General features: G+C 51.9%; 1 pseudogene; it reads right to left on the bottom strand.

The window, feature by feature from the left end:
* Positions 1-12049: 12049 nt before the first annotated feature.
* On the bottom strand, positions 12050-101505 carry LOC147118356 (uncharacterized; annotated as a pseudogene).
* Positions 101506-101880: the final 375 nt, after the last annotated feature.

Raw genomic sequence — 101880 nt, 5'->3', positions numbered from 1 at the left:
TGCTGTAACTGCCCTGGGAGTGTTGATGGGACAGTGTAGAGGGAGCTTGACTCTGTATCTAACACGTGCTGTACCTGCCCTGGGAGTGTTTGATGGGACAGTATAGAGGGAGCTTTACTCTGTATCTAACCCGTGCTGTACCTGCCCTGGGAGTGTCTGATGGGACAGTGTAGAGGGAGCTTTACTCTGTATCTAACCCGTGCTGTAACTGCCTGGGAGTGTTTGATGGGACAGTGTAGAGGGAGCTTGACTCTGTATCTAACCCCGTGCTGTACCTGCCCTGGGAGTGTTCGATGGGACAGTGTAGAGGGAGCTTTACTCTGTATCTAACCCGTGCTGTACCTGCCCCTGGGAGTGTTTGATGGGACAGTGTAGAGGGAGCTTTACTCTGTATCTAACCCGTGCTATTCCTGCCCCCGGGAGTGTTTGATGGGACAGTGTAGAGGGAGCTTTACTCTGTATCGAACCCCTGCTGCACCTGCCCTGGGGTTGTTGGATGGGACAGTGTAGAGGGAGCTTTACTCTGTATCTAACCCGTGCTGTACCTGCCCTGGAAGTGTTTGATGGGACAGTGTAGAGGGTGCTTTACTCTGTATCTAACCCGTGCTGTACCTGCCCTGGGAGTGTTTGATGGGACAGTGTCGAGGGAGCTTTACTCTGTATCTAACCCGTGCTGTACCTGCCCTGGGAGTGTTTGATGGGACAGTGTAGAGGGAGCTTTACTCTGTATCTAACCCGTGCTGTACCTGCCCTGGGAGTGTTTGATGGGACAGTGTAGAGGGAGCTTTACTCTGTATCTAACCCGTGCTGTACCTGCCCTGGGAGTGTCTGATGGGACAGTGTAGAGGGAGCTTTACTCTGTATCTAACCCGTGCTGTAACTGCCCTGGGAGTGTTTGATGGGACAGTGTAGAGGGAGCTTTACTCTGTATATAACCCCGTGCTGTACCTGCCCTGGGAGTGTTCGATGGGACAGTGTAGAGGGAGCTTTACTCTGTATCTAACCCGTGCTGTACCTGCCCCTGGGAGTGTTTGATGGGACAGTGTAGAGGGAGCTTTACTCTGTATCTAACCCCTGCTGTACCTGCCCTGGGAGTGTTTGATGGGACAGTGTAGAGGGAGCTTTACTTTGTATCTAACCCCTGCTGTACCTGCCCTGGGAGTGTTTGATGGGACAGTGTAGAGGGAGCTTTACTCTGTATCTAACCCGTGCTATACCTGCCCTGGGAGTGTTTGATGGGACTGTGTAGAGGGAGCTTTGCTCTGTATCTAACCCGAGCTGTACCTGCCCTGGAGTGTTTGATGGGGACAGTGTAGAGCGAGCTTTACTCTGTATCTAACCCGTGCTGTACCTGCCCTGGGAGTGTTTGATGGGACAGTGTAGAGGAGCTTTACTCTGTATCTAACCCGTGCTGTACCTGCCCTGGAGTGTTTGATGGGACAGTGTAGAGGGAGCTTTACTCTGTATCTAACCCGTGCTGTACCTGCCCTGGGAGTGTTTGATGGGACAGTCTAGAGGGAGCTTTACTCTGTATCTAACCCGTGCTGTACCCGCCCTGGGAGTGTCTGATGGGGCAGTGTAGAGGGAGCTTTACTCTGTAGCTAACCCATGCTGTACCTGCCCTGGGAGTGTTTGGGGAGGGGTTGACACGTTGAGATGTGGCCGGCCATTTTCTAACCATTTGTATTTTCTCCCCTGCAACCTTCCAGCGTACACCTATTTTGTCAAGGGGAACCGCTATTGGAAGTTCAACAACCAGCACCTGAAAACGGAGCCGGGATACCCCAAGTCGATCCTCCGGGACTGGTTCGGCTGCCCCTCCGACCCGGACGGCGACACGGACGATGTGATCGTGGTGGAGGTGGACGAGACCGCGGTCGGCATCAACCCAGCCGCCATCGTGGTGCCTGTCCTGCTCCTGACCTGCGTCGTCATCTTGGCCTGTCTGGTCATCATCTTCAAGAGGAACGGGACACCCAAACGCCTGTTGTACTGCCACCGCTCACTGCTGGACAAAGTGTGATGGGAGACGTCAGTGTCCTCACCAATCCCCCCTCGTCCTCCTCCCCCTCCCCCTCGGTCCTCCTCCCCCTCCCCCCGCGTCCTCCTCCCCCTCGACCCCTCTTCTCCCCTCCCTCCTCTTCCCTCCCCCTTCCCCCCTCCGCCCTCCTCCCCCTCCCCCCTCGCCCTCCTCCCCCTCCCCCCTCGTCCTCCACCAATCCTCCCCTCGTCCTGCCCCCCTCGTCCTCCTCCTCCACCAAACCCTCCCTCATCGTCCTCCACCCCCTCCCCCTCGTCCTCCTCCCCCTCGTCCTCCTCCCCCTCTCCCCTGGTGCTCCTCCTCCCCCAATTCTTCCCCCCCTCGTCCTCCTTCCCCCTCGTCCTCCGCCTCCACCAAACCCTCCCTCATCGTCCTCCACCCCCTCCCCCTCGGTCCTCCTCCCCCTTGTCCTCCTCCCCCTCGCCCCTGGTGCTCCTCCTCCCCCAATTCTTCCCCCCCTCGTCCTCCTCCCCCTCCCCCCTCCCCCCTCCTCCTCCTTCCCCCTCGTCGTCCTCCTCCTCCACCAAACCCTCCCTCATCATCCTCCTCCCGTTCCCCCTCGTCCTCCACCCCCTCCCCCTCCTCCTCCCCCTCTCCCCTGGTCCTCCCCCTCCCCCAATCCTTCCCCCCCTCGTCCTCCTCCCCCTCCCCCCTCGTCCTCCTCCCCCACCAATCCTCCCCCCTCGTCCTCCTCCCCCACCAAACCTCCCCCGCTTTCCCAGCCCCAACCCTCCATGTCCCCCCTCCCTCCTCCTCTCCGTCAGTGGTGGAACGATGTGTGTCTCCTGGTTGTATTGGGCCTGTTCTTCGTGCTCTCTCAATGCCGGCTCTCTCGCCTCATGTGTACTTTTTATACCCTCTCCCCCACCGCCCCCCCTCCCCACCACCCCTCGCCACCTCCATTTCCATTCACCTAGTCGACATTTTAACCCCTCGGTAACATGGAGTCTAACTCCGCGAAGGCGGTGAGAATACCCAGAGACCAGGCCTTGACGCCGTGCCCAATGGAGCTCCCTTCGAGGGCTCTAACGGCCACCCCCCCCCCCACACACCCTTTGACCTCACGGTCCCCTTCGACCTTATGGAAATCAGGCGAGGGCAGCGGATCGACTGATTCCAGTGGGCGGGTGGGGGGGGCGGGGAGGAGGGAAGAATAGAGAGTGGGCGCCTCTTTTGACCTCTTGACCGCTGCGGTGACCTTTCCCCTGATTGGCCGATCACTGGCAGTTGTCCCCACTGTCTTCGCTGGCATTGGGTTCGGTGCCTCCGATTGGTGTCGGGATCCGTTGGGGCGGGGTGGTTGGTAGGGGGGAGTGTGTTGCTGAGAGCATTCATGCGATGGGGAGGGGGGAGCGGTTTGAGGTCAGGTAGTAGGTTCGCCCTTTTGTATAAAGGATGTTGGTTTCTGCGCTCCCGCCCTTTTAAAAATATTTCAACATAAGCAGGCCGCGTGACACCCTCTCTGTCTGACGTGAGCTGGAGTCGGTTTGGAACCCCTCAATTATTTGCTGTCTTCTTGGAGCTGCAGGGGGGCGGGGGGCGCTGGTGAAACCATTAGTAACCAGGGCGACCGCAGGCCCGGCCTTTGCCACCGAGTTCGAAGGTCAACTTTATAACCCCTGACCTCTTGATCAGCACGGCCATCCCTACGAACTCCTGTCCGTAATTCCTTGAGGTGTTCCCCCACAGCCCCTCCCCTTCATGTTTGCGATTCAACGTTGTTGTGGGGGCGGGGGTGGGGGGAGGTGCGGGGAGAGTGGGATTAGGGGGTTCAAAGGCCTTGTGATCGAGGCCGTGGGGTGGTGGAGTGACTGTGCGGGGAGTGGAACAGAGTTATGCTCTGGGACATTGGCTGGAGGGTGTCTGAGAGGCCGCGAGGGGCTAGGAGTCGTCTCGTTGTGGGATTGGGGGTGGGGAGGGTGAGGGGGTAGGGGAAATGCGACTCCCAAGAGTGGCTCAAACAGGGGGGCAGGACAGCTGATTCACCTTTGACCTTCCTCTCACGGGAGTCCTGGCCTTGGGACGAACCGTCGGGCGACCTCCATCGAATGTATCCGCCCGCAATTTCAACGAGCAGTGCCTTTTCCCGTCGTAGAACGCTGACATATCGACGGGTTTCCGTTAGCGATCAGCATTCCGAGGGGTTTTTGTTCCGTGTGTGTTTTTTTTTTACTCTATTGTTGCATGCCTCATTTACTGAACGGTCACTAGATCTCGAGTCACACGGCAGAGGGACAACCTTGCAAGGTTTGGACAAGTTGAGCCAAGTTCGGCTCATTTTGTGTTTTTTTTTCATTTTTTCAAATTTCCCCAGAGGGATTTTGCTTATAAGGAGTTTCAACATCCGACTTCTAATAAGTCTATTTGGGAATGGTTGGAAGGACAAATAACGGTGTCACGATGGAATTAGACGTATGGCCTCCCGTGATGGGCGATGTGGGCTCACTCTCTGTACCGGTCAATACAACCCAACGCCGTGAGGTAAAATGCAAGGAACGTCCACCTGGGCTCACACGCCAGTTAAGGCCGTCTCTGTGGAGATGTTTGACGGGCGGAGATGGTCGTCACCCGTGGTCAGGCATGGAGCCCACCAGAGGAATTCTTGGGGGTGGGGGTGGGTTCAGGCGTGGAGGAGGTCCACCCGAGAGCATCTCGGGTAAGGCAAGGAGCGCACTGGAGGATGACTCGCGTCAGATTTGGAGACCGTCGAGGACTGTCCCAGGGCAGGCGTGGAGCCCATCAGAGAACGTCTCAGGTACAGGAATGGAGACCATGAGGGAGCATTACAGATCAGGAATGGAGTCCACCAGAGACACCTTGGGTCAGGAATGGAGTCCACCAGAGACACCTTGGGTCTGGAATGGAGCCCACCAGAGACACCTTGGGTCAGGAATGGAGCCCATCAGAGACACCTTGGGTCAGGAATGGAGTCCACCAGAGACACCTTGGGTCTGGAATGGAGCCCATCAGAGACACCTTGGGTCTGGAATGGAGTCCACCAGAGACACCTTGGGTCTGGAATGGAGCCCACCAGAGACACCTTGGGTCAGGAATGGAGTCCACCAGAGACACCTTGGGTCTGGAATGGAGCCCACCAGAGACACCTTGGGTCTGGAATGGAGTCCACCAGAGACACCTTGGGTCTGGAATGGAGCCCATCAGAGACACCTTGGGTCTGGAATGGAGTCCACCAGAGACACCTTGGGTCTGGAATGGAGCCCATCAGAGACACCTTGGGTCTGGAATGGAGCCCATCAGAGACACCTTGGGTCTGGAATGGAGCCCACCAGAGACACCTTGGGTCTGGAATGGAGTCCACCAGAGACACCTTGGGTCAGGAATGGAGCCCACCAGAGACACCTTGGGTCTGGAATGGAGTCCACCAGAGACACCTTGGGTCTGGAATGGAGCCCACCAGAGACACCTTGGGTCAGGAATGGAGTCCACCAGAGACACCTTGGGTCAGGAATGGAGCCCATCAGAGAAACCTTGGGTCTGGAATGGAGTCCACCAGAGACACCTTGGGTCTGGAATGGAGTCCACCAGAGACACCTTGGGTCAGGAATGGAGTCCACCAGAGACACCTTGGGTCTGGAATGGAGTCCACCAGAGACACCTTGGGTCAGGAATGGAGTCCACCAGAGACACCTTGGGTCTGGAATGGATACCATGTGGAAGCATCACAGATCAGGCATGGAAATCATGCAGAGAATGTCTCAGGTCAGGAATGGAGCCCATCAGGGAGAATCTCAGGTCAGGAATGGAGCAGACTAGAGGAAGTCTTGGGTCAGGAAAGGAGAGCACCAGAGAACGTCCCAGGTCAGGGATGGAGAGCGTCTGGTACTGTCCCAGGTCAGGATGGAGAGCGTCTGGGACTGTCCCAGGTCAGGATGGAGAGCGTCTGGGACTGTCCCAGGTCAGGAATGGAGAGCGTCAGGGACTGTCCCAGGTCAGGAATGGAGAGCGTCAGGGACTGTCCCAGGTCAGGAATGGAGAGCGTCAGGGACTGTCCCAGGTCAGGGATGGAGAGTGTCGGACTGTCCCAGGTCAGGAATGGAGAGCGTCAGGGACTGTCCCAGGTCAGGGATGGAGATCATCAAAGACTCTTCACTGGCCACGAGATGCTTGTCAACACTGCTCCCTCGTGGCTCCTGGGACCCTCTCGGCCGTACACTTGAGTGAGGTTGCGAGTAAGTGGTCAGGTTTGGGTGGGACTGGGGTATCATGGGTTATGTCTGTGGGATTGTGGTGAGTCCCGGGTTTTATCTCGGACCAAAGGTCGGGGAAGTGCCAGCAAGGACCTCAGGTGCGATCGGGATTACAAAGAGCGTCAAGTCTGTCTTAGTCTAGTTCGGAAAGGGAAGATGGTGGGGGGGGGGGGGGGGGGAGGGGGGCCGATTGCCAATTCTTTCAATCTAGTTTCTTCTTCTTGGTTTAGGGCCGGGACCTTTGGTGAGATGCTTGCTCCCACCCCTCACTCAGTGCGATGGGGTGTGACACCAACATTTGTTCCCGTGTGTAGGTCTTTACTCAATGGGATGGAGTCGATTCTCTGCCTGGGACATTAGTATCCCAGTCATTGAACCTTACAGTACGGAAGGAGGCCGTTCACTGCATTGTGCCCATGGCAGCTCTTTGAAAGAGCTATCCAATTTATTTTTATTCATTCCGGGATGTGGGCGTCGCTGGCAAGGCCAGCATTTATTGCCCATCCCTAATAAAGGTGGTTGGTGAGCCTTCTCCAGGGCAAGCCCTGACCCTTGCCCTCTACCTTAATTCACCTTCAAGTATTTATCCAATTTTTTGCAAGTTACTATTGAATCTGCTTCTACAACCCTTTCAGGCAGCGCGTTCCAGATCACAACAACTCACTGCGTTAAAACATTTCTCCTCATCTCCCCCTGGTTCTTTTGCTAACCACTGTAAATCTGTGCCCTCTGGTTACCGACCCTTCTGCCGGTGGAAATAGTTGCCCCTTATTTACTCTATCAAGACCCCTTGTAATTTTCAACCCCTCTATTCAACCTCCTTAATCTCCGCTGCACTAAGGAGAATCACCCCAGTTTCTCCAGTCTCTCCGCATAGCTGAAGATCCTCACCCCTGGAACCATTCTAATAAATCTCCTCTGTGTCCTCTCCCAAGGCCTTGACACCCTTCCTAAAGTGTGGTGCCCAGACTTGGACACAATACTCAGGCTGAGGCCTAACCAGTGAATTGTAAAAGGTCTTGTTGGCTGTGATAGGCGGTCGAGGACGTGCTCGATCGGGTAAGTCAGCCTCGGCTCGCTTGAGGTTCATACTTGGAGCCCAGGCTGGATTTAACGCAGACCCAGGCTGCATTTCGGGCCTTGTTGCCCTCCGTCAAACAGCGCCTCCCTGGTGGCTCCTTCGGGAACTGCGGTACTGAGCAGCAAGAGGCAGTGGTTCCATCTTCCCTGCTGGTCTGTGCTGGGGTTAGCGCGTCCCAGTTGGGGCAGTTCGGGGGGGAGGCAAGGGTGCTACAGTTGACCTCAGCACCCGTGGGTCAAAGAAGGGGAGAAAATCAGGCCGGTGGGGGGTTCACGATCACCAATGCAGGGATTCCTGGCTGGGAAAGGGTGAGGAGTGAGGGGTGGGAGCGGTGCCGTGATGCCCTCTATGGTTGAATAGCCGCCTGGCATTCTCCATGCGTGAACCCCGGGTGAGGTGCCGGAAGACAGCCCACAGCAAGGGTCAGCGCCACCAGGAGGGGGGTTGGGTGGTGAGATGGGAAAAGGGCCGTTCCCATAGTGATTGGACGGCTAGATGAATATCTTTTCCCAGTTTCCCAGGCAACGAAATATCGAGGAGAAACGGCTCATTTGACCCCCCTCCCCCCACCCCCGAGGTCAACCATCCGGGTCAGAGGGCAAAGAAAGAGCAGGAAGAGGGAGAGAGACATCCCTGCCTCCTAACACATTCCCGCACAACATTCCTGCTCTGGTCCTCAGAAGTTAGAAAGCAAGATGGCGGCATTCTTAAAGGTACAGTCCGTCTGAGCTCCAGCGCACAGTACTGAACAATGAAACCCACGCGATGCTTTTCTGTGTTTTTTTTAATATATATGTGATTATTAAAATGTTTCTCTTGCCCGTTATTTGAGAAGCCAATTTAACCTGCTGGGCAGGTGCTGGGATTGGCCAGCAAAAAATTCTGTACAAATCTTACCGTCTTATTTTGAAAACTGCATTTTGTTTTTTGTTTTTGTTTTTTTAAAAGAAAAAAAAATTAAATTGTGGGTTTTTTTTTCCGGGTTAATTAAACGGTTTGTGGACTCATGTAATTTAATGTCTCAAGAAATAAAAAGAAGTGGCTTTTGAAAGTGATGGTTGCCTCTCTTTGTTGTGGGTGTCTCTCTCATCTCCTCTCTCGCAGTCAGAAGGTCATGGGTTCAAGGCCTAGGCTTACACTCCCTGGTGCCAGTACTGAGGGAGCGCTGCAATGTCGGAGGGGCAGTACTGAGGGAGCGTTGCACTGTCGGAGGGGCAATACTGAGGGAGTGCTACACTGTCGGTTGGGGCAGTACTGAGGGAGCGCGGCACTGTCGGAGGGGCAATACTGAGGGAGCGCTGCACTGTCGGAGGGGCAGTACTGAGGGAGTGCTGCACTGTCGGAGGGGCAGTACTGAGGGAGTGCCGCACTGTCGGAGGGGCAGTACTGAGGGAGCGCTGCACTGTCGGAGGGGCAGTACTGAGGGAGCGCCGCACTGTCGGAGGGGCAGTACTGAGGGAGTGCTGCACTGTCGGAGGGGTCAGTACTGAGGGAGCTCCGAACTGTCGGAGGGTCAGTACTGAGGGAGCGCCGCACTGTCGGAGGGGGCAGTACTGAGGGAGCGCTGCACTGTCGGAGGGGTCAGTACTGAGGGAGCGCCGCACTGTCGGAGGGTCAGTACTGAGGGAGCGTCGCACTGTCGGAGGGGTCAGTACTGAGGGAGCGCCGCACTGTCGGAGGGTCAGTACTGAGGGAGCGCTGCACTGTCAGAGGGTCAGTACTGAGGGGGTGCTGCACTGTCGGAGGGTCAGTACTGAGGGGGTGCTGCACTGTCGGAGGGGTCAATACTGAGGGAGCGCTGCACTGTCGGAGGGTCAGTACTGAGGGAGCGCTGCACTGTCAGAGGGTCAGTACTGAGGGGGTGCTGCACTGTCGGAGGGGTCAATACTGAGGGAGCGCTGCACTGTCGGAGGGTCAGTACTGAGGGAGCGCTGCACTGTCGGAGGGTCAGTACTGAGGGAGCGCTGCACTGTCGGAGGGTCAGTACTGAGGGAGCGCTGCACTGTCGGAGGTGCCATCTTTCAGGATGAGATTTTAATCCGAGGCTCCATTTGCTCTCTCGGGTGGACGTAAAAGATTCCATGGACTCTATTTCAAAGGTGAGCAACGGAGTTCTCCCCGGTGCCCTGGGGCCAATATTTATTCGTCAATTAACATGACTTAAAAAAAATAATTATCTGGTCATTTTCCTATTGTGATTTGTGGGATCTTGCTGTGCGCAAATTGGCTGCCGTGTTTCCTACATTACAACAGTGACTATCCTTCGAAAGTGGCTGCGAAGTGCTTCGGGACGTCCTGATGTTGTGTAAGGTGCAGTATAAAGGCAAGTAAGTCTGTGTGTCTGTCCTTCTTTCTCTCTTTCTCTCTTACCTTCCACCCATCCGTCCGTCGGAAGGGGTGGGAAGGCCACGATCGGCGGGATACTGAGGCACGCAGAGCAGGAAGATCCCAGCTTCCCCCTCGCCCGGTGTGGGACTGAGTCCCTCACAGAGCAGGAGGGGTGCAGGTCCATGTGACGAGAGCCACAAATGCCCTCGGCGCTCCCTGGGTCAGGGTGGTAGAGGATTTTCAGTCAGGGTTCCCATCCAGCGATTCCTGCTTTTAAAGTCCAAGGATGTGGGGTCGAGGACGTGTTGGAACTTGGCTGTGTAGCCCTGCACCAACACCCCCACACCCCGCACCCCCCTCATGGTTGAATATCTGGGCTCACACATGTATGAATGGAGGAGGCATGATCAGTAAGTTCGCAGGTTCGCAGATGACACGAAAATTGGTGGAGTGGTAAATAGCGAGGAGGGAAGCCTCAGGCTACAGGACGATATAGACGGGTTGGTCAGATGGGCAGAACAGTGGCAAATGGAATTTAACCCTGAAAAGTGTAAGGTGATGCATTTTGGGAGGACTAACAAGGCAAAGGAATACACAATGAATGGTAAGACTCTAGAAAGGACCGAGGATCAGAGAGACCTTGGTGTGCATGTACATAGATCCCTGAAGGCAGCAGACAGGTGGATAAGGTGGTTAAAAAGGCATAAGAGATACTTGCCTTCATTAGCCGAGGCATAGAATATAAGAGCAGGGAGGTTATGATGGGGCTGTACAAAACGCTGGTTAGGCCACAGCTGGAATACTGTGTGCAGTTCTGGTCGCCACACTATAGGAGGGATGTGATTGCACTGGAGAGGGTGCAGAGGAGATTCACCAAGATGTTACCTGGGCTGGAGTGCTTCAGTTATGAAGAGAGACTGGACAGGCTGGGGTTGTTTTCCTTAGAGCAGAGAAGGCTGAGGGGGGACCTGATTGAGGTGTACAAAATTATGAGGGGCATAGATAGGGTAGATAGTAAGGAACTTTTCCCCTTAGTAGAGGGGTCAATAACCAGGGGGCATAGTTTCAAGATAAGGGGCAGGAGGTTTAGAGGGGATTTGAGGTTGGAATCTGGAACTCACTGCCTGAAAGGGTGGTAGAGGCAGGAACCCTCACAACATTCAAGAAGCATTTAGATGAGCACTTGAAACGCCATAGCATACAAGGCTACGGACCAAGTGCTGGAAAATGGGATTAGAATAGACAGGGCTTGATGGCCGGCACGGACACGATGGGCCGAAGGGCCTCTTTCTGTGCTCTATGACACATGAAGAATGGCCACTGGGGTGAGGTATGACAACAACAACTTGCATTTATATAGCACCCTTGACATAGTAAAACGTCCCAAGGTGCTTCACAGGAGCGATTATCAAACAAAATTTGACAGCGAGCCACAGAAGGAGGTATCAGGGCACGTGACCAAAAGCTCGGTCAAAGAGGCAGGTTTTAAGGAGCGTCTTAAAGGAGGAAAGAGAGGCGGAGAGGTTTAGGGAGCGAATTCCAGAGCTTAGGGCCTAGTCAGCTGAAGGCACGGCCACCAATGGTGGAGCGACTAAATTCAGGGCTGTGCAAGAGGCCAAAATTAGAGGAGCGCAGAGATCTCGGAGGGTTGTAGGGCATGAGGGGATTACTGAGATAGGGAGGGGCGAGGGCCATGGAGCGATTTGAAAACAAGGATGGCAATTTTAAAATCGAGGCATTGCTGGATCTATGGAACCCCTGCACCCCACCCCCACTCCACCCCTCCGCCCCAACCCATCGAGAGTCAGGGCCTTAATTCACTAGAGTTTAGAAGAATGAAACGTATAAAATTCTGACAGGGCTAGACAGTCTGGATGCAGGGAGGATGTTTCCCCCGGCTGGGGGGTCTAGAACGAGGGGTCACAGTCTCCGGATACGGGGTAGGACATTTAGGACTGAGATGAGGAGAAATTTCTTCACTCAGATGGTGGTGAACCTGTGGAATTCTCTACCACAGAAGGCTGTGGAGGCCAAGTCACTGAATATATTGAAGAAGGAGATAGATTTCTAGACACAAAAGGCATCAAGGGGTATGGGGAGAGAGCGGGAATATGGTATTGAGATAGAGGATCAGCCATGATCATATTGAATGGCGGAGCAGGCTCGAAGGGCTGAATGGCCTACTCCTGCTCCGATTTTTCTATGTTTCTATGTTAAAGTTGGGGGAAGAGGGGAGACTGTTAACCCCTGAGCGGTTTTATTGGTTGACAGTCTGAGGTCAACGGTCTATCTGACCTCTCGTTTCTGAGCAGTTCGGGTGTTGAGGGCGCCAAGTCCTTGGGGGAAGGGGAGGGGGACTGACACGCTGAGGTCACTCTGCTGCGAATCTGGTTATTTCAGGATTTCCGTGGCTCCGCACGGCCTGGGTGGCCAACCACAAGAGTTTAAACAACCACCACGGCTGGCCGGCTGGCGCTGTCCTCGTTTATCACTGCTATGCAATCAGATGAGGAAACTAACTGGGCAATGGGTGGGGGGTAATTACTACCCCCGAGATAAGTCTCTCTCCATCACGGATCCCTTTCCACAGAGAGAGTCTGGCCAATGAGACCACTTTCAAACAACAACTTGTATTTATGCAACGCCCTTTAACATAGCAAAATGTCCCAAGACACTTCATAGAGTCATAGGGGGGAAAATTCGGTTGCTTTGCGCCTCCCGTTAACGCCCGGGCGCAGCGATGTTTGCGCCGCTTGCGAAATGGACCAGACTTTTTGCAGCGGCGCTAAACACTACCGCCACGATCTCCTGCGCCCACAGATCGTGACGTCAGTCGAGCGTGCAACGCCTCGGTAGCGCCCCGGACCGGATATTGAGTGGCACCCCCTGCCTTACCGCCTGCTGCTAGCAACAACAGGTTGAGGGGGAGCGTTTTGCAGTCAGGAAGGGACTGGGGGAGCGCTATTTAAAGGCGACCGCTTCCTGCCTTTTATTGTCGGTGACATTTTTGCACCACGCATTCTGAGAGAGAGAGAGAGACTTCTGGAGAGAGTCAACGCTGTGTGAAGGAGTTTGGGGTACTGAGCAGCACTTTGCAGGTTCATTTTGATTTGACCTTCCTTGCATCGATTTAGAAGAGACTTTGGGGGCTGCACTCTGAGCTCTTTCCCTGGGCCTCTCCATTGTTCTTTCCAGCAGATTTGATGTCCAGGTCTCTCCAGGCCGAGATTCAAGGCTGCAATGAGCAGGATGTGGATGGAGAGCAAGATCGACCCTCCCCTTTAAGAACTGGCCGGCGCCAGTGTGTCTGTGTTCCATTGCTGACTGACATCACACGAGCTTCGCCAGCGCTCTGAGGTAGCGCCTCGCTCCTCGGCATTAGCGCCTTAAGAGAGGTGTGAAGCGCCTGATTTAGCGCTCCAATCATCTCCAGGGGCGAGAGAAGCCAAGATTGCAGTCGGAGGCGATAATTAGCGGCAGGCGCTAAACTTTGTGCCCGGCCGATAATTGCACCCCAAACGGGGCGATACCGAATTTCTCACCCCTAGAGTCATAATGGCACAGAAGGAGGCCAGTCAGTCCATCGAGTCTGTGCCGGCTCTCTGTAGAGCAATCCAGTCAGTCCCATTCCCCCGCTCTATCTCCGTAGCCCTGCAAGTTTATTTCCCTCCAGTGCCTATCCAGTCTCCTCTTGAAAACATTGAGTGTCTCCGCTTCCACCACTTCCGTCGGCAGCGAGTTCCAGGTCCTCACCACTCGCTGCGTAAAAATGTTTTTCCTCACATCCCCCCCTGTATCTCTTGCCCAAAACCTTAAATCTGTGTCCCCTAGTCCTTGTACCATCAGCTAGTGGGAACAGCCTTTCCCCGTCTAGCCAATCCAAACCCGTCATAATCTTGTACACCTCTATCAAATCACCCCTCAACCTCCTTTGCTCCAATGAAAACAAATCCAGCTTCTCCAACCTGTCCTTGTAGCTAAGATCCCCCATTCCGAAGCAGACATTGCTATCGGGGGGGGGAGGAGTGTGAAATATTAGATAAAATAAACATAGTGAGAGAGGAAGTATTAAGGGGTTTAGCAGCTTTAAAAGTGGATAAATCCCCAGGCCCGGATGAAATGTACCCCAGGATGTTAAGCGAAGTAAAAGAGGAAATAGCAGAGGCCCTGACCATCATTTTTCAATCCTCTCTGGCTTCAGGTGTGGTGCTGGAGGACTGGAGGACTGCTAATGTTTAAAAAGGGAGAAAAGGATAGATCAAGTAATTATAGGCCAGTCAGCCTAACCTAGGTGGTGGGAAAATTATTGGAAAGAATTCTGAAGGACAGGATAAATCTTCATTTAGAAAGACACGGATTAATCAAGGATCGTCAGCACGGATTTGTTAAGGGAAGGTCGTGGCCCAGAAATTCCAGAACGGGGCTTGCAGCGCGTGCAAGCCCCGTATTTGCACTTACCCCGCGCTCGTGCTGATCAGCTTCTGGGACGCCTGAACTTGCAGAAATAGAAAGCACATTCCCGGGCAGCGTATGACGTCACGCCACCCAGGAATGCAGCCAGCGCGAAGCCAGGAGCGTGCAGTGTAAGTGAGACACGCCCCTTGAGGTCTCAGTTTCACTGGACACGCCCCCAATGTTTCTGTCAAGCTGCTAAGGATTTTTACATGCAAAGCAGCAGTTTAAATAGGTTTTTGGAAGTTTTTTGAAGATTTTGGTAACTTTTATAAACTTTTTAAAATGTTTACATTATTTTGAGTAATCTGAAGTAGTTTTAAAGAGAATTAAAGCAATTTAAAGACTTTTAAAAGCCCTAAAAGAATTTTTTTAATTCCATTTATTTATTTAGCAATGTCGTCGTCATACGTGTCTTCACACTGTTCCCTTTGGGGAACTGTATGAAGTGGTGGAAGGATTTATGGCCATGATTAACGCTCATTCCGTGACCGTAACCATCTTTGAACCAGCCATTAGGGCGGTTAGTCCTATGGCGGGAGGGTTTTACGGGCTCCCACAAGCTGTACAAGGAGGGGGGGCCACCCACACCCACGGACGCAAATATCCCACTGGATGTCAACCCAGAATTTAGAGCCGGAGCTCCGACTCCACTTGCTGGGACTGTCTGGAGCGGGGTTCGAAACCCTACCCTGATCTGGCCCAGCGGCGGGGATCCTACCGCTATGATAAAGGCCCAATCCAATTAGCAACGTGAAATGGCAGCATAGGGCTCCAGTCACGGGGAGGGAAAAGGCGCAGGAAACGTATGGGTGTCACCTTTTGTGCGGAGGGGGCCTTTTGCGTAGCAGTAAGCATCCCCGCCGCTGGGCCAGAAGGAGTAGGGTTTTGAACCCCACTCCAGACAGTCCCGGCAAGTGGAGTCGGAGCTCCAACTTTAAATTCTGGGTGGACATCCAGCGGGATACTTGCGTCCGTGGGTGTTGGTGGCCCCCCCCCCTCAGATGGGTTGTGGGAGCCCGTAAAACCCTCCCGCCATAGGACTAACCACCCTAATGGTTGGTTCAAAGATGGTTACGGTCACGGAATGAGCGTTAATCACGGCCATAAATCCTTCCACCACTTCATACAGTTCCCCAAAGGGAACAGTGTGAGGATACGTACGATGATGACCTCTTGCGCAATGCACCTCCTTGGGCCCTCAGTCGCAGATGCGAGGGGGCAAGTCGTGCAATTGTTAAATTTTTTATTTTATTGACATGTAAAATGTTGGCCCAGTAATTCCCTTCCAAATGCGCTAGTACGGTCGGGGGTACTTACGCATCTGGCCGGATGAAATGCCGGTTTTCAGCATTCACAGTGCATGTGGGGAAAACCGGCATTTCCTGTCCTCTGAATGAAGGGGTTCAGAGGCAGAACGCGTGCGACTGCACAGGCAGCGCGTGCGCAGTATAATTCGCCGCTTTCATTAATGCTTTCAGTGAGGTCCAGTCATTACAACTTACACATGAAAAAAGCATGGGTACAGTTGCTCCACAGGCTGCGGAGGAAGATATTTCTTATCGTGGAGCTTCTGAAAGTATGTATGTCTGTATATATTCCTTTGCGTGTTATGTATATATTCCTTTATTTATGTGTATGAATGTATTATTTAATTATGACTTTCAGAGAAAGTAACTTATTGGAAAATCATAATTAAAAACATACATTCATACACATTAGTAAAGGAATATAAAACATACATACATATACGTAAAGGAATATATGTGGACATACATACATAACTCATTCTCACATTCCATTCACACAGCCACAATTGCTCCTTCTACCTACCGTTCTGAAAACCCTTTTAAAAAAAACATTTAAACTTTAAAACTTACTTAAAATTTCTTAAAATAACTTCCCTCCCTTTCCCAAACAAAAATATTGCATTTCAAAAGCTCCACGATAAAATATATCTTCCTCCGCAGCCAATGAACAACTTTACACTTGCTTTTTCCAAGTGTAACTTCTAAGGACTTACCCTCACGGATTTCATGAATGAAATCCACGAAGTTCACTGCGCAAGCGCTGCCTGTGCAGTCGCACGCGCTCGAGGTCTGGAAATGCCGGCGTTCCCCGCATGCGCTGTTCATGCTGAACGCCGGCATTTCCAACGGCCAGAAGCGTGAGTAAGCCGACCGTACTCACGCTTCTGGCCTGGAATTTCTGGCCCCGTGTCTGACAAACTTGACTGAATTTTTTGAGGAGGTAACAAGGAGGGTAAATGAGGGTAGTGCATTTGATATAGTGTATATGGACTTTAGCAAGGCTTTTGATAAGGTTCCACATGGCAGACTGGTCACTAAGTTACAAGTCCATGGGATCCAGGGCAAAGTGTCAAGTTGAATTCAAAACTGGCTCGGAGACAGGAATCAGAGGGTAATGGTTGATGGGTGTTTTTGTGACTGGAAGGCTGTTTCCATTGGGGTTCCACAGGGCTCAACACTAGGTCCCTTGCTTTTTGTGGTATATATCAACGATCTTGACTTGAATATAGAGGGTATGATTAAGAAGTTTGCAGATGATACTAAAATTGGCTGTGTGGTTGATACTGAAGAAGGAAGCTGTAGACTGCAGGAAGATATCAATAAATTGGTCAGGTGGGCAGAACAGTGGCAAATGGAATTCAATCCAGAGAAGTGTGAGGTAATGCATTTGGGGAGGGCTAACAAGGAAAGGGAATACACATTAAATGGTAGGACACTGAGTAGTGTAGAGGAACAAAGGGACCTTGGAGTGCATGTCCACAGATCCCTGAAGGTAGCAGGCTAGGTAGATAAGGTGGTTAAGAAGGCATACGGAATGCTTACCTTTATTAGCCGTGGCATAGAATACAAGAGCAGGGGGGTTATGCTTCAACTGTATAAAACACTAGTTAGGCCTCAGCTAGAGTACTGCGTGCAGTTCTGGTCACCACATTGCAGGAAAGATGTGATTGCACTAGAGAGGGTATGGAGGAGATTTACAAGGATGTTGCTGGGAGTAGAGAATTCTAGCGATGAGGAAAGACTGGATAGGCTGGGTTTGTTTTCATTGGAACAGAGGAGGCTGAGGGGAGACCTTACTGAGGTGTATAAGATTATGAGGGGCCTAGATAAAGTGGATAGAAAGGACCTATTTCCCTTAGCAGAGGGGTCAAAAACCAGGTGGCACAGATTTAAAGTAATTGGGGGAAGGTTTAGAGGGGATTTGAGGGGAAATTTCATCACCCAGAGGGTTGTGGGGGTCTGGAACTCACTGCCTGAAAGACTGGTAGATGCAGGAACACTAACCACATTTAAAAAGTACTTGGATGTGCACTTGGGATGCTGTAACCTGCAGGGCTATGGACCAAGAGCTGGGAAGTGGGATTAGGCTGGAAAGCTCTTTGTTGGCTGGCGTGGACACGATGGGCCGAAATGGCCGCCTTCCGTGCTGTAACTTTCTATGATTCTATGATCCCCGGAACCATTCTGGTAAATCTCCTCTACACCCTCTCAATAGCCTTCACATCCTTCCTAAAGTGTGGTGACCAGAACTGGATGCAATACTCCAGTTGTGGCCTAACCAGCGCTTTATAAAGGTTCAGCATAACTTCTCCACTTTTGTACTCAATACCTCTATTTATGAAGCCCAAGATCCCATATGCTTTGTTAACCACTCTCTCAATATGTCCTGCCACCTTCAGGGACCTATGCACGTTAACTCCCAGGTCCCTCTGTCACTGCACACTCTTTAAAACTGTGCCATTAAGTGTATATTGCCTCTCCCTGTTCCTTCTGCCAAAATACATCACCTCACACTTCTCTGTATTAAACTCCATCTGCCACTTGTCTGCCCAGTCTGCTAGCCTTTCTATGTCCTGTTGCAGTCGACTGATATCATTATCACTGTTTGCCACACCCCCAAGTTTGGTGTCATCGGTAAATTTAGAAATCCTACTCTGTATTCCAGTATCCAGATCATTTATATATATCAAAAAAAGCAGTGGTCCCAGCACTGACCCTTGGGGAGCACCACTGTCTACCATCCTCCAGTCTGAAAAACAGCCATTTACCACAACTCGCTGTTTTCTGTCCTGAAGCCAATCCCTTATTCAAGCTACCACTGACCCACCTATTCCATGAGCCTCAATTTTGTTAACCAGCCTTCTATGTGGTACTTTGTCAAACGCCTTCCGAAAATCTATAAAATAGTATAAGGAGAAAGAATTGCAGGGATATGGGGAAAGAGCAGGGGGGAGTGGGACTGACTGGATCGCTCTCTGAAAGAGTCGGCACGGACTCGATGGGCCGAATGGCCTTGTTCTGTGCTGTACTATTCTATCTATCTCTCTCTCTGCCTCATTCTCTCCGTCTCTCTGTCCCTCGCTCTCTGTTTCCCCTTTTCTCTATCTCTCTCTCTCCGTATCTGTCTCATTCACTCTCTCCAATTCCAATTCCAATTCCAATTCCAATTAAAATGCTTTATTGGCATGAAAGTTTACAGAGAACCATATTGCCAAAGCTTACATAGCAAAAAGGTACAGTTTTCCAACATTCTGTAGGTGTCAATCGATTTGACATTTGTTGGGTACATACAATATTACTTTTAAACAATATTAATTTTAAACAGTCTTTGTACTTCATTTGGTACGTTCAATATTAATTTTAAACAGTCTTAATTTTAAACAGTCCTCAGGTTGTGACATGTTGTTACATATTTGGCCCCAAGGTATGGTCTGTCTCCTTCTCCTAGGACTAATCTCAATTTTGACAGATCATCCAATTCCTTGAAATCTGGGGTTGTTTGGCTTAGCTTGTTGAATAATATGTTTCTTGATGTGTTGAATTTTTCGCATTTTAGGAGGAAATGCATTTCTGTTTCAACCTCGCCAGCCAGACATTGATCGCATATTCTATTCTCTCTAGGCTGCCAGGATTTCTTGTATCTGCCTTTTTCAATTTCCAGTTGGTGGTCGCTTAGTCTGTACCTGGTGAGGGTCTGTCTCTGTTTTGTGTCTCTGATGGTCGTGAGGTAGTCTGCCAGTTTATATTCTCTTTTTAGGGCCCGGTAACATTCTAATCTGCTTTGGCTTTCGGTTATTTTGTTCCAATGTTCCAGGTAGGTTTCTTTGCATTTTTTAATGATTTGGTTCACTCGGATTGGTGTTTGGACGGCTGTGTTGGTCTGGGGCTGGTCAGGGTCCGGCTGAGTACTTAGTTTCCGTAGCAGCTGACTCAGGGGACTCTTTTCTGGGTTTAGCTCTTGGGTCTGAAAGGCTTTGAAATGAAGGGTGTCTGGGGAGCTAGATTTGAGGTGATTTAGGAAGTTTAGTGCTCGTTTTTGGATGTTTATTATCAGTGGGTATCTGCCTAGTTCGGCTCTGCATGCATTTGTTGGCGTTTTTCTTTGGGTGCGAAGGATGCTTCGGCAGAATTCTGCATGTAGGGCTTCTATTGTATGTTTTTCCCATTTAGTGTAGCTTTGGTGATTTAGCGGGCCCCATACTTCACTACCGTACAGTGCAATGGGCAGGATTATGCTGTCAAATATTTTGAGCCAGATTTTGATTGGGATTTGGATGTTGTAGAATTTTCTTTTTATTGCATATAGGGCTCTTCGGGCTTTTTCTTTTAGTGCATTCACTGCTATGCTGAAGCTCCCTGATGCTGTAATAGTTAGACCAAGGTAGGTGTAGCTCATAGTGTGTCCTATAGTGATATCACTGAGGGTAAACTGGTATTTGTTTTCCTGACATCTGGGCCTTTTTTGAAAAATCATGATGTTGGTTTTCTTTAGATTTACTGTTAGAGCCCAATTTTGGCAGTATTTGTCGAGTAGGTCTAGTTGTTGCTGTAATCCCTGTTCTGTGGGAGACAGCAGAACCAGGTCGTCCGCATAGAACAGGGATTTCACTTCTCCATCCAGGAGACGGAGACCTGGTGACTCGCTTTGCTCCAGCATGTCTGCTAATTCATTTATGTATATGTTGAACAGGGTCGGGCTCAAATTGCAGCCCTGCCGGACGCCTCTTCTCTGGGTGAAGAAATCGGTGCGTTTGTCTCCAATTTCTCTCTCTCTCTCTCTGTCTCTCTCTCTCTCTTTCTCTGTCTCTCTCTCTGTCTCTCTGTCTCTGTCTCTCTGTCTCTCTCTCTCTGTCTCATTCACTCTCGCTGTCTCTCTGTCTCTGTCTCTCTGTCTCTCTCTCTCTGTCTCTCTCTCTCACTCCCGCTGTCTCTCTGTGTCTCTGTCTCTCTGTCTCTCTCTCTCTGTCTCATTCACTCTCGCTGTCTCTCTGTCTCTGTCTCTCTGTCTGTCTCATTCACTCTCGCTGTCTCTCTGTCTCGCTCTCTCTCTCTCTGTCTCTCTCTCTCTGTCTCTCTCTCTCACTCTCTGTCTCCAATTCCAATTCCAATTCCAATTCCAATTCCAATTCCAATTAAAATGCTTTATTGGCATGAAAGTTTACAGAGAACCATATTGCCAAAGCTTACATAGCAAAAAGGTACAGTTTTCCAACATTCTGTAGGTGTCAATCGATTTGACATTTGTTGGGTACATACAATATTACTTTTAAACAATATTAATTTTAAACAGTCTTTGTACTTCATTTGGTACGTTCAATATTAATTTTAAACAGTCTTAATTTTAACCAGTCCTCAGGTTGTGACATGTTGTTACATATTTGGCCCCAAGGTATGGTCTGTCTCCTTCTCCTAGGACTAATCTCAATTTTGACAGATCATCCAATTCCTTGAAATCTGGGGTTGTTTGGCTTAGCTTGTTGAATAATATGTTTCTTGATGTGTTGAATTTTTCGCATTTTAGGAGGAAATGCATCTCTGTTTCAACCTCGCCGGCCAGACATTGATCGCATATTCTATTCTCTCTAGGCTGCCAGGATTTCTTGTATCTGCCTTTTTCAATTTCCAGTTGGTGGTCGCTTAGTCTGTACCTGGTGAGGGTCTGTCTCTGTTTTGTGTCCCTGATGGTCGTGAGGTAGTCTGCCAGTTTATATTCTCTTTTTAGGGCCCGGTAACATTCTAATCTGCTTTGGCTTTCAGTTATTTTGTTCCAATGTTCCAGGTAGGTTTCTTTGCATTTTTTAATGATTTGGTTCACTCGGATTGGTGTTTGGACGGCTGTGTTGGTCTGGGGCTGGTCAGGGTCCGGCTGAGTACTTAGTTTCAGTAGCAGCTGACTCAGGGGACTCTTTTCTGGGTTTAGGGTTTAGCTGTCTCTGTCTCTCTGTCTCACTCTCTGTCTCTCTCTCTCTCTTTCTCTGTCTCTCTCTCTGTCTCTCTGTCTCTGTCTCTCTGTCTCTCTCTCTCTCTGTCTCATTCACTCTCGCTGTCTCTCTGTCTCTGTCTCTCTGTCTCTCTCTCTGTCTCATTCACTCTCGCTGTCTCTCTGTCTCTGTCTCTCTGTCTGTCTCATTCACTCTCGCTGTCTCTCTGTCTCACTCTCTCTCTCTCTGTCTCTCTCTCTCTGTCTCTCTCTCTCACTCTCTGTCTCTCTCTCTCTCTCTCTGTCTCTCTCTCTGTCTCTGTCTCTCTCTCTCTGTCTCATTCACTCTCGCTGTCTCTCTGTCTCGCTCTCTCTCTCTCTGTTGCTCTCTCTCTCTCTGTCTCTCTCTCTGTCTCACTCTCTCTCTTTCTCTGTCCATCTCTCTCGCTCTCTCTCTGTCCCTCTCTCGTTCTGTCTCTCTCTCTGTCTCTCTATCTCTCAGTCCCCCTCCCTCTCTCTCTGTTTCCCTTTTTCTCTATCTCTCTCTCTCCGTATCTGTCTCATTCACTCTCTCTCTCTCTCTCTCTCACTCTCTGTCTCTCTCTATCTCTGTCTCTCTGTCCCCTCTCTCTCTTTCGCTCTCTCTCTGCCCCTCTCTGTCTCCCTCTCTCTGTCTCTCTCTATCTCTGTCTCTCTGTCCCCTCTCTCTCTTTCGCTCTCTCTCTGTCCCTCTCTCACTCTGTCTCTCTCTCTGTCTCTCTATCTCTCAGTCCCCCTCCCTCGCTCTCTCTCTGTCTCCTTATCTCTCAGCCCCCCCTCCCTCGCTCTCTCTCTGTCTCTCTATCTCTCAGTCCCCCTCCCTCGCTCTCTCTCTGTCTCCTTATCTCTCAGCCCCCCCTCCCTCGCTCTCTCTCTGTCTCTCTCTCTGCCTCTCTGTCCATCTCTCTCGCTCTCTCTCTGTCCCTCTCTCGCTCTGTCTCTCTCTCTGTCTCTCTATCTCTCAGTCCCCCTCCCTCGCTCTCTCTATCTCTCAGCCCCCCTCCCTCGCTCTCTCTCTGTCTCTCTCTCTGCCTCTCTGTCCATCTCTCTCGCTCTCTCTCTGTCCCTCTCTCGCTCTGTCTCTCTCCCTGTCTCTCTATCTCTCAGCCCCCCTCCCTAGCTCTCTCTCTGTCTCTCTCTCTGCCTCTCTCTCTCTGTCTCTCTATCTCTCAGCCCCCCTCCCTAGCTCTCTCTCTGTCTCTCTCTCTGCCTCTCTCTCTCTGTCTCTCTCTATCTCTGTCTCTCTGTCCCCTCTCTCTCTTTCACTCTCTCTCTGCCCCTCTCTGTCTCCCTCTCTCTGTCTCTCTCTATCTCTGTCTCTCTGCCCCCTCTCTCTCTTTCGCTCTCTCTCTGTCCCTCTCTCTCAATGTTGGATATATTTCTTAAGGCTAAAGGGATCAAGGGGTATGGGGAGAAAGCAGGGACCGGGTACTGAAATTGGATGATCAGCCATGATTGCATTGAATGGCGGAGCAGGCTCGAGGGGCCGAATGGCCTACTCCTATTCCTATTTTCTATGTTTCTATGATTCAAGGTGACTGAAAGCTCAGTCAAAGAGGTAGGTTTTAAGGAGCGTCTTAAAGGAGGAGAGAGAGAGGCGGAGAGGTTTAGGTGGGGAATTCCAGAGCTTGGGGTCCAGGCCACCAATGGTGGAGCGGTTAAAATCGGGGGATGTGCAAGAGGCCAGAATTGGAGGAGCGCCGAGATCTCGGAGGGTTGTAGGGCTGGAGGAGGTGACAGAGGTAGGGAGGGGCGAGGCCACGGAGGGATTTAAAAACCAGGAGAGTGCCAAGGTCCCGTCCCCCGCCCTGTCTGGAACTGAGCCACACATCAAGATCCCAGGGCTTATAGCTAAAAGGATGTTGAGGCACTGGGGGAAGGTGCGAAAAAAATGTTACGAGGGTGATACCAAAACTGAGAGAGTACAACTGTCAGGAAAGGCTGAACGGGCTATTTTCTCTGAAAAAAGAGAAGGCTGAATGGTGACCAAACAGAGGTCTGTGAAATGATGATGGCGTTCGATAGGGTAGACGTACAGAAGGTGTTTCCACTTGCGGAGGAGACCAGAACTAGGGGCCATCAATATAAGATAGTCACTAATAAATCCAATCGGGAATTCAAGAGAAACGTCTTTACCCAGAGAGTGGTGAGAATGAGGAACTCGCTGCCACAGGGAGTGGTTGAGGCCAATAGTATAGAGGCATTTAAGGGGAAGCTAGATAAACATGTGAGAGAGAAAGGAATAGAAGGATATGTTGATGGGGTGAGATGAAGAGGGGCGGGAGGAGGCTCATGTGGTGCATAAACACCGCATGAACCAGTTAGGCCGAATGGCCTATTTCTGTGCTGTAAATTCTTTAAAAGGGGTCTCATTGACCAGACCCTCTTTAAAAGGGGTCTCATTGACCAGACCCTCTTTAAAAGGGGTCTCATTGACCAGACCCTCTTTAAAAGGGGTCTCATTGACCAGACCCTCTTTAAAAGGGGTCTCATTGACCAGACCCTCTTTAAAAGGGGTCTCATTGACCAGACCCTCTTTAAAAGGGGTCTCATTGACAAACCCTCTTTAAAAGGGGTCTCATTGACCAGACCCTCTTTAAAAGGGGTCTCATTGACCAGACCCTCTTTAAAAGGGGTCTCATTGACAAACCCTCTTTAAAAGGGGTCTCATTGACAAACCCTCTTGAAAAGGGGTCTCATTGACCAGACCCTCTTTAAAAGGGGTCTCATTGACCAGACCCTCTTTAAAAGGGCTCTGCAGCCCGTGTCCTAAATCGCACCAAATCCCGTTCACCCATCACCCCAGTGTGCTCGCTGACCTACATTAGTTCCCGATCCAGCAACCCCTCAATTTTAAAATTCTCATCCTTGTGTTCAAATCCCTCCATGGCCTCCCCTCTCCCTATCTCTGTAACCTCCTCCAGCCCCACAACCCTCCGAGATCTCTGCACTCCTCTAATTCTGGCCTCTTGACCAGCCCCGATTTTAATCGCTCCACCATTGGTGGCCGTGCCTTCGACTGCCTGGGCCCTAAGCTCTGGAATTCCCTCCCTAAACCTCTCCGCCTCTTTATCTCTCTCTCTCCTTCTTTAAGACGCTCCATAAAACCTACCTCTTTGAGCAAGCTTTTGGTCACTTGTCGGAATATCCCCTTATGTAGCTCGGTGTCAAATTCTGTTTGAGAACGCTCTTGTGAAGCATTTGGAGAGGTTTAAGCTATTTAAGGAGAGCCAACATGGGTTTGTAAAAGGAAAATCGTGTTTGACTAATCTAATTGAATTTTTTGATGAAGTAACAGAGAGGATTGATGAAGGGAATGCAATGGATGTTGTCTGCATCTTGTAGATGGTACACACTGCAGCCACGGTGCGCCGGTGGTGGAGGGAGTGAATGTTTAAGGGGGTGGATGGGGTGCCGATCAAGCTGGCTGCTTTGTCCTGGATGGTGTCGAGCTTCTCGAGTGTTGTTGGAGCTGCACTCATCCAGGCAAGTGGAGAGTATTCCATCACACTCCTGACTTGTGCCTTGTAGATGGTGGAAAGGCTTTGGGGAGTCAGGAGGTGAGACACTTACCGCAGAATACCCAGCCTCTGACCTGCTCTTGTTGCCACAGTATTTATGTGGCTGGTCCAGCTAAGTTTCTGGTCAATGGTGACCCCCCAGGATGTTGACAGTGGGGGATTCAGCGATTGTAATGCCGTTGAATGTCAAGGAGCAGTGGTTAGACTCTCGCTTGTTGGAGATGGTCATTGCCTGGCACTTGTGTGGCGCGAATGTTACCTGCCACTTATCAGCCCAAGCCTGAATGTCGTCCAGGTCTTGTTGCCTGCGGGCACGGACTGCTTCATTATCTGAGGAATAACAACAGAAAATGCTGGGAAAACTCAGCAGGCCAGGCAACATCCGTGGAGAGTGAAATAGAGTCAACGTTTCAGGTCGAAACCCTTCGTCGGGACTGAGAAAAAACACAGGAAATGAAACCGATTAAAAAGCCAGTTTGGGGGCTGGGAAATGGGGATGAAAGAACAAAAGGGAAGTGAAGAGACATTAAGAGGTATTTAAAACGAGACAAGATGGTGATAGGACCAGTAAAGAGACAATAGACAGCTCTAGATTAGGTGTGAAATGCGCTGGCAGAATGGGCACCAGCTGCCATGTGGCTGTAAAGTGCCTAATCGGAAGATGAGGTGCTGTTCATTATCTGAGGAGTTGTGAATGGCGCTGAACACTGTGCAGTCATCAGCGAACATCCCCACTTCTTGCTGGCCCTGTGTGTCATGGAACTGGGACAAATGCACACTGGGTCCTCAGTGCAGCTTCCTTTAATGTAACTCTCACTCCCGCTCCCTCCTTGTGTATGTTTTGCTGCCTCGGGCTGCCTCCGATGCCCCTCCCACATTCCTGAGTTGAGATCGCAGCTCTCCCTTGTTGACAGCTCCCTCCGTCTCTGTGTCTCTGTGCCTCACGGTTAGTCACGAGCGCATTGCGCAATGGCCTTGTTTTGCGAGACAGGGGTTTGTTTTTGAAACATATTTTGGGCCAGCTTTTCGAAATCCTCAGAGCAGAGGAATTGTGGTGGGTGTGTGGGTGGGGGGAGGGCTGGCATGGAGAGATAAAAGGTCGTACGCAAAATCCCTGATCTCAATCAATGCTTTTGCTGTACTTTGGAGGGGTGCAATAAACAGAGACTGGGAGTGGGATCGGACTCTGTAACATTCCCTCACACACTGGAGGGTGGGATCGGACTCTGTAACACTCCCACACACACTGGAGGGTGGGATCGGACTCTGTAACACACCCTCACACACTGGTGAGTGGGATCAGACTCTGTAATGCTCCCTCACACACTGGTGAGTGGGATCGGACTCTGTAACATTCCCTCACACACTGGTGAATGGGATTGGACTCTGTAATGCTCCCTCACAAACTGGGGAGTGGGCTCGGAATCTGTAACATTCCCTCACACACTGGGAGTGGGATCGGACTTGGTAACATTCCCTCACACACTGGGGAGTGGGATCGGACTCGGTAACACTCCCTCACACACTGGGGAATGGGATCGGACTCTGTAACATTCCCTCACACACTGGGGAGTGGGATCAGACTCTGTAATGCTCCTTCACAAACTAAGGCATGGGATCTGATTCTGTAACGTTCCCTCACACACCCGGGAGTGGGATCAGACTCTGTAACATTCCCTCACACACCCGGGAGTGGGATCAGACTCTGTAACATTCCCTCACACACTGGGGAGCGGGATCAGACTCTGTAATGCTCCTTCACAAACTAAGGCATGGGATCTGATTCTGTAACGTTCCCTCACACACCCGGGAGTGGGATCAGACTCTGTAACATTCCCTCACACACTGGAGGGTGGGATCGGACTCGGTAACATTCCCTCACACACTGGGGTGTGGGAACAGACTCTGTAACACTCCCTCACACACTGGGGAATGGGATCGGACTCTGTAACATTCCCTCACACACTGGGGAATGGGATCGGACTCTGTAACATTCCCTCACACACTGGGGAGTGGGATCGGACTCGGTAACATTCCCTCACACACTGGGGAGTGGGATCAGACTCTGTAACACTCCCTCACACACTGGGAGTGGGATCGGACTCTGTAACATTCCCTCACACACTGGGGAGTGGGATCAGAGTCTGTAACATTCCCTCACACACTGGGGAGTGGGATCGCACTCTGTAATGCTCCCTCACACACTGGGAGTGGGATCGGACTCTGTAACATTCCCTCACACACTGGGGAGTGGGATCAGACTCGGTAACATTCCCTCACACACTGGGGAGTGGGATCAGACTCGGTAACATCCCCTCACACACTGGGGAGTGGGATCGGACTCTGTAACATTCCCTCACACACTGGGGAGTGGGATCAGAGTCTGTAACATTCCCTCACACACTGGGGAGTGGGATCGGACTCGGTAACATTCCCTCACACACTGGGGAGTGGGATCAGAGTCTGTAACATTCCCTCACACACTGGGGAGTGGGATCAGAGTCTGTAACATTCCCTCACACACTGGGGAGTGGGATCAGAGTCTGTAACATTCCCTCACACACTGGGGAGTGGGATCGTACTCTGTAATGCTCCCTCACACACTAGGAGTGGGATCGGACTCTGTAACATTCCCTCACACACTGGGAGTGGGATCAGACTCTGTAACATTCCCTCACACACTGGGAGTGGGATCAGACTCTGTAACGTTCCCTCACACACTGGGGAGTGGGATCAGACTCTGTAACATTCCCTCACACACTGGGGAGTGGGATCAGACTCTGTAACATTCCCTCACACACTGGGAGTGGGATCGGACTCTGTAACATTCCCTCACACACTGGGAGTGGGATCAGACTCTGTAACGTTCCCTCACACACTGGGGAATGGGATCAGACTCTGTAATGCTCCCTCACACACTGGGGAGTGGGATCAGACTCTGTAACATTCCCTCACACACTGGGAGTGGGATCGGACTCTGTAACATTCCCTCACACACTGGGAGTGGGATCGGACTCTGTAACATTCCCTCACACACTGGGAGTGGGATCGGACTCTGTAACATTCCCTCACACACTGGGAGTGGGATCGGACTCTGTCATGCTCCCTCACACACTGGGGAATGGGATCAGACTCTGTAACGTTCCCTCACACACTGGGGAATGGGATCAGACTCTGTAATGCTCCCTCACACACTGGGGAATGGGATCAGACTCTGTAACATTCCCTCACACACTGGGGAATGGGATCAGACTCTGTAACATTCCCTCACACACTGGGAGTGGGATCAGACTCTGTAACACTCCCTCACACACTGGGGAATGGGATCAGACTCTGTAACGTTCCCTCACACACTGGGGAATGGGATCAGACTCTGTAATGCTCCCTCACACACTGGGGAATGGGATCAGACTCTGTAACATTCCCTCACACACTGGGGAATGGGATCAGACTCTGTAACATTCCCTCACACACTGGGGTGTGGGATCAGACTCTGTAACATTCCCTCACACACTGGGGTGTGGCATCAGACTCTGTAACATTCCCTCACACACTGGGGTGTGGGATCAGACTCTGTAACATTCCCTCACACACTGGGGAGTGGGATCAGACTCTGTAACATTCCCTCACACACTGGGGTGTGGGATCAGACTCTGTAACATTCCCTCACACACTGGGGAGTGGGATCAGACTCTGTAACATTCCCTCACACACTGGGGTGTGGGATCAGACTCTGTAACATTCCCTCACACACTGGGGAATGGGATCAGACTCTGTAATGCTCCCTCACACACTGGGGAGTGGGATCGGACTGTGTAACATTCCCTCACACACTGGGAGTGGGATCAGACTCTGTAATGCTCCCTCACACACTGGGGAATGGGATCGGACTCTGTAACATTCCCTCACACACTGGGGTGTGGGATCAGACTCTGTAACATTCCCTCACACACTGGGGTGTGGGATCAGACTCTGTAACATTCCCTCACACACTGGGAGTGGGATCAGACTCTGTAACATTCCCTCACACACTGGGGTGTGGGATCAGACTCTGTAATGCTCCCTCACACACTGGGAGTGGGATCAGACTCTGTAACATTCCCTCACACACTGGGGAATGGGATCAGACTCTGTAACATTCCCTCACACACTGGGGTGTGGGATCAGACTCTGTAACATTCCCTCACACACTGGGGAATGGGATCAGACTCTGTAATGCTCCCTCACACACTGGGGAGTGGGATCGGACTGTGTAACATTCCCTCACACACTGGGAGTGGGATCAGACTCTGTAATGCTCCCTCACACACTGGGGAATGGGATCGGACTCTGTAACATTCCCTCACACACTGGGGAATGGGATCAGACTCTGTAATGCTCCCTCACACACTGGGGAGTGGGATCGGACTGTGTAACATTCCCTCACACACTGGGAGTGGGATCAGACTCTGTAATGCTCCCTCACACAATGGGAAGTGGGATCGGACTGTGTAACATTCCCTCACACACTGGGGTGTGGGATCAGACTCTGTAATGCTCCCTCACACAATGGGAAGTGGGATCGGACTGTGTAACATTCCCTCACACACTGGGGTGTGGGATCAGACTCTGTAATGCTCCCTCACACACTGGGAGTGGGATCAGACTTTGTAATGCTCCCTCACACACTGGGGTGTGGGATCAGACTCTGTAATGCTCCCTCACACACTGGGGAATGGGATCAGACTCTGTAATGCTCCCTCACACAATGGGAAGTGGGATCGAACTGTGTAACATTCCCTCACACACTGGGGAGTGGGATCGGACTGTGTAACATTCCCTCACACACTGGGGAATGGGATCAGACTCTGTAATGCTCCCTCACACACTGGGAGTGGGATCGGACTCTGTAACGTTCCCTCACACACTGGGAAGTGGGATCGGACTCGGTAATGTTCCCTCACACACTGGGAGTGGGATCGGACTCTGTAACGTTCCCTCACACACTGGGGAGTGGGATCGGACTCGGTAATGTTCCCTCACACACTGGGGAGTGGGATCAGACTCTGTAACGCTCCATCATACACTGGGAAGTGGGATCGGACTCGGTAATGTTCCCTCACACACTGGGGTGTGGGATCAGACTCTGTAACGTTCCCTCACACAATGGGAAGTGGGATCGGACTGTGTAACATTCCCTCACACACTGGGGAATGGGATCAGACTCTGTAACATTCCTTCACACACTGGGTATTGGGACCGGACTCGGTAACGTTCCCTCACACACTGGGGAGTGGGATCGGACTGTGTAACATTCCCTCACACACTGGGGAATGGGATCAGACTCTGTAACATTCCTTCACACACTGGGTATTGGGACTGGACTCGGTAACGTTCCCTCACACACTGGGGAGTGGGATCGGACTTTGCAATGCTCCCTCACACACTGGGTAGTGGGATTCGACTTTGTAACGTTCCCTCACACACTGGAGAGTGGGATCGCACTCTGTAATGCTCCCTCACACACTCAGGCACAGGAATATCTCCTCCAAGTGCTCACGGTGACAGGGTGAGCAGCCAGACTGGAGGTTGGGTGGGGCTGGGGGAAGGGGAATGGGGAAATTCCTGAGCTTCAGACCAGTGACTACAGAGAGAGACAGAGACCTGTAACTAACCTCCGTCCCCCACGCACGAAAACCACCAGGATCGGCCCTGATGTTTGTCAGAGAGCACAGGAGGGGATGGTGAGGGAATGGCCATGTCTCAGCCTGTCAGTGAGCGACAGGGTCGCAGGTCGGAACAGGCCCGGAGGAGGGGCATGGGACAAAGCCTACTCAGTCTTGCTTCACACTCGCCCTGCTGTCATTCCACAGCAACACTGAATTCAACAATCTGAGGGAGGGCTTGGCTGGGAATGTGACACAAAACAAAGTAAAGCTCCCTCTACACTGTCCCATCAAACACTCCCAGGGCAGGTACAGCACAGGTTAGATAGAGAGTAAAGCTCCCTCTACACTGTCCCATCAAACACTCCCAGGGCAGGTACAGCACAGGTTAGATACAGAGTAAAGCTCCCTCTACACTGTCCCATCAGACACTCCCAGGGCAGGTACAGCACGGGTTAGATACAGAGTAAAGCTCCCTCTACACTGTCCCATCAAACACTCCCAGGGCAGGTACAGCACAGGTTAGATACAGAATAAATCTCCCTCTACACTGTCCCATCAAACACTCCCAGGGCAGGTACAGCACGGGTTGGATACAGCGTAAAGCTCCCTCTACACTGTCCCATCAGACACTCCCAGGGCAGGTACAGCACGGGTTAGATACAGAGTAAAGCTCCCTCCACACTGTCCTATCAAACACTCCCAGGGCAGGTACAGCACGGGTTAGATACAGAGTAAAGCTCCCTCTACACTGTCCCATCAAACACTCCCAGGGCAGGTACAGCACGGGTTAGATATAGAGTAAAGCTCCCTCTACACTGTCCCATCAAACACCCCCAGGGCAGGTACAGTACGGGTTAGATATAGAGTAAAGCTCCCTCTACACTGTCCCATCAAACACTCCCAGGGCAGGTACAGCACGGGTTAGATATAGAGTAAAGCTCCCTCTACACTGTCCCATCAAACACTCCCAGGGCAGGTACAGCATGGGTTAGATACACAGTAAAGCTACCTCTACACTGTCCCATCAAACACTCCCAGGGCAGGATCAGCACGGGGTTAGATACAGAGTAAAGCTCCCTCTACACTGTCCCATCAAACACTCCCAGGGCAGGTACAGTGTGGGTTAGATACAGAGTAAAGCTCCCTCTACACTGTCCCATCAAACACTCCCAGGGCAGGTACAGTGTGGGTTAGATACACAGTAAAGCTCCCTCTACACTGTCCCATCAAACACTCCCAGGGTAGGTACAGCACGGGTTAGATACAGAGTAAAGCTCCCTCTACACTGTCCCATCAAACACTCCCAGGGCAGGTACAGTGTGGGTTAGATACAGAGTAAAGCTCCCTCGACACTGTCCCATCAAACACTCCCAGGGCAGGTACAGCATGGTTAAGATAAAGAGTAAAGCTCCATCGACGCTGTCCCATCAAACACTCCCAGGGCAGGTATAGCGTGGGTTAGATACAGAGTAAAGCTTCCTCTACACTGTCCCATCAAACACTCCCAGGGCAGATACAGCACAGGTTAGATACAGAGTAAAGCTCCCTCTACACTGTCCAATCAAACACTCCCAGGGCAGGTACAGCCTGGGTTAGATACAGAGCAAAGCTCCCACTACACTGTCCCATCAAACACTCCCAGGGCAGGTACAGCGTGGGTTAGATACAGAGTAAAGCTCCCTCTACACTGTCCCATCAAACAGTCCCAGGGCAGGTATAGCACGGGTTAGATACAGCGTAAAGCTCCCTCTACATTGTCCCATCAAACACTCCCAGGGCAGGTACAGCATGGGTTAGATACAGAGTAAAGCTCCCTTTATACTGTCCCATCAAACACGCACAGGGCAGGAACAGCACGGTTTAGATAGAGAGTAAAGCTTCCTCTACACTGTCCCATCAAACACTCCTAGGGCAGGTACAGCACAGGTTAGACACTGAGTAAGTCTGCCTCTATGTTTTCCCATCAAACACTCCCAGGGCAGGTACGGCAAGGGTTAGATACAGAGTAAAGTTCCCTCTACACTGTCCCATCAAGCACTCCCAGGGAAGGGATAGCACGGGCTAGATACAGAGTAAAGCTCCCTCTACACTGTCCCATCAAACACTCCCAGGGCAGGTACAGCACGGGTTAGATACAGAGTAAAGCTCTCTCTACACTGTCCCATCAACCACTCCCAGGGCAGGTACAGCACGGGTTAGATACAGAGTAAAGCTCCCTCTGCACTGTCCCATCAAACACTCCCAGGGCAGGTGCAGCACGGGTTAGATACAGAGTAAAGCTCCCTCTACACTGTCCCATCAAACACTCCCAGGGCAGGTACAGCACGGGTTGGTTACAGAGTAAATCTCCCTCTACACTGTCCCATCAATAACTCCCAGGGCAGGTACAGCATGGGTTAGATACAGAGTAAAGCTCAATCTACACTGTCCCATCAAACACTCCCAGGGCAGGTACAGCACGGGTTGATACGGAGTAAAGCTCCCTCTACACTGTCACATCAAACACCCCCAGGGCAGGTACAGCATGGGTTAGATACAGAGTAAAGCTCCCTCTACACTGTCCCATCAAACACTCCTAGGGCAGGTACAGCACGGGTTAGATACAGAGTAAAGCTCACTTTACACTGCCCCATCAAACACTCCCAGGGCAGGTACAGCACAGGTTAGATACAGAGTAAAGCTTCCTCTACACTGTCCCATCAAACACTCCCAGGGCAGGTACAGCACAGGTTAGACACTGAGTAAAGCTCCCTCTAAACTGTCCCATCAAACACTCCCAGGGCAGGTACAGCAAGGGTTAGATACAGAGTAAAGCTCCCTCTACACTGTCCCATCAAACACTCCCAGGGCAGGTACAGCAAGGGTTAGATACAGAGTAAAGCTCCCTCTACACTGTCCCATCAAACACTCCCAGGGCAGGTACAGCACGGGTTAGATACAGAGTAAAGCTCCCTCTACACTCTCCCATCAAACACCCCCAGGGCAGGTACAGCAACGGTTAGATACAGAGTAAAGCTCCCTCTACACTGTCCCATCAAACACACCCAGGGCAGGTACAGCACGGGTTAGATACAGAGTAAAGCTCCCTCTACACTGTCCCATCAAACACTCCCAGGGCAGGTACAGTGTGGGTTAGATACAGAGTAAAGCTCCCTCGACACTGTCCCATCAAACACTCCCAGGGCAGGTACAGCACGGTTAAGATAAAGAGTAAAGCTCCATCGACGCTGTCCCATCAAACACTCCCAGGGCAGGTATAGCGTGGGTTAGATACAGAGTAAAGCTTCCTCTACACTGTCCCATCAAACACTCCCAGGGCAGATACAGCACAGGTTAGATACAGAGTAAAGCTCCCTCTACACTGTCCAATCAAACACTCCCAGGGCAGGTACAGCCTGGGTTAGATACAGAGTAAAGGTCCCACTACACTGTCCCATCAAACACTCCCAGGGCAGGTACAGCGTGGGTTAGATACAGAGTAAAGCTCCCTCGACACTGTCCCATCAAACACTCCCAGGGCAGGTACAGCACGGTTAAGATAAAGAGTAAAGCTCCATCGCCGCTGTCCCATCAAACACTCCCAGGGCAGGTACAGCATGGGTTAGATACAGAGTAAAGCTCCCTTTATACTGTCCCATCAAACACGCACAGGGCAGGAACAGCACGGTTTAGATAGAGAGTAAAGCTTCCTCTACACTGTCCCATCAAACACTCCTAGGGCAGGTACAGCACAGGTTAGACACTGAGTAAGTCTGCCTCTATGTTTTCCCATCAAACACTCCCAGGGCAGGTACAGCACGGGTTAGATACAGAGTAAAGTTCCCTCTACACTGTCCCATCAAACACTCCCAGGGAAGGGATAGCACGGGCTAGATGCAGAGTAAAGCTCCCTCTACACTGTCCCATCAAACACTCCCAGGGCAGGTACAGCACGGGTTGGTTACAGAGTAAATCTCCCTCTACACTGTCCCACCAATAACTCCCAGGGCAGGTACAGCATGGGTTAGATACAGAGTAAAGCTCCCTCTACACTGTCCCATCAAACACTCCCAGGGCAGGTACAGCACGGGTTAGATACAGAGTAAAGCTCACTTTACACTGCCCCATCAAACACTCCCAGGGCAGGTACAGCCCAGGTTAGATACAGAGTAAAGCTCCCTCTACACTGTCCCATCAAACACTCCCAGGGCAGGTACAGCACAGGTTAGACACTGAGTAAATCTGCCTCTATGTTTTCCCATCAAACACTCCCAGGGCAGGTACAGCAAGGGTTAGATACAGAGTAAAGCTCCCTCTACAGTGTCCCATCAAACACTCCCAGGGCAGGTACAGCATGGGTTAGATACAGAGTAAAGCTCCCTCTACACAGTCCAATCAAACACTCCCAGCGCAGGTACAGCACGGGTTAGATACAAAGTAAAGCTCCCTCTAAACTGTCCCATCAAACACTCCCAGGGCAGGTACAGCACGGGTTAGACACTGAGTAAAGCTGCCTCTACACTGTCCTATCAAACACCCCCAGGGCAGGTACAGCACGGGTTAGATACAGAGTAAAGCTCCCTCTACACTGTCCCATCAAACACTCCCAGTGCAGGTACAGCAAGGGTTAGATACAGAGTAAAGCTCCCTCTACACTGTCCCATCAAACACTCCCAGGGAAGTTACAGCACAGGTTAGATACAGATTTAAGCTCCCTCTACACAGTCCCATCAAACACTCCCAGGGCAGGCACAACACGGGTTAGATACAGAGTAAAGCTCCCTCTAAACTGTCCCATCAAACACTCCCAGGGCAGGTACAGCACGGTTTAGACACTGAGTAAAGCTGCCTCTACACTGTCCTATCAAACGCTCCCAGGGCAGGTACAGCACGGTTTAGATATAGAGTAAAGCTCCCTCTACACTGCCCCATCAAACACTGCCAGGGCAGGTACAGCACAGGTTTGATACAGAGTATAGCTCCCTCTACACTGCCCCATCAAACACTCCCAGGGCAGGTACAGCACGGGTTTCCTACAGAGTAAACTCCCTCTACACTGTCTCATCAAACACTCCCAGGGCAGGTACAGCACGGTTTAGACACTGAGTAAAGCTGCCTCTACACTGTCCTATCAAACACTCCCAGGGCAGGTACAGCACGGTTTAGATATAGAGTAAAGCTCCCTCTACACTGCCCCATCAAACACTGCCAGGGCAGGTACAGCACAGGTTTGATACAGAGTATAGCTCCCTCTACGCTGCCCCATTAAACACTCCCAGGGCAGGTACAGCACGGGTTTCCTACAGAGTAAAGCTCCCTCTACACTGTCCCATCAAACACTCTCAGGGCAGGTACAGCACGGGTTAGACACTGAGTAAAGCTGCCTCTACACTGTCCTATCAAACACTCCCAGGGCAGGTACAGCACGGGTTAGATACAGCGTAAAGCTCCCTCTACACTGTAATGATATCAGTAAATAGAGATGGTATTTGCCTGTTTGATTATCATATCTTACCAGCATAGTTGCATGATTGATTGCTTGTGCCTGACCAGCAGAGGGCATGTGACCGAGAGAAGCAAGGCAGTTAGTTTAGTTTCAGTTTCGTTCTAGATGCATCACTAGCGTAATGGTGTCTCCTGAATGCTGTATAAAGAGTTGAACAAGACTTTAGGTTAAAAGACATTCTCTTTCATAAATGTCTCATCATTGAACCCACAAAGAAATCAATACATGGTGTCAGAAGTGGCTGAAAGAGATGAAGAGAAAAAATTTGAAGTTAAATCAGCTCTCCACAAATTAGCAAGCCAAAAGAGAACATCGTTGCTTACCATTGGAGAATAGCTAATGAAGTGAAAAATGGAAGGTTTATTCCCACCGGCGACGCTTCAGTTGACAGGTAATGTGGCTGAAAATTGGAGGAGGTTCAAACAACGTTTGGGGTTGTATTTATCAGCAATCGGAGCTGACGAGAAAAATAATGAAAGGAAATCGTCACTGTTCTTACATGTCGTGGGTGATGAAGCGCTGGAGGTGTATAATAACTTCACATTCGCTGCTAATGGAGACAAAATGAAGCTAGATAAAATAATGGAACAGTTTGAGACCTACTGCATACCTAAACGTAACGTGACGTTTGAGAGGCACAGATTTTTCACATGTGTACAGAAAATGGGTGAGACTATTGATCAGTATGTGACTGAACTGAGAAACAGAAGCAAATCGTGTGAATTTGGGGGACTGACAGACTCGCTGATAAAAGACAGACTGGTGTGTGGTATTCCAGATAATGGTCTAAGGGAAAGACTGCTAAGAGAGCAAGATCTAGACCTGGGAAAAGCCATAGCACTGTGTAGGGCTACAGAGACAGTGAAGTTGCAGGCAAAGGAGCTGTTCAGTGACAATAGCTGCAACGTGGATGCAGTGAGAATGAACGGACATGAACCGTTTAACAAAAAGAGTGCCAATGTGAAAAAAGAGGCGTGGCCAGCGAACAAAAATGAAAGGGACAATCGAAAGTCATGTAGTCGATGCGGTACACAGCATCCACCAAGAAAGTGTCCAGCATATGGTAAAACATGCAATAGTTGCAATAAGAACAACCATTATGCCCGTTGCTGTAAGAACCAAATGCAACAAAGCAAGGTCCATGCAGTAGATGAAAGCGACATAGAGGAGTTCTATGTAGATGTTGTGTCTGAAAACAAACAAGAAGAAAGAGACTGGATGTTGACACTAAAAGTGAATGACATACACATTCCATTTAAATTGGATACTGGAGCACAAGTTAATGTGATATCAGAGACTGATTTTAAGAAAATTAGACCCAGACCAAAGATACATGGAATCAAAGTGAAAGTGACAGGATACTCAGGTACTGAAATACCAGTGAAAGGAAGATGCATTGTCAAAGTAACACACAAGGACAGAGAGCACACGCTAGCATTAATCGTGGTGCCAAAGGATGTGCAAGCCATACTAGGTTTAAAAGCCTGTGAGAGACTGAACCTGGTAAAGAGAGTCCTCGTTGTGGAAAGCGAAGGAGAGACAGTCTATGATGAACTGAATGTTGCGTACACACCGGTAAGCTGATGTATACAGCAGACACGTTGTCCAGAGCTGTTGACCCAGGAGAGCCCGCAAACACAGTGAAAAGACTGAAGTACAAGGCAAAAGACAGTGGAACTGACTACTACCAAAGCATGCTTGTATACCACACAACGCTGCTCGAGTGTGGTAAGTCACCAGCCCAACTCCTGATGGGACGTCGGCTAAGGTCAAACCTACCCATCCTGGAGAACCTCCTGAAAACAAAAGAGGGGGAGAAAGTGAGGAAGTTCAAAGAACAACAGAAAGAAAAGCAAAAGTACTACTACGACAGAGGAACACAAAACCTACCTGAACTCCACACTGGTGACCAAGTATGGTTCAAAGACAAAACAAACACATGGACTCAGAAGGGAACTGTCCTGAGTGAAGTTCAACCAAGATCATACACCATTCAGACAGATGAGGGTGCTGTTCTGAGAAGAAATCGTCGAGATCTTCTCATGGGACCAGCCACAGCAGGTCAAGAGACTGATACTGTTGAACAACCTGATCACACAGCTGAGAACACATCATCTGAGGCAACAACTCAGATTCAAGGACAATCAATCAGAAAATCCTCAAGACACATGAAGCCTCCTGAGAGACTCATTGAGCAAATTTAAGGACTATTGTTATAGAAGGAAGTAATGTTATCTTATTCTTTCTTCAAGTTCTAGTGTATTGACATATTTCATGTGAACACACAAAGCAAGGTTAAAAAACCTTGATCATGATAATGATAATGTAAGTTCATTAAGTGTTACAGTTAAAATGCAGATTAATACAAAGAAAACATGTTGTTAGTTAAAAGTAAAATACTTTTGTTTTAAGAAAAGGAGATGTAATGATATCAGCAAATAGAGATGGTATTTGCCTGTATGATTATCATGTCTTACCAGCATAGTTGCCTGATTGATTGCTTGTGCCTGACCAGCAGAGGGCATGTGACCGAGAGAAGCAAAGCAGTTAGTTTAGTTTCAGTTTCATTTAAGATGCATCACTAGCTTGATGTCTCCTGTAAATGCTGTTAAAAGAGTTGAACAAGACTTTAGATTAAAAGACATTCTCTTTCATAAATGTCTCGTCATTGAACCCACAAAGAAATCAATACATACACTGTCCCATCAAACAGTCCCAGGGCAGGTACAGCACAGTTTTGATATAGAGTAAAGCTCCCTCTACACTGCTCCATCAAACACTGCCAGGGCAGGTACAGCACAGGTTCGATACAGAGTAAAGCTCCCTCTACACTGTCCTATCAAACACTCCCAGGGCAGGTACAGCACGGGTTAGCTACAGAGTAAAGCTCCCTCTACACTGTCCCATCAAACACTACCAGGGCAGGTACAGCATGGGCTAGATACAGAGTAAAGCTCCCTCTACACTGTCCCATCAAACAATCCCAGGGCAGGTACAGCATAGGTTAGATACAGAGTAAAGCTCCCTCTACACTGTCCCATCAAACAATCCCAGGGCAGGTACAGCATGGGTTAGATACAGAGTAAAGCTCCCTCGACATTCTCCCATCAAACACTCCCAGGGCAGGTACAGCACGGGTTAGATATAGAGTAAAGCTCCCTCTACACTGTCCAATCAAACACTCCCAGGGCAGGTACAACACAGGTTAGATACAGAGTAAAGCTCCCTCTACACTCTCCCATCAAACACTCCCAGGTCAGGTACAGCACGGGTTAGATACAGAGTAAACCTCCCTCTACACTATCCCATCAAACACTCCCAGGGCAGGTACAGCACGTGTTAGATACAGAGTAAAGCTCCATCTACACTGCCCCATCAAACACTCCCATGGCAGGTACAGCACGGGTTAGATACAGAGTAAAGCTCCCTCTACACTGTCCCATCAAACACTCCCAGGGCAGGTACAGCATGGGTTAGATACAGAGTAAAGCTCCCTCTAAACTGTCCAATCAAACACTCCCAGGGCTGGTACAGCACAGGTTAGATACAGAGTAAAGCTCCCTCTACACTGTCCCATCAAACACTCCCAAGGCAGGTACAGCATGGGTTAGATACAGAGTAAAGCTCCCTCTACACTGTCCCATCAAACACTCCCAGGGCAGGTACAGCACAGGTTAGATACAGAGTAAAGCTCCCTCTAAACTGTCCAATCAAGCACTCCCAGGGCAGGTACAGCACGGGTTAGATACAGAGTAAAGTTCCCTCTACACTGTCCCATCAAACACTCCCAGGGCAGGTACAGCATGGGTTAGATACAGAGTAAAGCTCCCTCTACACTGTCCCATCAAACACTCCCAGGGCAGGTACAGCACGGGTTAGATACAGAGTAAAGCTCCCTCTACACTGTCCCATCAAACACTCCCAGGGCAGGTACAGCACGGGTTAGATACAGAGTAAAGCTCCCTCTACACTGTCCCATCAAACACTCCCAGGGCAGGTACAGCACGGGTTAGATACAGAGTAAAGCTCCCTCTACACTGTCCCATCAAACACTCCCAGGGCAGTTACAGCACGGGTTAGATACAGAGTAAAGCTCCCTCTATACTGTCCCATCAAACACCCCCAGGGCAGGTACAGCACGGGTTAGATACAGAGTAAAGCTCCCTCTACACTGTCCCATCAAACACTCCCAGGGCAGGTACAGCACGTGTTAGATACAGAGTAAAGCTCCCTCTACACTGTCCCATCAAACACTCCCAGGGCAGGTACAGCACAGGTTAGATACAGAGTAAAGTTCCCTCTACACTGTCCCATCAAACACTCCCAGGGCAGGTACAGCACGGGTTAGATACAGAGTAAAGTTCCCTCTACACTGTCCCATCAAACACTCCCAGGGCAGGTACAGCACGGGTTAGATACAGAGTAAAGCTCCCTCTACACTGTCCCATCAAACACTCCCAGGGCAGCTACAGCACGGGCTAGATACAGAGTAAAGCTCCCTCTACACTGTCCCATCAAACACTCCCAGGGCAGTTACTGCACGGGTTAGATACTGAGTAAAGCTCCCTCTATACTGTCCCATCAAACACCCCCAGGGCAGGTACAGCATGGGTTAGATACAGAGTAAAGCTCCCTCTACACTGTCCCATCAAACACTCCCAGGGCAGGTACAGCACGTGTTAGATACAGAGTAAAGCTCCCTCTATACTGTTCCTTCCAGCACGGCAAGAGAGCCCCAGGTGGGCAGAGGAAACGCTTCAAGGGCACCCTCAAAGCCTCCTTGAAAAAGTGTAACATCCCCACCGACACCTGGGAATCCCAAGACCGCACAAAGTGGAGGAGAAGCATCCGGGAAGGTGCCGAACACCTCGCGTCTATTCACTGGGAGCAAGCGGAAGCCAAGCGCAGGCAGCACAAGGAGCGCACGTCAACCCAAGCACCCCACCCACCCGCCCCTTCAACCACCGTCTGCCCCACCTGTGACAGAGGCTGTAGGTCCCACATTGGACTCATCAGTCACCTGAGAACTCATTGTTAGTGGAAGCAAGTCATCCTCAATTCCGAGCGACTGCCTAAGAAGAAGAGGATGTGCTCAAGTCCCTGGAGTGGAACTTGAACCCACAACCTTCTGACTCAGAGGTGAGTGTGCTACCCACTGAGCCACAGCTGACTCAATAGGGATAGGATGCCCAGGCCTAGAAATTCAGTTGGTTGCGCCAGCCGTTAGCGCCTTAGGAGGAGTAGATGTCGGGCGCTAGGCGGGTAGCGCCCGGGCGCAGCGAGAACTGCGCCTCGCCCCAACTTCACTCGAGATTTAGCGCCAGCGCAAAGTCTTTGCGCGCGCTCAGCTGCGCGCGCAGATCATGACGTCATTTCCTCGTGCAACGCCCTTTGTGCGCCCCCAACCGGAACTTCAGTGGCAACGCCCCATTGTGCGCCTGACGCCCCTAGCGACTGTTAAGTGGAACGGTGCTCAGCCGATGCGGGGCAAATTAAAGGGCACTCCTCCTGCAATATAAAAGGCTGCCATTTTGCAGCACTCCCTCTTGCGAAACGGATCTTTGGAGAGAGACCAAGGTAGATAGCTTTCTGCTTTGGCCCAACACTCGGACAGGTACTTCTGGCTTCAGGCCACAGATTTCCACTAGTCTTTGCCTTCATTGACATCTCATTGTTTGCCAGCATATTATGGGGGCTGCAATGGGTGTCAACGCAGGCTTTCTCAATTACATCCAAAGGGCTCACAGACGCCGTGAGAGAGTGGCAGCCCTGGCTAGACGGAGAGGGGGCAACAGGCGTCGGCAAAGGAGGCCTTACCCACCCAGGGTATACCGCCAGCAGTTCTCCTATCTCAACATGTCTGAGGAGCAGTGTGTTCGGAGGCTGCGATTCAGAAGGGACGTGGTCACAGAGATCTGCCAGCTGCTTGGCGGTGATCTGCAGCCACAGCTGAGGAGCAGGACGTCTCTGTCGGTGGCAGTGAAGGTGACGGTGACTCTCAACTTCTATGCCACCGGCTCCTTCCAAGCCGCTACTGGGGACATTGCCAACATCTCCCAGTTCGCCGTGCATTGCTGCATCCACCAGGTGACCAATGCCCTTTTCCAAAGGAGACGTCAGTTCATCTCCTTCTCCATGGCCCTTGCCAAGCAGCAACAGCGTGCAATGGGCTTTGCAGCATTCGCGGGCTTCCCCATGGTGCAGGGCGCCATTGACTGCACGCATGTGGCTTTGCGGGCACCTCTGGAGAATGCCGAGGATTACCGCAACCGGAAGGGCTACCATTCGCTGAACGTACAGCTGGTGTGTGACCACAGGCAGCTCATCCTAGCTGTCCATGCCCGCTTTCCAGGCAGCAGCCACGATGCCTTCATCCTGCGACAGACTTCTGTGGCAGACATGTTCCAGGCCCAGCCTCACCCACGCGGATGGCTTATGGGGGACAAAGGCTATCCTTTGTGTACCTGGCTGATGACCCCGCTCCGTGCGCCCAGCACCCCTGCTGAAGAGAGATACAACGAGAGCCATCAAGCGACCAGGAACATCATCGAACAAACAATCGGCCTCCTGAAGCAACGGTTCCGCTGTCTGGATCGTTCTGGTGGAGCCCTACAGTATTCGCCGGAGCGAGTCTCCCATTTCGTGGTTGTTTGCTGCATGCTGCACAACCTGGCTATCCGCAGGACTCAGCCACTGCCACCACAGATTGGAGGACCACCTGAGGAGGAGGAGGAGGAGGAGGAGGAGGAGGACCAGCACAGGAGGGAGGCACAAAGTGCAAGGGCCGCCCGTCGCCGGCTTATTGAACATCGGTTCTAGGCCCCCTCTCAGGGACTGGCATATGCCAATGTCAGCAGATGAATGTAGCCGCTCCACAAGCCCTCAGCCGAGCAGGGCAACCAGGACTTAACCAAAAAACCATGCACACTGCAATTTAACAACAATAATTTATTGAAAACCTCTGCCCTTCCCACATTACATCCTCATGTGGAGAAGCCCCCTCCAAAAACACAAAACTACCAGTCTCGGCCTTACAAAAAGAAAGAAAGACACCAGTCTCGGCCTTACAAAAAGAAAGAAAGACACCAGTCTCGGCCTTACATAAAGAAATAAAGACACCAGTCTCGGCCTTACATAAAGAAATAAAGACACCAGTCTCGGCCTTACACAAAAACAACTGCACCAGTGTCGGCCTTACAACAAGCACCAGGCATTTGTGCATACCTCTACTTTTTGCCCTGCGAGGGCGATGCCTTGCGCATCCTTGCCTGGCCCCTGCCCGCCCTGCTGCTCCTCCTCAATGGGAGCCCAGTGGCTGCAGCAAGGCTGGGGGAAGGCTGCTGAGGGGCAGATGGCGAGACGGCAGATGCCCTTGGGGGTCGGCCTGCACCAGCTCTGGCCTTGGAGTGGCCGGCTGCTGACTGCTCCAACTCTGGCTGGGCGGCAGCAGTCTGTCCAGCAGCTCATGGCAGCTGCAATGGCGGAGTGGCAGTGTCGTCTGCAGGAATGGTGGCAACCTGGCAGATCGCAGGTGCTCGCTGGTCGCCTGAGACATTGGCACTCGCACGGGCCAGCACTGCAGCATGCGCAGCAAACAGCTGAAGGACAGACTGCTGGGCTGCTGCTGCGCGGCGAGTGCCCTGGCGATGCCTGGCTGATCCAGCGAGGGTGGCAGCAGTTAGTGCCCGTGTGGCCCTGGTCTGTGTCCGCATGACACCAGCCAGTGAATGGACGGCACGACTGAGCACTTGGCTAGAAGCCGACTGTGCTGCCGCGATGTCCTGCAGACTCCTGGCCTGTGCTGCACTGAATTGTTGCAGACTCCTGGCCTGTGCTGCCCCGAATTCCTGCACACTCCTTGCCAGTGACTCTATGGAGTCAGGCATCCTTGCCACTGCAGCCATGAGCTCAGTGTGCCTGCGCTCAGCCTGGACGGCCATTTCCTCTAGGAGGTGCACCTCCTCTGCGCTGACCGTCGCAGGACTGGAGGCCGCACTCACCCTCTGGGGAGAAGTCCGCCGAGCTTCCCCACCCCTCCCGCGTTGCTGCAGGCCGCTGGGCCCCGGAGCTTCACTCTCCTCCGACCCTTCCCCCCGGCTCCCCTCCAGGGAAGACGTGTCCCCTACATCGCCATGGGCTGGCGCGGCTGAGGGTGGCACCGATGGGCCGGCTTCCTCTTCCTCCTCCTCGTCTTCCGAAGGGCTGACAGTGGCAGCTTGAGGGCCCGCCTCCTCACCTGGCGAGTCACCATCTGAAAGCAGGAAGGCACAAGAGTAGCTTTAGAGTGAGGACAGGGCGGCAGCGAGGGAGGCATGAGTGGTGCCATTCACCGCATTGGTCGGACAGTGGCAAAGGATGCTGATCTGATGCGCAAGTGGAACGAGAGAGGTCCAAAAGGTGATGCCCTTACCATTGGTGCCCAGAACAGGGTCGGCATCTCCACTGGCGACGGGGCCAATCAGCCGGACTCCCATAATGCGCTCCACACGCTGGTCGAGGTCGGAGAGCTCTTTGAGGTCAGGACGGCCTCCGCCGGTGTCAGTGCGGTTGCGCCGGTTGTGCCCAACCTTGGCCTGCAAGAGAAAGGACGGCCTCTAAGTACAGTGTGTAGCCCTGATCTTGTCTGCACTGCCTCCCATGGTCGAATAGCTTGGACAGTGTGTAGCCCTGATCTTGTCTGCACTGCCTCACATGGTCGAATAGCTTGTACAGTGTGTAGCCCTGATCTTGTCTGCACTGCCTCCCATGGTCGAATAGCTTGTACAGTGTGTAGCCCTGATCTTGTCTGCACTGCCTCCCATGGTCGAATAGCTTGGACAGTGTGTAGCACTGATCTTGTCTGCAATGCCTCCCATGGTCGAATAGCTTGGACAGTGTGTAAAGTGCTGAATGTGCAATTGATTTTCATGCCAGTCCCATAGCTGCTGGATGAGGGCTGGCCATTAGGGCTTTCAGGTCCCTTTGCCCATAATGTCAGGTGCACATGCAAGGATGAGGAGGACACTGGAAAGGGTACTCACCCTGACAACCCGAGTGAGGTCATTGAACTTCTTCCGGCATTGCACAGGAGCCCTGGCAACCACGCTGTTGGAAGACACCCTGTTGGACACCTCCCTCCAGGCTTTCCGGTAGGCGCTGGGCTCTCTCCCTGGCCTTCTCCATAGTCCTGGGCGTTGTACAGGTGAAGCTGAAGTGGTCAGGCCTAGGTTGAGGGCTGCAGTGTGCAGGGCGTGGCAGGCAAACAAATCCACCCTCCCCCTTTAAGAGATGACCGGCGCCAGAGTGTCTGCCGTCAATCAAGAACTCGCCGCACCTGCGCTGCGCCCGGCCTCGGGGGTATCGCTCAGCACCGCCGGCTTAGCGCCTAAAGATAGTCGTGCATCGCCTGTTTTAGCGCAGCAGCAACCTATTGGGGCGTTGCGACTGAATATCGGCGAAGGGGGCGCGACTTTGCGCCGGGCGCAAAATTTAGCGGCCGCCCGACTTTATCGCCCCAAAAGTGGCTATACTGAATTTCTAGGCCCCAGTGTCTGACAGTAAATGGGGAGAGGCTGAGGTGAGTGGGTTAATCTCCTCCGATTGGGACAGGCTGCCCAGTGTCTGTAACTGGGGAGAGGGGGGATGAGAGGGTTTATCCTCTCCGATAGAGACAGGCTGCCCGGTGTCTGTAACTGGGGAGAGGGGGGCTGAGACGGATAATCCCCACCGATAGGGACAGGCTGCCTGGTGTCTGTAACAGGGGAGAGGGGGGTGAGAGGGTTAACCCCCTCCGATAGGGACAGGCTGCCCGGTGTCTGTAACTGGAGAGAGTGGGGTGAGAGGGTTAATACCCTCCGATAGGGACAGGCTGCCTGGTGTCTGTAACTGGGGAGAGGGGGGTGAGAGGGTTAATCCTCCGATAGGGACAGGCTGCCCGGTGTCTGTAACTGGGGAGAGGGAGTGAGAGGGTTAATCCTCTCTGATAGGGACAGGCTGCTCGGTGTCTGTAACTGGGGAGAGGGAGTGAGAGGGTTAATCCTCTCTGATAGGGACAGGCTGCCCGGTGCCTGTAACTGGGGAGAGGGAGTGAGAGGGTTAATCCTCTCCGATAGGGACAGGCTGCCCGGTGTCTGTAACTGGGCAGAGGGAGTGAGAGGGTTAATCCTCTCCGATAGGGACAGGCTGCCCGGTGTCTGTAACTGGGGAGAGGGAGTGAGAGGGTTAATCCCCTCCGATAGGGACAGGCTGCCCGGTGTCTGTAACTGGGGAGAGGGGGTGAGAGGGTTAATCTCCTCCGATAGGGACAGGCTGCCCGGTGTCTGTAACTGGGGAGAGGGAGTGAGAGGGTTAATCCTCTCCGATAGGGACAGGCTGCCCGGTGTCTGTAACTGGGGAGAGGGAGTGAGAGGGTTAATCCTCTCTGATAGAGACAGGCTGCCCGGTGTCTGTAACTGGGGAGAGGGAGTGAGAGGGTTAATCCTCTCTGATAGGGACAGGCTGCCCGGTGTCTGTAACTGGGGAGAGGGAGTGAGAGGGTTAATCCTCTCCGATAGGGACAGGCTGCCCGGTGTCTGTAACTGGGGAGAGGGAGTGAGAGGGTTAATCCTCTCCGATAGGGACAGGCTGCCCGGTGTCTGTAACTGGGGAGAGGGAGTGAGAGGGTTAATCCTCTCCGATAGGGACAGGCTGCCCGGTGTCTGTAACTGGGGAGAGGGAGTGAGAGGGTTAATCCTCTCCGATAGGGACAGGCTGCCCGGCATCTGTAACTGGGGAGAGGGAGTGAGAGGGTTAATCCTCTCCGATAGGGACAGGCTGCCCGGCATCTGTAACTGGGGAGAGGGAGTGTGAGGGTTAATCCTCTCCGATAGGGACAGGCTGCCCAGCGTCTGACTGTCAGAGTTGGCCATGTGTGTGGGTTGTGATAGTCGAGGGCTCTGGTTTCCTCCTTTGAAGATCGACCTCTGCCCTGCCCTGCCCCTCCGCCCCTGTTGACACAGTGCTGTGCGACAGGCCCGGTGTAATGTTCATCCCATCGAATTAGTGGCGTGTGACGGGGCCTCTCCCTTGACCTGGGCTTGGCCTGCGATCCAGTCAGTGACGGGCACCAGGCCCCAGGCTCCACGCAGACTATCTCGGGATCTCTCAGGTCCTTCCGTTCGCCTCCCTGTTCTTTACCACACCCTGTGCCTGGGTTGTATCACTGTTAGCGCCGCGACACAGGCGTCCCAGGCCATTCTTAACAAGATCTCTTGCTGAGGTGGCAATGTTCCGTCAGCCTTTTGCTCAGCCGTCGTCACGGTAGCCAGGCCTGCTTGGGAAGGCCTCATTTGTTTAGCCTGAATTGCCAGGGTTTTGGATGGACACACCTGGCTGATGTCTCTCTCTCTCTCTCTCTCTCTGCTCTCCCCTCCCCTCCCCTCCCTCCCCCAAATATGCGGCCTCCCTCCCCCAAATATGAGTGCTGCCAGTAGTCAGGAGACCACCCACATGGGACAGTCTGGGGGAACTGAGTGAGGGAGGGTGGTGGGGAGACAGAGAGAGAAAGGAGGGCGGGCGGAGGGAGAGAGATAGAGAGAGAGAGAGAGAGAGGAGGGAGAGAGAGAAAGTGGAAGAGTAAGGTGGGGGAAAGAGAGAAAGGAGGGCAGGGAAGAGAGGGAGAGAGAAAGAGAGGAGGGTGTGGGAGAGAGAGAGAGAGACAAGAAGGGGGGGGGGGAGAGTGAGCGTGGAAACTATCAGGGCATAAGGGGGAATTTCTACCCAAAATTCATAAAAATATGCCCTGAATTCAAAATTTGAATGATGACCAAAAACTCCCATATCTATTAGGGGAACAGAGAAATTGCATAACTTTAGCGGCAAACTATGTTACAACTTACCATAAGCAGAGGGACAACCATTAAACCTAAGAAAAGATTATGGCCTAGAAATTGGGTTTTGGCGCAGCGACGGCTTTAGCGCCGGAAGTTAGTGCCGGAGCTAAGTCGCGCTGGGCGGGCCAAAAATTCACTACTTCTGCGCCCAAACGGCTGCCGGCGCTGCTGAAAGCTGTTAGCGCCTGAAAACTGGCGCTATGCGCTGAATTTCGGCGCTATTCCGGCGCTGCGGCGCCCGCTGCGGTGCGGCAGGTTCGGGAAGTGCAGGCCTCCTCCTTCCCTTAAGGAGGAGCTGCCTGCACCCGGCCGCGGCCCGCGATAATCTTTTTAAAAATGAGCCCGGCACCTCGGACAAGTGCCGGGCTTGCTTCTGTTCCGGGGGGGTGGGGGGGGGAAGTCCGGGGAGGGAGCTGCGGCCAGGCGGGCGGCGGGAAAGCGGCCGGCCGCCGCGGGGCCTTTAATGCGCCGGAGCAACGTTCTGTAAGGCACCTCTGCCAGAACGTTGCTTGCGGCTGCCACGGGCGAGGCGGCCGCAACTCAATTTCCGAGTTCGGGCGGGTTACCATGGCAACCGGGACGCTGCGCACACCGATGACGTCATCGGTGCCGGCGCAGCGCTACCGGCCTAACGCCGATTTAGGGCCCCTGTCAATTTCAAAACTGGCCATAACTTCGCCGCTAGGCCCTCTAGCGCCTCAAAAGCGGCGCTAAGGCCAGTGAATTTCTAGGCCACAATATGTTAAGTCTGTGTGTTATAGTGAGAATTACTACACAGACCACAAGAGTAAATAGAGGTCGGACTATGCTGAATACAATATTATTACACTGTGCTTATATACCGGTGTGGTCACCACCGGTATTACGTATACAGCAGCCAAAGAAAGTAGTACCTTTCTTAAGGTGGACCAGGCTTAAGTTCTCTTAAGGTGGAACAGGTTACATACACCACAATCCTCCCTTTTTAGCTTAACAGTCATATCCCCAAATAAACATAACATATATACATATATAACTTCAGGTATAACAGTTCAAAGGTTCAGTCTCTCAGGAGGCTTTCTGATTCGGCTTGGATAACGCCTTTCAGTGGTCTCTGATTCTTGTTGTTGAGGTGCCTCCTCTAGTTGGTTGCCAATGTATTGGGTGTCATCATCATCAAATACATTCTCGGCCGAGGTAGATGCTTCAGGTTCATGAACGTCTTCCACAGCTGTCTCTGTCACAACCATGGGTTCGACCCTTGCTCTCGACTCTACCAGTTGATCCGCATGACGCCTTATCACATTATGACCAATATCTACGGTGTACATCAGAGGTCCTTGTCTGGCCCGGATTGTTCCGGACTGCCATTTTTCGTTTCCATAGCCCCTTGCCATCACTGGTTGTCCTACGTCGAAAGTTCGAGTGGTCTTGCTGTTAATATGCCGAAACTGTTTGTTTTCCACTTCCCTCCGCACATTTGGTTTTAACAAGTCCAACTTGGACCGCAACCTCCTGTTATAAAACATCATGGCAAGACTTTGGTTAGTCACGGCATGATCGGTGTTTCTATATGACATCAGGAACTTATCGACCTTGTGTTGCAGCGGAATCTGATCATCATTCATGGCCTTAATAGCCTTTTCGAATGTCTGGACAAATCTTTCAGCCAACCCGTTTGTCGCCGGATGATATGGGGCAGAGGTATAATGTTTAACTCCATTCTTCTTTAAGAATTGTTGGAATTCTTCCGATACAAACTGTGGTCCGTTGTCCGAACAGATCTGTTCTGGCAATCCGTTCCTTGCGAATATTGTTCTTAACACCGCAATTGTCTTTTCTGAAGTAGTGGTATTCATCTTGATGACTTCTGGCCATTTGGAATGTGCGTCCACCGCGATTAGGAACATGGAGTCCATGAATGGACCAGCAAAGTCAATGTGTACGCGTTGCCATGGGGCTGAAGGCCATTCCCATGGGTGTAGCGGTGCTATCGGAGGTGCATTTTGCACTTTTTGACACCCAGCGCAGCTTTTCGTTAACTCCTCAATCTGTTGGTCAATACCCGGCCACCATACGTAAGCCCTAGCAAGACTTTTCATTTTAACTCCCCCCAGATGACCTTTATGTAGTTCTTTTAAAACTCTTTCCCTTAACTTGGGAGGAATAATCACTCTTGTCCCGTACATCAAAGTACCATGGCAGACGGACAGCTGGTCTCGCCTTGCCGAGAATGCCGGTAACAGAGGATCACCCCGTGTTGGCCATCCTTTCACTGTCACCTCGTAGGCTCTGGACAGTGTCGGGTTGTTCCTGGTTTCTCTTTCAATACTTGCGTTGGTGACATGTAAACACTCGATAATGGTCGAATGAAATAACTCAACAGGGTCAACTTCCGTCGTGTCTTCATCTTCAGGTAGTGGCAGGCACGACAGGCCATCAGCATTGCCATGCTGTTTCGTACCTTTGAATTCTATCTGATATTGATGTGCCCCTAAGAAAAGAGACCATCTCTGGAGACGCTGTGCTGTCATCACCGAAACACCCTTCTTAGGGTTAAAAATGGACACCAACGGTTGATGGTCCGTCAGAAGTGTGAATTTTTGGCCCTGTAGGTAATGATTAAACTTCTTCACTCCCCATACAAGGCTAAGGGCCTCCCTATCGATCTGCGCATAGTTGCGCTCAGCGGAGGTCAATGATCTGGATGCAAACGCGACTGGCCTTTCCGTGCCATTTGGCAATTTATGTGAGAGTACTGCCCCAATACCATATGGAGAAGCATCACAAGCCAACCGAATAGGCAGTGTCGGGTTGAAGTGAGCCAACACTTCCTCTGAGGTGATCAATTCTTTGCTTTTGCGAAATGCCTTCTTACAGTTTTCGCCCCAGTCCCATGGTACCCCTTTCTGTAAAAGAGCGTTCAACGGATGCAGCACCGTGGATAGATTTGGCAGAAATTTATGGTAATAGTTAATTAATCCTAGAAACGACCTCAACTGAGAGACATTCTCCGGAGCGGGAGCCTTTACAACTGCCGCTATCTTGTCAGGAGACTTATGAAGCCCCTCCCGGTCAATGACATGACCACAGTACGAGATCCGCTTCTGGAAGAACTCACATTTCTGCTGATTTACTCTAAGTCCATACTCTTTCAGTCTGTTGAGCACCAGTTCCAAGTTAGCGAGATGCTGTTCATCACCATCACCTGTGATCAGAATGTCGTCCAGGTAACATTGTGTGCCTGGAATTCCCTGTAATACCTGCTCCATGGCCCTCTGCCAAATTGCTGGAGCCGATGCCACTCCAAAAACCAGCCTATTGTACCGGTACAACCCTCGATGCATGTTGATCGTGAGGTATTGGCGTGACTCTTCTTCAACCTCCATCTGCAAGTACGCCTGCGCCAGGTCTATCTTGGTGAAGTGTTTCCCGCCAGACAGTGAAGCGAAAACATCCTCAATCCGTGGAAGCGGATACTGCACCGTGTGAAGCATCGGATTAACAGTGATTTTGAAATCTCCACAGATGCGAACCTTCCCTGGATCTCCTGGCTTATTGTTCGCAGGACGTTTCATAACGGGAACAATGGGCGTAGCCCATTCACTCCAGTCTACTTTAGACAGTACACCTGAATGTTCTAGTGCTTCCAGCTCTGCTTCAACTGCAGGTCGTATTGCATAGGGTACCGGTCTGGCTTTAAAAAATTTTGGTTGTGCATGTTCATCAATCTTGATGTATGCTGTAATTCCTCTCAGTGTTCCCAGTCCCGGCTGGAACACCTCTTTAGCCTCATCCAATATTCTGGACAATCGTTTAGGTTTGACAGCTGTTTCCCCGGAATCTACCGTTAGTGCTTTCAAGGAGTGCCAGTCCATATTCATTTTCCTAATCCACTCCCGTCCTAGTAGTGGTGGACCTCCTTCAGGTAGCACATATAAGTCCATTACTTGGCTTCCTTCGCCCTTGTGGACCACTTCTACCTCTATTTTTCCGATGGGGTACACTCTTTGCCCCGTGTACGTTTTCAATATAATCTCCGTATCCTGTAAGGGAATATGTTGGAATAACCTTCTGTAATCTTTCTTATTTATGACCGTCAATGCCGATCCAGTGTCCAATTCCATTTTTACTTGGACTCCTGCTATCTTAAGAGTGACCCAAATTGTCTGGAGGTCTGTATCCTTACCAACGTTGTGTATTCTTAAGCTATCCAGTTCATTACTGCTAGCGTCTGAATCTGACTTCTGTTCGGTCAAACTGTTCTTTGTCACCTTGTGTGCCTTTGAATATTTTCCTTGCGGTGACTTTTTGTTGCTGGTCTTCTTTCCTGACCGGCATACTTTAGCTATGTGGCCAAGCCTGCCACACGTTCTGCATTCTTGGTTTTTAAACCAACACTGGTTCTGATCGTGCGTTGTCTTTCCACAACGATAACATTTGACAGAACTCAAACCCAATTTGTTTGTACCGAGTTCCGGTGGCCGTAGCTGCATTACTGCCGTGCCTCTCGCTGCGGCCTCGTGTGCTGCTGCCATAGTGACCGCCTTCTCGAGAGACAGCTCATTCTCCTCGAGCAGTCGCCTTTGTGTATCCTGTTTAAATAAACCACACACAAATCTATCTCGAAGTGCCTCTGTCAGTTCCGTTCCAAACTGACAATATTTTGCTAGCTTACGTAATTCCATCAAATATTCAGCATTGCTTTCATTTTGCAGCTGTCTTCTGTCGTAAAATTTAAGTCATTCCGCTAGCATCAGCGGCGTGGGGTTAAGATGATTTTTTAGGACAGTAACAATCTCTTCGAACGTCTTATCCGCCGGTTCATCTGGTGATAACAGGTGTTTCAATTGCCCGTATGTCTTCGCACCCATTAAGTTTAGTAATGTTAGTGCTTTATCTGCCTCAGGAATTTTATTTGCCTTACAATAGTTTTGTATGCGTTCTACATACATAGCCCAGTCTTCTATATCACTGTCGAAGGCATTAATGTTCCCATGTTTAGGCATCGTAGCAATTTATCGTATTTTTAATGTTATCTAAGATGGCGGCTTCCCGCTCTTGCCGTCGTCCTCCGCCCACAAAATGGCGGTTTTCCCACGCTTGGCGGTCTTCACCCGTCCCCCGACGCTGTCTCCGCTTCACCGCGGCTCTCGCGCCTTCAGTTTCCCCAGACGCTGCGCCTTTAGCCCAAATGCGGCCCTTATCTCCGGTCGCGATCGATGTCCCGCGCTGCGCCTCTCGCTCGAAAGCGGCCCGGCCCTTATCTCTGGTCGCGATCAACCTCACCGCCCTTATTCCTCCGTCTTCCCAGCCCCATCTGTACAGCCAACGCGGTTGACTTTCTGTCGCGTCGCTACCCGGCTTACCCACCACGAGGTAGTAGAAGAAGCTGACAGTCGCTGATGGAGGCTTCGAGGTCAGCATGTCTTCTGCACTCCGGTTGCTCGATGCCTGCCGCTCGACGTGTCTTCCCGTAGGTGATGAGGGTGGAAACCTTTCTTCGACGTCCTGTCTGTGGACGAAGTCGCCGTGGAAATTACTGCAGCAGGGTAAGAATTGGACTCGTCGCCACTGTTAAGTCTACACAGACCACAAGAGTAAATTCAACAGGTCTTTACTGGCTGGAGGTCGGACTATACTGAATACAATATTATTACACTGTGCTTATATACCGGTGTGGTCACCACCGGTATTACATATACAGCAGCCAAAGAAAGTAGTACCTTTCTTAAGGTGGACCAGGCTTAAGTTCTCTTAAGGTGGAACAAGTTACATACACCACAATATACAAATTATATGAATGTATATTTAGACACTCAGGGATATATCTGTTTATACACTGTATGGCTAGATCTGTGTTTATGTGTTCAACCATAAATGTTTTTTCGATGCTTTGGCAACATAAGATGTACCTTGTCATGCCAATAAAGCGATTTGAATTGAATTGAATTGAATTGAGAGAGAGAGAGAGAGGGAGAGGGGGAGAGAGGAGGAGAAGAGGGAGAGAGAGACAGAGAGAGGAGGATGAGAGAGAGAGACAAGAAGGAGGGGAGGAAGAATGAGAGAGAGAGAAGGAGGGGAGGGAGAATGAGAGAGAGAGAAGGAGGGGAGGGAGAATGAGAGAGAGAGAAGGAGGGGAGGGAGAATGAGAGAGAGGGAGAAGGAGGTGGGGAGAGAGAGGGAGAGAAGGAGGCGGGGAGAGAGAGGGAGAGAAAGAGAGGAGGGTGAGAGAGAGAGAGAGGTGGGTGAGAGAGAAATTGGAAGAGTAAGGTGGGGGAAAGAGAGAAAGGAGGGCAGGGAAGAGAGGGAGAGAGAAAGAGAGGAGGGTGTGGGAGAGAGAGACAAGAAGGAGGGGAGGGAGAGAGAGAGAGAGGGAGAAGAAGGTGGGGGAGAGAGAGGGGGAAGAGGAGGGTGAGAGAGACAGAAAGAAAGAGGAGGGAGAGAGAGAGAGGAGAGAGAGAGAGAGAGAGAGGTGGGCGAGAGAGAGAAAGCGAGAGGAGGGTGAGAGAGAGGAGGAGAAGAGAGAGAGTGAGAGAAAGAGAGAGGAGGGGAGGAAGAGTGAGAGAGAGGGAGAAGGAGGTGGGGGAGAGAGAGGGGGGAGAGGAGGGGGAGAGAGAGAGAAAGAAAGAGGAGGGAGAGAGAGAGAGGAGAGAGAGAGAGAGAGAGGTGGGCGAGTGAGAGAAAGAGAGAGGAGGGTGAGCGAGAGAGGAGGGTGGGAGCGAGGGTGGTGGAGAAGAGAAAGTGAGGGACTGGGAGATGGGGGGTCGGAGGCTGGAATCTGCGTTGTAAGGACAGGATTGGGGCGGGGTGGTGCCCATGTGGTTGAATATCCCACTGAGACTCACTGACCATCCTCGCACGTGTGAAATGGCCTTTTTGGGAGAGGGTCCGGCGGGGTGGGGGGGCTAGGATCCTCGCGCCCAGCCCAAGTCTGCCCCTCTCGGGTGGGCGAGGGGCTGCAGGAGGTGAACACGAAGAGCCCCAGCTGCGGATCCCTGTTTATCCCAACTGTTTACACAGAGAGCGGCTGCTAATCCTGGAAAATAACAGGCTGCGGTTGGGAATTTCAATTGGAACAGGTCCTCAGATTACACAATGCAAGAGAATCACGGGATTACTCTGTGTGTTAGAGAAAGGGAGGGAAGGAGGGAGTGGGAGAGTGAGGGAGAGAGGAAGGAAGGGAGAGAGAGAGAAGGGGAGGGAGGGAGCGGGAGAGTGAGGGAGAGAGGAAGGAAGGGAGAGAGAGAGAAGGGGAGGGAGGGAGCGGGAGAGTGAGGGAGAGAGAGAGGAAGAGAGAGAGAGAGAGAGAAGGAGAGGGAGGGAGAGAGGAAGGGAGAGAGAGAGAGAGAAGGAGAGGGAGGGAGCGGGAGAGTGAGGGAGAGAGGAAGGGAGGGAGAGAAAGAGAAGGGGAGGGAGGGAGCGGGAGAGTGAGGGAGAGAGGAAGGGAGAGAGAGAGAGAGAAGGGGAGGGAGGGAGCGGGAGAGTGAGGGAGAGAGGAAGGGAGAGAGAGAGAAGGAGAGGGAGGGAGCGGGAGAGTGAGGGAGAGAGGAAGGGAGAGAGAGAGAAGGGGAGGGAGGGAGCGGGAGAGTGAGGGAGAGAGGAAGGAAGGGAGAGAGAGAAGGAGAGGGAGGGAGAGAGAGGGAGAGGAGGAGAGAGAGAGGGAGAGGGTGAGGGAGAGGGAGTGAGAGTGAGTATCACGGGATTATTGCATGTTAGAGAGGGGGAGAGGGAGGGAGAGAAGGAGGGAGAGGGAGAGAGAGGGAGGGAGAGAGGAAGGCAGAGGGAGGGAGAGGGGAGAGCGAGGGAGAGGAAGGGAGGAAGAGAGAGAGGGAGAGGTAGGGAGAGAGAGGGGGAGAGAGAGGCAGGGGAGAGAGAGTGGGATGGAGAGAGAGAGGTAGGGAGGGAGCTAGAGGGAGGGAGGTGAGAGGGAGAGAGAATCATAGGATTACTGCATCTGTTAGAGAGGGGGAGGGAGGGAGAGATGGATGGAGACAGAGAGAACGAGGGAGGGAGAGAGAAGAGGAGGGAGGAGGAAGGAAAAGAAAGAAGGAAATAGTGATAGAGACCGAGAGGGGATGGAGAGACAGAGTGACAAAGGGAGAGAGAAGGAAAGATGGGGAGAGAGAGAAAGAGAGAGAGAGAGAGAGAAGGAAAGAGGAGGGAGTGAGAAAGAGAGAGAGAGAGAGCAGGAAAGAGAGATGGTGTGGAGATGCCATTTTCCTGACTGACCTGTTTGGACACCATTTACACCTTTGATTGCTGTGATTATCTCTCTGCCGAGGTGTGATAAATGGCAGTTAGAAAGATTACCTGTAAACATCTGACATTATTCTCTGACTATATAAGCTGTGTTTTTATGCATCTCTCCACTTCACCTGACGAAGGAGCAGCGCTCCGAAAGCTTGTGATTTCAAATAAAGCTGTTGGACTTTAACCTGGTGTTGTGTGATTTCTTACAGGAAAGAGAGAGAGAGAGAAAGAGAGAAGGAAAGAGGAGAGAGAGAGAGAAGGCAAGAGGAGGGAGAGAGAGAGAGAGAGAGAGAAGGCAGGAGGAGAGAGAGAGAGAGAGAAGGCAAAAAGCAGCGATGGGCTGTGTTGATCTGGGCTGCACCCAGCAGTGAGCCAGTTAATCCCTAGGAGCTCTCACTGGGCATCCTGACACGGGTTCCCATTAAAGAGTTCAGGCCCATGCACAGTGCCAGCCCCTGACTGGAGAGAGAGAGAGAGAGACAGAGGGAGGGAGGGAGCAGAGATGTGCTCAGCTGACAGGCTGGGCCCAGGCCCAGTTTCCACCTTGGCTCCTGCCAGTGGTGGCCCCTCCTCCTCCCGTGGAAAGTGCTGTCAGGGCCTGGCCTAGATTCCAGCTGGGGCCTGTGCTGAGTTAGCAGCAGCCCTGCCTCTGGCTGCCCTCCAGGCCTGCCTGTTTTTAATTCAGTCCAAGGGCGGGGAAGGGTGAGGGGGGAGGGGAGAAGGAAATGTACGGCTTTTTCCCCTTCAGTCAATCGGGCCCTCCCTGCACCGAGAGCCTCACTAGCTGGGGGAGCCCCAGCCTTTGAGGCTGGGAGACCGATCCATCCCTGCCCCCTCCCTCCTCACACCCCATTCCGAGGCCAAACAGAGTAGGAGGGTCCCAGGTCCCATCCCCCGCCCCGATGTGGCACTGAGTCACACGGACTATTGGTGTGTGTGCCGTGTGTAGTCATGTGCATGTCCTTGTGTGTGTGTGGCGTGTGCATGTATGTGTGTGCGTGTGTGCATGCGTGTATTAGCTGCCATCCTTGCGGGCTCCGTGCGTACCAGGCAGCTAAGTGTCCTTTGATGCTTGGTGCGCTCGGCTCGTTCAGAAAAAAGCATTTCACTGACTGGATTTCACTTGTTGTATTTGGTTATGTGACAAATAAAATTGAAATTGAAATGGTGTGCATGCGTGTATTCGTGTGCGTGTGTTTGTGTGCATGTGCAAATTCGTGTGTTTGTGTGCATGTGTTCGTGTTCGTGTGCGTGTATTCGTGTGCGTGTATTCGTGTGCGTGTGTTTGTGTGCGTGTATTTGTGTGCGTGTATTTGTGTGCGTGTATTCCTGTGCGTGTGTTCGTGTGCGTGTGTTCGTGTGCGTGTGTTCGTGTGCGTGTATTCGTGTGCGTGTATTCGTGTGCGTGTATTCATGTGCGTGTGTTTGTGTGCGTGTATTTGTGTGCGTGTATTTGTGTGCGTGTATTCCTGTGCATGTGTTCGTGTGCATGTATTCGTGTGCGTGTATTCGTGTGTGTGTATTCGAGTGCATGTGTTCCTGTGCGTGTATTTGTGTGCGTGTATTCCTGTGCGTGTGTTCGTGTGCGTGTGTTCATGTGCGTGTATTCGTGTGCGTGTATTCGAGTGCGTGTGTTCCTGTGCGTGTATTCGTGTGTGTGTATTCCTGTGCGTGTGTTCGTGTGTGTGTATTCGTGTGCGTGTAATCGTGTGCGTGTGTTCGTGTGCATGTATTTGTGTGCGTGTATTCGTGTGTGTGTGCGTGTGTTCGTGTGCGTGTATTCGTATGCGTGTATTCATGTGCATGTATTCATGTGCGTGTATTCATGTACGTGTATTCGTGTGCATGTCTTCGTGTGCGTGTGTTTGTGTGCGTGTATTTGCGTGCGTGTATTTGTGTGCGTGTATTCGTGTGCACGTATTCGTGTACGTATATTTGTGTGCGTGTATTCGTGTGCTTGTATTCGTGTGCGTGTATTCGTGTGCGTGTATTCGTGTGTGTGTATTCGTGTGTGTGTGTTTGTGTGCGTGTGTTTGTGTGCGTGTATTCATGTGCGTGTGTTCGTGTGCATGTGTTCATGTGTGTGTGTTCGTGTGCGTGTGTTTGTGTGCGTGTGTTTGTGTGCGTGTATACATGTGCGTGTGTTCGTGTGCATGTGTTCGTGTGCATGTGTTCGTGTGCGTGTATTCTTGTGCATGTATTTGTGTGCACGTGTTCGTGAGCATGTATTTGTGTGCATGCGTTCATGAGCATGTATTCGCGTGCATGTATTTGTGTGCATGTGTTCGTGTGTGTCTATTCTTGTGTGTGTATTCGTGTGCATGTGTTCGTGTGCGTGTGTTCATGTGCATGTATTTGTGTGCATGTATTTGTGTGCATGCGTTCATGAGCATGTATTCGTGTGCATGTATTTGTGTGCATGTGTTCGTGTGTGTGTATTCTTGTGCGTGTATTCGTGTGCATGTATTCGTGTGCGTGTGTTCATGTGCATGTATTCGTGTGCATGTATTCATGTGCATGTGTTCGTGTGCATGTATTCGTGTGTGTGTATTCGTGTGTGTGTATTCTTGTGCGTGTATTCGTGTGCATGTATTCGTCTGCGTGTATTCATGTGCATGTGTTCGTGTGCGTGTATTCGTGTATGTGTATTTGTGTGCATGTGTTCGTGTGCATGTATTCGTGTGCGTGTGTTCATGTGCATGTATTCGTGTGCATGTATTCGTGTGCGTGTATTCGTGTGTGTGTATTCTTGTGCGTGTATTCGTGTGCATGTATTCGTCTGCGTGTATTCGTGTGCATGTGTTCGTGTGCGTGTATTCGTGTATGTGTATTTGTGTGCATGTGTTCGTGTGTGTGTATTCATGTGTGTGTGTTCATGTGCATGTATTCGTGTGCCTGTGTTCATGTGCGTGTGTTTGTGCGCGTGTGTTTGTGTGCGTGTATTCGTGTGAGTGTATTCGTGTGCGTGTGCGTGTGCATGTGTTTGTGTGCATGTATTCGTGTGCATGTATTCGTGTGCATGTATTCGTGTGCATGTGTTCATGTGCATGTGCTTGTGTGTGTGCATGTATTCATGTGCGTGTATTCGTGTGCATGTGTTTGTGTGTGTGCGTGTATTCATGTGAGTGTATTCGTGTGCGTGTGCGTGTGCATGTGTTTGTGTGCATGTGTTCGTGTGCCTGTGTTCATGTGCATGTGTTTGTGTGCGTGTGTTTGTGTGCGTGTATTCGTGTGAGTGTATTCGTGTGCGTGTGCGTGTGCATGTGTTTGTGTGCATGTATTTGTGTGCATGTATTCGTGTGCATGTATTCGTGTGCATGTGTTCATGTGCATGTGCTTGTGTGTGTGCATGTATTCATGTGCGTGTATTCATGTGCGTGTATTCATGTGCGTGTGTTTGTGTGCGTGCATGTATTTGTGTGCGTGTATTAGAGTGCATGTGTTTTTGTGCGTGTATTCGTGTGCGTGTATTTGTGTGCGTGTATTTGTGTGCGTGTATTCGTGTGCGTGTGTTTGTGTGCGTGCATGTATTCGTGTGCGTGTATTCGTGTGCATGTATTCGTGTGTGTTGAATCGGTAAATCTTAAGGTATGGTGTTCTTCAATAACGAGACGGAGGTTGCAGATTAACAATCAACAGGTGTTTACTGGAGGAGGGTAGTCTAAAGACTAACAGTACAGATGCCTGCTCAAGGCTTATATACAGGTGTGGTCACTGCCGGTACTACAGTATACAGGAACCACGATAGGGTTCCCCTTGTCCTCACCTTTCACCCCACCAGCCTCCACATTCAACGGATCATCCTCCGGCATTTCCGCTACCTCCAAAGTGATCCCACCACCAAACGTATCTTCCCCTCCCCTCCCCTTTCAGCATTCCGCAGGGACCGCTCTCTCCGAGACACCCTAGTCCACTCCTCTATCACCCCAAACAGCCCTTCCCCTTCGCCTGGCACCTTCCCGTGCAAGCGGAGGAGATGTAACACCTGCCCCTATACCTCCCCCTTCCCCACTGTCCAGGGCCCCAAACACCCCTTCCAGGTGAAACAGCGATTTACTTGTACTTCTCGCAATCTAGTATACTGTATTCGCTGCTCACGATGCGGTCTCCTCTACATTGGGGAGACCAAACGCAGATTGGGTGACCGCTTTGCGGAACACCTCCGTTCAGTCCATAAGGGTGACCCCGAGCTTCCGGTCGCCTGTCATTTCAATTCACCGCTCCATTCCCACTCGGACCTCACCGTCCTTGGCCTCTTGTACTGTTCCACGGAAGCTCAACGTAAACTCGAGGAACAGCACCTCATCTTCCGATTAGGCACTCTGCAGCCTTCCGGTCTCAATATCGAGTTCAACAATTTCAGATCATAACCTCGGCCCCTATTTCATTTTCACTTATATTTTTCCACTCCTTTCCTTTCCCCCCCCCTTTCCTTTTGTTTCTCTCTCACACCTGGCAGCTATCTTTTGCCCTGCCAGTACACTTTACACCTAATCACAGCCTATTACCATCTCGTCTAGCTTCTAATCTCTTTTACTTCTTTTGGTTCTTTTATTCTTTTGTCTGATCGCAGCCCTGCCTTCGATCTAGTTCCTTTTCTCTCCAGTTTTGAAGAAGGGTCAAACCCGAAACGTCAACTCAAATTTCTCTCCACGGATGTTGCCTGACTTGCTGAGTTTTTCCAGCATTTTCTGTTGTTATAGCTGTAAAAGTAGTTCTCTCTTAAAGGTACATACACTACAATTCCTCCCCTTTTAGATTAACAGTACCCATAACATTCAAATAACAGTTAACACTTTACATGCACATTTAACTGAAATAATCCATTTATAGATTCAGTCTTTGGGGCGGCTTCCTGATCCTTTCTGGATAGCGCCTTTCCTGAATGTCTTGTTCTTGGTGCGGAGGCGATTCTGGCCCCCTTTCGTCGGTTAGTTCATCAGTTTCCGCTGCTACTGTTTCTGGGGTAGATGCTACCGGTATGTTGGGTTCATCCCCAGGTACGCGAGACATGGGGTTGACTCGTTCCTGTGACGCTAGGATCTGGTCGACGTGGCATCTCACAATGTTCTCCCCGACATCCACTGTGTACATTAGTGGCCCCTGCCATGTGCATATCGTTTCGGGTTGCCATTTTTCTGTTCGGTAGTCGCGGGCCAAGACTGGTTGTCCTACATTGAAGCTCCTTGTCGGCTTCTCATTGATGTGCTGGAATTGCTTATCCTCAACATTTCTTCGCACATTTGGTCTGAGTAAATCCAAACGAGATCTCAACCTTCGGTTAAAGAACATCATGGCCGGGGTCTGGTTGGCAATTGCATGTGCCGCATTTCTGTAGGCTAACAGGAAATTGTCCACCTTATGCTGTAGTGGAATGTCATCATCGCACATGGCCCTTATTGCCTTTTTAAAGGTTTGTATGAACCTCTCAGCCAATCCATTTGTGGCTGGATGATACAGGGCGGATGTGTAATGCCTTACCCCATTCCTTCTCATAAATTTCCGAAACTCTTCGGACACAAACTGTGGTCCGTTATCAGAGCAAATCTGCTCTGGCAAGCCGTCCCTGGCAAATATGGTCCGTAGGACTGCAATCGTTTTCTCTGTAGTGGTGGAGGACATTTTGATCACCTCAGGCCATTTCGAGTGCGCATCCATGGCTATTAAAAACTTTGGCCTAGAAATTCATTAAGGCGCTGCCAGCTTTGCGGCCAGTTACCACCTAAAGAGGGCTTCTGTGCCAAAAATGAGTTTGCGCTGATATTCAGCGCAGCGGTATTGGCGGTGGTAGCCGTTAGCGCTGCACCAGCACCGATGATGTCATCGGTGTGCGCAGTGCCCCGGTTCCGCCCCGAAACCAGCCCGATCCCCATATTTAGTAGCGGCCGCCTCCTCCGAAGCGGCCGCAAACAGCGACCAGAAAATGGGGCCGTGCTGTAGCCTTAGTGGGGCGCTTTAAAGGGGAAGGTGCGGCCGGCCGCTTTTTCGGTGGCCGCCTGCCCGCACCTCCTTCCCCGGCCTCCTCCACCACCCCCCCCCCGCGGCATTGCCGGCTGCTTTCTGTGAACCCGGCACTTCTCTGTGGTGCCGGGCTCATTTGCCGGCACTCTCCAGCGGCGATCTCCCCGTTGCAGGCAGCTCCCCCTTAAGAGAAGGAGGAGGCCTGCAGTACCGCAGCCTGCTGCTCCGCAGCGGCTGGCGCAGCGGTGCCAAGAGCGCTGAAATTCAGTGTCAGCGCCCCAAGCGGAGGCGGGCACACCCTGGTATAGCGCCCGGTTCCGAATTGGGGCGCAAACACTGAATATCTGCCGATCGCTAATGGCTCCCCGCCCAGCGCTAACTTTTGGGCGCGAGCGAGCTGGCCGCCCCAAAGTGAATTTCTAGGCCATTGAGTCCATGAATGGACCAGCAAAATCAATATGCACCCGTTGCCATGGAGAGGAGGGCCACTCCCATGGGTGTAGAGGGGCATGTGGTGGTGCATTTTGGACCTTCTGGCATCCTGAGCAGCTCTTTGTCAGGTCCTCGATTTGTTGATCGATCCCCGGCCACCACACATAAGCCCTAGCAAGGCTTTTCATTTTCACCCCTCCCAGATGGCCTTCTTGAAGCTCATTGAGCACTCTCTCCCTTAACTTGGGTGGAATCACCACTCGGGATCCACACATCACTGTCCCCTGGCATACTGACAGCTGTTCTCTTCTGGATGAGAATGCTGGCAACAGTGAGTCGCCATGTGTTGGCCATCCCTTCACCGTCAAATCATATACCCGAGACAGTGTCGGGTCATTTCGGGTCTCCTTCTCTATATCCGCGTTAGTTACTGGCAAGCGTTCAATTATCGACGAATAAAATATTTCGATAGGTTCCACTGCTGGTGCTTCCTCCACAGTAGGCAGTGGCAGGCGCGATAGCCCATCAGCGTTTCCATGCTGTTTCATAGAAGATAAAATAAGATAGGAGCAGGAGTAGGCCATTCGGCCCTTCGAGCCTGCTCCGCCATTCAACGAGATCATGGCTGATCATCCAAACCCTAGCACCCGGTCCCTACACCGACAGCCATCCCACCCAAGCCCTATCCCCGCAACCCCACATATTTAATCCCCCCTAACACTAAGGGCCAATTTTTATCATGGCCAATCAACCTAACCCGCACATCTTTGGAATGTGGGAGGAAACTGGAGCACCCAGAGAAAACCCACGCAAACACGGGGAGAATGTGCAAACTCCACACAGACAGTCACCCGAGGCCGGATTTGAACCCGGGTCCCTGGTGCTGTGAGGCAACAGTGCTAACCACTATGCCACCGTGCTGCCCCACGTGCCCTTATACTCTATTTCATATTGGTTCGCCCTTAGAAAAAGGGACCATCTTTGTAGCGGTTGTGCAGTCATCACCGGAACACCCTTCTTTGGATTAAAGATGGAGACAAGTGATTGGTGGTCAGTCAGCAAGGTGAACTTCTGCCCATGCAGATAGTGGTTGAATTTTTTTACTCCCCATACTAGGCTGAGGGCCTCCCTGTCAATCTTGGCATAGTTGCGCTCGGCTGAGGTTAGTGACCGAGACGCAAAGGCTACTGGCCTCTCCAACTCGCCTGGGAATTTGTGCGACAGCACCGCTCCAATACCATAGGGTGATGCATCACACGCCAACCGACTTGGTAGTGCTGGGTTGAAATGGGCCAACACCTCTTTTGATGTGATCAATTCTTTGCACTTCTGGAAAGCTCGTTTACATTCGTCATTCCACTTACATGGTACGCCCGTTTGCAGTAGGGTGTTCAGTGGGTGTAATACTGTAGACAAATTTGGTAAGAACTTATGGTAGTAGTTCACCAGCCCGAGGAACGACCTCAGTTGTGACACATTTTCCGGTGCTGGAGCCTTGACTACTGCCTCAATCTTTTCAGGGGACTTATGTAACCCCTCTTCATCAATAACATGGCCACAATACGAGATCTGCTTCTGGAAAAACTCGCACTTGTGGCGATTAGCTCGTAGCCCATATTCCTTTAATCTAGTGAGCACCTTCTCCAGGTTGGCGAGGTGATCACTGTCATTTTCGCCCGTGACCAGGATGTCATCCAAATAACACTGGGTCCCTGAAATCCTTTGCCGGACTTGATCCATTGCCCTTTGCCAAATAGCCGGAGCCGATGCTACCCCGAACACCAGCCGGTTGTATTGGTAGAGACCTTTATGAGTGTTGATTGTGAGGTGTTGTTTTGAGGCTTCTTCTACCTCCATTTGCAGGTACGCCTGGGCCAGATCAATCTTAGTGAAGCGTTTACCTCCAGATAGCGAGGTGAAAATATCTTCAATCCGTGGACGCGGATATTGTACCGTGTGAAGGACTGGGTTCACTGTCACCTTAAAATCCCCACAGATGCGGACCTTCTTTGGTTCCCAGGCGTATTACTCAACGACCTCTTCATTACAGGAACGATGGGTGTAACCCACTCGCTCCAGTCCACTTTGGACAGTACTCCTGAACGTTCCAAACCTTCCAGCTCTGCTTCGACGGCTGGTCGGATCGCATAAGTCTGGCCTTAAAAAACTTTGGGCTTGCATTTTCCTCTATTTTAATCATTGCTGTTATGCCTTTTAGTGTTCCGAGTCCCTCCTGGAACACTTCTTGTGCATCAGTTAGCATTTTTGACTGTCGTCCAGGTGTGATGTCGTCATCCTTTTTGGCCTCAACCTTCAGTGCCTGTATGGAATGCCAATCTAATTGTATCTTCCGGATCCATTCACGTCCTAGTAGTTGTGGTCCTCCATCTGGCAATACATATAGGTCCATTTTTGGTATTTCCTGGCCCTTGTATATCACGTTCACCCTTATTTTCCCTTTGGGGTAGACTTTTTGCCCCGTGTATGTCTTCAAGACAATCTCTGTAGCTTTCAAGGGTATATGTGAGAATAGCCACTTGTAGTCCCTTCGGTTTATGACTGTTAGGGCTGATCCTGTGTCCAATTCCATTTTCACTTGGACTCCGTCTATCTTAAGCGTGACCCAGATAGTCTGGTGATCCTCCATTTTGATTACATTATGTAGTTTCAGACAACCCAGCTCCTTGCTTCCGGAGTCTGTATCACTTTTCTGTTCATCTGAACTACTGTCCATCACCTTATGTACCTTTTTGTACTTCTCCTGTGGAGATTTCTTGCTGCTGGTTTTCTACCCTGACCTGCAGACTCTTGCTATGTGTCCTGCTTTTCCACACTGTCTGCACACTTGGTCCTTGAACCAACAATCCTTCTGCTCGTGTGTTGTTCTGTCGCAGCAATAACACTTCCCTGTTCCATAGGACATATTCATTGGTGCCATATTCTTGCAGTCTCCATTGTATCTCTGCAGCGCCCCGTGTGGCTGCTTCATGTGATACTGCCATGCTGAAAGTCTTGTCCAGCGTAAGATCCTTTTCTGATAGAAGCCATTTCTGGGTTCCTTCACTTTGAAGCCCACACACAAACTTGTCCCTTAACGTATCTGCTAGTCCCATTCCAAACTGGCAGTGTTTCGATAGCTTGCTCAGTTCCGTTAAATACTCAGCATTACTTTCGTCTTTCTGCTGGTTCCTTTTGTGGAACTTAAATCTTTCTGCTATCAGCAGCGGTGTGGGGTTTAAGTGGTCCTGTAGGATTTCCACTATGCTTTCGAAATCCTTATCCACTGGCTTCTCTGAGGTTATTAGGTTTCGCTGTAAGCCATACGTTTTTGCACCCATGGAATTCAACAAAACCAGTGATTTCCTGGCATCTGGCACTTCATTCGCCTTGCAGTACACCTCAATGCGTTCCACACATGTCGCCCAATCTTCGACTTCATTGTCGAATGCAGTGACATTGCCACTCTTCGGCATCCCTGGGTGTGGTTAGACTTTCTAAAATGGCATCTCCTGCGCTCTCCCTTCTTCTCCGCTGGCTCAAAATGGTGTCTCCCGCGCTTTCCTTTCTTCCCGCGCTCGCCCTTCTTCTCCGCTGCGGCTTCAAAAATGGCATCTCCCGTGCTCCCCCTTCCTCTCCGCGGCTCAAATGGGGCTCTCTCCCTTCTTCTCTGTGGCTCAAATGGCGTCTCCCGCACTCCCTTTCTTTCCCCGCGGGTGCTGCTCAGCCCTTGAGCCCTGGCTGCGCTCAGCGCGTTCTCCTGTGCGCCTCTCTCGTTGCCGCCGCTTGGTCCTGAACCCCGGCTGTGCTTTACCCTCTCTCTCTTTTTGTTTTCCATCGACGCTGCTCGGTCTTCAACCCCCGGCTGCGCCCTGTGCGCTTTACCCTCTCTCTTACCCCGTCGACGCTGCTCGGCCTTTTCTGTGCCGTCGGTCGGGTCTGCACTGTACCTGTTGCCAGTCTATTGCTGGACCATCGTGGTTGGAGAACCAAGCCCAGCTCTCCACAGCCTCTCCTGCGATGTTCACTCTCTGCCGGATGACTGGGCGGTTGCTCGTGGTCGACGCCCGTGCTTCTGGCCTCGACTTTCTTCCACCGTCCTCCCGGAGCGAATCCTTGGAAAGAAATGCAGAGTTGCAGGTAGATTCGAATTGACCTTGTCGCCACTGTTGAATCCGTAAATCTTAAGGTATGGTGTTCTTCAATAACTAGACGGAGGCTACAGATTAACAATCAACAGGTGTTTATTGGAGGAGGGTAGTCTAAAGACTAACAGTACAGATGCCTGCTCAAGGCTTATATACAGGTGTGGTCACTGCCGGTACTACAGTATACAGGAGCTGTAAAAGTAGTTCTCTCTTAAAGGTACATACACTGCAGTGTGCATGTGCATATTTGTGTGCATGTGTTCATGTGCGTGTGCGTGTATTTGTGTGCATGTGTTCATGTGCGTGTATTCATGTGAGTGTGTTTGTGTGCATGCATGTATTCGTGCGCATGTGTTCATGTGCGTGTATTCATGTGTGTGCATTTGTGTGCGTGTGTTTGTGTGCATGCGTGTATTCGTGTGCATGTGTTTGTGTGCGTGCATGTATTCGTGTGCGTGTATTCATGCGCGTGTGTTTGTGTGTGTGTATACATGCGCGTGTGTTTGTGTGCGTGTATTCATGTGCGTGTGTTTGTTTATCAAGTAAGTGTATCGGGGGGTGAACCGGATCAGCTTACTGTCAATTGGGAGAGGGGGAAAGGGCGGACTGATGCGGACAGGGATGGGGGGAGTGGAGCTAGGGGCAACGCAGCCCAAACCTGATCACCGAAACCCCTACCACATCAACTCTCGACCCTTTAAGGTCCTTCCCCGGCACCACAAGGCTCTCGGGTTTCGGTCAAAAATGTCCTGTCGCTTAACCGATTGGACGTGGGTGATCTCGTTACACTTCAGGGAGGTCTTCAAAGAGCGGAGGGATTAAAGAGACATTGTACGGGCATTAACCTCAGTCTATTGATGCACCGGAGGACTGAGAAAGGGCCGCTTGACACCAACAGCCTCCATTGACTGTTTTCTGAATGCGGCTAATGTAACCACAAGCAAACCAAAGCTGCATCCTGCTCCTTTCTGCCCAGTGACCAACACTTGGAGCTAATGCCAGGGGTCAGTGAGAGACACTGGGAGGTAATGCCAGGGGTCAGTGAGTGACATTGGGAGCTAATGCCAGGGGTCAGTGAGAGACACTGGGAGTTAATGCCAGGGGTCAGTGAGTGACACTGGGAGTTAATGCCAGGGGTCAGTGAGTGACACTGGGAGCTAATGCCAGGGGTCAGTGAGAGACACTGGGAGTTAATGCCAGGGGTCAGTGAGTGACACTGGGAGTTAATGCCAGGGGTCAGTGAGTGACACTGGGAGTTAATGCCAGGGGTCAGTGAGTGACACTGGGAGTTAATGCCAGGGTTCAGTGAGTGACACTGGGAGTTAATGCCAGGTGTCAGTGAGTGACAGTGGGAGTTAATGCCAGGGGTCAGTGAGTGACACTGGGAGTTAATGCCAGGGTTCAGTGAGTGACACTGGGAGTTAATGCCAGTGGTCAGTGAGTGACACTGGGAGTTAATGCCAGGGGTCAGTGAGTGACACTGGGAGTTAATGCCAGGGGTCAGTGAGTGACACTGGGAGTTAATGCCAGGTGTCAGTGAGTGACAGTGGGAGTTAATGCCAGGGGTCAGTGAGTGACACTGGGAGCTAATGCCAGGGGTCAGTGAGAGACACTGGGAGTTAATGCCAGGGGTCAGTGAGTGACACTGGGAGTTAATGCCAGGGGTCAGTGAGTGACACTGGGAGTTAATGCCAGGGGTCAGTGAGTGACACTGGGAGTTAGTGCCAGGTGTCAGTGAGAGACACTGGGAGTTAATGCCAGGGGTCTGTGAGAGACACTGGGAGTTAATGCCATGTGTCAGTGAGAGACACTGGGAGTTAGTGCCATGGGTCAGTGAGAGACACTGGGAGTTAGTGCCAGGTGTCAGTGAGTGACACTGGGAGTTAATGCCAGGGGTCTGTGAGAGACACTGGGAGTTAAAGCCAGGGGTCAGTGAGTGACACTGGGAGTTAATGCCAGGGGTCAGTGAGAGACACTGGGAGTTAGTGCCAGGTGTCAGTGAGTGACACTGGGAGTTAATGCCAGGGGTCTGTGAGTGACACTGGGAGTTAATGCCAGGGGTCTGTGAGTGACACTGGGAGCTAATGCCAGGGGTCAGTGAGTGACACTGGGAGTTAATGCCAGGGGTCTGTGAGAGACACTGGGAGTTAGTGCCAGGTGTCAGTGAGTGACACTGGGAGCTAATGCCAGGGGTCAGTGAGTGACACTGGGAGTTAATGCCAGGGGTCTGTGAGAGACACTGGGAGTTAGTGCCAGGTGTCAGTGAGTGACACTGGGAGCTAATGCCAGGGGTCAGTGAGTGACACTGGGAGTTAATGCCAGGGGTCTGTGAGAGACACTGGGAGTTAATGCCAGGGGTCAGTGAGTGACACTGGGAGTTAATGCCAGGGGTCTGTGAGAGACACTGGGAGTTAGTGCCAGGTGTCAGTGAGTGACACTGGGAGTTAATGCCAGGTGTCAGTGAGAGACACTGGGAGTTAATGCCAGGGGTCAGTGAGTGACACAGGGAGTTAATGCCAGGGGTCAGTGAGAGACACTGGGAGTTAATGCCAGGGGTCAGTGAGAGACACTGGGAGTTAATGCCAGGGGTCAGTGAGTGACACTGGGAGTTAATGCCAGGGGTCAGTGAGAGAAACTGGGAGGTAATGCCAGTGGTCAGTGAGTGACACTGGGAGTTAATGCCAGGGGTCAGTGAGTGACACTGGGAGTTAATGCCAAGGTCAGTGAGTGACACTGTGTGTTAATGCCAGGGGTCAGTGAGTGACACTGGGAGTTAATGCCAGGGGTCAGTGAGAGACACTGGGAGTTAATGCCTGGGGTCAGTGAGTGACACTGGGAGTTAATGCCAGGGGTCAGTGAGAGACACTGGGAGTTAATGCCAGGGGTCAGTGAGTGACACTGGGAGTTAATGCCTGGGGTCAGTGAGAGACACTGGGAGTTAATGCCTGGGGTCAGTGAGTGACACTCGGAGTTAATGCCAGGGGTCAGTGAGAGACACTGGGAGTTAATGCCAGGGGTCAGTGAGTGACACTGGGAGTTAATGCCAGGGGTCAGTGAGTGACACTGGGAGTTAATGCCAGGGGTCAGTGAGAGAAACTGGGAGGTAATGCCAGTGGTCAGTGAGTGAAACTGGGAGTTAATGCCAGGGGTCAGTGAGAGACACTGGGAGTTAATGCCAGGGGTCAGTGAGTGACACTGGGAGTTAATGCCAGGGGTCAGTGAGAGAAACTGGGAGGTAATGCCAGTGGTCAGTGAGTGAAACTGGGAGTTAATGCCAGGGGTCTGTGAGAGACACTGGGAGTTAATGCCTGGGGTCATTGAGTGACACTGGGAAATAAGGCCAGGGGTCAGTTAGTGACACTGGGAGTTAATGCCAGGGGTCAGTGAGTGACACTGGGAGTTAATGCCAGGGGTCAGTGAGTGACACTGGGAGTTAATGCCAGGGGTCAGTGAGTGACACTGGGAGTTAATGCCAGGGGTCAGTGAGAGACACTGGGAGTTAATGCCAGGGGTCAGTGAGAGACACTGCGAGTTAATGCCAGTGGTCAGTGAGAGACACTGGGAGCTAATGCCAGGGGTCAGTGAGAGACACTGGGAGTTAATGCCAGGGATCAGTGAGTGACACTGGGAGTTAATGCCAGGGGTCTGTGAGTGACACTGGGAGTTAATGCCAGGGGTCAGTGAGTGACACTGGGAGTTAATGCCAGGGGTCAGTGAGTGACACTGGGAGTTAATGCCAGGGGTCAGTGAGTGACACTGGGACTTAATGCCAGGGGTCAGTGAGTGACACTGGGAGTTAATGCCAGGGGTCAGTGAGTGACACTGGGAGTTAATGCAAGGGGTCAGTGAGAGACACAAGGAGTTAATGCCAGTGGTCAGTGAGAGACACTGGGAGTTAATGCCAGGGGTCAGTGAGAGACAGTGGGAGATAATGCCAGGGGTCAGTGAGTGACATTGGGAGACAAAGACAGACTGCAAAAGCTTTTATCGGTATATCAGGAGGAAAAGACTGGTAAAATCCCAAGTCGGTCCCTTGCAGTCCAATTCGGGAGAATATATAATGGAGAATAAGGAAATGGCAGACCAATTAAACTCATACTTTGGTTCTGTATTCACAAAGGAGGACACAAATAACCTCCCAGGAATATCAGAAAACATAGGGACTAATGAGAGGGAGGAGCTGACAGAAATTAGTATCTCTAGGGATATGGTGTTGGGTAAGTTGAGGGGACTGAAGGCCGACAAATCCCCGGGGCCTGATAAACTACATCCTAGGGTACTTAAGGAGGTGGCCCTGGAGATAGCAGATGCTCTAAGGATCATCTTCCGGAACTCCATTGACTCGGGAACAGTACCCGTGGATTGGAGGGTAGCTAATGTTACCCCAATTTTTAAAAAGGGGGGTAGAGAGAAAGCAGGGAATTATAGACCAGTAAGCCTTACATCGGTTGTGGGCAAAATGCTAGAGTCCATTATTAAGGATAAAATAGCGGAGCACTTGACAAATGGGGAAAGGATCGGACAGAGTCAACATGGATTTACAAAGGGTAAATCGTGTTTGATTAATCTGCTGGAATTTTTTGAGGAAGTAACTGGTAAAATAGATGGGGGAGAGCCAGTGGATGTGGTGTACCTTGACTTCCAGAAAGCCTTCGATAAGGTTCCACACAAAAGATTATCATGCAAAATTAAGGCTCATGGGATTGGGGGCAAAGTATTAACGTGGATAGAGAACTGGCTGGCGGATAGAAAACAGAGAGTTGGAATAAACGGCTCGTTTTCGGAGTGGCAGGCAGTGACCAGCGGGGTGCCGCAAGGATCTGTCCTGGGACCCCAGCTGTTCACAATATATATAAATGATCTGGATCAGGGAATTGGATGCAATATTTCCAAATTCGCTGACGACACTAAACTAGGAGGAGGGGTGGGCTCTGATGAGGATGTCAGGAGGCTACAGTGCGATTTGGACAGGTTGGGGGAATGGGCGGATACGTGGCAGATGCACTATAATGTGGATAAATGCGAGGTTATCCACTTTGGGGGTAAAAACAGGAGGGTAGATTATTATCTAAATGGCAATAGATTGGGAGATGGGGAAGTGCAGAGGGACCTGGGTGTTCTTGTGCACCAGTCACTGAAGGAGAGCATGCAGGTGCAACAGGCGATTAAGAAGGCAAATGGTATGTTGGCCTTCATATCAAGGGGGTTCGAGTATAGGAATAGGGATACCTTACTACAGCTGTACAAGGTGCTGGTGAGACCGCATCTGGAGTATTGTGTACAGTTTTGGTCGCCCCATCTGCGGAAGGATGTTCTTGCCATGGAAAGAGTGCAACGGCGATTCACCAGGCTGATACCTGGAATGGCGGGAATGACCTACGAAGAGAGATTAAATAGTTTGGGCTTGTACTCACTGGAGTTTAGAAGATTGAGAGGGGATCTCATCGAAACATATAAAATTATGGCAGGCCTGGACAGGCTGAATTCAGAGAGAATGTTTCCAATGGCCGGGGAGCACAGAACCAGGGGCCACAGTCTAAAAATAGCGGGCAAATCATTTAAAACAGAGATGAGGAAGAATTTCTTCACTCAAAGAGTGGTGAGCCTGTGGAATTCCCTGCCACAGAGGGCTGTGAAGGCTAATTCAATAAATATTTTCAAGAGAGAATTGGATATATTTCTGAAGGCTAAGGGGATTAAGGGTTACGGAGAAAAGGCGGGGACGGGGTACTGAACTGGTAAGATCAGCTATGATCTCAGACGAAGATCAGCCATGATCTCATTGAATGGCGGAGCAGGCTCGAAGGGCCGAATGGCCTACTCCTGTTCCTATCTCTATGTTTTCTATGTTTTCTATAATGCCAGGGGTCAGTGAGAGACACTGGGTGTTAATGCCAGGGTCAGTGAGTGATACTGGGAGTTAATGCCAGGGGTTAGTGAGAGACACTGGGAGTTAATGCCAGTGGTCAGTGAGCGACACTGGGAGTTAATGCCAGGGGTCAATGAGTGACACTGGGAGTTAATGCCAGGGGTCAGTGAGTGACACTGGGAGTTAATGCCAGGGGTCAGTGAGTGACACTGGGAGTTAATGCCAGTGGTCAGTGAGTGACACTGGGAGTTAATGCCAGAGGTCAGTGAGTGACACTGGGAGTTAATGCCGGGGGTCAGTGAGTGACACTGGGAGTTAATGCCTGGGGTCAGTGAGTGACCCTGGGAGTTAATGCCTGGGGTCAGTGAGAGAAACTGGGAGTTAATGCCAGGGGTCAGTGAGAGAAACTGGGAGTTAATGCCAGAGGTCAGTGAGTGACACTGGGAGTTAATGCCGGGGGTCAGTGAGTGACACTGGGAGTTAATGCCTGGGGTCAGTGAGTGACCCTGGGAGTTAATGCCTGGGGTCAGTGAGAGAAACTGGGAGTTAATGCCAGGGGTCAGTGAGAGACACTGGGAGTTAATGCCAGGGGTCAGTGAGAGACACTGGGAGTTAATGCCAGGGGTCAGTGAGTGACACTGGGAGTTAATGCCAGGGGTCAGTGAGAGACACTGGGCGTTAATGCCAGGGGTCAGTGAGTGACACTGGGAGTTAATGCCAGAGGTCAGTGAGTGACACTGGGAGTTAATGCCGGGGGTCAGTGAGTGACACTGGGAGTCAATGCCAGGGGTCAGTGAGAGACACTGGGCGTTAATGCCAGGGGTCAGTGAGTGACACTGGGAGTTAATGCCAGGGGTCAGTGAGAGAAACTGGGAGTTAATGCCAGGGGTCAGTGAGAGACCCTGGGAGTTAATGCCAGGGGTCAGTGAGTGACACTGGGAGTTAATACCAGGGGTCAGTGAGAGACACTGGGAGTTAATGCCAGGGGTCAGTGAGTGACACTGGGAGTTAATGCCAGGGTTCAGTGAGTGACACTGGGAGTTAATGCCAGGGGTCAGTAGGAGACACTGGGAGTTAATGCCAGGCGTCAGTGAGAGACACTGCGAGTTAATGCCAGTGGTCAGTGAGAGACACTGGGAGTTAATGCCAGGGGTCAGTGAGAGACACTGGGAGTTAATGCCAGGGGTCAGTGAGTGACACTGGGAGTAAATGCCAGGAGTCAGTGAGTGTCACTTGGAGTTAATGCCAGGGGTCAGTGAGTGACACTGGGAGATAATGCCAGGGGTCAATGAGTGACACTGCGAGTTAATGCCAGGGGTCAGTGACTGACACTGGGAGTTAATGCCAGGGGTCAGTGAATGACACTGGGAGTTAATGCCAGGGGTCAGTGAGTGACACTGGGAGTTAATGCCAGGGGTCAGTGAGTGACACTGGGAGTTAAAGCCAGGGGTCAGTGAGAGACACAGGGAGTTAATGCCAGTGGTCAGTGAGAGACACTGGGAGTTAATGCCAGGGGTCAGTGAGAGACACTGGGAGATCATGCCAGGGGTCAGTGAGTGACACTGGGAGTTAATGCCATGGGTCAGTGAGAGACACTGGGAGTTAATGCCAGGGGTCAGTGAGAGACACTGGGAGTTTATACCAGGGGTCAGTGAGTGACACTGGGAGTTAATGCCAGGGGTCAGTGAGTGACACTGGGAGTTAATGCCAGGGGTCAGTGAGTGACACTGGGAGTTAATGCCAGGGGTCAGTGAGTGACAGTGGGAGTTAATGCCAGCGGTCAGTGAGTGACACTGGGAGTTAATGCCAGGGGTCAGGGAGTGACACTCGGAGTTAATGCCTGGGGTCAGTGAGTGACACTGGGAGTTAATGCCAGGGGTCAGTGAGAGACACTGGGAGTTAATGCCAGCCGTCAGTGAGAGACACTGGGAGTTAATGCCAGGGGTCAATGAGTGACACTGGGAGTTAATGCCAGGTGTCAGTGAGAGACATTGGCAGTTAATGCCATGGGTCAGTGAGTGACACTGGGAGTTAATGCCAAGGTCAGTGAGTGACACTGGGACTTAATGCCAGGAGTCAGTGAGTGACACTGGGTGTTAATGCCAGGGGTCAGTGAGAGACACTGGGAGTTAATGCCAGGGGTCAGTGAGAGACACTGGGAGTTAATGTCAGGGGTCAGTGAGTGACACTGGGAGTTAATGCCAGGGATCAGTGAGTGACAGTGGGTGTTAATGCCAGGGGTCAGTGAGTGACACTGGGAGTTAATGCCAGGGGTCAGTGAGTGACACTGGGAGTTAATGCCAGGGGTCAGTGAGAGGCACTGGGAGTTAATGCCAGGGGTCAGTGAGAGACACTGGGTGTTAATCCCAGGGGTCAGTGAGTGACACTGGGAGTTAATGTCAGGGGTCAGTGAGTGACACTGGGAGTTAATGCCAGGGGTCAGTGAATGTCACTGGGAGTTAATGCCAGGGGTCAGTGAGTGACACTGGGAGTTAATGCCAGGGGTCAGTGAGAGACACTGGGAGTTAATGCCAGGTGTCAGTGAGAGACACTGGGAGTTAATGCCAGGGGTCTGTGAGAGACACTGGGAGTTAATGCCAGGGGTCAGTGAGAGACACTGGGAGTTAATGCCAGGGGTCAGTGAGTGACACTGGGAGTTAATGCCAGGGGTCAGTGAGAGAAACTGGGAGGTAATGCCAGTGGTCCGTGAGTGACACTGGGAGTTAATGCCAGGGGTCTGTGAGAGGCACTGGGAGTTAATGCCTGGGGTCATTGAGTGACACTGGGAGGTAAGGCCAGTGGTCAGTTAGTGACACTGGGAGTTAATGCCAGGGGTCTGTGAGAGACACTGCGAGTTAATGCCAGGGGTCAGTGAGTGACACTGGGAGTTAATGCCAGGGGTCAGTGAGAGACACTGGGAGTTAATGCCAGGTGTCAGTGAGTGATACTGGGAGTTAAATCCAGAGGTCAGTGAGTGACACTGGGAGTTAATGCCAGGTGTCAGTGAGTGACACTGGGAGTTAATGCCAGCGGTCAGTGAGAGACACTGGGAGTTAATGCCAGGGGTCAGTGAGAGACACTGGGAGTTAATGCCAGGGGTCTGTGAGAGACACTGGGAGTTAATGCCAGGGGTCTGTGAGAGACACTGGGAGTTAATGCCAGGTATCAGTGAGAGACACTGGGAGTTAATGCCAGGGGTCAGTGAGTGACACTGGGAGTTAATGCCAGGTGTCAGTGAGTGACACTGGGAGTTAATGCGAGGGGTCAGTGAGAGACACTGGGAGTTAATGCCAGGGGTCTGTGTGAGACACTGGGAGTTAATGCCAGTGGTCTGTGAGAGACACTGGGAGTTAATGCCGGGGTCAGTGAGAGACACTGGGAGTTAATGCCAGGGGTCAGTGAGTGACACTCGGAGTTAATGCCAGGGGTCAGTGAGAGACACTGGGAGTTAATGCCAGGGGTCAGTGTGTGACACTGGGAGTTGATGCCAGGGGTCAGTGAGAGACACTGGGAGTTAATGCCAGGGGTCAGTGAGTGACACTGGGAGTTAAAGCCAGGGGTCAGTGAGTGACACTGGGAGTTAATGCCAGGGGTCAGCGAGTGACACTGGGAGTTAATGCCAGGGGTCTGAGAGTGACACTGGGAGTTAATCTCAGGGGTCAGTGAGAGACACAGGGAGTTAATGCCAGTGGTCAGTGAGAGACACTGGGAGTTAATGCCAGGGGTCAGTGAGTGACACTGGGAGTTAATGCCAGGGGTCAGTGAGAGACACTGGGAGTTAATGCCAGGGGTCTGTGAGTGACACTGGGAGTTAATGCCAGGGTTCAGTGAGTGACACTGGGATTTAATGCCAGGTGTCAGTGAGTGACACTGGGAGTTAATGCCAGGTGTCAGTGAGTGACAGTGGGAGTTAATGCCAGGGGTCAGTGAGTGACACTGGGAGTTAATGCCAGGGGTCAGGGAGTGACGCTCGGAGTTAATGCCTGGGATCAGTGAGTGACACTGGGAGTTAATGCCAGGGGTCAGTGAGAGACACTGGGAGTTAATGCCTGCCGTCAGTGAGTGACACTGGGAGTTAATGCCAGGGGTCAGTGAGTGACACTGGGAGTTAATGCCAGGGGTCAGTGAGAGACATTGGGAGTTAATGCCAGGGGTCAGTGAGTGACACTGGGAGTTAATGCCAAGGGTCAGTGAGTGACACTGGGACTTAATGCCAGGAGTCAGTGAGTGGCACTGGGAGTTAATGCCAGGGGTCAGTGAGAGACACTGGGAGTTAATGCCAGGGGTCAGTGAGTGACACTGGGAGTTAATGTCAGGGGTCAGTGAGTGACACCGGGAGTTAATGCCAGGGGTCAGTGAGTGACAGTGGGTGTTAATGCCAGGGGTCAGTGAGTGACACTGGAAGTTAATGCCAGGGGTCAGTGAGTGACACTGGGAGTTAATGCCAGGGGTCAGTGAGAGACACTGGGTGTTAATCCCAGGGGTCAGTGAGTGACACTGGGAGTTAATGTCAGGGGTCAGTGAGTGACAATGGGAGTTAATGCCAGGGGTCAGTGAGTGTCACTGGGAGTTAATGCCAGGGGTCAGTGAGTGACACTGGGAGTTAATGCCAGGGGTCAGTGAGAGACACTGGGAGTTAATGCCAGGTGTCAGTGAGAGACACTGGGAGTTAATGCCAGGGGTCTGTGAGAGACACTGGGAGTTAATGCCAGGGGTAAGTGAGAGACACTGGGAGTTAATGCCAGGGGTCAGTGAGTGACACTGGGAGTTAATGCCAGGGGTCAGTGAGAGAAACTGAGAGGTAATGCCAGTGGTCAGTGAGTGACACTGGGAGTTAATGCCAGGGGTCTGTGAGAGACACTGGGAGTTAATGCCTGGGGTCATTGAGTGACACTGGGAAATAATGCCAGGGGTCAGTTAGTGACACTGGGAGTTAATGCCAGGGGTCTGTGAGAGACACTGGGAGTGAAAGCCAGGGTTCAGTGAGTGACACTGGGAGTTAATGCCAGGGGTCAGTGAGTGACACTGGGAGTTAATGCCAGGGGTCAGTGAGTGACACTGGGAGTTAATGCCAGGGGTCAGTGTGTGACACTGGGAGTTAATGCCAGTGGTCAGTGAGTGACACTGGGAGTTAATGCCAGAGGTCAGTGAGTGACACTGGGAGTTAATGCCGGCAGTCAGTGAGTGACACTGGGAGTTAATGCCTGGGGTCAGTGAGTGACCCTGGGAGTTAATGCCAGGGGTCAGTGCGAGAAACTGGGAGTTAATGCCAGGGGTCAGTGAGAGACACTGGGAGTTAATGCCAGGGGTCAGTGAGTGACACTGGGAGTTAATGCCAGGGGTCAGTGAAAGACACTGGGAGATAATGCCAGAGGTCAGTGAGTGACACTGGGAGTTAATGCCAGGGTTCAGTGAGTGACACTGGGAGTTAATGCCAGGGGTCAGTGAGAGACACTGGGAGTTAATGCCAGGGGTCAGTGAGAGACACTGCGAGTTAATGCCAGTGGTCAGTGAGAGACACTGGGAGTTAATGCCAGGGGTCAGTGAGAGACACTGGGAGTTAATGCCAGGGGTCAGTGAGTGACACTGGGAGTAAATGCCAGGAGTCAGTGAGTGTCACTTGGAGTTAATGCCAGGGGTCAGTGAGTGACACTGGGAGTTAATGCCAGGGGTCAATGAGTGAAACTGGGAGTTAATGCCAGGGGTCAGTGACTGACACTGGGAGTTAATGCCAGGGGTCAGTGAGTGACACTGGGAGTTAATGCCAGGGGTCAGTGAGTGACACTGGGAGTTAATGCCAGGGGTCAGTGAGTGACACTTGGAGTTAAAGCCAGGGGTCAGTAAGTGACACTGGGAGATAATGCCAGGGATCAGCGAGTGACACTGGGAGTTAATGCCAGGGGTCAGTGAGTGACACTGGGAATTAATCTCAGGGGTCAGTGAGAGACACAGGGAGTTAATGCCAGTGGTCAGTGAGAGACACTGGGAGTTAATGCCAGGAGTCAGTGAGAGACACTGGGAGCTAATGCCAGGGGTCAGTGAGAGACACTGGGAGTTCATGCCAGGTGTCAGTGAGTGACACTGGGAGTTAATGCCAGGGCTCAGTGAGAGACACTGGGAGTTAATGCCAGGGGTCAGTGAGTGACACTGGGAGTTTATACCAGGGGTCAGTGAGTGACACTGGGAGTTAATGCCAGGGGTCAGTGAGTGACACTGGGAGTTAATGCCAGGGGTCAGTGAGTGACACTGGGAGTTAATGCCAGGGGTCAGTGAGTGACAGTGGGAGTTAATGCCAGCGGTCAGTGAGTGACACTGGGAGTTAATGCCAGGGGTCAGGGAGTGACACTCGGAGTTAATGCCTGGGGTCAGTGAGTGACACTGGGAGTTAATGCCAGGGGTCAGTGAGAGACACTGGGAGTTAATGCCAGCCGTCAGTGAGAGACACTGGGAGTTAATGCCAGGGGTCAGTGAGTGACACTGGGAGTTAATGCCAGGTGTCAGTGAGAGACATTGGGAGTTAATGCCATGGGTCAGTGAGTGACACTGGGAGTTAATGCCAAGGTCAGTGAGTGACACTGTGTGTTAATGCCAGGGGTCAGTGAGAGACACTGGGAGTTAATGCCAGGGGTCAGTGAGAGACACTGGGAGTTAATGTCAGGGGTCAGTGAGTGACACTGGGAGTTAATGCCAGGGATCAGTGAGTGACAGTGGGTGTTAATGCCAGGGGTCAGTGAGTGACACTGGGAGTTAATGCCAGGGGTCAGTGAGTGACACTGGGAGTTAATGCCAGGGGTCAGTGAGAGACACTGGGAGTTAATGCCAGGGGTCAGTGAGAGACACTGGGTGTTAATCCCAGGGGTCAGTGAGTGACACTGGGAGTTAATGTCAGGGGTCAGTGAGTGACACTGGGAGTTAATGCCAGGGGTCAGTGAGTGTCACTGGGAGTTAATGCCAGGGGTCAGTGAGAGACACTGGGAGTTAATGCCAGGGGTCTGTGAGAGACACTGGGAGTTAATGCCAGGGGTCAGTGAGAGACACTGGGAGTTAATGCCAGGGGTCAGTGAGTGACACTGGGAGTTAATGCCAGGGGTCAGTGAGAGAAACAGGGAGGTAAGGCCAGTGGTCAGTTAGTGACACTGGGAGTTAATGCCAGGGGGCTGTGAGAGACACTGGGAGTTAATGCCAGGGGTCAGTGAGTGACACTGGGAGTTAATGCCAGGGGTCAGTGAGAGACACTGGGAGTTAATGCCAGGTGTCAGTGAGTGACACTGGGAGTTAATGCCAGCGGTCAGTGAGAGACACTGGGAGTTAATGCCAGGGGTCAGTGAGAGACACTGGGAGTTAATGCCAGGGGTCTGTGAGAGACACTGGGAGTTAATGCCAGGGGTCTGTGAGAGATACCGGGAGTTAATGCCAGGTATCAGTGAGAGACACTGGGAGTTAATGCCGGGGGTCAGTGAGTGACACTGGGAGTTAATGCCAGGTGTCAGTGAGTGACACTGGGAGTTAATGCGAGGGGTCAGTGAGAGACACTGCGAGTTAATGCCAGGGGTCTGTGTGAGACACTGGGAGTTAATGCCAGTGGTCTGTGAGAGACACTGGGAGTTAATGCCGGGGTCAGTGAGAGACACTGGGAGTTAATGCCAGGGGTCAGTGAGTGACACTCGGAGTTAATGCCAGGGGTCAGTGAGAGACACTGGGAGTTAATGCCAGGGGTCAGTGAGTGACACTGGGAGTTGATGCCAGGTGTCAGTGAGAGACACTGGGAGTTAATGCCAGGGGTCAGTGAGTGACACTGGGAGATAAAGCCAGGGGTCAGTGAGTGACACTGGGAGTTAATGCCAGGGGTCAGCGAGTGACACTGGGAGTTAATGCCAGGGGTCTGAGAGTGACACTGGGAGTTAATCTCAGGGGTCAGTGAGAGACACAGGGAGTTAATGCCAGTGGTCAGTGAGAGACACTGGGAGTTAATGCCAGGGGTCAGTGAGAGACACTTGGAGTTAATGCCAGGGGTCAGTGAGAGACACTGGGAGTTAATGCCAGGGGTCAGTGAGTGACACTGGGAGTTAATGCCAGGGGTCAGTGAGAGACACTGGGTGTTAATGCCAGGGGTCTGTGAGTGACACTGGGAGTTAATGCCAGGCGTCAGTGAGTGACACTGGGATTTAATGCCAGGGGTCAGTGAGTGACACTGGGAGTTAATGCCAGGGGTCAGTGAGTGACACTGGGAGTTAATGCCAGGTGTCAGTGAGTGACAGTGGGAGTTAATGCCAGGGGTCAGTGAGTGACACGGGGAGATAATGCCAGGGGTCAGGGAGTGACGCTCGGAGTTAATGCCTGGGATCAGTGAGTGACACTGGGAGTTAATGCCAGGGGTCAGTGAGAGACACTGGGAGTTAATGCCAGGGGTCAGTGAGTGACACTGGGAGTTAATGCCAGGGGTCAGTGAGAGACATTGGGAGTTAATGCCAGGGGTCAGTGAGTGACACTGGGAGTTAATGCCAAGGGTCAGTGAGTGACACTGGGACTTAATGCCAGGAGTCAGTGAGTGGCACTGGGAGTTAATGCCAGGGGTCAGTGAGAGACACTGGGAGTTAATGCCAGGGGTCAGTGAGTGACACTGGGAGTTAATGTCAGGGGTCAGTGAGTGACACTGGGAGTTAATGCCAGGGGTCAGTGAGTGACAGTGGGTGTTAATGCCAGGGGTCAGTGAGTGACACTGGAAGTTAATGCCAGGGGTCAGTGAGTGACACTGGGAGTTAATGCCAGGGGTCAGTGAGAGACACTGGGAGCTAATGCCAGGTGTCAGTGAGAGACACTGGGTGTTAATCCCAGGTGTCAGTGAGTGACACTGGGAGTTAATGTCAGGGGTCAGTGAGTGACACTGGGAGTTAATGCCAGGGGTCAGTGAGTGTCACTGGGAGTTAATGCCAGGGGTCAGTGAGTGACACTAGGAGTTAATGCCAGGGGTCAGTGAGAGACACTGGGAGTTAATGCCAGGTGTCAGTGAGAGACACTGGGAGTTAATGCCAGGGGTCTGTGAGAGACACTGGGAGTTAATGCCAGGGGTCAGTGAGAGACACTGGGGGTTAATGCCAGGGGTCAGTGAGTGACACTGGGAGTTAATGCCAGGGGTCAGTGAGAGAAACTGGGAGGTAATGCCAGTGGTCAGTGAGTGACACTGGGAGTTAATGCCAGGGGTCTGTGAGAGACACTGGGAGTTAATGCCTGGGGTCATTGAGTGACATTGGGAAATAATGCCAGGGGTCAGTTAGTGACACTGGGAGTTAATGCCAGGGGTCTGTGAGAGACACTGGGAGTTAAAGCCAGGGTTCAGTGAGTGACACTGGGAGTTAATGCCAGGGGTCAGTGAGTGACACTGGGAGTTAATGCCAGGGGTCAGTGAGTGACACTGGGAGTTAATGCCAGGGGTCAGTGAGTGACACTGGGAGTTATTGCCAGTGGTTAGTGAGTGACACTGGGAGTTAATGCCAGAGGTCAGTGAGTGACACTGGGAGATAATGCCGGGGGTCAGTGAGTGACACTGGGAATTAATGCCTGGGGTCAGTGAGTGACCCTGGGAGTTAATGCCAGGGGTCTGTGAGTGACACTGGGAGTTAATGCCAGGGGTCAGTGAGTGACACTGGGATTTAATGCCAGGGGTCAGTGAGTGACACTGGGAGTTAATGCCAGGGGTCAGTGAGTGACACTGGGAGTAAATGCCAGGGGTCAGCGAGTGACACTGGGAGTTAATGCCAGGGGTCTGAGAGTGACACTGGGAGTTAATCTCATGGGTCAGTGAGAGACACAGGGAGTTAATGCCAGTGGTCTGTGAGAGACACTGGGAGTTAATGCCGGGGTCAGTGAGAGACACTGGGAGTTAATGCCAGGGGTCAGTGAGTGACACTCGGAGTTAATGCCAGGGGTCAGTGAGAGACACTGGGAGTTAATGCCAGGGGTCAGTGAGTGACACTGGGAGTTGATGCCAGGTGTCAGTGAGAGACACTGGGAGTTAATGCCAGGGGTCAGTGAGTGACACTGGGAGTTAAAGCCAGGGGTCAGTGAGTGACACTGGGAGTTAATGCCAGGGGTCAGCGAGTGACACTGGGAGTTAATGCCAGGGGTCTGAGAGTGACACTGGGAGTTAATCTCAGGGGTCAGTGAGAGACACAGGGAGTTAATGCCAGTGGTCAGTGAGAGACACTGGGAGTTAATGCCAGGGGTCAGTGAGAGACACTTGGAGTTAATGCCAGGGGTCAGTGAGAGACACTGGGAGTTAATGCCAGGGGTCAGTGAGTGACACTGGGAGTTAATGCCAGGGGTCAGTGAGAGACACTGGGTGTTAATTCCAGGGGTCTGTGAGTGACACTGGGAGTTAATGCCAGGCGTCAGTGAGTGACACTGGGATTTAATGCCAGGGGTCAGTGAGTGACACTGGGAGTTAATGCCAGGGGTCAGTGAGTGACACTGGGAGTTAATGCCAGGTGTCAGTGAGTGACAGTGGGAGTTAATGCCAGGGGTCAGTGAGTGACACTGGGAGATAATGCCAGGGGTCAGGGAGTGACGCTCGGAGTTAATGCCTGGGATCAGTGAGTGACACTGGGAGTTAATGCCAGGGGTCAGTGAGAGACACTGGGAGTTAATGCCAGGGGTCAGTGAGTGACACTGGGAGTTAATGCCAGGGGTCAGTGAGAGACATTGGGAGTTAATGCCAGGGGTCAGTGAGTGACACTGGGAGTTAATGCCAAGGGTCAGTGAGTGACACTGGGACTTAATGCCAGGAGTCAGTGAGTGGCACTGGGAGTTAATGCCAGGGGTCAGTGAGAGACACTGGGAGTTAATGCCAGGGGTCAGTGAGTGACACTGGGAGTTAATGTCAGGGGTCAGTGAGTGACACTGGGAGTTAATGCCAGGGGTCAGTGAGTGACAGTGGGTGTTAATGCCAGGGGTCAGTGAGTGACACTGGAAGTTAATGCCAGGGGTCAGTGAGTGACACTGGGAGTTAATGCCAGGGGTCAGTGAGAGACACTGGGAGCTAATGCCAGGTGTCAGTGAGAGACACTGGGTGTTAATCCCAGGTGTCAGTGAGTGACACTGGGAGTTAATGTCAGGGGTCAGTGAGTGACACTGGGAGTTAATGCCAGGGGTCAGTGAGTGTCACTGGGAGTTAATGCCAGGGGTCAGTGAGTGACACTAGGAGTTAATGCCAGGGGTCAGTGAGAGACACTGGGAGTTAATGCCAGGTGTCAGTGAGAGACACTGGGAGTTAATGCCAGGGGTCTGTGAGAGACACTGGGAGTTAATGCCAGGGGTCAGTGAGAGACACTGGGGGTTAATGCCAGGGGTCAGTGAGTGACACTGGGAGTTAATGCCAGGGGTCAGTGAGAGAAACTGGGAGGTAATGCCAGTGGTCAGTGAGTGACACTGGGAGTTAATGCCAGGGGTCTGTGAGAGACACTGGGAGTTAATGCCTGGGGTCATTGAGTGACATTGGGAAATAATGCCAGGGGTCAGTTAGTGACACTGGGAGTTAATGCCAGGGGTCTGTGAGAGACACTGGGAGTTAAAGCCAGGGTTCAGTGAGTGACACTGGGAGTTAATGCCAGGGGTCAGTGAGTGACACTGGGAGTTAATGCCAGGGGTCAGTGAGTGACACTGGGAGTTATTGCCAGTGGTTAGTGAGTGACACTGGGAGTTAATGCCAGAGGTCAGTGAGTGACACTGGGAGATAATGCCGGGGGTCAGTGAGTGACACTGGGAATTAATGCCTGGGGTCAGTGAGTGACCCTGGGAGTTAATGCCAGGGGTCTGTGAGTGACACTGGGAGTTAATGCCAGGGGTCAGTGAGTGACACTGGGATTTAATGCCAGGGGTCAGTGAGTGACACTGGGAGTTAATGCCAGGGGTCAGTGAGTGAAACTGGGAGTAAATGCCAGGGGTCAGCGAGTGACACTGGGAGTTAATGCCAGGGGTCTGAGAGTGACACTGGGAGTTAATCTCATGGGTCAGTGAGAGACACAGGGAGTTAATGCCAGTGGTCAGTGAGAGACACTGGGAGTTGATGCCAGGGGTCAGTGAGAGACACTTGGAGTTAATGCCAGGGGTCAGTGAGAGACACTGGGAGTTAATGCCAGGGGTCAGTGAGTGACACTGGGAGTTAATGCCAGGGGTCAGTGAGAGACACTGGGAGTTAATGCCAGGGGTCTGTGAGTGACACTGGGAGTTAATGCCAGGGGTCAGTGAGTGAGACTGGGATTTAATGCCAGGGTTCAGTGAGTGACACTGGGAGTTAATGCCAGGGGTCAGTGAGTGACACTGGGAGTTAATGCCAGGTGTCAGTGAGTGACAGTGGGAGTTAATGCCAGGGGTCAGTGAGTGACACTGGGAGTTAATGCCAGGGGTCAGGGAGTGACGCTCGGAGTTAATGCCTGGGATCAGTGAGTGACACTGGGAGTTAATGCCAGGGGTCAGTGAGAGACACTGGGAGTTAATGCCTGCCGTCAGTGAGTGACACTGGGAGTTAATGCCAGGGGTCAGTGAGTGACACTGGGAGTTAATGCCAGGGGTCAGTGACTGACACTGGGAGTTAATGCCAGGGGTCAGTGAGTGACACTGGGAGTTAATGCCAGGGGTCAGTGAGTGACACTGGGAGTTAATGCCAGGGGTCAGTGAGTGACACTGGGAGTTAAAGCCAGGGGTCAGTGAGTGACACTGGGAGTTAATGCCAGGGATCAGCGAGTGACAGTGGGAGTTATTGCCAGGGGTCAGTGAGTGACACTGGGAATTAATCTCAGGGGTCAGTGAGAGACACAGGGAGTTAATGCCAGTGGTCAGTGAGAGACACTGGGAGTTAATGCCAGGAGTCAGTGAGAGACACTGGGACTTAATGCCAGGGGTCAGTGAGAGACACTGGGAGTTCATGCCAGGGTCCAGTGAGTGACACTGGGAGTTAATGCCAGGGCTCAGTGAGAGACACTGGGAGTTAATGCCAGGGGTCAGTGAGTGACACTGGGAGTTTATACCAGGGGTCAGTGAGTGACACTGGGAGTTAATGCCAGGGGTCAGTGAGTGACACTGGGAGTTAATGCCAGGGGTCAGTGAGTGACACTGGGAGTTAATGCCAGGGGTCAGTGAGTGACAGTGGGAGTTAATGCCAGCGGTCAGTGAGTGACACTGGGAGTTAATGCCAGGGGTCAGGGAGTGACACTCGGAGTTAATGCCTGGGGTCAGTGAGTGACACTGGGAGTTAATGCCAGGGGTCAGTGAGAGACACTGGGAGTTAATGCCAGCCGTCAGTGAGAGACACTGGGAGTTAATGCCAGGGGTCAGTGAGTGACACTGGGAGTTAATGCCAGGTGTCAGTGAGAGACATTGGGAGTTAATGCCATGGGTCAGTGAGTGACACTGGGAGTTAATGCCAAGGTCAGTGAGTGACACTGGGACTTAATGCCAGGAGTCAGTGAGTGACACTGGGTGTTAATGCCAGGGGTAAGTGAGAGACACTGGGAGTTAATGCCAGGGGTCAGTGAGAGACACTGGGAGTTAATGTCAGGGGTCAGTGAGTGACACTGGGAGTTAATGCCAGGGATCAGTGAGTGACAGTGGGTGTTAATGCCAGGGGTCAGTGAGTGACACTGGGAGTTAATGCCAGGGGTCAGTGAGTGACACTGGGAGTTAATGCCAGGGGTCAGTGAGAGACACTGGGAGTTAATGCCAGGGGTCAGTGAGAGACACTGGGTGTTAATCCCAGGGGTCAGTGAGTGACACTGGGAGTTAATGTCAGGGGTCAGTGAGTTACACTGGGAGTTAATGCCAGGGGTCAGTGAGTGTCACTGGGAGTTAATGCCAGGGGTCTGTGAGAGACACTGGGAGTTAATGCCAGGGGTCAGTGAGAGACACTGGGAGTTAATGCCAGGGGTCAGTGAGTGACACTGGGAGTTAATGCCAGGGGTCAGTGAGAGAAACTGGGAGGTAATGCCAGTGGTCAGTGAGTGACACTGGGAGTTAATGCCAGGGGTCTGTGAGAGGCACTGGGAGTTAATGCCTGGGGTCATTGAGTGACACTGGGAGGTAAGGCCAGTGGTCAGTTACTGACACTGGGAGTTAATGCCAGGGGTCAGTGAGTGACACTGGGAGTTAATGCCAGGGGTCAGTGAGAGACACTGGGAGTTAATGCCAGGTGACAGTGAGTGACACTGGGAGTTAAATCCAGGGGTCAGTGAGTGACACTGGGAGTTAATGCCAGGTGTCAGTGAGTGACACTGGGAGTTAATGCCAGCGGTCAGTGAGAGACACTGGGAGTTAATGCCAGGGGTCAGTGAGAGACACTGGGAGTTAATGCCAGGGGTCTGTGAGAGACAGTGGGAGTTAATGCCAGGGATCTGTGAGAGATACCGGGAGTTAAAGCCAGGTATCAGTGAGAGACACTGGGAGTTAATGCCGGGGGTCAGTGAGTGACACTGGGAGTTAATGCCAGGTGTCAGTGAGTGACACTGGGAGTTAATGCGAGGGGTCAGTGAGAGACACTACGAGTTAATGCCAGGGGTCTGTGTGAGACACTGGGAGTTAATGCCAGTGGTCTGTGAGAGACATTGGGAGTTAATGCCGGGGTCAGTGAGAGACACTGGGAGTTAATGCCAGGGGTCAGTGAGTGACACTGGGAGTTGATGCCAGGGGTCAGTGAGAGACACTGGGAGTTAATGCCAGGGGTCAGTGAGTGACACTGGGAGTTAAAGCCAGGGGTCAGTGAGTGACACTGGGAGTTAATGCCAGGGGTCAGCGAGTGACACTGGGAGTTAATGCCAGGGGTCTGAGAGTGACACTGGGAGTTAATCTCAGGGGTCAGTGAGAGACACAGGGAGTTAATGCCAGTGGTCAGTGAGAGACACTGGGAGTTAATGCCAGGGGTCAGTGAGAGACACTGGGAGTTGATGCCAGGGGTCAGTGAGTGACACTGGGAGTTAATGCCAGGGGTCAGTGAGAGACACTGGGTGTTAATGCCAGGGGTCTGTGAGTGACACTGGGAGTTAATGCCAGGGGTCAGTGAGTGACACTGGGATTTAATGCCAGGGGTCAGTGAGTGACACTGGGAGTTAATGCCAGGGGTCAGTGAGTGACACTGGGAGTTAATGCCAGGTGTCAGTGAGTGACAGTGGGAGTTAATGCCAGGGGTCAGTGAGTGACACTGGGAGTTAATGCCAGGGGTCAGGGAGTGACGCTCGGAGTTAATGCCAGGGGTCAGTGAGTGACACTGGGAGTTAATGCCAGGGGTCAGTGAGAGACACTGGGAGTTAATGCCAGGGGTCAGTGAGTGACACTGGGAGTTAATGCCAAGGGTCAGTGAGTGACACTGGGACTTAATGCCAGGAGTCAGTGAGTGGCACTGGGAGTTAATGCCAGGGGTCAGAGAGAGACACTGGGAGTTAATGCCAGGGGGCAGTGAGTGACACTGGGAGTTAATGTCAGGGGTCAGTGAGTGACACTGGGAGTTAATGCCAGGGGTCAGTGAGTGACAGTGGGTGTTAATGCCAGGGGTCAGTGAGTGACACTGGAAGTTAATGCCAGGGGTCAGTGAGTGACACTGGGAGTTAATGCCAGGGGTCAGTGAGAGACACTGGGAGCTAATGCCAGGTGTCAGTGAGAGACACTGGGTGTTAATCCCAGGGGTCAGTGAGTGACACTGGGAGTTAATGTCAGGGGTCAGTGAGTGACACTGGGAGTTAATGCCAGGGGTCAGTGAGTGTCACTGGGAGTTAATGCCAGGGGTCAGTGAGTGACACTGGGAGTTAATGCCAGGGGTCAGTGAGAGACACTGGGAGTTAATGCCAGGTGTCAGTGAGAGACACTGGGGGTTAATGCCAGGGGTCAGTGAGTGACACTGGGAGTTAATGCCAGGGGTCTGTGAGAGACACTGGGAGTTAAAGCCAGGGTTCAGTGAGTGACACTGGGAGTTAATGCCAGGGGTCAGTGAGTGAGACTGGGAGTTAATGCCAGGGGTCAGTGAGTGACACTGGGAGTTAATGCCAGGGGTCAGTGAGTGACACTGGGAGTTAATGCCAGTGGTTAGTGAGTGACACTGGGAGTTAATGCCAGAGGTCAGTGAGTGACACTGGGAGATAATGCCGGGGGTCAGTGAGTGACACTGGGAATTAATGCCTGGGGTCAGTGAGTGACCCTGGGAGTTAATGCCAGGGGTCTGTGAGTGACACTGGGAGTTAATGCCAGGGGTCAGTGAGTGACACTGGGATTTAATGCCAGGGGTCAGTGAGTGACACTGGGAGTTAATGCCAGGGGTCAGTGAGTGACACTGGGAGTAAATGCCAGGGGTCAGCGAGTGACACTGGGAGTTAATGCCAGGGGTCTGAGAGTGACACTGGGAGTTAATCTCAGGGGTCAGTAAGAGACACAGGGAGTTAATGCCAGGGGTCAGTGAGAGACACTGGGAGTTGATGCCAGGGGTCAGTGAGAGACACTTGGAGTTAATGCCAGGGGTCAGTGAGAGACACTGGGAGTTAATGCCAGGGGTCAGTGAGTGACACTGGGAGTTAATGCCAGGGGTCAGTGAGAGACACTGGGAGTTAATGCCAGGGGTCTGTGAGTGACACTGGGAGTTAATGCCAGGGGTCAGTGAGTGACACTGGGATTTAATGCCAGGGGTCAGTGAGTGACACTGGGAGTTAATGCCAGGGGTCAGTGAGTGACACTGGGAGTTAATGCCAGGTGTCAGTGAGTGACAGTGGGAGTTAATGCCAGGGGTCAGTGAGTGACACTGTGAGTTAATGCCAGGGGTCAGGGAGTGACGCTCGGAGTTAATGCCTGGGATCAGTGAGTGACACTGGGAGTTAATGCCAGGTGTCAGTGAGAGACACTGGGAGTTAATGCCTGCCGTCAGTGAGTGACACTGGGAGTTAATGCCAGGGGTCAGTGAGTGACACTGGGAGTTAATGCCAGGGGTCAGTGAGAGACATTGGGAGTTAATGCCAGGGGTCAGTAAGTGACACTGGGAGTTAATGCCAAGGGTCAGTGAGTGACACTGGGACTTAATGCCAGGAGTCAGTGAGTGGAAATGGGAGTTAATGCCAGGGGTCAGTGAGAGACACTGGGAGTTAATGTCAGGGGTCAGTGAGTGACACTGGGAGTTAATGCCAGGGGTCAGTGAGTGACAGTGGGTGTTAATGCCAGGGGTCATTGAGTGACACTGGGAGTTAATGCCAGGGGTCAGTGAGAGACACTGGGAGTTAATGTCAGGGGTCAGTGAGTGACACTGGGAGTTAATGTCAGGGTTCAGTGAGTGACACTGGGAGTTAATGTCAGGGGTCAGTGAGTGACACTGGGAGTTAATGCCAGGGGTCAGTGAGAAACACTGGGAGTTAATGTCAGGGGTCAGTGAGTGACACTGGGAGTTAATGTCAGGGGTCAGTGAGTGACACTGGGAGTTAATGCCAGGGGTCAGTGAGTGTCACTGGGAGTTAATGCCAGGGGTCAGTGAGTGACACTGGGAGTTAATGCCAGGGGTCAGTGAGAGACACTGGGAGTTAATGCCAGGTGTCAGTGAGAGACACTGGGAGTTAATGCCAGGGGTCTGTGAGAGACACTGGGAGTTAATGCCAGGGGTCAGTGAGAGACACTGGGAGTTCATGCCAGGGGTCAGTGAGTGACACTGGGAGTTAATGCCAGGGGTCAGTGAGAGAAACTGGGAGGTAATGCCAGTGGTTAGTGAGTGACATTGGGAGTTAATGCCAGGGGTCTGTGAGAGACACTGGGAGTTAATGCCTGGGGTCATTGAGTGACACTGGGAAATAATGCCAGAGGTCAGTTAGTGACACTGGGAGTTAATGCCAGGGGTCTGTGAGAGACACTGGGAGTTAAAGCCAGGGTTCAGTGAGTGACACTGGGAGTTAATGCCAGGGGTCAGTGATTGACACTGGCAGTTAATGCCAGGTGTCAGTGAGTGACACTGGGAGATAATGCCAGGGGTCAGTGAGAGACACTGGGAGTTAATGCCAGGGGTCTGTGAGTGACACTGGGAGTTAATGCCAGGGGTCAGTGAGTGACACTGGGATTTAATGCCAGGGGTCAGTGAGTGACACTGGGAGTTAATGCCAGGGGTCAGTGAGTGACACTGGGAGTTAATGCCAGGTGTCAGTGAGTGACAGTGGGAGTTAATGCCAGGGGTCAGTGAGTGACACTGGGAGTTAATGCCAGGGGTCAGGGAGTGACGCTCGGAGTTAATGCCTGGGATCAGTGAGTGACACTGGGAGTTAATGCCAGGGTTCAGTGAGAGACACTGGGAGTTAATGCCTGCCGTCAGTGAGTGACACTGGGAGTTAATGCCAGGGGTCAGTGAGTGACACTGGGAGTTAATGCCAGGGGTCAGTGAGAGACATTGGGAGTTAATGCCAGGGGTCAGTGAGTGACACTGGGAGTTAATGACAAGGGTCAGTGAGTGACACTGGGACTTAATGCCAGGAGTCAGTGAGTGGCACTGGGAGTTAATGCCAGGGGTCAGTGAGAGACACTGGGAGTTAATGCCAGGGTTCAGTGAGTGACACTGGGAGTTAATGTCAGGGGTCAGTGAGTGACACTGGGAGTTAATGCCAGGGGACAGTGAGTGACAGTGGGTGTTAATGCCAGGGGTCAGTGAGTGACACTGGAAGTTAATGCCAGGGGCCAGTGAGTGACACTGGGAGTTAATGCCAGGGGTCAGTGAGAGACACTGGGAGTTAATGCCAGGTGTCAGTGAGAGACACTGGGTGTTAATCCCAGGGGTCTGTGAGTGACACTGGAATTAATGTCAGGGGTCAGTGAGTGACACTGGGAGTTAATGCCAGGGGTCAGTGAGTGTCACTGGGAGTTAATGCCAGGGGTCAGTGAGTGACACTGGGAGTTAATGCCAGGGGTCAGTGAGAGACACTGGGAGTTAATGCCAGGTGTCAGTGAGAGACACTGGGAGTTAATGCCAGGGGTCAGTGAGTGACACTGGGAGTTAATGCCAGGGGTCAGTGAGAGACACTGGGAGTTAATGCCAGGGGTCAGTGAGAGACACTGGGAGTTAATGCCAGGGGTCAGTGAGTGACACTGGGAGTTAATGCCAGGGGTCAGTGAGAGAAACTGGGAGGTAATGCCAGTGGTCAGTGAGTGACACTGGGAGTTAATGCCAGGGGTCTGTGAGAGACACTGGGAGTTAATGCCTGGGGTCATTGAGTGACACTGGGAAATAATGCCAGGGTTCAGTTAGTGACACTGGGCGTTAAAGCCAGGGGTCTGTGAGAGACACTGGGAGTTAAAGCCAGGGTTCAGTGAGTGACACTGGGAGTTAATGCCAGGGGTCAGTGAGTGACACTGGGAGTTAATGCCACGGGTCAGTGAGTGAAACTGGGAGTTAATGCCAGGGGTCAGTGAGTGACACTGGGAGTTAATGCCAGTGGTTAGTGAGTGACACTGGGAGTTAATGCCAGAGGTCAGTGAGTGACACTGGGAGTTAATGCCGGGGGTCAGTGAGTGACACTGGGAGTTAATGCCTGGGGTCAGTGAGTGACCCTGGGAGTTAATGCCAGGGGTCTGTGAGTGACACTGGGAGTTAATGCCAGGGGTCAGTGAGTGACACTGGGATTTAATGCCAGGGGTCAGTGAGTGACACTGGGAGTTAATGCCAGGGGTCAGTGAGTGACACTGGAAGTAAATGCCAGAGGTCAGCGAGTGACACTGGGAGTTAATGCCAGGGGTCTGAGAGTGACACTGGGAGTTAATCTCAGGGGTCAGTGAGAGACACAGGGAGTTAATGCCAGTGGTCAGTGAGAGACACTGGGAGTTGATGCCAGGGGTCAGTGAGAGACACTTGGAGTTAATGCCAGGGGTCAGTGAGAGACACTGGGAGTTAATGCCAGGTGTCAGTGAGACACACTGGGAGTTAATGCCAGTGGTTAGTGAGTGACACTGGGAGTTAATGCCAGAGGTCAGTGAGTGACACTGGGAGTTAATGCCGGGGGTCAGTGAGTGACACTGGGAGTTAATGCCTGGGGTCAGTGAGTGACCCTGGGAGTTAATGCCAGGGGTCTGTGAGTGACACTGGGAGTTAATGCCAGGGGTCAGTGAGTGACACTGGGATTTAATGCCAGGGGTCAGTGAGTGACACTGGGAGTTAATGCCAGGGGTCAGTGAGTGACACTGGGAGTAAATGCCAGGGGTCAGCGAGTGACACTGGGAGTTAATGCCAGGGGTCTGAGAGTGACACTGGGAGTTAATCTCAGGGGTCAGTGAGAGACACAGGGAGTTAATGCCAGTGGTCAGTGAGAGACACTGGGAGTTGATGCCAGGGGTCAGTGAGAGACACTTGGAGTTAATGCCAGGGGTCAGTGAGAGACACTGGGAGTTAATGCCAGGGGTCAGTGAGTGACACTGGTAGTTAATGCCAGGGGTCAGTGAGAGACACTGGGAGTTAATGCCAGGGCTCTGTGAGTGACACTGGGAGTTAATGCCAGGGGTCAGTGAGTGACACTGGGATTTAATGCCAGGGGTCAGTGAGTGACACTGGGAGTTAATGCCAGGGGTCAGTGAGTGACACTGGGAGTTAATGCCAGGTGTCAGTGAGTGACAGTGGGAGTTAATGCCAGGGGTCTGTGAGAGACACTGGGAGTTAATGCCAGGGGTCTGTGAGAGACACTGGGAGTTAATGCCAGGGGTCAGTGAGAGACACTGGGAGTTAATGCCAGGGGTCAGTGGGTGACACTGGGAGTTAATGCCAGGGGTCAGTCAGTGACACTGGGAGTTAATGCCAGGGGTCAGTGAGTGACACTGGGAGTTAAAGCCAGGGGTCAGTGAGTGACACTGGGAATTAATCTCAGGGGTCAGTGAGAGACACAGGGAGTTAATGCCAGGGGTCAGTGAGTGACAGTGGGAGTTAATGCCAGGGGTCAGTGAGTGACACTGGGAGTTAATGCCAGGGGTCTGGGAGTGACACTCGGAGTTAATGCCAGGTGTCAGTGAGTGACACTGGGAGTTAATGCCAGGGGTCAGTGAGTGACACTGGGAGTTAATGCCAGGTGTCAGTGAGTGACAGTGGGAGTTAATGCCAGGGGTCAGAGAGTGACACTGGGAGTTAATGCCAGGGGTCAGTGAGAGACACTGGGAGTTAATGCCAGGGGTCTGTGAGTGACACTGGGAGTTAATGCCAGGGGTCAGTGAGTGACACTGGGAGTTAATGCCAGGGGTCAGTGAGTGACACTGGGAGTTAATGCCAGGGGTCAGTGAGAGACACTGGGAGTTAATGCCAGGGGTCTGTGAGTGACACTGGGAGTTAATGCCAGGGGTCAGTGAGTGACACTGGGAGTTAATGCCAGGGGTCAGTGAGTGACACTGGGAGTTAATGCCAGGTGTCAGTGAGTGACAGTGGGAGTTAATGCCAGGGGTCAGTGAGTGACACTGGGAGTTAATGCCAGGGGTCAGGGAGTGACGCTCGGAGTTAATGCCTGGGATCAGTGAGTGACACTGGGAGTTAATGCCAGGGGTCAGTGAGAGACACTGGGAGTTAATGCCTGCCGTCAGTGAGTGACACTGGGAGTTAATGCCAGGGGTCAGTGAGTGACACTGGGAGTTAATGCCAGGGGTCAGTGAGAGACATTGGGAGTTAATGCCAGGGGTCAGTGAGTGACACTGGGAGTTAATGCCAAGGGTCAGTGAGTGACACTGGGACTTAATGCCAGGAGTCAGTGAGTGGCACTGGGAGTTAATGCCAGGGGTCAGTGAGAGACACTGGGAGTTAATGCCAGGGGTCAGTGAGTGACACTGGGAGTTAATGTCAGGGGTCAGTGAGTGACACTGGGAGTTAATGCCAGGGGTCAGAGAGAGACACTGGGAGTTAATGCCAGGGGTCCGTGAGAGACACTGGGAGTGAATGCCAGGGTTCAGTGAGTGACACTGGGAGTTAATGCCAGGGGTCAGTGAGAGACACTGGGAGTTAATGCCAGGGGTCAGTGAGAGACACTGCGAGTTAATGCCAGTGATCAGTGAGAGACACTGGGAGTTAATGCCAGGGGTCAGTGAGAGACACTGGGAGTTAATGCCAGGGGTCAGTGAGTGACACTGGGAGTAAATGCCAGGAGTCAGTGAGTGTCACTTGGAGCTAATGCCAGGGGTCAGTGAGTGACACTGGGAGTTAATGCCAGGGGTCAATGAGTGACACTGGGAGTTAATGCCAGGGGTCAGTGACTGATACTGGGAGTTAATGCCAGGGGTCAGAGAGTGACACTGGGAGTTAATGCCAGGGGTCAGTCAGTGACACTGGGAGTTAATGCCAGGGGTCAGTGAGTGACACTGGGAGTTAATGCCAGGGGTCAGTCAGTGACACTGGGAGTTAATGCCAGGGGTCAGTGAGTGACACTGGGAGTTAAAGCCAGGGGTCAGTGAGTGACACTGGGAGTTAATGCCAGGGGTCAGCGAGTGACACTGGGAGTTAATTCCAGGGGTCAGTGAGTGACACTGGGAATTAATCTCAGGGGTCAGTGAGAGACACAGGGAGTTAATGCCAGGGGTCAGTGAGTGACAGTGGGAGTTAATGCCAGGGGTCAGTGAGTGACACTGGGAGTTAATGCCAGGGGTCTGGGAGTGACACTCGGAGTTAATGCCAGGGGTCAGTGAGTGACACTGGGAGTTAATGCCAGGGGTCAGTGAGTGACACTGGGAGTTAATGCCAGGTGTCAGTGAGTGACAGTGGGAGTTAATGCCAGGGGTCAGTGAGTGACACTGGGAGTTAATGCCAGGGGTCAGGGAGTGACGCTCGGAGTTAATGCCTGGGATCAGTGAGTGACACTGGGAGTTAATGCCAGGGGTCAGTGAGAGACACTGGGAGTTAATGCCTGCCGTCAGTGAGTGACACTGGGAGTTAATGCCAGGGGTCAGTGAGTGACACTGGGAGTTAATGCCAGGGGTCAGTGAGAGACATTGGGAGTTAATGCCAGGGGTCAGTGAGTGACACTGGGAGTTAATGCCAAGGGTCAGTGAGTGACACTGGGACTTAATGCCAGGAGTCAGTGAGTGGCACTGGGAGTTAATGCCAGGGGTCAGTGAGAGACACTGGGAGTTAATGCCAGGGGTCAGTGAGTGACACTGGGAGTTAATGTCAGGGGTCAGTGAGTGACACTGGGAGTTAATGCCAGGGGTCAGTGAGTGACAGTGGGTGTTAATGCCAGGGGTCTGTGAGTGACACTGGGAGTTAATGTCAGGGGTCAGTGAGTGACACTGGAAGTTAATGCCAGGGTCAGTGAGTGACACTGGGAGTTAATGCCAGGGGTCAGTGAGAGACACTGGGAGTTAATGCCAGGTGTCAGTGAGAGACACTGGGTGTTAATCCCAGGGGTCAGTGAGTGACACTGGGAGTTAATGTCAGGGGTCAGTGAGTGACACTGGGAGTTAATGCCAGGGGTCATTGAGTGTCACTGGGAGTTAATGCCAGGGGTCAGTGAGTGACACTGGGGGTTAATGCCAGGGGTCAGTGAGTGTCACTGGGAGTTAATGCCAGGGGTCAGTGAATGACACTGGGAGTTAATGCCAGGGGTCAGTGAGAGACACTGGGAGTTAATGCCAGGTGTCAGTGAGAGACACTGGGAGTTAATGCCAGGGGTCTGTGAGAGACACTGGGAGTTAATGCCAGGGGTCAGTGAGAGACACTGGGAGTTAATGCCAGGGGTCAGTGAGTGACACTGGGAGTTAATGCCGGGGGTCAGTGAGTGACACTGGGAGTTAATGCCTGGGGTCAGTGAGTGACCCTGGGAGTTAATGCCAGGGGTCTGTGAGTGACACTGGGAGTTAATGCCAGGGGTCAGTGAGTGACACTGGGATTTAATGCCAGGGGTCAGTGAGTGACACTGGGAGTTAATGCCAGGGGTCAGTGAGTGACACTGGGAGTAAATGCCAGGGGTCAGCGAGTGAGACTGGGAGTTAATGCCAGGGGTCTGAGAGTGACACTGGGAGTTAATCTCAGGGGTCAGTGAGAGACACAGGGAGTTAATGCCAGTGGTCAGTGAGAGACACTGGGAGTTGATGCCAGGGGTCAGTGAGAGACACTTGGAGTTAATGCCAGGGGTCAGTGAGAGACACTGGGAGTTAATGCCAGGGGTCAGTGAGTGACACTGGGAGTTAATGCCAGGGGTCAGTGAGAGACACTGGGAGTTAATGCCAGGGGTCTGTGAGTGACACTGGGAGTTAATGCCAGGGGTCAGTGAGTGACACTGGGATTTAATGCCAGGGGTCAGTGAGTGACACTGGGAGTTAATGCCAGGGGTCAGTGAGTGACACTGGGAGTTAATGCCAGGTGTCAGTGAGTGACAGTGGGAGTTAATGCCAGGGGTCAGTGAGTGACACTGGGAGTTAATGCCAGGGGTCAGGGAGTGACGCTCGGAGTTAATACCTGGGATCAGTGAGTGACACTGGGAGTTAATGCCAGGGGTCAGTGAGAGACACTGGGAGTTAATGCCTGCCGTCAGTGAGTGACACTGGGAGTTAATGCCAGGGGTCAGTGAGTGACACTGGGAGTTAATGCCAGGTGTCAGTGAGAGACATTGGGAGTTAATGCCAGGGGTCAGTGAGTGACACTGGGAGTTAATGCCAAGGGTCAGTGAGTGACACTGGGACTTAATGCCAGGAGTCAGTGAGTGGCACTGGGAGTTAATGCCAGGGGTCAGTGAGAGACACTGGGAGTTAATGCCAGGGGTCAGTGAGTGACACTGGGAGTTAATGTCAGGGGTCAGTGAGTGACACTGGGAGTTAATGCCAGGGGTCAGTGAGTGACAGTGGGTGTTAATGCCAGGGGTCAGTGAGTGACACTGGAAGTTAATGCCAGGGTCAGTGAGTGACACTGGGAGTTAATGCCAGGGGTCAGTGAGAGACACTGGGAGTTAATGCCAGGTGTCAGTGAGAGACACTGGGTGTTAATCCCAGGGGTCAGTGAGTGACACTGGGAGTTAATGTCAGGGGTCAGTGAGTGTCACTGGGAGTTAATGCCAGGGGTCAGTGAGTGACACTGTGAGTTAATGCCAGGGGTCAGTGAGAGACACTGGGAGTTAATGCCAGGTGTCAGTGAGAGACACTGGGAGTTAATGCCAGGGGTCTGTGAGAGACACTGGGAGTTAATGCCAGGGGTCAGTGAGAGACACTGGGAGTTAATGCCAGGGGTCAGTGAGTGACACTGGGAGTTAATGCCAGGGGTCAGTGAGAGAAACTGGGAGGTAATGCCAGTGGTCAGTGAGTGACACTGGGAGTTAATGCCAGGGGTCTGTGAGAGACACTGGGAGTTAATGCCTGGGGTCATTGAGTGACACTGGGAAATAATGCCAGGGGTCAGTTAGTGACACTGGGAGTTAATGCCAGGGGTCTGTGAGAGACACTGGGAGTTAAAGCCAGGGTTCAGTGAGTGACACTGGGAGTTAATGCCAGGGGTCAGTGAGTGACACTGGCAGTTAATGCCAGGGGTCAGTGAGTGACACTGGGAGTTAATGCCAGGGGTCAGTGAGAGACACTGGGAGTTAATGCCAGGGGTCTGTGAGTGACACTGGGAGTTAATGCCAGGGGTCAGTGAGTGACACTGGGATTTAATGCCAGGGGTCAGTGAGTGACACTGGGAGTTAATGCCAGGGGTCAGTGAGTGACACTGGGAGTTAATGCCAGGTGTCAGTGAGTGACAGTGGGAGTTAATGCCAGGGGTCAGTGAGTGACACTGGGAGTTAATGCCAGGGGTCAGGGAGTGACGCTCGGAGTTAATGCCTGGGATCAGTGAGTGACACTGGGAGTTAATGCCAGGGGTCAGTGAGAGACACTGGGAGTTAATGCCTGCCGTCAGTGAGTGACACTGGGAGTTAATGCCAGGGGTCAGTGAGTGACACTGGGAGTTAATGCCAGAGGTCAGTGAGAGACATTGGGAGTTAATGCCAGGGGTCAGTGAGTGACACTGGGAGTTAATGACAAGGGTCAGTGAGTGACACTGGGACTTAATGCCAGGAGTCAGTGAGTGGCACTGGGAGTTAATGCCAGGGGTCAGTGAGAGACACTGGGAGTTAATGCCAGGGGTCAGTGAGTGACACTGGGAGTTAATGTCAGGGGTCAGTGAGTGACACTGGGAGTTAATGCCAGGGGTCAGTGAGTGACAGTGGGTGTTAATGCCAGGGGTCAGTGAGTGACACTGGAAGTTAATGCCAGGGGTCAGTGAGTGACACTGGGAGTTAATGCCAGGGGTCAGTGAGAGACACTGGGAGTTAATGCCAGGTGTCAGTGAGAGACACTGGGTGTTAATCCCAGGGGTCAGTGAGTGACACTGGGAGTTAATGTCAGGGGTCAGTGAGTGACACTGGGAGTTAATGCCAGGGGTCAGTGGGTGTCACTGGGAGTTAATGCCAGGGGTCAGTGAGTGACAGTGGGAGTTAATGCCAGGGGTCAGTGAGAGACACTGGGAGTTAATGCCAGGTGTCAGTGAGAGACACTGGGAGTTAATGCCAGGGGTCTGTGAGAGACACTGGGAGTTAATGCCAGGGGTCAGTGAGTGACACTGGGAGTTAATGCCAGGGGTCAGTGAGAGAAACTGTGAGGTAATGCCAGTGGTCAGTGAGTGACACTGGGAGTTAATGCCAGGGGTCTGTGAGAGACACAGGGAGTTAATGCCTGGGGGCATTGAGTGACACTGGGAAATAATGCCAGGGGTCAGTTAGTGACACTGGGAGTTAATGCCAGGGTTCTGTGAGAGACACTGGGAGTTAAAGCCAGGGTTCAGTAAGTGACACTGGGAGTTAATGCCAGGGGTCAGTGAGTGACACTGGGAGTTAATGCCTGGGGTCAGTGAGTGACACTGGGAGTTTATGCCAGGGGTCAGTGAGAGACACTGGGAGTTAATGCCAGGGGTCAGTGAGAGACACTGGGAGTTAATGTCAGGGGTCAGTGAATGACACTGGGTGTTAATGCCAGGGGTCAGTGAGTGACACTGGGAGTTAATGCCAGGGGTCAGTGAGAGACACTGGGAGTTAATGCCAGGTGTCAGTGAGAGACACTGGGAGTTAATGCCAGGGGTCTGTGAGAGACACTGGGAGTTAATGCCAGGGGTCAGTGAGAGACACTGGGAGTTAATGCCAGGGGTCAGTGAGTGACACTGGGAGTTAATGCCAGTGGTCAGTGAGAGAAACTGGGAGGTAATGCCAGTGGTCAGTGAGTGACACTGGGAGTTAATGCCAGGGGTCTGTGAGAGACACTGGGAGTTAATGCCTGGGGTCATTGAGTGACACTGGGAAATAATGCCAGGGGTCAGTTAGTGACACTGGGAGTTAATGCCAGGGGTCTGTGAGAGACACTGGGAGTTAAAGCCAGGGTTCAGTGAGTGACACTGGGAGTTAATGCCAGGGGTCAGTGAGTGACACTGGCAGTTAATGCCAGGGGTCAGTGAGTGACACTGGGAGTTAATGCCAGGGGTCAGTGAGAGACACTGGGAGTTAATGCCAGGGGTCTGTGAGTGACACTGGGAGTTAATGCCAGGGGTCAGTGAGTGACACTGGGAGTTAATGCCAGGGGTCAGTGAGTGACACTGGGAGTTAATGCCAGGTATCAGTGAGTGACAGTGGGAGTTAATGCCAGGGGTCAGTGAGTGACACTGGGAGTTAATGCCAGGGGTCAGGGAGTGACGCTCGGAGTTAATGCCTGGGATCAGTGAGTGACACTGGGAGTTAATGCCAGGGGTCAGTGAGAGACACTGGGAGTTAATGCCTGCCGTCAGTGAGTGACACTGGGAGTTAATGCCAGGGGTCAGTGAGTGACACTGGGAGTTAATGCCAGGGGTCAGTGAGAGACATTGGGAGTTAATGCCAGGGGTCAGTGAGTGACACTGGGAGTTAATGCCAAGGGTCAGTGAGTGACACTGGGACTTAATGCCAGGAGTCAGTGAGTGGCACTGGGAGTTAATGCCAGGGGTCAGTGAGAGACACTGGGAGTTAATGCCAGGGGTCAGTGAGTGACACTGGGAGTTAATGTCAGGGGTCAGTGAGTGACACTGGGAGTTAATGCCAGGGGTCAGTGAGAGACACTGGGAGTTAATGCCAGGGGTCCGTGAGAGACACTGGGAGTGAATGCCAGGGTTCAGTGAGTGACACTGGGAGTTAATGCCAGGGGTCAGTGAGAGACACTGGGAGTTAATGCCAGGGGTCAGTGAGAGACACTGCGAGTTAATGCCAGTGATCAGTGAGAGACACTGGGAGTTAATGCCAGGGGTCAGTGAGAGACACTGGGAGTTAATGCCAGGGGTCAGTGAGTGACACTGGGAGTAAATGCCAGGAGTCAGTGAGTGTCACTTGGAGCTAATGCCAGGGGTCAGTGAGTGACACTGGGAGTTAATGCCAGGGGTCAATGAGTGACACTGGGAGTTAATGCCAGGGGTCAGTGACTGACACTGGGAGTTAATGCCAGGGGTCAGAGAGTGACACTGGGAGTTAATGCCAGGGGTCAGTCAGTGACACTGGGAGTTAATGCCAGGGGTCAGTGAGTGACACTGGGAGTTAAAGCCAGGGGTCAGTGAGTGACACTGGGAGTTAATGCCAGGGGTCAGCGAGTGACACTGGGAGTTAATTCCAGGGGTCAGTGAGTGACACTGGGAATTAATCTCAGGGGTCAGTGAGAGACACAGGGAGTTAATGCCAGGGGTCAGTGAGTGACAGTGGGAGTTAATGCCAGGGGTCAGTGAGTGACACTGGGAGTTAATGCCAGGGGTCTGGGAGTGACACTCGGAGTTAATGCCTGGTGTCAGTGTGTGACACTGGGAGTTAATGCCAGGGGTCAGTGAGAGACACTGGGAGTTAATGGCAGCCGTCAGTGAGAGACACTGGGAGTTAATGGCAGGGGTCAGTGAGTGACACTGGGAGTTAATGCCAGGTGTCAGTGAGAGACATTGGGAGTTAATGCCAGGGGTCAGTGAGTGACACTGGGAGATAATGCCAAGGGTCAGTGAATGACACTGGGACATAATGCCAGGAGTCAGTGAGTGACACTGGGAGTTAATGCCAGGGGTCAGTGAGAGACACTGGGAGTTAATGCCAGGGGTCAGTGAGAGACACTGGGAGTTAATGTCAGGGGTCAGTGAATGACACTGGGAGTTAATGCCAGGGGTCAGTGAGTGACAGTGGGTGTTAATGCCAGGGGTCAGTGAGTGACACTGGGAGTTAATGCCAGGGGTCAGTGAGTGACACTGGGTGTTAATGCCAGGGGTCAGTGAGAGACACTGGGAGTTAATGCCAGGGGTCAGAGAGAGACACTGGGTGTTAATCCCAGGGGTCAGTGAGTGACACTGGGAGTTAATGTCAGGGGTCAGTGAGTGACACTTGGAGTTAATGCCAGGGGT

The sequence above is a fragment of the Somniosus microcephalus genome, chromosome 4 (assembly GCF_052327205.1).
Source record: "Somniosus microcephalus isolate GS21.2 chromosome 4, FLI_Smic_1.0, whole genome shotgun sequence".
Taxonomy (NCBI): domain Eukaryota; kingdom Metazoa; phylum Chordata; class Chondrichthyes; order Squaliformes; family Somniosidae; genus Somniosus; species Somniosus microcephalus.
The sequence above is the reverse complement of the archived record's forward strand: the minus strand, read 5'-3'. Positions and strand labels throughout refer to the sequence as shown.